Source organism: Pleurodeles waltl, chromosome 2_2 (genome assembly GCF_031143425.1).
Source record: "Pleurodeles waltl isolate 20211129_DDA chromosome 2_2, aPleWal1.hap1.20221129, whole genome shotgun sequence".
NCBI classification, from domain to species: domain Eukaryota; kingdom Metazoa; phylum Chordata; class Amphibia; order Caudata; family Salamandridae; genus Pleurodeles; species Pleurodeles waltl.
Window position 1 is genome coordinate 653302774 of NC_090439.1, and position 144179 is coordinate 653446952.

The window sequence follows — 144179 nt, forward strand, 5'->3', positions numbered from 1 at the left end:
TAAAGCACTAACACCACGTCAGATGCGCTGGTTATTTTTTTTTAGCACATTTGACTTTGTTATAACCTATAGACCAGGTGCACAACAAATTCAATCTGATGTGTTATCTAGATACGGACATACCTCAGACATGAAACAAGATAAAATAGGAGAACCCATTATTCCTCCCCAAAAGTTGTTGGCACCAGTACAACAGAAGGATTTCATCACAGATCTATATAATGCACACATGCAAATAGCACCTCAGGATTGGTTAAAGGATTCCCATAACACAATACAACGAGGTTTATTGTATCACGACAACATGCTGTTAGTGCCCACCTCTGAATTACAAACACAGGTGATAATTTGGCATCACGCCTCACCGTTGGCAGGTCATCCTGGTTGGGTAAAAACCCTGGAAAATGTGCAAAAACACTTTTGGTGGGACACTATAAGAAAGGACATTAAGCAATTTGTCACTACCTGTCCAATTTGTGCAAGACATAAATCTTCTCATAAGGCTCCTGACGGCTTGTTAATACCAATGCCAACACCCAAACAACCTTGGCACACTGTGATTGTAGACTTTATTGTAGGTTTACCACCTGTAAAATCCTTCACAACAGTGTTGGTTATAGTGGATTTTTTATCTAAAATGGCACATTTTGTACCATTATGGAAATTACCCACGGCGGCAGAATTGGCCGATATTTTTATAAGGGAAATTGTGCGTTTACATGGTTTGCCAAGCAAAGTGGTGTCAGACCGAGGGAGCCAGTTCAACTCCAGATTTTGGAAAAAATTAAGTGAAAAACTGAAAATAGATGTGGCCTTATCCACTGCTTTCCACCCAGAGACAGATGGAGAGACTGAACGACTGAACCAAACCTTACTTCAAACGCTACGTTGTTTATTGGCTGATTATTCTAGTGAATGGTTGGAAGCTCTTCCTGTAGCAGAGTTTGTTTATAATAATACTGAGCATTCAGCTCTACTTTGCTCACCATTCTATTTCTTGCAGGGGTATCATCCAAGAGCTATACCCATTTTGTTAGAAGATTCCCTGTTGCCTACAGTAACGGATAGACTAACGAGGTTAGGTGACATACAAGACAAAGCCAGGAAACATTTATTAAAGTACAAGGAAAGCATGAAAAGACAAGCAGACAAACACAGGTCTGAGGCCCCAATGTATAAAATTGGTGACAAGGTATGGCTCTCCACAAAAAACCTAAACATAGAGGGATCCCGAAAGCTGCAACCACGTTTCATTGGACCCTTTAGTATAACTGCCATAGTAAACCCGGTAACAGTAAAATTAGATTTACCAAAAGAATATCCAGTACATACTACATTCCATGTGTCCTTGCTTAAGCCGTACAACTCAAAAACCCGACCTGAACCACCACCTCCACCCATAACAATTAAAGGAAATCTGGAATATGAAGTGAAAAGCATAAAAGACTCAAAAAGAATTAGTGGAAGTCTGTTTTATTTAGTAGAATGGAAAGGATATGATGAATCTGAGAATTCATGGGAACCAGCATCATATGTACATGCCCCACAGCTGATTAGACGGTTTTATTTAAAAAATCCAGGAAAACCCCGTCCTGTAGGAGGGCCTTTGAGGGGGGCAACTGTTAGGGTTTGTACACAGCAAAGAGCATGTCCCCTCTCACTGCACTAGTGGGTTCTGTAATAGCTCCCTTTTAAACTTACTATTCAAAGCCTTTCTTGTTATCTCACCTTCCCCCCCCCCTAGGCTTCTGTGTATGTTGTTTAATGTGCTGTTTTGTTTACACATTGGGCCTTGCTTTTACCAAGGCTTCTTTAAAACACTCCTCCCTAGGCCATGTGTTAATCCAACTCATTTGCATAATAACTGAAACTCTGCACACCTTTCAAGAACATGTGCAGCATGTGAGGACCACACCCAGCTCTTCAAACCACACCCAGCTCTGCACACCTTCCAAGAACATGTGCAGCATGTGAGGACCACATCCAGCCCTTCAAACCACACCCAGCTCTTCGAACCACACCCAGCCCTGTCTATAAAAGGCATCCCCCGAGCCTCACCCAGTGCTTGTGCTCGTCTACCTCCCGCTTACCTGAGAACAGATCCTTCGGCGCTGGCACTCCTGCTCTTTACAGACTTTCTTTGACTTCAATTGGCGCAGCTGCTGGCTCTTCCTTCTTCCGGTTTCCGGTTCCTCCTTGCCTCAGCCTCTCTCCTACGAGTAACCTGCAAAAGAGAAAGAAGACAAGGTTAGACTGATCAGTATCTCTTGCCAGCAACAAGTAAGTGCAAAACTTTTTATTACCTGAGGGAGCTTTGACGGCAATTTCTGGATTCGTGTATAGACAGTTTGAGTCGAAGTGCCTTCCACGAGCATTGTGATTAAGGCTCTTTGTTGCAGGATTATTTTGCAGGACTTTGTGAAGCGGACATTGTTTTTTTTTCATGGAACTTTTGGGAATCGAACAGTGGAAACCATTGACAGCAAGGAAAACAGTAAATCAAGGACTTGCACAAATTACATGCTGTATTTTGATGTAAAAGTACAGTATTTGTTTTATAAAAGATTCTGGAAATATGCGAAAAGTGAGTCTGCTATTGGGAATTTAGGCTTTAGTTATATTATGCTGAATGTTTGATATTGGTAATTCTGATAACGGTATTTGTTTAATTTTTTAGAAGCTTAACAGTAATAGAAAACACATCCCAGAGCAGTAACACATTCCAAACCTGGAAACTAGAGACCAGGATCCAAGAGGTACTTTTAGAAGAGAATTTCCAATAAATAAAGGGATAGTCAGGAAACCATTTAGGAATAGGTTGCACTTATCTGTTCTTTGTTTATGTTTCATTAGGCACCAGTTTCTACAGAAGTCAGAAAGGGCCGCAGATTTGTGCAGCACTTCAACAGTGGAAACGCAAGAACTGTGTTGTCTCTCTTTTTTTTATTTTATCCACTTCCCCCCTTCCCTTGAGCTTCTGTTCTTAGTGCACTGTTTTAAAAACTAGTGTGCTGGAACAAGCAGTTTCAGGGTGGGGTCGGATTGTCTTCAACCTCCATCAGAACTGAACAAGAACTCAGGTGAGCTGGGCTTTGACACATAGTATAGGTGTTCCAAATATGTTTCAAACGTTAAGTAAGCTGATGCCACTTTTGCTATCAGTGACATGTTTCTCCATTTAAATAACAATGCTAGTGGTTTGGGGATCTGATTACAGTATTTAGACACGTATTGCCTAAGCATGTGCTGAGAACATTTTCACTGTTTCATGTGACAAAATGTAGCTTTATGTGTCACGCTGGTGTGATCAAACTTAAGAGGTATAGATTGAGTCATACACATACATTCTGGTGTTGTCCCACATAGTTACCTGGCAAGGGAAGAGCAAGACAACCTCCAGAGTACTGTTCACTAGCAGACCTCCACACGTCCAAATATAGCACCTGGATAGGCAGACAATCATGGATCTCTGTTGTCAGTTGGAGCCAGATCTAATGCCTGCCATTCTTAATCATAATTGCATACCTCCCCTATGCCAAGTCATGTCAGTGCTACACTCCCTGGCCTCTGGGTGCATTCAAAACACAGTGGCCCTAACTGCAGGGATGTCTCAGCCCATGTTCAGTCTGGTTTTGAAGGCTGTACTCTCTGCATTGCTGAAACACCTGGTCAGCTACATCAGATTTCCCCTATGTGAGGATTTTGCTGATGTCAAGGCTGATTTTTATGCTTTGGGACACATTCCACATGTGGCTGGAGCTATAGATAGCAGCCATGTAGCCTTGGTTCCCCCAAGTTCCAATGAACAAGTATATAGGAACAGGAAAATCTTCCACTCCATCAACGTCCAAGTGGTCTGTTTGGCTCACCACTACTTTTCACAGGTTTTTCGCAGAGTATCCTTCATCATGAGTAGCAGCAATATCCCATTGCTAAGGACATGACTATACATAGAGAGAGACTGGCTGGTTGGTAAGTCATAAATGTGATGTGTGTTTGTACCTTTTATCTGCTACTATATAAGTTGCTGTCCAAGATTAATGTTTGGATTGTTGTATATATACCTTACAGGGGACTCTGGGTACCCAAACCGTCCTTGGTTGTTGACATCAGTGAGGTACCCAGCCACGTCAGGTGAAGTCCGCTGCAATGAGGCCCACGGAAGGATAAGGTGAGTTGTGGATGGACTTTTGGGCAACTGAAGGCAAGCTTTTGCAGCATTGAAGAGTCTGGAGGACCCCTCCTCTATTCACCCAACAAGGTTTGTCAAATTATTGTTGACTGCTGCATGGTCCACAACCTCACTCTTAGACGCCAGCTACCATTCATACCAGATGAGGGGGAGCCAGCATGTCCTGTGGGTGGAAATTCAGATTTGCCAAGTCAGGATGAGCATGATGAGGATGAAGCTGGAGACATGAGGGCTGATCTCCTCAATCAGTACTTCAACTCGCTCAAGGTATGTGATGCGATATAAAAAAAGTGATTCACTGGGCTATTGGTGAGGTTAGGAATGCCAGATAAGGGTCTTAGTCTGACCCTCAGATAGGTCATAAGTGGCTCCAAAGCCCATGACTCAGATATGCATTCAGATTGTTACTTGGAGTTGTGTAAAGAACTGTTGAGGATGTAGTCCAATGTTTTCACAATGCACAATCAAAGTCACATTTGTACATATGATTTGGCAGTGTAATATACATGTATCAATGCATCCTATATCTTATGTTTGACAATTACAGATTGCAGATTGACTGTATGGCTCATTCTTATTTGGAAATATCAGACAGTGTCAGAGGCAGATTCGATTTGCAGACTGACATGTGAAGTGAACATGGATGAAACCAGATAATGTCTGGAATGAGATTTGTGGTCTCTGAGTGCTATGCCCAGACTGTCAGGACAGTGGGATGGTAGTGTCCTTTTCCACACCAAAGACCTGTTTGGTATTGGATGTGGGGCCAATTGTCACATGTGTGTGTTCATTTGTCTGTGACACATGTCATAATGTGGTATCCAGACCCTCTAATATCATAATGGTTTGTGTTGGGTATGAACTAACTTGTACATTGATGTTGGCACGTTTCCACTTTATAGACCAATGTGCATGTGTCTGAAGACCAAAATAGGTGAGTGGCAAGCCTACAGATACCTCACTATGGTAAGTGGAAGGTTCCACGTCTGTTTCATGGGGTATGGTCATTTGGGAGCTATGGTATGGGTATGTGATAAAGCTTTAGCTGATGATAAATTTAACCTATTGCTTTGCCTCCTGGGATATCAAAAGACTGACATGTCCCTAACTTCAGAAGTATGTGGGTTGATAGTGTATGACACCTATGCTGAAACACGGAAAGTCATCAGCAGTACGTCACTGTGTGGTAATTGGCATTCTCAAAATAAATATTTGGGAAATGTACAATACAAGTGATTTGTGTCATGTATATAATACATTGTCAATGCAATATGCATCCTGGTTATACAGTACATGTGTAATGACCATGACAAATGTTTTACATTAGAGAGGAACATTCTGATACAAGATTTTTCATACATGACAGTTGTATATGGTTAATAAATCACACTAACACATGATATGTGATTAAGTGATATTTATTGGGGAGTGCACAGCAAATTGAGTTATGAGAAACAAATATAGCACAAGCAAAACAATGAAAGGTTAGGTCATGGTGGATGCAATAATCAGGATAGCTGCTACACCATTTGGAAATATAAGTCCAGTGTCCTTGTACCATAGGAAAATGGAGATAGGTTTCAGAACAGTCAACAGGGTGTATCTTTGCCACACAAGAGGAACCAATCAGTAGAGGCTCACTTCCTGGCAGTGGGTTTGGTCGTGGCATCTGCTCTTCCTGAATGTCTGGGTAGACATCCACGTTTGCAGGGGGGGTCTTCTGTTACAGAGGGTGGGGTGTCTGAGGCAGTCACTTCCCCTGGCAGGGCATCCATTCCACTAGCAGCCACAGGTGTAGAAGGGCCTGATTTTTTATTGCTAGTAAAGAAGGCCTGATCTTGGGTATACAACCTACTCAGGGTGGTATTCATGTCCCTCAGCATCCCAGCAATGGAAGCCAGGATGTTATGTTGGGCCTGCCACTGCTGCATGGCTTCCTGGTGGTTGTCCCTCCGCAGCGGTTAGATCTCCCCCATCATGGTCACTACCTGGCCCATCATGCCTTGGTAATGTTGGTAGGCTCCCAAGACTTGGGATATAGGCGGTCATTCTGACCGCGGCGGACGGCGGTCGCCGCCCGCCATGCGGTTACCGCCGAATGGCTGCTCCGCTGTCAGGAGACCGCGGCGGCCATTCTGACTTTCCCGCTGGGCCGGTGGGCGACCGCCAAAAGGCCGCCCGCTGGCCCAGCGGGAAAGCCCCTGCAACGAGGAAGCCGGCTCCGAATGGAGCCGGCGGAGTTGCAGGGGTGCGACGGGTGCAGTGGCACCCGTCGCGATTTTCACTGTCTGCAAAGCAGACAGTGAAAATCTGTATGGGGCCCTGTTAGGGGGCCCATGCACTGCCCATGCCAGTGGCATGGGCAGTGCAGGGGCCCCCAGGGGCCCCACGACACCCATTCCCGCCATCTCCTTTTCTGACCGTGGCTTTACCACCGCGGTCAGAATAGCCCTGGAAGCACCGCCAGCCTGTTGGCGGTGCTTCCGCTGCCCTCCGCCCTGGCGGTCAGAGACCGCCAGGGTTGGAATGAGGGCCATAGTGTCCTGGTCAGTTGGGTCCCTTGGAGCCCCCATCCTCTGGCCCACACCATCCCTCCCCTGTACCCTACCCCCAAGTACCTATGCCCCTGGCACAGTGTGCCCACTCCCACTGATATCAGGACCATCATTGTCAGGGGTGACAGCAAGAGGCTAAGGTACTTGTACTGGGGAGCACACGATGAAAGGCACTGTCCTTGGGGCACAGGTTTGGGTGTGAATGACTGCTTGTGATGTGGATGCAACAGGGCTGGGAGGAGTATGTGTGTTGGGTGTGTGGATGTGTTTCAGGTGTGGGATATTCAAACTATCCAATGTGGTGTGGTGTTCTGACTGATGTGACTTCAGACTGCCGTGGTTCACACCGCCAATGGTTTTCCACCATGGAAGAAATGCTTTCATGATTTGTGGACCCTAATATGATTGGAGGCTTTTTGGTGGGCTGGCGGTGCTAGTGCTCGAACCGCCTCTTTTCCATCCTCCAGTGTTCTGGCAGTTTTGGAAAATTGGCTGTTTTTGGTGGACTGAGCTGTGTGACTCTTGAAACTGTGGTCAGATCACCGCCAACTTGCGGTCTTTTGGTGGCCTCCACAGCAGCGGTCTTGCCAAAGACCGCCAAACTCGTAATGAGGGCCTTTATGTCCATTTTCAGCCAAATGGATTCAACAAAGCAATGGTGTCTTGTTTGCAACCTTCTCTTGTGCTTCATGCCACAGGTAGGTCACCAATGTACTGCATGAGGACTGTTTTACATGGCATGATCAATGTCTCAAGATTCTTCTTCAGGATCTGTTTAACGATTGAAGGACTTTCAGTATACCCTTGTGGGACTCAACACCATGCTAAGACCTTCCCTTGAAACACAAATGAACAGGAATTGGCTATCCTCATGTAAAGGAATCAAGAAGAATGCTTGAGAAAGATCCACAACAGTGAACCATTCTGCTGTGCACATAATTTGATAAAGAATGGTGTCTGAATTTGGTACCACAGGACAACATGGGATTACAATATCATTCACTTTTTGTAAATCTTTGGTAATCCCAGATTTTTAACTTGGCCTTTGTAATTCCATAATCTGTAAATTGCAGGGGCTCCTGATTATCTCTCAGAATTCCTTTCAGCAACATATTTTCAATTATTAGTGTTATCCCTGCTAATATTTCTAGAGTAATGTGATATGGTGGTGTTCTCGGAAAAACTTAATTAGGCGTGACTGTGATTGGGACTGGTTCTACACCTTTAGTTAGCCTGATATCTTACAGTTCCACATTCACAGTATCTTTTAATTCAGGGGGCAGTTCCTCTGCTGTTCTCATTGGATAAAGCCATGCAGTGTCTTTCTGAATCAATTTAAACTCAACATCTTCATCATGGGACTGAAATTCGACCCCCTTTGGCGTATAATAGGTTGTACAATTCAACTTGCACAATATGTCACATCCTAACAGATTTACAGGACACGCATCACACGCAACAAGTTGATGATTCTCTTCAAACCCAGGTACTTCTTTTGAAACTGGATTTGTAATCTGTTTGTAACACCTACAACTTGGACCTTCTTTCCTGAGCAAGGTAGATCTGTGACTTTTGCTGTTTTAACAGTAGAATCGGTACCACCTGTGTCAATCAGGGATGACACTTGGTGCCCATTTATCTCACCTTTTACAAATAGTCCTTACTGCTCTACCTCTAAGACTGCTCCAAGTACTCAGTTTGCCTCCCCTTCCAGGCTCAGACATTGATATGTGCTGAATTGCACTCATTTTAGGATATCCCACATTCTGTTGAGCAATAGGAGCTTGTAGGACTGACATCATTTGACCCTGATCTTGTACAGGTAATTGTCAATTTTGGTTTCACACACTCTACATTCACGTTTCCTCCCTGCATTTGATTATTATTTGTTCTGTGTGGATTGAGCCTACACTTGCACTGCCTAATCTTGTTACAAAAATGACAAGGAGTCATTTACTTCAATGCTGCAACTAGTACACTTCTACTTGGATCAATTAGACCTCTGCCCTGTGAAACAACCATGATTTCCTGAACTCCCTGCAATCGATTCTGAAGACTGACACTTTGCGTTGTTCCACAATTTCCTGCAAAGAACTGATTCTGAAAATCTCTCTGAGCCATTTTCATCTGTGTCAGCATGAACATTGCCATAAGCTTTTTCTGCTTCATCTTTTGTTCATCACTATAATACATGGCATATTTCAGAATCTCATCCAATGATTTTGCCTGCCAACAAATCACATTCTGCTGTATGTGCTGACTAATATCAAGTTTTAAACCTAGAACAAATTGTGAAATGAAAAATATAATATAATTTGGATCAAGATGAGTTTGACAAGTGTTGCTGAAACCCTTTCAACAACTTCTCATAATACTCATGTACACATTCCGCTTCCGCTGAATTCTGTTCAATCTCATATAATCTGAATCCTTTGGAGGAACTCTGCCTTTCAGGATAAGCAATCACCTCATTATATTTCTCCATTACAGTTGGTGATTGTGCACCAGCGTATGCATCTCTGTGTGACTCTGTAAAAGGCCAATAAACAACACTTTTACATTTAGACCACAAATCATTCAGGACCACAATGTCAAATAATGTATTCAGACCAGTTCACAACCCCTTCGAAATATTAACAAACCTTTTGACTTGCATGTACAGCATAGGATTTACTCTCAATTTGGGAAAATTGATGCATATGCTGCAAGATCTCTTCTACTCCAAAGAGCATGAACATACCCTTCACCTTGTAATTTTCTCAATTGAAAAGCCAAAGCCTGTCCATCATCTAGGGCCTCTAAAGGTGGCTTTCTTTTTAATTCGGCGGCCTATTTTCATTTCTTTTTCTTTTCATATTTCTTTGCCTATTTGTTTTCAAATTTTTCAAAATGGCTCAATCTATGGACACATTTTATTAATTCTTATATATAAATACCTTATTTCAGCATCTAGTGCCCTCAACGTCTCGCAGCACATCTATAAATAATGAACTTCATAACAAATATTGCGGTAAAAGCACAAGTTCAACAATACAATTCATCATACAATTCATATATTCATATTTAAAACAAGAAAGACTAGAAAGAGCAATCACAGGAGGGAGTTGGGAGGCTAAAAGGCCTTAATCAACTTCCTTCTGATACGCCAAATACCTCAGAGAAACTTGGGAACTGCAATAGCAATAGGTAAGCTCGATTCTTATTTTAAAATGTAACATCCTTATGGCATGGTCACGGCTCCTCAAATGTTTTCAAGTTGGAACCAGCCACTTCATACGAGGGGGAGCATAAGATGGGCCAACAAAGAAAACATGAGCAGTAGAATCCAAACTTGATTTACAGCTAGGGCAGCATGAGTTGGAGAACATCTAGATGTGAATGTGTTAAGAGGAAGGCAGCCGAATTGAAATTGCATATAAAGCTTCCTATACTCAGATCAGTGATACCATCAAGGTTAGGCTCCAGCAACATAGTGCATTTAAAATCCAAGAACTTACTAGCGAGCTGTCCCACAGTGGAAGGGAATAACGCAGACTGTGATACCCATTCCCAGTAATAGGACTTCACCCTTTCCTTGGAAGGTAAAGGCCCAGAAGGGAGACAGTTCCATGCTTCTTCCAACCCAGTGGCAAACAAGGATGATTTTACTGAATTTATCCACATAATCTTTTTAGAGGTGTCTAGCAAACAGACTTCCCTGAAAGCATTGTTATAGGAGGACAATTCAGGTGTCGCAATGATTCTTCTCCAAAACAACAATGGTCTAAGGTTAGCTATGGCTGCTAATGGTTTTCGAGCCATAGGGAAAGTGCAGGGGAAGAAGGGGAGTACTTGGGGTCAGGGACACAAGTTTTCTTAAGAACATATGTTCAATGCGGGCGAGGTCCTTAAGGTTCTCAAATCCCCATGGTTCCACCCCGTAAAGCACTGCGCTAACTGACTTCACATCATAAAGCTGAAGGGCTGCAGCTCGAGGTCTGCTAGCAGATAAAGGATTCTAGTTTCAAACCACCCAGAGAGGGGCTCCCCCTATAAAATCTATGCGAGCTGATCGCCATAAACTTAGTTTTTGTTGGGTTTATTTCTAGCCCTCTTCAATAACAATTGTAGTACCGCTGGAATTTTGGACACTAGCATGTTATCATCAGCGAACAAAATTGTTGCAATTTTATCCTTGCCTAAGGCTGGGGCATCTGATGGCCTGGAGGTAAGCTGCTGGATGACCTGATTCAGGTATGGAGAAAAAAGGGTTGGGGGCAGTACACATCCCTGCAGTACACCCCTAGCAACCTTTATGGGATCGGTGAGCTGGCCTTGCCCCCCCCACAAGGTATTCTTACAAAATTGCTTCATGGAGATGAACAACTAAAGCCAAAATTGCTCAAGGCATTCCCATATTGCTGAGCACTTCCCAGAGTTTGCCTCTGGTGACCAGATCGAAAGCAGATTTCAGATCTATAATGGCTACATGAAGACACCCCTTCCCAATCACTACTACTTTCCAGTACAAAAGCAAAAAACTGAAAACCTGATCGATAGTGCTTATTTTGGACCTAAAGCTAGCCTGGAATTGTGATAAGATGTTATTATCAATGATCCAATCATTGATTTGTGATAGAAGAGCACAATAGAACACCTTCTGTACTGAGTCTATAAGGCTAATAGGCCTATAGTTTCCAGGTGAAGACCTTCACCTTTCTCATAAAAAGGTATCAACTCTGCACCCCACCATGACTCGAGTATCGGTGCTCCCTTGGCTGTTGCTTTGGACAACAGTAAAATATACTGCCACTTTTAGCTTTCTCATGCAGGAAAAGATCACCGGGGATACCATTAGGGCCAGTGGCTTCAGAGCGTACTATGGTGTCAATAGATTTACATATGTCACTCAGGTTGAACAGTCCATCACAGATGGTGTTGCCCAGCTGGACATATGTCACTCAGGCTGAACAGGCCATCACAGCTGGTGTTGTCCACCTGGACAGGAGGGAAGGGAACAGGACTAATCCTAGGTAGACTTTCCACGTTATAGAGTGAGTTAAAATGATGAAACCAATCCAATGACTGTATATTATTACCTGAAGGGGCAAACCCCCCATGGCTGCCGTTGCTTACCAGGGACCAAAAAGATTTGAAATCTTTGCGTTCGCAGGCTTCCCTAATAGACCACCATCTCTCTTCATCCCAATCCTGCCTGGCCTTGATCTGTGTTAGCTTATAATTTTCGGCAAGGTCCTGATGTGGGAAATATCTTTCCGCTTTATTTCCCTTACTAGATTTGCCTGGGACATCCTACATTCCCAATTAAACCACTGGGCTCCACCACTGTGTTTTGGTCTGGGGGAAAATTGAGGAGTTGGCATGATAATTGACAACTCTAATCTTTTAAGAACCCAGTAGGCATGTCTATTAACATTGAGAAGCACCCCACCTCCTCGTCCAGCTTGTCCATTAATGCCACACAAGAGGCCAAGTCTTGGCTAATGGTACAAAGAATATAATCTTGAAGGGCAACCTTACGCCATCTTAAGCGGCGTCTGTTGTTTGAAGAGTGGACCTCCCTGGTAAATTGACCGGGGAGGAGTGCAGTTTGCACCCTTTCCCATGGGGACACTAGACTAAGGCAAAGAGGATTATGGTCACTTTCAGTTAGTTTCCTGACTACCATGTCGTCCACCAAAAACCAATGTCTAAGATCAATCAAGGTATAGTCGATGTGATTCCTCCCCCAAGGACAAATAAATGTACAGGCAGCATGCCTGTCGGACTTTGTTCTTCCATTGACTGCCCTAAGGCCAAGGGACAAGGACTTCAGCTGCAAAGCATCCTGATTCCACGTCTTCACAGGTGATCTGGAGCCTGGGTATGTGCCTAGAGTCGTTTTCTTCCAAGCGATCACCCATGTGGCTCAAACTAAGAGGTTCGAACGTAACATTGAAATCCTCCCGCTACAATGAGGGTGTGATTGCTATAGGTCTCTCACTCAGCAGATTCTCAAGGGATTTCAGGGTAATAGAGTACTTAGCCACCTTTGTTCCCCTGGCATAGATATTATATATCAATGGTGTTTTTTCCAGGCCCCTCGAGGCTAATCTACATGATATCAAAGCTATCTGTAGGCAACCATTTCAATGAGCATTGTAGAGCAATCGTAACTCAGATTAATAGGCCTCCAGATGGATGGCGCACTTTACTAGGGATAGCAGGAAGATGGTAAGATGAGTAACCCAGTTTATAGACTGGTTCGAAAAGCCAGGTTTCCTGCAGAATGCAAATACCTTAGCCATCCATAATGATATTCCAGTAGGGCAACAGTGGTTTTGCCTTTAGCCCTGCCAAATTCTAATAAACAATGTTTACCTTTGCTCAAACACTTTTAGCCTTTGACAAAAGAGCAGAATTGACCACGGGGTCAGACCAGGCTGCCAATGGGCTGCGAGCATCATTAGAGGCAGATATAACTGCCTGGGGTAAAGTAGTAGAAACCTCCTTGTTACTGAGAGAACCCATGCTATCTAATTAGCACTTGTCACAGCAGCTACTGGCAGATCTCTCAGGACCACTAGAGCTACCTGAGAGGTGGCTTGTGCCTCCATCAACGTGGGCCAAACTAACTTGGTACAGGAAGAGCCATCATCTTGTGCATAAAGGGGGGGGGGAGAAACTAAGAAACAAGGGGCAAATTGAACTTAAAATAAATAGTGGACCCTTCCGAGAGGTTAATACTTTGGTCCAGGGCCACTAGGTCTTTGGCTAGCTGCCCATTGGCTAGGAGCAGTTCAATGCAGTTGAAAGGGGAAACCAAAGAGATGTGTCATCTGGCCCTCAGAATATCTTTTCTCATTTTATTGATTCACTAATATGCAATCACTTTCTTGAAGAAAGCATTGTCTCAAATGATTCATTATCCAAATATTTCCTAAAACTTTTCTGAAATTGGATGCTTTTTGAAACATCAACTTTATTATTATTTGCTAATTCTGTCACTTGGTCATGTACAGGGACAGCTCTTGTAATTTCTTTGTACAAATAAATCAACTCTTTTTCTTGGTATTGATTCACAAGTTCAAGATCCAAATATCCTACTATCATGTCCTCTGATTCTATTTTTAATCTCAGGACATTTAATGGTCTCTCAGTATTCTGGCTAGTGCTCGGGTTTTCTGCATCCCCTGTTTTTGCACTTTTCCTGGTAGCTTTCTCTAACCATGGGGGAAGAAATTCCATCTTCACACAAATTTGTTTCATCTTGTGTCGCCTCTGTCGTAAGGCAATTCTCCTTCATTCCTCTAATGATTGAATAGTCTGTGGTGGTGTCCACACACCAATTTTTGAATTCCGTGACATTGGGATAAACCCTGTCCCTGTTACTCTTTGAACAACTTCTTGAGCAATGTATTTGGGAGAATAGATGTTTACACTTCTACTGGTTGTGCAGTTAAAACCCTAGTTACAGGTGCTGGGGCAATCACATTAGAAGCTGTCACATTTATAGGTATCACCGCTTATACAGGTTCAACTTGTAAAGGCACATTGCTTGGTACAATAGGTTGAGCAGCAGGCTGTGCTATCACAGGTCGATCTATATCAAGCTGAGCTACAATTGGTTGTGCTACAATAGGCTGGGTAAAAGGCAATGGTCTTTCAATCTGATATGAGTTTAGATCAACAGGGGCTGTAGCCACTGTGACACATCAGCTGCTGTTAAACCAGCATTCGTTCCAGGACCCACAGAAGGTGGTGGACACGCAGACAATAACTCGTCCTAAATATCATCACCTGAATCTGTATCCATGTCTAATTTCATGTAAGCTTTTGTCTCCTTTTCCCCTGTAATCTTTTCCTTTTAGGTTTTTGTGTTTTTCTGGCTGTTCATTATTCTCATTTGTACTTGCATATTATACTCTTGCTCCGTCTACTACATTATTTTATCATCTTTGTTGCTGATCATCTCAAATGGCATCTGCATTGTTTCTTATTGCCCTTTTTGTTCAACTCAGGTACCTCACCCTATGTCTGTTATAAGTACAGATTTAAAAGAAAATGACAGAGCGCAACACTGTGTCACATTTGGCAGCGCCGTGCTCCATCATTTTCAAAATATAGGGATGCACCATATATGATAGAATACAGTGCATCCCTCTGTTGCCCCCTACGCCAGCGCTAAATTTGCTTCCTATACCTCACGCAGCCTCCCTTGCGCCATGGTGAAAGGATGGCTACACTGCAGGGGAGATTGTTTTTTGTGCAGTAGGGGACACTTTCCTACACAAAAGCAATCTTCAATGGTGATTTTCTCTTTCTATGTGCACTGCACAATGCAGTACATACAGAAAGAGTGAAAAGAAGAAGAATTGAAAGCATTTCTCCTCGTTGCATCATGCTAATGCCACCCCTGGGGATTTTGGTGCTGCCTCAGGTTTAAGAAAACATCAAAATGCAATGGGTGTTGCTGTGGCACGCCCAGAGCAACACATATTGCACTCCCATTCCACGCAAAGTGCTGCATGTCAAGGGACAGTATTTACAAGGTGGTGTTAAACCACAAAAAAGTGGCTTAATCCCACCTTGTAAATACAGCGCTGTGCACAGCGCCACCGAAGCGTCACTAAAAGTGGCGCTCCATTGGTGATAGAGCCTTTTAAAGTGCTTGAAAATTGTGTTGGTATAAGAGGAGATCAGAATTCATAAAGTGTTTCTCCTAATCTGTCGGCAATTCACAAATTGAATGGACCCTATCTAGGAAAGCCTAACGAGCCCTCTTTCTCAGTAAGAGCCTATTCCAATCTCTGTGAGGCTCTGTACAGCAAACAACCAATCACTACACATTTCTCCTCTGAGCTCAACCCATCTCAGTGCAATGTTTCAAACCAGCTGACTAATACAAGCACAGCACAATATGATGCAATAACCTACTCAGCGGCTCACCCTCCTTTATAATTTCTTTGCATTCACACAAAGCATTCATTCTTCTAAACTATAACAGTCTTTTTCTTCCTTCTAAATACAACAAAGGAACAATTCAACATATTTTGACCCACACCATTAAAATCTTGACCACATGGGAATCACCTAATTAATGCAGTGTCACCTTTGCGCACCAGGTTTCAGCAGCATTGACCAATATTAGAACCACAACAAATTGCTAGTGTCCCTGTCCCAAAAGTACAGTCGATGATGTTTCACAGCCTGCACCACACATCATTAGCAGAGAAGAAAACCAATAAATCATGTCTTTATTTGTCCATTTATTCCGGGATCTTGGACTACTTCTTAGTATGATAACCTCTTTATTTTTGTTGAGAAAAGCACGCAAGCATCAGCAATTCATAAGCTTCAATAATCCATTCAACACGCATACCCCTTTATCAATACTTAATCAAAGTCATAAAAATCAATAATCAGTTATAAATTTTGCCTCACATTCCTTTTGATACTCACACATCCAAATCTGCGGCTGCTTCAGAAAACTGCACTCTGTCAATCTTCAAGCTTAGGCTTTGGGTACAGGGATATAGGCATTTTTCTATATCGGGGTCATTTTTATTTTTGCAGCTTTTATTTTCGATCACATCAAACATCAATCTGCTACCAGCCTTGTAAGCACGTAGAACTATTGGGAACTGCGAACATTTATAATGCAATCTTGCCCAAAGACAATATAAAAAGCCTAGGTGTTTGGCTGGACTCCCGCCTTACAATGGAATGTCACTCAAAGAAATTGGCTGCCACATGCTTTCAGTTACTGAAGAATTGTAGGAATGTTTTACTTTTCTTCCCTTTGTAACTAAAAGGCTTATTGTTAAGGCTCTGATATTGTCTCGTCTTGACTATGGGAATATTGTATTTCTGAGTTCTCCATACTATCTCCGAAAGAGACTACAGGTGCCACAAAATGCAGCCACCTGCCTTTTGATGGGCACCCCAAGATGTCATTCTGCCAATGCTGCTCTGGTCTCCCTCCACTGGCTCCCAGTTGAACAGTGTATCAACTTTGAAGCTGCTTGTTCTGTTCATCGGGCACTTCATAACAGTGGGCCAGCCTTTCTCAGGCGAATCATAACCCCCTACATCCCCCAAAGATAACCTAGATCTTCATCTGCCTCCTTGATCAACATATATTGTGGCAAGAAATTAAGATGGGGAGGCAGGTCCTTTGCCTGCAAAGCAGGCATCCTTTGGAACTCTCTTCCCGTGGAACTTCAAACAGAGAACTCCGAACTTCAGTTTTGTAAAAAATTGAAGACCTTTCTTTTCTCAGCATAGTGTGTCAGATTTGCTCATTGATGGTCCTGCATTAGCGCTGGGAGGACTTCGGGTAGCCATGCGCTCTATAAATTTGTAATAATATTAATAATCATTCTATTTGGAAACATGAAGTTCCGCACCCATTCACTGGAACCAAGAGGAATGGACCTTTGAAGTGAGTGAGGAATTAATCAGAAGTTGCCAAAAAACAGTCTAACAATATAGATATCAATTTCATCATTCTTATAGGAGTCAATAATGAAATTTGTATGAGTCTTAGAGCTTTTTTGAATTCTTTTGTTTAATTCTTTATTGCAGATCATCAGTTAGTCAATCACAATATCAATCCAAACCAGAAGAAAGCATAAAGAGTGTTCCATATAAGTGAAATCATTATTCAAAGCCAAGGAGATTCTAAGTAAAGAAAATTGATTTAGAACTCATTAAGAGATCTTCATTTGATTGTGAAAGCACTAGCCTCTGTGCAAATCTCGATCAGACCCTCACATAGAGAGAGGTTCAAGAAACTCATATCTAGCATATATTTAAGGTGAAGGAAATAAAGGACCTCTCACTATACAACTAAGAAGGCTTAATAAAGCTTCTGCAGAGGATGCAGAAAAGTCTAAGCAGGATCATAGAGTCTGACCCTCTTCAAATCTCTTCTGAAGTATTTCTCATTTCGACAAGTGCAACAATTGTTGCAGTAGCTCATCCTCTTGTCCAATGAAGCAGTAGACTCTTCATGGGAACAGGACAGCATCCATTGATTTAGCAAACCAAACAAAGAAGATCCTAACAAAGATACAAATATACTACAAATAATAACATGACTATAAATTCAGCTCAGTCTCCCAATGCTTTGTTCTGTAAGACAAAACAGGTCAGTTGCAGTACAATACATTATTCAGTGATATCACTCGCTTTCCCATACACTTCTATTGGCAAACTTTATTCATAAAGAAACACTCTACAGACATCAAATTCAACATTTTAATAAATTGTTATATTTTATTAAACACATTTAAGTAGGAAAGGCGAAGTATACTACTTCTTCTATTCATTCTTTTGTCTCAAAATCACATTTGTATCATTGAAGGTTAACATTTCAAATTTCAGACTTCAGTCAAGTAAAAAGTGAGAGAAAAATGCATTAGTCAGTAACTATAGCTAAACACCTCTGACTAGAAAAGCCTTCTGTAAAATATGCATTTAAATGCTGGTTTTTATGCTAAAGCCTTCACGTTTACTCAATGTACTAATTACAACAATTGACGTGTCCCCAAACAGATTAGTATAGTTGTTAGTGATGGAGAGGTACTGAAGTTCTTTCTGATTGTATTCTGAACTGTCCATTATGATGATACCACCACCTTTGTTGGCTAGTGTGATAGTAAAGGTAGAGTTAGACTTCAGACTTAATAGGGCTTCCTTTTTCTGTCTTCCTGATATTGTATTGTATATAACTCCATGTCTCACTTGTTCTGTCAATGTCCTAATGGACAACCACCATACAATGCACAGATTTCTACAGGAGTACCCTGTCTTGGAGGTAAAAAGTAACTAGAGTACATTAAACTAAAAAACTACATTGACTACAAGATTCTTTGTTTTTAAAAATGAAATGTGGTTTATATTGTGAAAAAATATGTAATTTGAGTTTGATCTTGTTGGTAATCAGGGTTAGATCCTACTTAAAAGGGAAATGTGGGCTGCTGTGAGGATATATTTGGAGATGGTAAAAAGTGGGGACATTTTCCTCACCTCCGATGTTAAATTCTGCATAACTCAAAGCTCTTTTTTCTGTTTACCTACTATTTAGAAATTGGATTTCTGGTTGGCAAAATTATGCACCCTATCCAAACAGGAACCATAAGGGTAAGCCACAAACACACCCTAAATTAACCAGCACTGGACCCCTGGTAGTGAGGCACAGAACAGTCAGGCTTAACATAACAGACAATGTACAAAGTATTGTCCAACACTTCAAACAGTAAAACAGTGAAAGCACCACACAAAAAGATACCACAACTAGTTAGAAACATAGAGCTTAATTTAATGACCAAAACAAGACCAACATGACAAATATCCAATAAGTAGAACATTTGATATGAATTGTTGAAGACTAAACTGAATTGTTGTACTTAAAGGCATTAAGCACCAACCCATGCTGTACTAGCCTTGGTCTGCTAAAAAGTACTTTGTTTGCGTCAACATTGAGGGAGATTTGAGGAACATCATGGTCAATCATTAGGATGTAGGCCATGCATTGGTTCTGAGCTTTATAAAGTAGGAAATGCATCAGAAACGGTGATGATGCACCATGCTGTTGGCGATGCAATGTCCTCGATCCTCTCAGAAGCAGTGATGCATCGCCTTGATGTAGACGGACCAGATTAAGTGGGGCAGCAGCATTGATGCATTGGTTTTGTTGAAGCAGCACTTTATACCAACTTTTAAGGGCCCAGGGCAGGATTGGTACCACTTGGCAGGGCAAGAAACGCAAATGGCAGAGTCCAGGTGCTGTAGCAGGTGACATGGAAGTCTTCTGTGCCCTTGAGACTTCAGAAACTGGAGACAAGTCAGCTGGACCTTGGAGTCACTCCAGGTGTTGTGTTGAAGTTATGTGCGTCCAGCCCTTCTCACCCAGGCAAGGAGAGAAGCAGGCCGCAGGTCAGCACAGAGTGAAAGCAGTCCTTCCAGTGCAGCAGTTCAGCAGAGTGGCGGTCCCTGTAGCAGCACAGCAGTCCTTCTGCCTGGCAGATTATACACATGTCCAGAAGTGTACTGAATTGATAGAGTCAGAGGTGCATTTCTTATATCCAGTGGTGCCCCCGAAGTGGAGGAGATCTCAAGGAAAGGCTTTGAAGTGCACAGAGGTTTTTCCATCCTGCCCTGGCTCCAGACTCAATACAGAGGGTGGGGACAGAATACAATCTAATCAATTGTATGTGGGAGCCTATGGCCAGCTCCTCCCTCCATTCTCGCTCAGCATGGCCAATCAGGATGTAGATGTACGTCAGTCGTACCTAATTTCCCATTGTGTGTGGCTGTCTAGCATGAATGCCCAAAGTCCAGCTGTCACCCACTTCAGATATGTGTTAGAGACAAGCTAAGTGTGCGAAAATGACAAATTTATAAATGTGGCGTTTTTGAAACTTTAACACTAAATCTGACTTTACCATTAAAGAGGATTTATCACTACAATTCCATACGTACTAAACATGATAGATCTACCCCTCCCCAATCAGGAATTACATCTTATTAAATGTAATAAGTAATCTCCAACGCTCTCCCCTGAGAGGGGAATGCCTCACAATAGTGAAAAACAAATTTGAGAATTTTTCGCTACCAGGACATGTAAAACCGAAAGGTATATGCCCAGTCTTTTAATGACATAGCATCTTCCCCTATGGGCTTCCCATGGCCTACCTTAGGGGTGACATATTTGATAAAAGGGTAGTTTGAAGCTTGGGTAAATGATCTGACTTTCTAGTAACCTAGTATACCACAGTAAATTACCTTTACATGACTCTTATCAGAACAGACACGTTCACATTCAGAGACACAGTGGGTATACATTACAAGTTGTGAGAATGACAACACTTGCTTCATGAACAATGCTGTGCTGGCAGTGGCCATCTGGCAGCAGGAGGGCTTTTCTTTTACCTATGAGTGTGCTGAGTTTGAAAATAGAGCAGGTTGGTCTAGGTGGGGAAGAGTCAACCTAGTCATACATACACTACAAGGAGGCTCAGGGAGAACAGGGAAAATAAAAAAAATTCTCTACAGGGTAACCCATTCAAGGGATGGACAGCAAGGGTCAGCATGGGTAAATAGGTGGTTGCACCATTAGGAGGTCCACTTAGGGCATTGGCATGACTGTTACTCTGCTCTGCTGGTATCTTTGCATATTCAGCGATGGGAATAGCACTAGAATTATTTCTCCCACATGTGACTTACCCACACAAGAGATGGTCCTCAGGAAGGTTAAGAGCAAATTGAGGGCTACTTTTGTTCATAAATAATGGTGAGTTGTGCAAGGGAAAGACAATCCAACAAAAGCCAAACAGAGGTACTGGAGCCTTCATGAAGCTGTTCTGGAGAGGACGGTAAGACACCCTCTAGGCTGCAGGGAACTGTGCAGCAAGTTCTGAGCTACAAGGAACTGTAAGAACAGTGCTTGGCTGTGGGGGACTCTGGAAGCAGTTCCAGACTGCTATGTGCTTTGGAAACAGATTTGGGATTGGATCTATCGCTGAGGTCTGGGAATAATGTTCATAGAGCTGGCCACTTCGACTGTGCTAGGCACACAGGGCCGAACAGGCCTTTTATTCTAATTGCTATTTCCCCAGTGTGCTGGAACCCTTGGTTTTAAAAGCTCAGGGCAACTCCTGGTGTCTGAGTCACTTTCCCCAACTACTGGAGGTAAATTGCAGGAGGCTTGGGAACGATTCATGCGAGAGAGAGAGAGAGAGTGGGAAGGAAGGGGAAGGTATCAAAAAAGCGATAAGAGAGAAGAAGAAAGAGAATGGATTATGGAAAGAGAGAAATTGTGTGAGAAGATAAAGGGAGCAGGGCTGTTTTTAACCTTTTAAGCAGGGCTTCTTTCCCACACACACACACACACACACATTCCTTCTGTCTATTTCTCTCTCCAGAAAGCAAAATAGGATCAGCAGGATAGGAAAATGGTCTGTGGCTAAACTGCAGAAGTAGCATCACCAAAGATGTGTTTTAGTGTCTGCTTTTTGCTTGAGCAAATCTCTATGTCCTGTTTTGCCTCTGTCCCCTTATCTTATTAGTATTGCCAAGAGGTCCTTCAGCTTACCTTGCTTGCTGCTGACTTCTTCCATCAATGGTTTTGTATTGCTAGTTCTAGTGCAATTATTTGTTTGCGTTAGTCTCAGGTTATGTGTAAGTAGCAAGTAGACTGAGGAAATCAGGGTTTGCATATTTTTTACATTTATATATACTTTTAAAGGGCTACATATTTGGGCAGTAATCTGTATTTTTATATTTGCCTTACCGTTAAAGTTGAAATTGCTTGTTTAGTATAAGGAGGTCCTAATTTTAAAGTGTCTACAAACTGAGCTTGTTTATTTACTGTAGCCAGAAAGGATCCAAAACAGTTGTAAACATATGCCAGCTCTGAGATGGAGAGCATGCTGCACCACACATGGCAAACAACAGTACACCCATAGAAAACAATGGAGGCAGGGACTTAAAATCAAAACCGGCAGGAACTAACATTAACACAAATTAAATTCTTTAAACTATTTAAACATGTAAAATAATAATTTTAATGTTACACCTATTGTATATGAATAAAACATAATTATTTTTTTATTTTAAATTATGTAAGCAACCTTTTAAAGAAAAATTAATATAACATTAATATTTAATAAACAAAATACATTACTTCTAATTAATTGTATACAATACTTTTAATTTGTAATACATATTAAAGACTTTTTTTTTACTTCAGGTGAAATTGTTTTAAATTAAGCCAGAAATAATATTTTATTTTAATGTCAGATATTTAAAATAGTGATAGATTTAATTTAAAATTCAGCTAATAATTTTGTAACTTTTTACTTTTTTTCTATGTTTACAATAAATATAGAACATGAATTTACAAATTTTTTGAAAGGTTAATATAGCCTTATAGCCAGCCGTAGTGTGGTATTACGCCATTGAAGGTGTGCTAGAGTATTAAAGGCCTGAGCTGAAGGTGAGGGCCTTTAACAAGGGATCAGGGCTTTAATGGAATTATAGCCCAGCAACGGCAGGCTATGAAGCTATTAGAACATTCAGCCCATAGAGGGGAGAATGTTCTAAATAGTAAAACAAAGACCTCATGGAGACCTGGTGGGGAGGGGTTGAAATTTCCTCGGGCTCCATGAGGCCGTCACAGCAACAGCTGTGAAAGGCAAACATTGGAATGTTGATGCTCAGGATTTTTACCAACCATTAGAAACCTGGAGCACTCTATTGTCTTCAATGGAGCAATCAACATTCCAATGTTTGTAATACACTTTTATAACTTTCCCAATACTTTGCCGTAAGCTGATTTTCAAATTGAAGAGGTCTCCACATGTGTACGGATCTTCAAATGCATTGGTAAAATCACTAGTAGGACTAAACATATGGGGGGTCATTCTGACTGTCCCGCCGTCAGAATACCGCTGCGCGGTCAAAAGACTGCCGCGGTAATTCTGAGTTTCCCGCTGGGCTGGCGGGCGACCGCAGAAGGCCGCCCGCCAGCCCAGTGGGAAACCCCCTTCCATGAGGATGCCGGCTCCGAATGGAGCCGGCGGAGTGGAAGGGGTGCGACGGGTGCAGTTGCACCCGTCGCGATTTTCAGTGTCTGCTTGGCAGACACCGAAAATCGTGGTGGGTCCCTGTTAGGGGGCCCCTGCAGTGCCCATGCCATTGGCATGGGCACTGCAGGGGCCCCCAGGGGCCCCACGACACCCGTTACCGCCAGCCAGGTTCTGGCGGTCATGGAGGATTCCCTAGGGCGTCGGGAAACCGGCAGGACACCGCCGGTTTCCCGTTTCTGACCACGGCTGTACCGCCGCGGTCAGAATGCCCAAGGATGCACCGCCAGCCTGTTGGCGGTGCATCTGCGGTCCCCGGCCCTGGCGGTTTTTACCGCCAGGGTCGGAATGACCCCCATGGTCTTGTTTAACATTCTTAGTGACTCAATTCACTACTTCAGGTGGTAAAGACATGTAAGTCCTCACTTTTAGTAATTTTACACTCATAGATTGTGACTAGCTAAATGTAGTCAAGTTACACAAAAGTGTAAGTTAACTTACACGTGTAGATTTACTCATGTATAAGTTTACCTTTGTGAAAGGGTCCAATATCTCTATCAAATGATTAGTGATGAAATATCCAACAGAGTCAAGGCTGATGCAGAGATCCCCACAGTATGTTCAGCCTGGGAGCACTTCTCTTCTAGCAAACAATGAATACTGAAAAGATGTAGGGACTGTAATAAGGTGCTGTAAGAAGTTGCAGTTACTGTTCAAATCTGTAGCACAAAATAAATGTCTGGAGGTGATGTATTCTGCTCTATGCTGGCTAACCATCTAGTCACAGCTGCACTCTATATCATTTCCATGCAAACAAAAAGAGACACACATGCACACATATTCATGCATACATTAAATGTTCATTGTAAAAGGTAACATGCTATTCTTTGACTCTTTCTAGTCCAGTTCTTTTCCAAAATAAAATGCAGTCATCCTGTTGCCTAAAGTCCTCCATTATATTTTTTGTCAAGCGCTTCACAGGTTCAAAAGCAGGTTGCTCATTTTTTTTAAAAGATCAAGGATTCCCAGAAGCCAAACAGACTAAGGCCCAGAATTTGAGTTGGTTAGTGTTTTCTGACCCCTGTTTGAGAAGGGGTACGAATTCCAAGTTTTGCGGTATTTACTGTACTCAGTAATTACTAAATATATTAAATACCGTACCCTTCATTCAATTTTAACAAGCCAAACCTTCTGGAATGAGTGATTTTAACAGTATAATGCTGATTTTGGTGTTGTTGACACCGAAATATGCATGTTATTTCGGAGAAACTCAGAATAGGTGCTATTTATTGCACCCAAAAAATTCTATACCCGGGGGAGTTAGATTTTAGCAGGTACAATAAATCATACTAACATCTATGTTTGCATGTTCTGTACCCCAGACTCTCCATTTCTGGTTATTCTGTGTAACCATCCTAATGAACTAGGTCAACTTTCAAAAGAAAACTATGTATCATAGCAGGTAAATAGAACCCTTTATGTAATAACAATGCAAATGTATCCTCTAAATAAATATTTGATTGAGATTCCTAATGAATGGGTTACTCCTATGTTTGGGTTTGCTGCACCGGTGACTGTCCATTTCTGTTGATCCTGTGTTAAATTCCAAAAGAATCAGTGCAACTTTCAAAATTTCAATTGACTAAGACAGTGTGGGGAGGGTATGGTCTGGCCCATCCACCTAACTTTACTGTTACAGGTGCAGTATGTATTCAACATTTGAAACCACGTATGTTTGGGCATGATTTGTATATTAAATTAACAGACGTTCTTGCAAATTGGACAGTATTAAATTAAATTGATCTCACATAAATATCCCTTTCTCATTCAAACTTGAGTTTTAGGATGTAGCTTTCCACAACTCCTTCCCATCTCTTTCTCAGTGTTGTTATCATTGCTGCTCTGCACTCTGTTTGTTTTGTTTCAAGGTCTAGATCTTCCCAATATATGTTTTCACATTGTCACAATGAGACAAGATATAATTCTTCCTTCTCAGTCAATGCTTCGTTTTCACTAAACCATACTAATGCCTCAAAGTTTATCCAATATTGTGATGTAAACATTAGGTTCAATTTTCAATTAATTTACTAGTACTGAAACATGCATATATTCAATCAGTTCAATTTTAGCAAGATTAGAAGAGACAAAAAGACAAAAACAGATTAGCATAGAAAATCAAATGACTGCTAGTGATGCATATTTGGATACCACAGGAGGCCAAACTACAAAGAAAGTTGATAGAAGGGGTTAACCAATTCCAATGCTTGGAGGCTACTATAGAATATATAGGACATGAAATTAAACACGTGGTAGGTGAGGGGCAACTAACAAGACCTGGGAGGTGAATGTAAGATCATGTTTGGGGACATATATTACAAGGGATTACAGATGAGGAAATGAAATGCCATAGATTCATTTGAATACAATAGTAAGGAAGAAAAATAGATTAAAGTAATGAAAAAAGAGCCAGTGTGAAGCGGCAAAGAAGGCATAAATAAAAGCAGCAGGACAAACCTATTTAATTAGATTGAAGAGTACTGCGTGGGTGGGCCAGACCAGCAAGTAAGAGAGAGCAGAAGTAGTCTAGATGACAGAAGATAACAACAGAGGTAAAAAATTTTAGCCTAGAAAATAAGGAAAAGGCTGGATTTTTGGGAGAATGTAAATTTGTAAATGACAGGTGTACGTTGTTGTGGCAATGTGGGTAGAAAAAGAGAATGATGGGTTAATTGTGATGCCAAGTTTAGGGATTAAAGAGACAACATAAAAAGAGAGATTGAGCAAACAAGAAAAGAATCTCAGTTTTAGTAGAGATTGAATGTAGAGAAGGAAATGACATGCAGACCTAGACAAATTTGTGGTAAAGTCCATTTCAAGCTAGTCGTAAGAATTGAAGAAAATCGAAATGAGTCACCAGGGTAGCAATAACAAGATAGCCAAAGAGGAGACATACAAGAGAATAGTAAGTCATGTTAATGATGAAAAGAAGGGAGCTCTGATGGAAAGGGGAGGGATAACACTCAATGGTACCTCAGGAGAAGGAAATGTTAATGGGTGGAGAAAATAAAGTGAGGCATAATACTCTATTTCAAAAGCAGCAAAACAGTCCAGGAAAATCAGAAGGAAAAATGTTTGTCATGTCAGGCAAATGTTAGAGAGTCTACAACAGAAAAAAGAGCCATACCAGCAGACCGAGTAGACTGAGCCCAGATTTGAGGGGAAAAAACAATAGTGGTCAAGGAATAAGACAGTAAGTACAGACACTCATTTCAAAGAGTTGAGAGAGAAAGGCTAGGCAATAAAATGGGCTGGTGGCTAGGGGTTTGCCTGTCCTTACATGGGCTGCACCCCCACCCCAAGAGCATTGAAAGACTTTCTGCCCCCCTAACCCTAACTATATCAGATTGAGGGATTAAGGGATTTACTTGGAAACAGACCAGAACTGTCAAGCCAAACCATTTAATTCCTCAGGCAGGAACATATTTAAAATTGCTCCTCCAAATACCTGAGCAAAACTCATTTCAAATTAATGTGTCCCTCCACTACTTCATATCCCAGTTTAAGGAAAGTACATTGACCTGCTGTGAAAGACAACATTGTTCATATTTTCATGACCCACCATTCTCCACATGAACAAAATGTATTCCTTATTCAAACAATAATATTTACATTTTCTTCTTTTGACAGAAACATGGTGGATAGTACACACTAACTCATTTATTAATGAGCTTGTCCATAGTAGTGTTTAAATAATTCAAGCTGACTGACTCAAAATGGAAAAGTTAGGTAGTTATTTTCACAATAGTCTGCTGCTAATACAGGAACTCTCTCCTTTGACTTTCTTTGCCAATGGGATGTTGACATCATGTCAAATTAACAAGTTCTTAGTACATTTTTTCCTACTTTATCACCCTCCCATGTTTCTTCTACTATACTAGTGATGAAATTGGTAACCTGTAATGAAATAAACCAAATATCATATTTATAGGCGATCTAAATCTATGGTTAAACAATCCAAATGGCTCTATCTGGGATTTTAAGTAAAGCATGGAAGCCTTTAATTTAATTATTCAGTCTTCTGGTCCTAAAGATGAGGAAGGCTAACTTCTCAATCTTTTTTTTAATTTTAATGAAGTTACAGTGAAATTATGTATCCCTGTGATATGCATCAACCATCATGGTATTTGATTCTACATTATGCTTCCAGAACCTTAAACTTAAAGATCACTAATTAAATATGATAAAGATACCATAGACATTTTGCGTTATGAATAGACTGTCTGATAAAATATCATTGTAATCTCTCATTATTCTATAGCCTCCAATCATATATGAATTTCTTAATTCTTCTCTTGAAGCCTTAAATTGCACATTACCTTTTAAAACTAAAGTCTAGAATATTAAACCAAATGGCAATTCTTCGGTAAACCAGACTGGCAAGCAGTAAACTCAAAATGCATCAAGGAAATAACATAGATCACACTCTAAAGAAATTAAGAGCCTGATTACGACTTCGGCAGAGGGGATTACTCCATCCCAAATGTGACGGATATCCCGCCCGCCGAATTATGAGTCCATTATATCCTATGGAACTCATAAAACGGCGGGCGAGATATCCGTCACATTTGGGACAGAGTAATCCCCTCCACCGAAGTCATAATCAGGTCCTAAATTCCTTTATATTACAAAAGGTATATAATAAAAAAAGTTATGAATTAGCCACAAAATATCTTCTAAATATGTAGCCAGTGCATTCAACTTGTTCAAAGAGTTGTTTAAAATTATTGAAGAGTTAAAAAATTCAGTGGTTTATAAATGACCACAACAAATTCTGCCACCTTACATGAACATTTGACCTCCTAACTTCAAGATAAAATCACCACTACAAGAAGTACCATCTAAACTGGATTCATACCTGAAAACAGCTGTTTAGTTACCTGCCAAGTTGGCTTCTGCCCGGGCAGGAAAAATAAGCTAGATGTGGTCTCTTAACCAGAAGACAAGCTGATGCAAGAGGCTTCACCCTGATTTTATTAGAGCTTTTGGTGGTCTTTGATTCCATAGAACTGTTTATTTTTAACTCAAGGCTTGCAGAGATATGTATATAGGGCACTGTGGTTCACAGGATTAAGTGATTCCTATCAGCCCATCTGGTTGTTTATACCTTTATGATCTTTTACTTCTCAACCACATTCTCACAACTATGCAGTGTTTTACTTTCTTCATAATGACATAAATATACTGTTATGAAGTCAAGTACAGGCCCCTCGTAGTCCATGCAGACGATTGTGTGTTTAGGTCCTGCCATGGTCTGAAGAGAGCTGTAAGTTTGCAAACAAAATAAGTAACACAATATACATACTGGACTGACTTTATCATTAGAGATTACCATTCATTAATAACTGTCAAGAACTCTGTACAGTAGATTAGAACAACATTTATAACTGCATGATCTCATAAGGCTCCTGGAAGGAAAGGCCAAGGAGTGCCAGTGCCTCACATGGAGACAGATGCCCCACTCAGGAGACTGGAGAGGGATTTATGGAAAGTGAGGAATACCTGGCCCGTCACACAGTCCTGGACTATCACCCTCCAGCAGCCCCACCCAGGATACCACTGACAGCCCAGCCACCCAGCCACCAACATCAGCTCTGGCCAAACGACCCCACACCAGTGTCTCCCAGGCACAGACTGGTGGCCCACATGTACAGAGGCCAGAGTCTCCACCTACCAACAGGCTGGATGATGAAGCCCCCAGTGTAAGTGGGACTGCCAGACCTGTGCAGGGGACACAGGCACACGGGGCACGGCCCAGTGAGAGGGCATCAGTGGCCTAGGGGGGAAGCTAAAGGATGGATGCAGCACCCCAGGAGGTGATTTCTGAGGTCCTGTGAGCATACCACCTTACCCAGGACAGGATGGGCCAGATCCTGGCCACCTTGGAGCAGAATCAAAGACTGCAGATAGCACACCACCAAGAGGCCATGGAGCAATGGAAACAGCTCAATGCCACCATGGCCACCATTGAAGGGGTGCTGCAGCACCACTACCTTAGCCAGCCTGAGACCTCCACTCACCTGCAAGCCCCTACCACTAGCCAGGACACTGCCCTGCTATCCACACCTGCAGCAGCTACTGGACTGGTGGCACTGCCAGAGGACACACAGGAGACCAGCACCCCTAGCCCTGCAGCCCACCTCCAGTCACTCAAATGTGCCCTCAGACCCAGACATGCCACTAGAACACCAGTCAAGACCAAGGCCCCCACTAAGAAGTGACTCTGCCCTGAACTGTCTCCCTTGGGTGCCACTGTGCTACGTTGTTGACCTGCCACTAGCAACACACCATCTACCAATGGACACATGGACCAAAGCCCAGTGCCAACAGCTGAGCACATGCACCAGAGTATGGATATGCACCATGAGCCTACTCCCTATCACTGTACAATGATATACCAAATTTGTGTCACTTAAAAAAAACACAAATGCACTCAAATCGTATGTCCCTCGTCATTATGAGTTAACCATTGTGAGTGTGTATGCATTAGCCTGTCAATTTCATATTCATACCTTTATTGCAGGAGGGGATCCCACGCACTGCAGCGTCTGAAGTAAGTCACAATGTATACAATATTGTGTTCCCTGGCACATGCCACTTCAGTACTCAGTTAACAGTGTCAGTGACTAAAGACACCACATTACCAATTACATGAGTCAGACTGAAACTATGCAGTGAAGACAATAGCATAATTGAACAATACCTTAGGGTCACTGGAAGTATAGGCAGATCAGCTGGGTCCTGGAGTTAAGATCTTCCCCCTCTTCTTCCTCACAATCACTCTCATCCCCTCTCTGAGATTGCTGGGCTGGTTGGACAGCACCCTCCTCTTCTAGAAGGGGGATAGCTTTCCTCACAGCTAAGTTGTGCAGCATGCAGCAGGCAACCACTATCTTACACAAGTTGTCAGGGACATAGCACAAGGATCCCCCAGAGAGATGGAGGCAATGGAATCTAGCCTTCAGGAGACCTATAGTGCGCTCAATCACCCTCCTAGTACATCCATGGGCCTCATTGTAATTCCTCTCTGCTTCTATCCTGGGATTCCTCACTCGTGTCAGGAGCCAATGCAAGTTGGGGTACCAAGAATCACCTGCAAAAGTGGATGTTAACAGGACCATAATGAACTGACTGCACATACATATTGGCTGGCTGTCACCTATGTACAGAACCATTGTCATACACACTCACCTAGGGGCCATCCTCTGTACCCTTGTAGTTGTCCCATCAAGTGTGGTACACTGCTGTTTCTCAGGACAAAGGAATCATGGACTGAGCCTGGGAAGCTGGCATTTACACATGATATGTACTGGTCAGCACTACACACCAATTGTATATTCATGGAGCAGAAGTTCTTTTGATTCCTGTGCACCTGTTCATTCACCCTTGGGGGTATGAGAGCTATGTGAGTTCCATCAATGGCACCTATCACATGTGGGATGTTAGCAAAGGCATAAAATCCAGACTTGATGGCAGGAAGCTCAGCCCTTTGGGGGAACTGGACACATGTCTGCAGGTGTTAGACAAATGCATCCAGGAATTTTGACAGGATGAGGATAAACATTGGCTGTGAGACCCCTGCACACATGCCCACTGTCACCTGAAATTAACCCTTAGCCAAAAAATGGAGTACAGATACTACAGTAGGGATGGCATGCTGATTCTGATTAGCCAGTCTCAGTACAGGATCCAGTAAAGCACAGAGGTCATGGATTGTAGCACGATTGAGTCTGTAGGTGACAATGATGTGACGTTCATCCATGGTTTACAAATCAACCAGAGGTCTGTACACAGATGGGGCCCTCCCTCACCACATAGGTCTGTACCTATGGGGGAGGAAAGAACAGTCAGGCAAATGTGTGTAGAGTCAACTCTGTTGTAATGGCATACCAGTGTGAGCACATTTCCAAAGATGGGTGCATGTGAGGATCAGAAACTCATGTCAGCAAGCGACTAAGGTCAGAGACTAGGAGGCCCTGAATGGGGCCCCTGGCCAGGCTATGATAATGTTGTGGTAGCAAGATGGCAGCCTCCTGCTATCCAGGTCTGAGGGAGTGGAAGTGACATAATTCCTCTGGCGGTAGTTGTCATGGTGAAAGGCGTGTACCCAATCACTGGATTACATGGTTGTCTATGGGGAACCTGGGTCTATCATGATCGCCACCGGCGGTGATGGTGCACACCGCCGCTGAACTTACGCCATGTCGTCAGACCCTTGCCACTTGACTCCTAATTCCGGTACAGGGCAGTACTCTACTGCATGTGCTGCTGTGTCCTGACTCTGGTCCTTGAGATGGCGTGAGTCACAGGGGAACGGGTCCCGGCCTTCACCACGGAGGAACTGGAGAAGCTGGTGGACAGGGACAAACCCTTGTATGCCAAGTTATATGGGTGACCAGAGGAGCAGGTGAGTTGGCAGCCATCATCCTTGGATGTGTGTGATTGTGGCGGATGCTTGTATGCATGTGTGTTCAATTTGTGACTCGCCAGCCATAGACTGTCTGGCATGTACTGTATGTGTGTTGATAACATGGCTTTCTAAAATGTCCGTTCCATTGGGGACGAAATGTAATCTATATTAGGAGCACACATACTGACGTCTGTTTTCTGCTCTGTGTGTCCCATGCAGGTCAGCGCCCATCAGAAGAGGGGACTGTGGCAAGCCATCGCCAAGGAATTGTGGACCCTGGGGGTCTACAACCGGCAGAGCACCCACTGCAGGAAGTGGTGGAAGGACCTGAGGCACTGGGCCAGGAAGACTGGAGAGGCCCAGCTGGGGAAGGCTTCCCAATGAGAAGGGGGTGCCCCTCTGACCCTGACCCCGCTAATGGCCCACATTTTGGCGGTGGCCTATCCGGATTTGAATGGGAGCTTGAAGGAAGCACAGCAGCCACAAGGGGGTGAGTACCAATACTGCTGTAATACCTTTTTGATGGATGTGTTTGGGTGCTGTGGTATGTATGCTGTCTAGTGCCCGGCACTCGGACAGGTGTGTTCCTGCAGTCCTCCCCCCTTAAAGCCCCAAGAATGGTGTGAGGGCATGTTTGGGCGGTCCCAATAGGCCCATAGGGAACCCATGGGGGGCCCCCTTTCTGTAATCTTGGATGGTTTGTGGGCTCATTGACTGGTGAGTGCATTCGCTGGGCATGGTCTCCCATGTGTGTACTCCACACAGTTTATCAGGTCTGTGTTTCCTGTGGGTAATGTGATGTATTCTGGGGTGGTGGCAACTAGACAGGGGCACAGTCATGACTATTGTTGTAGCTGCTGCGTGTATGTGTGTGACCTGGATGGGAGTGTGTGTGAGCCAGGGATGTACATGAATTCAGGTATTTACAGAGTTCTCCCATGTTTTGTCTCTCCACCCCTGTGCTCTTGTGTCCTTTGTGTACATCAGCATCATCTGACGAGGCAGCAGTGGCACTGGCGAGTGGGGATGCAGTGGCCCACGGTTCCAAGGAAGCAGAGTCGGCGGACGCCAAGGGGACCAGCGGGTTGGAGGTCGAGGGGAGTACCACGGGGAGGCAACTTCCACATGCGGTAGTGACTCTAATACCTCCTCCGATGGCAGCTACCTGGTGGTGCCGGACCTTACTGGGCACACCCATTCTATGTCATCTTCCGCCACCCCCGTGCCATCTCCGCCCTCCCAGTTTCTCTCCACCCAGTTGCCCGTACCCGCTCACCCAGGAGGGTGGGCTTCTCCTTCTCCCCAGGCACCTCATCCCCTGCCCCAGTCAGCCCTGCTGCCCTCACAGAGGAGGCTATTGATCTCCTGAGGACCATCTCTGTAGGGCAGACAACCATTGTGAGTGCCATCCAGGGGCTAGCATCCCAGATGCAGCAGTGCAATGCATACCTGGAAGGCATTCACAGTGCCATGTCTGGCCTACAGAGATCTTTTCAGGCTCTGGCCACCTCTTTGATGGCAGCCAGTGTCCCTGGTATTTCTGTCCCCCCCTCCCACCACCGCTACCCCTTTCAGCACCCCACTCCCTTCACCCATCCCAAGCACACATGCAGACAGCCATGCACACAGATCAACACACAAGAAGCACACAGAGAAACACAAGCACAACACTTACCACCACAGGCATGCACACACCCAACATACCAAAGCAGACACAAAAACATTCACTTCCCCCAGTGTGTCAACCTCCGTGCCACCCTGTTTGTCACTTCACCATGCACACCCAAACGCATTGCACCCTCAGTCACTGCTGCTGGCCCCATTTTTGCAGTCACCACAACATCTGACATCCAGACATATACCTCAGACACCACACCTGCACTCAAAACATCTACATTGACAGACACTTGCAGCACACTCAACAGACCTGCAACCACCCAGACAACATCCATGTACACTGGCAGCCTGTTTTGTCCCACTGTGTCGTCCCAAAGCACTAAAAAATTCGCAGACACCCACACAACACACATCCACCACACATCAACATACATTACAGGCACCGGCATCCACGTCCGTTACACATACACCTGGTACTCCCTCAACCTCCACTCCCAGATGTGAGAAAGTAGCCTCTTTCTAGCCTTGTTACCCCCACTTTAGGCCTGTTTGTGAGTGTATGTCAGGGTGTTTTCACTGTCTCACTGGGATCCTGCTAGCCAGGGCCCAGTGCTCATAGTGAAAACCCTATGTTTTCAGTATGTTTGTTATGTGTCACTGGGACCCTGCTAGTCAGGACCCCAGTGCTCATAAGTTTGTGGCCTATATGTATGTTTTCCCTGTGTGGTGCCTAACTGTCTCACTGAGGCTCTGCTAACCAGAACCTCAGTGGTTATGCTCTCTCATTTCTTTCCAAATTGTCACTAACAGGCTAGTGACCATTTTTACCAATTTACATTGGCTTACTGGAACACCCTTATAATTCCCTAGTATATGGTACTGAGGTACCCAGGGTATTGGGGTTCCAGGAGATCCCTATGGGCTGCAGCATTTCTTTTGCCACCCATAGGGAGCTCTGACAATTCTTACACAGGCCTGCCACTGCAGCCTGAGTGAAATAACGTCCACGTTATTTCACAGCCATTTTACACTGCACTTAAGTAACTTATAAGTCACCTATATGTCTAACCTTTACCTGGTAAAGGTTAGGTGCAAAGTTACTTAGTGTGAGGGCACCCTGGCACTAGCCAAGGTGCCCCCACATTGTTCAGAGCCAATTCCCTGAACTTTGTGAGTGCGGGGACACCATTACACGCGTGCACTACATATAGGTCACTACCTATATGTAGCTTCACAATGGTAACTCCGAATATGGCCATGTAACATGTCTATGATCATGGAATTGCCCCCTCTATGCCATCCTGGCATTGTTGCTACAATTCCATGATCCCACTGGTCTGTAGCACAGACCCTGGTACTGCCAAACTGCCCTTCCTGGGGTTTCACTGCAGCTGCTGCTGCTGCCAACCCCTCAGACAGGCATCTGCCCTCCTGGGGTCCAGCCAGGCCTGGCCCAGGATGGCAGAACAAAGAACTTCCTCTCCCTTTGGAAAATGGTGTGAAGGCAGGGGAGGAGTAGCCTCCCCCAGCCTCTGGAAATGCTTTGTTGGGCACAGATGTGCCCAATTCTGCATAAGCCAGTCTACACCGGTTCAGGGACCCCTTAGCCCCTGCTCTGGCGCGAAACTGGACAAAGGAAAGGGGAGTGACCACTCCCCTGACCTGCACCTCCCCTGGGAGGTGTCCAGAGCTCCTCCAGTGTGCTCCAGACCTCTGCCATCTTGGAAACAGAGGTGCTGCTGGCACACTGGACTGCTCTGAGTGGCCAGTGCCACCAGGTGACGTCAGAGACTCCTTCTGATAGGCTCCTTCAGGTGTTAGTAGCCTATCCTCTCTCCTAGGTAGCCAAACCCTCTTTTCTGGCTATTTAGGGTCTCTGTCTCTGGGGAAACTTTAGATAACGAATGCAAGAGCTCATCCGAGTTCCTCTGCATCTCTCTCTTCACCTTCTGATAAGGAATCGACTGCTGACCGCGCTGGAAGCCTGCAAACCTGCAACATAGTAGCAAAGACGACTACTGCAACTCTGTAACGCTGATCCTGCCGCCTTCTCGACTGTTTTCCTGCTTGTGCATGCTGTGGGGGTAGTCTGCCTCCTCTCTGCACCAGAAGCTCCGAAGAAATCTCCCGTGGGTCGACGGAATCTTCCCCCTGCAACCACAGGCACCAAAAAGCTGCATTACCGGTCCCTTGGGTCTCCTCTCAGCACGACGAGCGAAGTCCCTCGAATCCAGCAACTCTGTCCAAGTGACCACCACAGTCCAGTGACTCTTCAGTCCAAGTTTGGTGGAGGTAAGTCCTTGCCTCACCTCGCTGGGCTGCATTGCTGGGAACCGTGACTTTGCAGCTACTCCGGCCCCTGTGCACTTCCGGCGGAAATCCTTTGTGCACAGCCAAGCCTGGGTCCACGGCACTCTAACCTGCATTGCACGACTTTCTAAGTTGGTCTCCGGCGACGTGGGACTCCTTTGTGCAACTTCGGCGAGTACCGTTTCATGCATCCTTGTAGTGCCTGTTTCTGGCACTTCTCCGGGTGCTACCTGCTTCAATGAGGGCTCTTTGTCTTGCTCGACGTCTCCTCTCTCTTTAGGTCCGATTTGCGACCTCCTGGTCCCTCCTGAGCCCCAGCAGCGTCCAAAAACGCCAAACGCATGATTTGCAACTAGCAAGGCTTGTTGGCGTCCTTTTGGCGGGAAAACACTTTTGCACGATTTTCCAAGGCAAGAGGGAGCTGTCCACCAAAGGGGAAGTCTCTAGCCCTTTTTGTTCCTGCAGAAACCTCAGCTTCTTCTGTCCAGTAGAAGCTTCTTTGCACCCGCAGCTGGCATTTCCTGGGCATCTGCCCATCTCCGACTTGCTTGTGACTTTTGGATTTGGTCCCCTTGTTCCACAGGTACCCTAGATTGGAAATCCACAGTTGTTGCATTGCTGGTTTGTGTCTTTCCTGCATTATTCCTCTAACACGACTTCTTTGTCCTTAGGGGAACTTTAGTGCACTTTGCACTCACTTTTCAGGGTCTTGGGGAGGGTTATTTTTCTAACTCTCACTATTTTCTAATAGTCCCAGCGACCCTCTACAAGGTCACATAGGTTTGGGGTCCATTCGTGGTTCACATTCCACTTTTGGAGTATATGGTTTGTGTTGCCCCTATCCCTATGTTTCCCCATTGCATCCTATTGTAACTATACATTGTTTGCACTGTTTTCTAAGACTATACTGCATATTTTTGCTATTGTGTATATATATCTTGTGTATATTTCCTATCCTCTCACTGAGGGTACACTCTAAGATACTTTGGCATATTGTCATAAAAATAAAGTACCTTTATTTTTAGTATAACTGTGTATTGTGTTTTCCTATGATATTGTGCATATGACACTAAGTGGTACTGTAGTAGCTTCACACGTCTCCTAGTTCAGCCTAAGCTGCTCTGCTAAGCTACCATTATCTATCAGCCTAAGCTGCTAGACACCCTATACACTAATAAGGGATAACTGGGCCTGGTGCAAGGTGCAAGTACCCCTTGGTACTCACTACAAGCCAGTCCAGCCTCCTACATTGGTTGTGCAGTGGTGGGATAAGTGCTTTGAGACTACTTACCACTCTTGTCATTGTACTTTTCATAAGAGAAAAATATACAAAACAAGGTCAGTGTATATACACATAGCCAAAAAGTTTTGCATTTCCTCTTTTCACTCTTTTCTAAGTGCTGAAAAGTACTTCTAACTTTCTAAAAAGTTCTAAAAAGTTTTAAAAGTTTTTTTCTCTGTCTTTCTAAAAGCTCTGACAAACTTTTTATCTTTTACTATCACTTTAACTCTCTCTAAAAATGTCTGGCACAGGCCAAAATGTTGATCTGTCCAAACTTGCATATGACAACCTTAGCTGGAAAAGAGCAAGGAGTCTCTGTATAGAGAGAGGTTTGAGTGTAGGGAAGAATCCTTCCTTGGAACTGTTACTTAACATGCTTAGAGAACAGGATAAGGCCATAGGTGCCTCATCTGTTGAAAAAGTACCTAATAGTTCCCAATCTGATCCAGGGACTCCCCCAGGAAAAGATTCAGGAAAGAAACTTCCTAGCCTGTCCATTACTAGACAGTCTAGCATAGTTGGTAATGATGATGAGCCACACCATACAAATAGTGTTGTCTCACATCATAACAAAAGCATTTATTCTCACCATACTGGTAGTAATGTCTCTGTTAGCCAAGCTGTTAGGGTGGCTTCTGTAAGGGACAGGTCTCCTTCTGTTCATTCCCATCATACCTCTGTATCTAGGAATGTCCCTCCCACCAACCCTGATGACAGAATGTTAGAGAGGGAACTCAATAAGTTGAGGGTGGAACAAACCAGACTGAAGCTTAAAAAGCAACAGCTGGATTTGGATAGACAGTCTTTTGAACTAGAGAAGGAAAGACAGAAGTTGGGTTTAGAAACCCATGGTGGCAGCAGCAGTATTCCTCATAGTCATCCTGTAAAAGAGCATGATTCCAGGAATCTGCACAAGATAGTTCCCCCTTACAAGGAGGGGGATGACATTAACAAGTGGTTTGCTGCACTTGAGAGGGCCTGTGTTGTACAGGATGTCCCTCAAAGGCAGTGGGCTGCTATCCTATGGCTATCATTTAGTGGAAAAGGTAGGGATAGGCTCCTTACTGTGAAAGAAAATGATGCTAATAATTTCCAAGTTCTTAAGAATGCACTCCTGGATGGTTATGGCTTAACCACTGAACAGTACAGGATAAAGTTCAGAGAGACCAAAAAGGAGTCTTCACAAGACTGGGTTGATTTCATTGACCATTCAGTGAAGGCCTTGGAGGGGTGGTTACATGGCAGTAAAGTTACTGATTATGAAAGCCAGTATAACACAATCCTGAGAGAGCATATACTTAATAATTGTGTGTCTGATTTGTTGCACCAGTACCTGGTAGACTCTGATCTGACCTCTCCCCAAGAATTGGGAAAGAAGGCAGACAAATGGGTCAGAACAAGGGTGAACAGAAAAGTTCATACAGGGGGTGACAAAGATGGCAATAAGAAGAAAGATGGTGAAAAATCTCAAGATAAGCATGGGGATAAGGGTAAAACCAAAGATCCCACTTCAAATCTTAAACACTCTTCAGAGGGTGGGGATAAAACAAATTCTTCCTCTTCTTCCCAACCTGCACACATTAAAAAGCCTTGGTGCTTTGTGTGTAAAAACAGAGGCCATAGGCCAGGGGATAAGTCCTGTCCAGGTAAACCCCCTGAGCCTACCACCACTAATACATCAAGCTCTAGTGTCCCTAGCAATAGTGGTACTAGTGGTGGGACTGCTGGCAACAGTCAAGTTAGGGGTGTAGTTGGGTTCACTTTTGGGTCCATAGTAGAAACTGGGGTAGTCACTCCCAAGACAGTTTCTGTCACACCTAGTGGCATTGGCCTTGCCACACTGGCTGCTTGTCCCCTTTCAATGGATAAGTACAGGCAGACAGTTTCAATAAATGGTGTTGAGGCCTTGGCCTACAGGGACACAGGTGCCAGTATCACTTTGGTGACTGAAAACCTAGTGCACCCTGATCAACACATCATTGGACAACAGTATAAGATTATTGATGTCCATAACTCCACTAAGTTTCTTCCCTTAGCTATAATTCAGTTTAGTTGGGGTGGAGTTACTGGCCCTAAGCAGGTGGTGGTATCACCTAGCTTACCTGTAGACTGTCTCTTAGGTAATGACCTAGAGGCCTCAGGTTGGGCTGATGTAGAGTTTTATGCCCATGCAGCCATGCTGGGCATCCCTGAGGAATTGTTCCCTCTCATTTCTACTGAAATGAAAAAGCAAAGGAGAGAAGGCCTGAATACTCAGGATCCCTCTCCATCAACAGGTAAAAAGGGTATCACAGTATCCCCTAACCACCCTACCATTCAGGATAGCATTCCTGTGGTGGGAGAAACCTCTCCTGGGGTGGCACCTGTTCCAAGGGAATCATCAGCTGGCAAAGCTGGACTCCCTGAGGTAGAAGTACCTCTCTGTGGGATAACTAACATTGGTGACAGAAAGAGCACCCTTTTAGTTAACATGGAGCATCCCTCCAACCCTCCCAGAGAAACTTTAGTGCAGAAACTCTGCACTGCCTCACAACACTTAGGACAGCATCCCTGCCCTAGTGTGGAGCTCATAGGACAGCTTCCCTGCCCTGCTCCAACTCAAGAGAAACAGCATCCCTGTTCTCTCTTCCAGCCATATGGACAAAGTTTTTGCCCAGCTATGGCTTTTCTGAGACAGCATCCCTGTCTGGCATTTCCATCACTACAAATAGGTTCAGTGGACAATTCCCACTGCTCTAAACTAAAACTTACTGATAGAAACTCTGAAAATACATCTTCACATTGTTGCTTAACTAAAAAACTTCAAACAGGGTGGTTTACATCCCCACAGGGAAGTAACCATATAGTGGATGATAAAGGGAGTAACCAGTCTTTTGCAGAGCTACTCTCTACTTATCACCACTTAGACAATAAAGTCTCAACTGGCCAAGGTTAGCCTTATTGGCCTTCGTTTGGGGGGGGGTTGTGTGAGAAAGTAGCCTCTTTCTAGCCTTGTTACCCCCACTTTAGGCCTGTTTGTGAGTGTATGTCAGGGTGTTTTCACTGTCTCACTGGGATCCTGCTAGCCAGGGCCCAGTGCTCATAGTGAAAACCCTATGTTTTCAGTATGTTTGTTATGTGTCACTGGGACCCTGCTAGTCAGGACCCCAGTGCTCATAAGTTTGTGGCCTATATGTATGTGTTCCTTGTGTGGTGCCTAACTGTCTCACTGAGGTTCTGCTAACCAGAACCTCAGTGGTTATGCTCTCTCATTTCTTTCCAAATTGTCACTAACAGGCTAGTGACCATTTTTACCAATTTACATTGGCTTACTGGAACACCCTTATAAGTCCCTAGTATATGGTACTGAGGTACCCAGGGTATTGGGGTTCCAGGAGATCCCTATGGGCTGCAGCATTTCTTTTGCCACCCATAGGGAGCTCTGACAATTCTTACACAGGCCTGCCACTGCAGCGTGAGTGAAATAACGTCCACGTTATTTCACAGCCATTTTACACTGCACTTAAGTAACTTATAAGTCACCTATATGTCTAACCTTTACCTGGTAAAGGTTAGGTGCAAAGTTACTTAGTGTGAGGGCACCCTGGCACTAGCCAAGGTGCCCCCACATTGTTCAGAGCCAATTCCCTGAACTTTGTGAGTGCGGGGACACCATTACACGCGTGCACTACATATAGGTCACTACCTATATGTAGCTTCACAATGGTAACTCCGAATATGGCCATGTAACATGTTTATGATCATGGAATTGCCCCCTCTATGCCATCCTGGCATTGTTGGTACAATTCCATGATCCCAGTGGTCTGTAGCACAGACCCTGGTACTGCCAAACTGCCCTTCCTGGGGTTTCACTGCAGCTGCTGCTGCTGCCAACCCCTCAGACAGGCATCTGCCCTCCTGGGGTCCAGCCAGGCCTGGCCCAGGATGGCAGAACAAAGAACTTCCTCTGAGAGAGGGTGTGACACCCTCTCCCTTTGGAAAATGGTGTGAAGGCAGGGGAGGAGTAGCCTCCCCCAGCCTCTGGAAATGCTTTGTTGGGCACAGATGTGCCCAATTCTGCATAAGCCAGTCTACACCGGTTCAGGGACCCCTTAGCCCCTGCTCTGGCGCGAAACTGGACAAAGGAAAGGGGAGTGACCACTCCCCTGACCTGCACCTCCCCTGGGAGGTGTCCAGAGCTCCTCCAGTGTGCTCCAGACCTCTGCCATCTTGGAAACAGAGGTGCTGCTGGCACACTGGACTGCTCTGAGTGGCCATTGCCACCAGGTGACGTCAGAGACTCCTTCTGATAGGCTCCTTCAGGTGTTAGTAGCCTATCCTCTCTCCTAGGTAGCCAAACCCTCTTTTCTGGCTATTTAGGGTCTCTGTCTCTGGGGAAACTTTAGATAACGAATGCAAGAGCTCATCGAGTTCCTCTGCATCTCTCTCTTCACCTTCTGATAAGGAATCGACTGCTGACCGCGCTGGAAGCCTGCAAACCTGCAACATAGTAGCAAAGACGACTACTGCAACTCTGTAACGCTGATCCTGCTGCCTTCTCGACTGTTTTCCTGCTTGTGCATGCTGTGGGGGTAGTCTGCCTCCTCTCTGCACCAGAAGCTCTGAAGAAATCTCCCGTGGGTCGACGGAATCTTCCCCCTGCAACCGCAGGCACCAAAAAGCTGCATTACCGGTCCCTTGGGTCTCCTCTCAGCATGACGAGCGAGGTCCCTCGAATCCAGCAACTCTGTCCAAGTGACCCCCACAGTCCAGTGACTCTTCAGTCCAAGTTTGGTGGAGGTAAGTCCTTGCCTCACCTCGCTGGGCTGCATTGCTGGGAACCGCGACTTTGCAGCTACTCCGGCCCCTGTGCACTTCCGGCGGAAATCCTTTGTGCACAGCCAAGCCTGGGTCCACGGCACTCTAACCTGCATTGCACGACTTTCTAAGTTGGTCTCCGGCGACGTGGGACTCCTTTGTGCAACTTCGGCGAGTACTGTTTCACGCATCCTTGTAGTGCCTGTTTCTGGCACTTCTCTGGGTGCTACCTGCTTCAGTGAGAGCTGTTTGTCTTGCTCGACCTCCCCTCTCTCTTCAGGTCCAATTTGCGACCTCCTGGTCCCTCCTGGGCCCCAGCAGCATCCAAAAACTCTAAACGCACAATTTACAACTAGCAAGGCTTGTTGGCGTTTTTTTGGCGGGAAAATACTTCTGCACGACTCTCCAAGGCAAGAGGGATCCGTCCACCAAAGGGGAAGTCTCTAGCCCTTTTCGTTCTTGCAGAAACCTCAGCTTCTTCTGTCCAGAAGAAGCTTCTTTGCACCCGCAGCTGGCATTTCCTGGGCATCTGCCCATCTCCGACTTGCTTGTGACTTTTGGACTTGGTCCCCTTGTTCCACAGGTACCCTAGATTGGAAATCCACAGTTGTTGCATTGCTGGTTTGTGTCTTTCCTGCATTATTCCTCTAACACAACTTCTTTGTCCTTAGGGGAACTTTAGTGCACTTTGCACTCACTTTTCAGGGTCTTGGGGAGGGTTATTTTTCTAACTCTCACTATTTTCTAATAGTCCCAGCGACCCTCTACAAGGTCACATAGGTTTGGGGTCCATTCGTGGTTCACATTCCACTTTTGTAGTATATGGTTTGTGTTGCCCCTATCCCTATGTTTCCCCATTGCATCCTATTGTAACTATACATTGTTTGCACTGTTTTCTAAGACTATACTGCATATTTTTGCTATTGTGTATATATATCTTGTGTATATTTCCTATCCTCTCACTGAGGGTACACTCTAAGATACTTTGGCATATTGTCATAAAAATAAAGTACCTTTATGTTTAGTATAACTGTGTATTGTGTTTTCTTATGATATTGTGCATATGACACTAAGTGGTACTGTAGTAGCTTCACACGTCTCCTAGTTCAGCCTAAGCTGCTCTGCTAAGCTACCATTATCTATCAGCCTAAGCTGCTAGACACCCTATACACTAATAAGGGATAACTGGGCCTGGTGCAAGGTGCAAGTACCCCTTGGTACTCACTACAAGCCAGTCCAGCCTCCTACACCAGACCTTCCTCCAAACCCCACCGACTGCCACTAAGAAGCTTTTCCTCTTCTGTATTTACCTGTTTGAACCCACTGGCCCACCCCGTCTCATCCCTAAACGTGCCCATCTCCTTGTCCAGTCCACCCCTTCCACATTCAAGTCCACCCCAGTCCGCCGTTCCCATTCCCTGTGCCCCTTCCCCAGGAAGAAAGAAGCTCCGTGTTGCCCCAGGTCGCTCTGCCACCCCCTGGTCCAAGCCCACTCCCCCACCTTCTAAGGGCAAGCCCAAACCCACTCCACCTCCCAAACCTAAGCTCAAGCCCAACCTCTTTCAGATGTAAGTCACCACCCCGCCACCCTCTGCCCCTGTACCCTGAGGTGCCTGGGTGCTCCACAGAAGCCCCTTCAAGTGGAGTACCCTGTGCACATGCAGGAGTCAAGACCGGCCTATTTTGGCCCTTCAGGATCTTTAACATGGACTGGCCAATGGCCTTATTTGGACAGTACGTTTTTTACAGTTAATAAATTGCAGTGCCCAGTAGTGCTGTTGGCACATTATGGTGATGTTATTTCAATATTTCACTGTGGGGGTGTGGTGTGCAAATGTGTGTATTTTGGTGCAGGTCTTTTTTGCCTTGTGTCGGGTAAGTACATCTTGTTATGTGTGTATGGTGTGGGATGGTGGGAGGGGTTGGGAATGCGTTGCAGGGTGGATGGGGTGGATGGGGTGGGTGTGTAACTGTGCCCTTTTTTCCCATGTGCACTAGGTACTTACCGCCGTCGTCGTCTTCGTCGGCGGTCACGGTCGTGCAGGTATATGGCAAGGAGCAGCACTGGCATTATTTCCAACTCTCTCTCCATGTGTGCATTGGCGTGCTGTGTGTACCTCTGGTGAGTGTTTCCTTTTATTTTGTTTGTTTCTGCCACGCTTTGTGTGGCGGTGGTTCCCGCCCCAGAACTAACGGCGGTCTTGTGCATCATTATTTGGTGGCCGGGTAGTTCCTTTCCACCAGCCTGTGGGCGGCCCCCTGCGTCCTTTTCGCACTACAATGATGGTGATGTGTGGATGGACCGCTACTTGTTTCTCATGTGCTTCATTATTTGGCGGCCCGGACCGCCAGCTTGTTGTCGGTTGTTACTGCCACCGCTGGCGGGGCGGCGTTCATAATGACCACCATAGTTTACAGTATAGCAAGAAATGATCAAAGACTTTTAAAAATATATATATGATATTTATGTAAAAATAGATACAAAGGCTATGGGAAGTATGCTGGGAATATCTCTGAATATGTTAGATACAACAACTAAGAAGCTGAATATTCTCAGTACAAACATTGATGTAGAAGTTAGTTTCTAAGTATTTATATATAGATCTCAAATGACATCACTGATGGCATCACCGATCACTGGTTGATTAAAAAGAAAAAAGACAGGCAGACCTAGGGGTGAACTTCAACTGCCAATGACAGGATAGGCATCATGTGAAGTTTAGGATGGGGCTGTGCACAGCCCCCCAGGCTATCCATTCAAGGAGTTCAACTCCCTCCCCACAGCCATGGCCCTTTATCCACTGTCTGGAAACAATAAACATCTCACCACAAGGGGCCATCAGTAGTCAGGTGGCAATGGGACACTGGCAGACAGGCCTTTTGGTTTTAGGGGGGAACAAGACACCTTTCTAAAAGAGTCTTTCCAAAATAGTTATGTAAAATCTGACCTGTCTATTAAATTGGAATTTCAAATACTATTAAAATGAGTTATTTTTTAATCGGTTCCCAAACTGAATTTAGCACGTATTAAGATTAATAATATTTGCCATTGATAGCCCATAACCACATTGAAAGCCTTACCACAATGAAATTTAGGGGGTTTACACTGCCAGGACAGATAAACCATTATGTTCAACATGTCCTATTTTTAAATACTATGCTGCACTATGCATTATCGGGTAATATGGCCTAACATAGAGATTATAGATATTAAAAAGGAAGGTTTAGGCCTAATAAAATTGTGATTTTGACAGGTTGAAATGGCAGTTTAAAACTGTACACCCAGGATGCAGTAGCCTGACTGTAAAGAGGATTTTACAGTGCTACTTTAGTGGAGTGGTCAATGAGTGTGTCAGCCCACTGGTAGCATTTGATTTACAGGCCCTGATACTATGGACATTTAAGTGAATTAAATGTGGCAAACTGGTGTATACCAATTTTAACATATCTGAAATTGAGAACATAAGTATTTTATCACTAGTTAGCAGGGGTAAATCAAGCAGAGTCCCCTGGCCAACAAAAATAACTTTCTCAAATAAAGGCAAAAATCTTGAGGACTACCACACAAAAGATAGTAATTTTCAATAGCAATAAATAATCACTCCAACACAACATCATTTATTTTATTTGGCTATATACTTACCTGTCTGCATTCCACCCACCCTTCAGAACAGAGGCAACCCATCTTCACACCAAAGACTATTGGGGGTCATTATGATGGGTCACGGTCGCGGTCCGACCGCAACATTATGACCGTAGTGGAGCTGCCACGGTCCAACCGCCGACTCCACCAGGCTGCTGCCAGCCTGCAGTCTGGCAATCCCGGCGGTTGTAATCCACCCGGGCAATGCATCAAGCAGGGCTGCCCTGGGAATTATGAGTCCCCATCAACCAGCCTGTCCGAAAGGCTGGCAGAATGGGTGACTTCCGGGACGCCTGGGGACCACCTGCACCCATTAGGAGCCAGCTGCAATATTAAGGACGTTACCCTCTGGGCCGGCGAGTGGAAACACTGTTTCTGCCTGCCGGCCCAGTGGAGAAATCATAATAGGGCCAGTGAGGTTCAGCCTGATGGGGGTATTGCATCGGTGGGTGGCCTCTGTCGCTGGCCACTGTCATAATGAGGGCCTATGTGTCTTTGGTGTTGAAATCATTGGTGCATGTCTTTGGCTCTTCTTGTATTTCTTGCAGCAGATCATCTTAGAAATCATGAGGCAGAGTTGCTCATCTGGTCAAAAGCATCTGATGGGTAAAATGGCAGTCAGATTTTTTCACAGATCCTTGTTTGTGCAGACAGGTCCCATCCCTAAAGCTTATGCCGTACTCCTGGGTATAACTAAGCACCTGTGCTTTCTCAGTCATCACATTGAACCATCAATCATCACTGGCAATCTGGTGGCCAGAAAAGGTATCTTTATTCATCATGTTATTTGCTTCCAGTTAGAGCTAAAAGATCTTTTCCGTTGCAAATAAACTGACTAAATGATGACCTGCGTTGCATTTAGGATTAGATATATTCTTTTTTATTTGACAGTTGTCCCAGAGGCATGTTTTGTGTAATATTTGCATCTTTAATATTAATATAGGAACAAACCCCTTGCTTGAGATGTTGTCATTTACACACATCAGATCTTAATGTTCATAACCCCCCCATTCTGCATTACATACACTGATGGTATTAAAAAGCAATCATATTTCTCTCTGATATTCATTTAAATCTATAATGCTAGACCTGGCACCCTTGGCGTGGTCTCCCCTTTCTTTTTGCCGCTCCTTCCCATGTTTAGAATGTGTACTGGACTCTGTTTTTGATGTTTTTGGTACTCTGCACACTTTGCCACTGCTGACCAGTGCTAAAGTGTTAATACTCATGTGTAAAATGTATGTGTAATTGGTTTTCCATGACTTTCCTCACACAATGCAGTTTTCAACCCCCTGGTGTGTGTCTGGGGACTGGCCTGGACAAGGCAGGATCTTGTGAACAACAGAGACTTTCCTTTGAAGTTTGCCTACTTCAAAGACAGAAAGGGGTATAAGTAGTGGACTCAAAACCCCAGACTTTAGATTTCTTCAAGATCACTTTTGGATTCAAGAGGATCCTCTGCCAAGGAGAAGAGCTGAAGAGCTGAGGAGAAGTGCTGCACCTGCTTGTGACTGTCCTTTGTTGGGCTATCTTGCGGTTGCTGCTTCTGTCTGTGAAAGGGGACAAAGACTGGCCTTTGTTGTGCATTCATGCGTGAGAAGAAACTCCAATGGCTTGAGCTGAGCTTGCCTACTGTTTTGAAGTCTCAAGGCCATCAAAGACTCTGCCAGCACCTGGACTCTCTGCAGAGACTCCTTGCCTGCCAAGTGGTGTGCTGTCCAGTACCTGGGCCCTTGAAAGGTAAAGTTGGCAGAACAAGAGCTGAAATCCATCCACTGAACGCTGTGCGGGGAAATTTTTGAAGCACCATCTGCAAACCAGCTGATGAATGTCTCGTCGTCAGCTTTGTGGCTGAAATTGATGATCCACCTGCATTGCAGCTGGGAGAGCGACGCATTGCTGTTGGAGAAATGATGCTGAACACCTGCTTGTGGATGCTGATAACGACGCAAACCCTATGTAGCACGGTTTTCTAACACCATGTGACCGGATTTCTCACGCATCCTCCCTAGAGGTCAAAGTCATCACAACCCTGCGCAGATCCGAGGTGCCCCGTCTGGAAATCGAAGCATCACTCTCTTTCGAAGGAAAAAATGACACATAGCCAACCCGACCGGAGAAGAAATGACGCACGGCCTCACTTGCGAGTAAGTAATTGACGCATCGCTGACTTTTGTGACATACGCTCAACTGTACAGCTTTATTTTTTACGCAAAGCAGGTATCAATGTTTACATTGTTTTCTATGGACTAAGGGGGTCATTCCGACCCCGGCGGGCGGCGGGCGCCGCCCGCCAGGCGGAAACCGCACAAAGACCGCACCGCGGTCAAATGACCGCAGGGGTCATTTCAACTTTCCCGCTGGGCCGGCGGGCGATCTCCAAAAGATCGCCCGCTGGCCCATCGGGAAAGCCCCTGCAAAGAGGAAGCCGGCTCCGAATGGACCCGGCGGATTTGCAGGGGTGCGACGGGTGCAGTGGCACCCGTCGCGATTTTCACTGTCTGCTAAGCAGACAGTGAAAACCTTTGTGGGGCCCTGTTAGGGTGCCCCTGCACTGCCCATGCCAGTGGCATGGGCAGTGCAGGGGCCCCCAGGGGCCCCACTACACCCGTTCCCGCCAGCCTCTTCCTGGCGGTGTAAACAGCCAGGAACAGGCTGGCGGGAAGGGGGTCGGAATCCCCATGGAGGATTCCCTGGGCCAGGGGAAAACCGGCGGGAAACCGCCGGTTCCCCTTTTCTGACCGCGGCTTTATTGCCGCGGTCAGAATGGCCCGGGAAGCACCGCCAGCCTGTTGGTGGTGCTTCCTCTGCCCTCCACCCTGGCGGTTTAAACCGCCAGGGTCGGAATGAGGGCCTAAGACTCTTAGGGGGTCATTACAACATTGGCGGTAAAAGCCGCTTACCGCCGTGCAGAAGACCGCCAACACACCGCCGTGGCGGCGGATATCCGCCACAGCTATTATGACCCACATCCCGAAATCCGACAAAATTCAGACACCCACACAAGTCCACCACACCAAAGGTCAGTGATAAACTGGCGAAAACAAAACTGACACCATCACGCCAACAGAAATACGCCCATGCTATCATGACCCACGAATCCACGCGGCGGTCTTTCAACCGCGGTATTCCATTGGCGGTACACACCGCCGCGCTCAAAATACACACACTCCTACAAAACACCACCACATTGGAGAATTCGAAAGACACACACCTGAGACACATACACACCCCACTCCCACACACTCAATACAATATAAAACACACACCCACATCACCCACAAACCCCTACTACCAAAAATTCTGAAATAAGGCCAGAGAGAGACAACACCATCCACAAACTAGCAGCCACAGACACTCAACACCATCACCCACACTACTTCCACGCACAAAACACCACACACCACTACATATCAACACACTTATCACCACATACACCACCCCACACATCACCTACACCACCCCATGGCACGGCAAAGACACCCCCGGTTCTCTGAGGAGGAGCTCAGGGTCATGGTGGAGGAAATCGTACGGGTAGAGCCACAGCTATTTGGCTCACAGGTGCAGCACACCTCCATTGCTAGGAAGATGGAGCTATGGAGAAGAATAGTCGACAGGGTCAACGCAGTGGGACAGCACCCAAGAAATCGGGACGACATCAGGAAGAGGTGGAACGACCTACGGGGGAAGGTGCGTTCCATGGTCTCCAGACACAACATTGCGGTACAGTGGACTGGTGGCGGACCCCCACCTCCTCCCCCACAACTAACAACATGGGAGGAGCAGGTCTTGACTGTTCTGCATCCTGAAGGCCTCGCAGGAGTTGGTGGAGGAATGGACTCTGGTAAGTCAAATCTTAACTATCACATCCCCCACCCTACCTGCATCCTATCACATACCCCCACCCTCGCCCCCACCCCATCACTCCAACTCCTCACAAATGTACCAATATCACAAACCACCCATCCCAACAGCAAGCCCTGCATGCAAAAACAAAGCATGGACACCCATCACTAAAGCATGCCCACTGCACATACCCATAACACCCCCCTCAACCATCATCACACAAGCCCACACACAGGAATGCTAGCACTGGGGTACACGGTCACCCACCCAATGCACACCATGAAACACACAGATGCAATAACCACGCCTTTACACCCCTGCAGGACCACTACCCAACGTCACCAGACAGGTGGGTCCAGACATCTCCACCCACCCACAGAAGAGGCCCACAGTGATGACAGCAGCTCTGTCCACCTGGATCTAGATGACCATCCCGGACCATCGTGGGCCTTGGGACAGTCGGTTCCCCTCACACAGGCACAGCCCACCACAGACCTTCCACCCTCTGGTAACACCAGCACAGCACCCACCCAGCGGGCCCATACCTCCGTCCCCAGGACACGTCAATCAGCTGTGTGTCCACCACTACAGGGAACCCAGGATAACCCACCACCCCAACAACAACAGGGACCTGGGGGCAGTGGTAGTGGGCACACGGTCCAGGGGACGGAGGCACAGGAACACAGGGGAACTGGGAGGGCTGCCGTGCGACAGAGGGCGGACAGGCCAAGGGAACCCACTCTCCACAAGGCCCTCTCCTCCATCATGGGAGCATACCACCACTCCCAGGAGACGATGGCAACGGTACTGGCCAAGTTTCAGGAGACCTAGCGCCTGAAGGAGGAACAGTATTTGGGCTTCAGGGAGGAACTCAGAACCATCAGCACCGCCCTGGGCACCATCGTAGGGGTTCTGAAGGAGATACTGAACACCAGGAGGGACACTGTGGCACTCCAAGGGGCCCCTGACACTAGCCTGGACGATGAACTGCCCACCACCTCTGCTGGCGCTAGTGGTCAGGAGGCACCGCCACAGGACCACCACACCAGCACCCCACCCCCTGCAGACGGAGAACCACCCCGCAAGCGGTCCCTGAGAACCAGGAACAAGACAGAGCACGATGCCAAGACCCCCGCCAAGAAATAAGATCACCCTGATTGTCATCCTACTGTCCCACTTTGTAACTCTGTCCATATTGGAACTGCCCCAGCTCCACTTCCTATGCCCATATGGGCAATGCACCTGTGAGACTAATAGACTGGACTCTGCCATGGACATTCCTCCACCATCACTCCTCACCATTTTACAACCCCCCTCCAATATCTAGCACTGCAATAAACACCCTTGAAGCACAAAACAACCTGGAGTCAGTCTGTGATTTAGAAAATGTATATTAGCAATGACAGTGACAAAATGCGTTCTCAAATGTAATGTCAACATACCTATGTCACACATCTCAAGTCCATGAGGAATCTAAGCAGATGACAAACATTGGAAACCACACCTGTGAAACCGTAATGGAAATGTACAACTCAGTTACCATATACTGGTTGAAATCGACAGACAGGATATAGGTAGAAGTGTGAAAGTACTTGTAGTAGGCAGGAATGTATTCTCACCTGTGTGTCACTGGAAATATTGCTGGATAACTGAGTCCCTGTTGTCAATGTCTTCTTCCTCTGCTTCCTCCTCATCACTGTCCACAGGCTCCACAGCTGCCACAACACTGTCATCTGGACCATCCTCCTGCAGAAAAGGCACCTGTCGTCGCAAAGCCAAATTGTGAAGCATACAGCAGGCCACGATGATCTGGCACACCTTTCTTGGTGAGTAGAATAGGGAACCACCTGTCATATGGAGGCACCTGAACCTGGCCTTCAGGAGGCCGAAGGTGCGTTCGATCACCCTCCTAGTCCGCCCATGGGCCTCATTGTAGCGTTCCTCTGCCCTGGTCCTGGGATTCCTCACTGGGGTCAGTAGCCATGACAGGTTGGGGTAACCAGAGTCCTCTAATAGCCACACCCAGTGCCTATGGAGTTGACCCATCACATAAGGGATGCTGCTATTCCGCAGGATGTAGGCGTTATGCACTGAGCCAGGGAACATAGCATTTACCTGGGAGATGTACTGGTCTGCCAAACATACCATCTGTACATTCATCGAATGATAACTCTTCCGGTTCCTGTACACCTGTTCACTCCTGTGAGGGGGGACCAGAGCTACATGGGTCCCATCAATGGCACCTATGATGTTAGGGATATGTCCAAGGGCATAGAAGTCACCTTTCACTGTAGGCAAATCCTCCACCTGAGGGAAAACAATGTAGCTCCGCATGTGTTTCAGCAGGGCAGACAACACTCTGGACAACACGTTTGAAAACATAGGTTGGGACATCCCTGATGCCATGGCCACTGTTGTTTGAAATGACCCACTTGCAAGGAAATGGAGCACTGATAGCACCTGCACTTGAGGGGGGATTCCCGTGGGATGGCGGATTGCTGACATCAGGTCAGGCTCCAACTGGGTACACAGTTCCTGGATTGTGGCACGGTCAAACCTGTAGGTGATGATTAAATGTCGCTCCTCCATTGTCAACAGGTCCACCAGCGGTCGGTACACCGGAGGATTCCGCCATCTCCTCACATGTCCCAGCTGACGGTGCCTAGGAAGGACAACAGCGAGCACAAAGTCAAACAACTCAGAGGTATGTACCCACAGTCTACACAGAACACAAAACATAATCCAAAAAGTTGCCTGTATGTGTGTTGAGTCTAGGCATAGGTATGTGTGACGCACGTAAAAATGAACCCATGTGGGCCCCTGAAATGGCGGCTGTCTGGCCTCTAAACTGGGACAATGGGATGTGAGGTAAATGCGCTGGCGTTGTACACCGTCGCGGTAGGCGGTCGAAGACCGCGGCGCAATGCTGCATTGGTTAACATTGGACCCTATGGATCCCAGGAGCCAATGACGAAGTGCGCCGGTGGTGATGGTACCCACCACCACGGACGTCACCGCCGCAGACGTGACCGCCATTTTCTATCTGTTCAATCACTCGATACCTGATCTTCGACAGGAGAGGACCTACACTGCAAGTGCTGCTGTGACCTCGGTCTGGAAGAGACAATGGCTCGTGCGTCTGGAGAAAGGGCCCCTGCCTTCACTGCACAGGAGTTGGAGAAGCTCGTGGACGTGGTCCTCCCCCAGTACACGCTACTCTACGGTCCTCCAGACCAACAGGTAAGTACACAGGGAGCACGTTGTATGGGCTATGCCTGAGTGGAGAGGGCTGGTTGTAAGAAGGAAGGGGCCACAGTTCTGCGTGCATGAAGGACTGTGAATGCATGTGCCACGTGGCAAGGGTAGGGATGTGGGCCACTCACTTCGACGGTGCAGTTGCTAATGACTTCTCTTCTTCCCCTGTACATTTCATTTAGGTCAGCGCCCACCAGAAGAAGGATATTTGGAGTGCCATCGCCAAGGACGTCCGGACCCTGGGGGTCCACCACAGACGGAGCACCCACTGCCGTAAAAGATGGGAGGACAGTCGCCGCTGGAGCAAGAAGACAGCGGAGGCTCAGCTGGGGATGGCCTCCCAACGTGGGAGGGGTGCCCGTCGCACCATGACCCCCCTGATGTTCCGGATCCTGGCGGTCGCCTACCCTGAGTTGGATGGGCGCTTGAGGTGCCTGTTGTATTTGTATCTGATGCCCCAGCAGTGTTCTCTCCGTTTTGATCAGGTATCTTGTGTGGGCCTCGCCCATGCATTTTGGGCCCAGTGGTCCACGGACAATGACTTGTGCATTACCTGCACTACTAATCGTGGTGTATATTTTGTTGAATGTGTATATATATATATATATATATGTATATATCTGCTTACTGTATTTTGATATATTACAATGGTTCCACTCATTTCCTTTGGTCTTTGCATTCTTCCGGGGGGGTTGGGGGTTGTTACTGTAATGTTTGGATATGCATTGGTGTGTGTGTTGTAGTGGGTGAGGGTCGGGGTGGTGGTGGGGGTGTTGCGTGTGTGTGTCCCTGTCTTTTGCCTCCCCCCTCCCCTATGTCGTAGGTGCAGTACTCACCGTTGTCTTCGCCACCGGCGTTGATGAACGTCATTTAGGAGCAGGAAGACTAGTGCAGGAAGAACATGGAGTTCCGGCTCCATGGTGCCCTCCTTCCTCGTGGAGTGTGTAGAGGTGAGCGTTTTCCCTTTGAAATGGCTGTTTCCGCTGTGTTTTTATCCGTGGTGAATCCGCCCCGGAAAAGGTGACGGATTGGTAGGTTGTGATACTGTGGGCGGTACTTTGTCTTCCGCCTGTCTGTTGGCGGTGACCGCCGCGCTGTTTGTTTGTACCACCGTGGCGGTCGGACTGTTAAAGTGGCTGTCTTTGTTGGCAGTTTCCGCCACGGTCATAATTCCAATTTTTTTACCGCCGGCCTGTTGGCAGTCTACCGCCGCTTTAACACCGTCTGCCAGGGTTGTAATGACCCCCTTAATCTTTTGAAAATGTATATCTGAACTTGTGTATTTTGCATTTTTGTTGTTTTGGTCTTCTTTGATTTAGATAAATATTGCCTATTTTTCTAAACTGGTGTTGTATCCATGCCGTAGTGTTTTTTTAATTGTATTATTGTGTGTGTTGCAACAAATACTTTACACATTGCTTCTGAGTTAAGCCTGCCTGCTCGTGCCAAGCTACCAAGGGGGTGAGTTGGGGTTATCCAGATGTGCTTCTCCTTTGCCCTGACTAGAGTGAGGGTCCTTGCTTGGACAGGGCGTAAACTGACTGCCAACCAAAGACTCAATTTGTAACATATAACAAGAACACAAGTCATACATCCAAATACATAAATATAACAGTGCAGAATTTATCATCAGCATTATTCTGTCAGAGAGCATCAATACAGTAGTAAGCCAAATAAATCATTCAGTTTTAGGTCTGGCATTTATTTGACAACCTGCTGAGATAATAATTATTTCCATCTTTAGATCCAGTGTTTGATACATTAGGTAACACAATTAAAACCATACAATTAAATTGTAGTCTTGTTTTAGCTATTTTGTGCTAGTAGCGCCTTTCGCTATGAGCATTGACAATAACTTGGGAGTAGAAAATGAAGTTTAGAAGCTGGTGCTCATTGACTGTGTCCTATAGAAGACAGAAAAATATAGCAGGTTTTGCTAAAACTATAGCTGCTGCATGTGTAGCAATCATCTTGATGGGAAAAGATAAGCTAGTACCTGTCACTATGTTAAGCAATACATTGGCCTTGAGCGCAGGGGTCGCGGGGGCTCCAGATGCCATAGGTAATGAGCTTATGGTAAGGTCCTAGAGCAATGGAGCCTCAGATGCTGTGGACAATGAGCTGAGGGGAAGGTCCTAGAGAAATGGAGGCATCACAGCTATATCTAATGGTTCAGTGGAAGGAATACAGATGTCACACGCCCTGGCAAAGCAGGAGGAGCAACAAGGGTGGAGAGGCAGCTCAAGGTATCTTGTGGAAGATTCCCCAGACAAAATAGGCAAGGGGGTTTTAACTACTGGCAGCATTGAAGGAGGAAGTGATTGGACCTCAGCATATCCCTTGTTTCAGGGCAGCAGGAATAGCACCAAGACCGGTGCTAATATTATGTGGAGAAGCTGGGAAGAAGCTCCTGGAGGCTTATAGTAGGACGTGGAACTCCCACATAGAAGAAATGTTAGATAGGATGATGCTCCAGAAGTTCAGGACTCAGCAATCTCAGCACACAAAGGACCGCTGGGGCCCATACAATGTGGGGGTGCTCTGGCTGGATTAGCGGGGGCAGAAGAGGATTTCTCAGTTCTATTTAGCTTGCTAAATGAGGTATTAAAATTAAAAGAGGTTAAATCAATTTAGACCACACAAGCACACAAGCAAAGATGGTGGATGAATTAAAAGAGCAGTTAGACTCGGAGTGTAGCCACTGAGTAATCTATCTAGCAGGCTAAACGAGATGGAACAGAGAGTGTGGAAGTGTGAAGATAAGGTCCATTTCCTTGAAGAAACTAATGAAAATCTGGAAAAGGAGGGATCATGACTCAAGGGGAAATCGGTGCTAATGCAGAAACATGTCAGGATAGCATATTTATAAATATCGGGAATCCCAGAACATAAAGAGTATGCTGCTGGATGTATAGTGATGGTTGAAAATCTGATTAAGACTTTCAAAATTTCAGATTATAATGAAGACTTGACAATCACAAGGGCTCATGGAGTCCCAGCTCAGGCTGTTAGCCAAGCCAAGCATCCCAGAACTATGTTGGTAAACTTTGTGGACTACAGAATCAAGAAGAGGGTACTGGTTAGAGCAATTAAGAGGAAACGTTTTGAGACAGCAGATAATTTTACGTTTTATATTTTCCCGAATATGACAGCAGAATCTACACAGGGGTGAAAGGAATTTAAGAGAATGGGGCCAGATGTATGCCAATTTCCTTTTGCGACTCATAAATTGTGAATTTTTGTGACCCACAACTTGTGAGTCGCAAAAGGAAATGTACTAATGTGTCACAGACAAATTTAGTGATTCCCAATGGTGTTGCAATTGACCTGCCTCATCAGTATTCATGACGCAGGTCACAATTTGCGACCCTTTGGGAATGGGCAATAACATTGGGATGGTGGCCTGCTGGGGACAGCAGACCACCATGTCTGTGTTTGTTTTTAATAAAACAACTTTAAAAAAATTAATAAATGCAGCCCGTTTTCCTTCAAAGGAAAATGGGATGCATTAAAAAAAAAAAAGAAAAGTTTCTGTTTCATTTTTTTATGGTGTGCAGTGGTCCGCAGGACCACTGCCTACTCTTTAAAAAACATTTTCACTGCCATTTACAAAGGGGAAGGGACTCCTTCTTGTTTGCGACTGGCTTACCACCTACTTGAAGTAGGCGGTAAACTCCAAAACAATTGGACATCCCCCTGCTTCTCACTATAAGGAAGGGATGCCCTTGGTACACTCCTTCCTAATAGCGACTCTCAAACCATATTTTGCGAGTCTGTAATAGGTTACCAACTTGCAAAATAGGGTTTGTAGATGCCTGAGGCTGTTTTAGCTGTCCAAATGGCCGAACCTCCATTTGGGACTGCTAAAAACAGTTGTACATCTGACCATTGGTACCTAGGTTTCAAGCAGAGGAGGAGAAGGCCTCAATAATAAAACTCTCTAAACTTAAAGTATGGTTTCAAGGCTCAGTTCAAATATTTGGTACTGTTAAAGAAGCTGCTATGTTTTTGAAAGCAGTGAATTAGTGGGAGGAACGTAGGCTGTGGTTTCATGGTTGAATGTCAGGGTGAGGCCAGAGGGAAAGAAGAGGGGAACTCAGTAGAGAAAGAGGGGTTAGTGGCGAGGGAGGGGGTGTTGGGGGCTGTTAGGGAGGGGAGAAGTGGTGGGGGAAAGGTGTTGAGGGAGGTTAAGGAGTACATTATAAAATGAGATCCAGAAATGAACATAGGGAAAAACACCATTGTGGTGGAAAAAGGCAGAGTCATCCCTTTAAGGGGGTGGCCACCTAGGACAGTGTGGTATGGCTGTTGTTAATGAGCTTGAATGGTTCTAAGTCATCTGAGTGCTAGGGCTTTCCCTTCAAAGGGTTTAGGTTTGAACTCTGAAGGAAAGGAGTCTTTGTTGCACTTTTCTGATATGCATATTTGCACTTTAGCACAGGCTCTAAAGAACTTTCAGGGGAGGAGGGTAAGAGATGTGTCATCAGGGGGTGGAGATGTGGGCTGCTGGCTGTTAGTAATCACGGGAAGCATTTTGTGGGCTTCTGGCTGTTAGTAGGCATGGGAAGTGCTTTGGTGATTTCAAGCACTTTATGGAACATGTTGGCACAACAGCACCTTGGCACTTCAAGCATGTTATGCACTGTGATTGACTATGTTGAGCGCCAGAAAGTGTAAGGATGGTGAGGTCCCTAGGAAGATTTTGAAGCTAACTTTGTTCAATGTTAATGGGCTAAACAAATAAAAAATGTTAAAAAAAGCTATAGAAATTTGGGTAGAGGTCTGTAATGCTTCTGCTGTGTTGCTACAGGAGACTCATATATCATTGGGAAACTTTCTAAGTTCTCCATTTTTAAAGTGGGCCGGATATAGAGACTTCTTGTCCACTCGAGTGGCTGAATGTGTTGTGGCTGTCTTTCTTGCCCATAGATTAAATGTAGAAGTTTTGGATTAGGCCAATCTTTTAAACGTATTTCTTCCAATGCACAATTTCCTTTCTCCTTTGCCTCATGTAAGGAATCCCATTCTTTGGTGTTGAATCCTCTGTATTTTGCTTTGCAGGTAGTGCTGTCCCGGGGATTAGGATCCCCTTCTCTGCCAGCAGTTTCATGGCCATGTAATTGCTGGCAGAGAACGGGCTTTGGCAGTGCAGACAGTGAACATTGCGAGGGTGCTGGTGCACCCTAAGGCTACACCTTTGCCGCCGGATCGATTATGAGCCAGAGACAATGCTATAGTCTGTTTCCCGCTAAGCCAGAGGGCTGAAACCCAGGTTTCCACCCACTGACGTAGCGGGAAACTTTTAATGGGGCCGGCAAAAAGGGAGCCTGTGTAACGGAAGTTCGACAGACGGGAAAAACCTCATAATGACCCCCTATGTGATTAAAAACGGATTCATAAAAATGGAGGCACGTGATACTGAATTAAGAAATACTAGGGAGCTCCTGTGGGAATCATTTGTGCTCTTCACTTGTACAAAATTTCAACTATGGGAGGGTGGTTCAGTGGAGAAATGCTAGGCATCTGCAATGACATAACAATGGGAGTAAAGATGTGCATGTTCTTTCTTCACTAGCTACTGGAGCTTTACTGTCTATTGTTTGGAATGTATGGTGGTAAAGAATATAGGGGCCTCTTTTCGTGACTGGCGGTCTAAGGAATGCCAGCTTCAGGATGACGGTCGGACCACCACTACTGTGACGGTATGACCGTCACATTACGACCCAGGCATTCGGACTGCTGCCCTCACCGGGAACATGGTTCCTGACATTCCAACGGCAGTCTGAGTTGTACTCCGCCAGGGTGGTGCTGAGTTCAGCACCCCCTGGCTGATAAAAACTCTACTTACTGCCTGCCTTTCCATGGTGGTTTGACTTCTATTGAAAGGCTGACAGTAAGCCAGTGCCATGACATGGGCACTGCACGGGCCACCCTGCCCCGCACCCTCGGAATGCGCATTGTCTGCTTTACAGACAGTGCACATTCTGAGGGTGCTGGACCCCCCACCCATGTGACAGCATTGGCCTCGGCTCCATGTGAAGCCTAGACCAATGCTACCACACAGTTTTCACTGGGCTGACCAGCGAAAACCTTGGTTTCCACCAGTCAGCCCAGTGGAATCCTTGTAATGGGCCTGGTGGGGACACTGTCAGCTCTGCGGTGGTGCACTCACAGCGAGTCTGGCAATCAGCTTCTCTGACCATCAGACTCCTACTGAGGTCCATAGTGTCTTGGATATTGTTCTCCAAGAGACAAGCCAGTGATCTGAAGTGGAAGCGAATGAGACCTGTGAAATTTCTGTCAATAGAAGTCATGTCTCATAGTCTTTTTACTACATCACTCTATAGTAAGAGGAGGTGTGACACACATTAGAGACAGATTTTCATTGGCCCAGAAGTAACCTCCAATGACTTCTGACCCTGATGTCTTTATAACACGAGGCAGAACACAGCACCCCACTACCACCAAGCCTTGAGAGAAGAAAAAGTACAACGTACATCTGCCAGAGAAGATTCCGAAGATTTTTACTGACTTTTGCAAGGTCCCTTCTAAAATAAGGACTAATTATCAGGGCTGGATCATCAAGTGCCCCCTGTAGCTCCCTGACCCAATTGTAGTGCTTTAAACATGCTGTTAGAATGTGCTTTTCTAGCTGGAGGTTTGGGAGCAGAAATGTAATTTAAAGGAGGGGACCTGAAGTCTGTGGGAAACAATTTATGTTGCCTGCCCCATTTGACAACTAAACAAGCTTGTAATTCGTTTTTCAGAGTGTGGCTCATCCACAGCCAGTCCTTTGGAGCCGAGGGGCCATGCCCCCCCACCTTGTGCCCACTCAAGAAGAGTGCCTGTCAGATTGAGCAAAGGTCACTGACCCCATCCCACTCTGTGATGAGTTGGGACTGTTGCCTTCCCTCACTGGCTGACCTTAGGTTATCCAGTGAGGGAAGGAAGCAGTCTCAACCATCGTGGGACCTCTGAGGCAGAGCTGAAGGTAAGTGTGTATTTCTTTTTTAAATGAATATTTGGTGCGTGCATGCATGTGTCTTTGAATATTTGATAATGATTGTTGCGAATGAATGTGTGTGTATGCATTTATGCCTGTGTGTCCCGCCTGCCCCCCTCCCTTCTACATTTACGGGCCACTACTGCCATGGCTATCCCACAGCAGCTGTGCCAATGTGGGCGAAGTTTTTTAAGCTCATTCATAAAGCATACCTAATCTGCTATGATTCCAGCTTACCCGCTAGAAAGCCCATAAAATCACTACGGGCAAAAGGTGTGCATCTGGCAATAAAACTGACCTTAACCAGTCTAAAGCATTTATGAAGTGTTGTGGAGTGGTGTGGCCCTCTAGGCCCTCCATCTGAGTATGTTGACACCCTATTTAGGTACTTACCTTTTCTATTCTTTCCATTCAATTATTTCTGCAATGGTTAAGGATTTATTACATATATACTTTCTATTGCTATTAATGGTTCTTTGATTTAGATATAATTCAATTGAAAACAAACAATTATGGGGCCATTAGCCTTTCAGAAACCATGTTTAAACAGAATATTGGAACCAAAAATATTGTGAGACAAAACACTGTGTATAGAATATCGAGGACAAATATATCCTGAAGGTAAGCTTCTCTAGGTAAATAAAGTTTTACTATATATAACTACATTGACCTTGATGATATATGTATCTTCAAGGTACATTGAAATCGAGTTAAAAATAGTAAATCCATATTTACCTATTCGTTCTTACCTTCTTGATATTTTGGTCCTCAACATTTTGACACAATGGGCCTGATTCTAACTTTGGAGGACGGTGTTAAACCGTCCCAAAAGTGGCGGATATACCACCTACCGTATTACGAGTCCATTATATCCTATGGAACTCGTAATACGGTAGGTGGTATATCCGCCACTTTTGGGACGGTTTAACACCGTCCTCCAAAGTTAGAATCAGGCCCAATATTTTGTCCACCTATTGTTTTCGGTTCAGATATTCTATCAGTGATCCTATACTATTTTCTGAATGTCTGATTGTTCTACCATTTGTGAGACCTAGCAAATACATTATACTCTTTCTTACCACAAGTTTGTTTAAAGCTTGAACTTCTTGTCTCTTCACTATATTGTTTATCAAACTGTCATTACCTCACAAATAATTTCCATATGTTAGCCTTTTTGCTTACTCTGGCTATCTAAATGTGTCTGGAAATAATCTTTGGAAAAAAGAGTGACTTGAACATGCTTCGGACAAGTCCACAAATCTCCTGTCAAGTAGTCAAGGAGTTCCTTCTTTTCATCTGGTCAAAGGAAGTGGGATCTTGTCTCAAACACATTTAAGATGTGTGTTATCTAGGTTTTAACCTGACTCCTACAGCTTCCCTATCACTCAAATTTCAGGTCTCTCCTCCTCTTTTTTCTATAACAGCAGGGGATGCTAATATAGATCTTACTTAGCTTTATGGAGGAAGATTATAACACTATTACAGTTCTGGTAACTCTCAGATGGATTATTAAAACACACATTTTCTATCCCTACCAAAATATTCTCAGTCAAGCATTCAGATGATTCAGAATGTATAAGCAAAGGTATTTCTAGGGTCTTCCAAATGTCCTTCTGTCTCACTCTCCCAACTGAAGTGAAGCGCACCATGAAAATGTTCAATGTATCATTTAGCTCTCCATTTATGAATCAGGTCTTCTCTTCCATACATGCAAATTGAGTGTTTCCCTTCACTTTCTTCTATAAGTCAACCATTTTCTATTTTAGGTATCTAATTGTCATAGAATTAGGGGAGAGAGTTAGAAATACTAGATCCTGACACTGAAACAATAGAATACTTTTCCCATCACCAATTAATAAAATTCTACTTTGATTGCACCTTTGCTGTAGTTCCAGTCAGCATTTTTTGTTATAATGGAGCTCAAACAGTCCCTTGAGACTTGAAATGTAAAATGCTATTTTCAATTCACTCCAAATAACCACAAACCTATTTGACAAATTAGGATACTAATCTGGAAGTATTACACGATTGCTAAATTTCGTTCTAATTTGTGAAATTGTTTCAAAATTGTACACAACTAACTATTATACAGAGCTAATCAATGACCTCTTTTTGACGTTGAGTCTAAAGTCAACTAAGATACTTCCTTGAGGATTTTCTGATCATACTCAAATTACAAGTACATGTTGTGCCGATTTAAGTGGTCATAGGGTAATGTAATGTAATTCGAGATTTATAAAGCGCGTTCCTACTCAAAGAGCATCGAAGAGCTGGGAAGAAAGCACGTAGTAAAAAATAGACAGAGGATAAGAAAAATAACAGAAATAATGAAGATAGAAAGACATCCAATAGAAGAAACTGAAACAAACAGAATCAAAGACCCTGATCTTGATGTACCAAGAAATTAACGAGGAAAGAGACAAGTTTTCACCATTTTCCTAAATTTCATATAACCTGATTCTTGCCTAATATTCTGTGGGAGAGAGTTCAATCCTCTGGCTGCAGCTACTGTAAAAGCTTTGTCTCCCCATTTGGCTTTATGTGTGCGAGGGACCTGAATCAAGTGAGCTTGGGAAGACCTCAAGCTTCTTTTAGGTACATGAAGGAGGAGTCTGGAAATCAGGTACTGTGGTCCTATTCCATGAACTGCCTTAAAAGTAAGACAGCGACTTAAACTGGATACGCTGCGCCACTGGTAACCAATGTAATTTCCTGAGACTCTCTCTAACTGATATACATCGTGGGAGATTAAGAACCGCTCTGACAGCGGAATTCTGAACTAATTGGAGTCTTTTTATCAGCCCCTTATCCAGATTAAGGAACAGTGCATTACAGTAGTCTATCTTGGACATTACCAAGGCCAGGATAGCAGATACTCTCCATTCATGGAACAGATAGGGGAAGATTTTTCTGAGCCTTTTAATTGGCCATAAACTAATGTTTACCACATGATTAATCTGTTTTTTAAAAGACAGATGTTCGTCGAACAAGATGCCTAGGTTTCTAGTAACAGTAGTGGGCACAGGGCAGCTACCACATTCAGAGGGCCACCACCGTGAGTTCCATAAATTCTTTCCAGGTCCAAAACATAAAACTTCAGTTTTGGTGGCATTCATTTTTAGCCAATTGGTCTTCATCCATTTACTCACTTCCACCATACAATTACTAAACCGATCTGCAACCTCCTCCCACGGCTGATTAATAGGAATAATAAGCTGGGAGTCATCAGCATAGGAAGATGGAATGAAACCAAAAGTACGAATTAGACTAGCCAAAGGCGCTACATACACATTAAACAATGTGGGGCTGAGGGAAGATCCCTGCGGAATCCCACATGGCAGAAGATAAGGTCTAGATTTGAAATCACCACAGCTAACTGTGGTCCATCTATTTGTAAGAAAAGACTTCAAAAGTTTAAGCGCTTTGTCCCTCAAACCCACATGATGCAAACAGGACATTAATAGTGTGGGAGAGATAGTGTTAAAGGCAGCGGATAAATCTAAAAGAACCAAAACGGCCCCCTTGCCTTCATCAACCATCCTTCGAATAGTATCAGAGGATGAGATTAGGGCAGTTTCAGTACTATGCCCTTTTTTAAACCTGTATTGGGAGATATCAAAAGCATCCGCTTTTGTTAAAAACTCGATCAATTCAGAGTTCAAATTTTTTTCTAGAATCTTTGCCAAAAACGGGAGACGTGCTAATGGCTGCAAATTACTCATGTCCTGATTATCCCCCTCTGGTTTTTTCTTGAGGGGTACTACTATCGTTTCTTTCCAGATAGATGGGTACTCCCCAGACATAGCTACCTCTTGGTAAATGGGGACCAACATCCGTGCCATTAAATCCGGAACCAAGTGAAAAATGGAAGGAGGACACGGATCCAGAGCGGAGCCCGATTTAATTTCAAGAATCTTCTTTTTAATAGTATCCATGGAAGGGGGTTGGAAATATGACATTAGTGACTGGCCATCTGCTGTAGCACTCTCTGTTATTGTGGGGGGTAATACTTCGGGAATGATCTGGGTATCAAAGTTGCTATGTATTTGCAATATCTTATTTTCAAAATGAAAAGCAACTTTGTCACAGAAACCCTGAGAGTTTTCTAGACCAGCCGGCTTCATGGGCACAGTTAGGGCCTTAATAGTCTTAAAAAGTTCCCTGGGGGCATTAATAGCCTCCTTTACTTTGGTAGTATAAAATCTAGATTTGGACATAAATTGTGCTGCTTTATAAGCCTTTAGAGTGGACTTAAGGGCCACCCTTTCCTCAGGTACTGGATTAAGTTTCCACCGTCTTTCCTGCTGTCGATACTTTCTTTGAAGGAGTTTGAGGTCTTTTGTAAACCAAGGGTGACCTGGTTTCTTCTGACTATTGGGCCTGCTAATTACAGGGGGTACCATTTCTTCCATGGTCATTTCCACTCCTTTCAGAAAGCTGTCAATCAGGGGCACGGCCATAGCTTTAGCCTTATCCCAACCAGCTTCTAAAGCTGGGCCTAATTCCTCTACTTTAACCTGTTTCCATAACCTGGCTACCTCGTTCGTTTCCACGTTAGCAGCCCCAACATTCTTTGAGGCGAGTTTAAATTTCAACAGATGATGATCCATCCAACTCAACTGTATCATGGTTACCTCCACCTGTTGAGTAGCTCGTGTAAACACCCCATCCAGAATATGCCCTGCAATATGGGTGGCCGACGAGACTCTGGAGGTCCAATCCAGGGCCTCCATAAAGTCAATGAATTCACGGATCTTAGGAGTTGACGTCTCATCAAAGTGCATGTTAAAATCGCCCAATATCACAGCTTTTGCAGACAGAACCATAGGTTCTATCAACTTAGGCCAAGACTGTAAAAAATGTTTAGGTGGTCCCGGTGGACGATATATCAACAGCCCCTCTAGTAGTACCCCACTGTTTTGAGAAATTGTAAATGTCATTGCCTCACATGAATCTGTCGAAGAACTAACGCATGTGCATACCAACGTAGACCTATAGATAATGCCCAGACCCCCCCCTGTTCTGAGGTCTGTCAAGTCTGTGGAAGGTAAAACCTGGTGGAGAGGCGACAATAAAGTCTGGGTCCGATTCTACTTTACCCCAGGTTTCAGTAATAAATAGACAATCAATCTGCCAATTATCAATCATTTAGCAGATTTCCAGTTTATGTTTGGGAAGGGACCTAGAATTTATTAAGCCATACTGAAAGCTGTAATTATGAAATGCCTTCTGTTGAATTTTTTTCTCTCCCAACCCTGCCGGCCTAATGTCTCGGTTTCTTACCTTTGTTGCCTCTATAGGGACTGGAATAGCCCAATTACAGGTTTCACAGGTCCAAATAGCTCCACCCTTCCTTAAAGGCTTAGATACTACATTATTAGTGGGATTAGGCGATAGTTTACTATAATCTTCCTCTCCCCCAGATACTGCACAGCTATGAAAAAGGGCAGCATTTCTGGCCCTGGGGCCCAGTCGGGCGCGGACGGGCGCAGACGGGCTTGCCTTTAGCGGCGCGCCCGCTGCGCGGTCGCTCGTTCCGGCACATTTATGCCTGCAGGAACGAGGCCCAGCCCAAAATCGGCTCCCTAACACTAGACCGCTAACTTGAGGTCCCAACAGGAAGGAGGGCTCTCACTGACCCTCACTTCCTGTTTAATACAAGTAAAAACGATTTCCACTCCCTCCACAGGCTATTTTAAACTAAACTCCTCTTCCCCAAACCCCCAGGACATTAAAAATACTCAGAAATGACTTTTGCACAATTTAAAAATGCTAATTTTAAAAAACACACATTAATAAAAAAAACGATTTTCATTATTTTTCCTTATTTTTCTATTCTATTTTCCTCTTTCTATTAAAATACTAAAATTTAATACATCAAAGCCACAGTAATTATAAAAAGCAAATGTCACCACACAAACCTTAAAACAGCAAAAGCTAAAAAAAGTGCTTTCTTCTCAAGCGCGGACGCTCGTTCCGGCACATTTATGCCTGCAGGAACGAGGCCCAGCCCAGAATCGGCTCCCTAACACTATGACCGCTAACTTGAGGTCCCAACAGGAAGGAGGGCTCTTACTGACCCTCACTTCCTGTTTAATACAAGTAAAAACGATTTCCACTCCCTCCACAGGCTAGTTTAAACTAAACTCCTCTTCCCCAAACCCCAGAACATTAAAAATACTCAGAAATTACTTTTGCACAATTTAAAAATGATAATTTTAAAAAACACACACATTAATTAAAAAAACGATTTTCCTTATTTTTCCTTATTTTTCTATTCTTTTTTCCTCTTTCTATTAAAATACTAAAATGTAATACATCAAAGCCACAGTCATTATAAAAAGCAAATGTCACCACACAAACCTTAAAACAGCAAAAGCTAAAAAAAAGTGCTTTCTTCTCAAGCGCGGTCGCTCGTTCCGGCACATTTATGCCTGCAGGAACGAGGCCCAGCCCAGAATCGGCTCCCTAACACTAGACCGCTAACTTGCGGTCCCAACAGGAAGGAGGGCTCTTACTGACCCTCACTTCCTGTTTAAGACAAGTAAAAACGATTTCCACTCCTTTTCACAGGCTATTTTAGACTAAACTCCTCTTCCCCAAACCCCCAGAACATTAAAAATACTCAGAAATGACTTTTGCACAATTTAAAAATGGTAATTTTAAAAAAACACACACATTAATTAAAAAAACGATTTTCCTTATTTTTCCTTATTTTTCTATTCTATTTTCCTCTTTCTATTAAAACACTAAAATTTAATACATCAAAGCCACAGTAATTATAAAAAGCAAATGTCACCACACAATGTAAGAATTGTAAATCATAACTTCAGTATGATTCCAAGATATTCATTCCATTTTATTCCAAAATTGCAAAATCCAATGCGATTTATAAGATAATATGCAAAAATATATCTAAATACACCTAGAAAGAAATAATAATACAAACATCTTTAAAATGGTACATTGGTAGTAATATTATTGTTGTTTTATTTGATTATCTAATTATCCGTTTGTTATTAACTGTCCTTGTTTCTTTGTTAATTACGCAAATTGGAGAAAACAACTGTTTTTAAATTTGTTGTTTCAGTCTCCTGTGTACATTTGTAGGAGACCTTCATCAAGGACAGATGTGCAGAATACATGTCCAGACCCCTCTGAATAAAAAAAGACATTATGACAATTAATTTATCAGCTCACACTGCAACATATTCCTCTAAAGCATTTGAATACGTTATATAATTTGGATTAAATAAATACACAAAATTAGTTCCTACACCCACAAATAATATGCATTTTACTTCTATTCCTCACTTGAATAAGTCAAATTAGTTTTTTATATGGCCATTACAAGTGGTAATTGTTTAACATAATATAGTACCCAATTATGTTATTGTATAGCTTTAAACCTTCCAATTGTTCCATACAGGCAAGAAAAATTACACAACTTTTTGCCCAAATTGGCAACATTGTATAGATGTAATAAGTGTATTGTTTATACAACCATTACTGATCTTCGAGCCAGATGCACAAATTTAATGGCATTACTTCAGTTTCAGCTGCAGATAGCAAAGTGAAGGTCAATGCTATTATAGGAGGAATTCTAGTCACTACATCTAGACAGAAGTCACTAGAGGAAGCTAGGAGGAAAAGTAAATTCAAATGTAGCAATCAATAACTGGAAATTCTTCTGGAAGAGGGTGTGTGTCAGAGCATGACAAGCTGTTTGGCAAATCTTCCACAAATTTGTTGAGGTTAACAAAAACTAATTTAGAGCAGCCTATAGCAAACATTAATGTTATGAGTATCACAAAAAGATATGTGGAAGACATATCAAGTTGTAGTATTACTTGCTCCAAAGAAAATCTGTTGAGAAAAATGTACTAAATATGGTCTGTATAATTTGTGTGCATGCTTCCTTAATACTGTTATGAATGCATAGAAATAGGTTGGAAAGCCCAAACATGCCACGCAGGGAATTGAAATAAATGTACAAACTTGGTCCTGAGGAAAGTTAATTGACCCTCTGGGATAGTTATACGGCTGAAACATGTTGACGTTTTTGATGTCAAGGATCATTACATTTTTTTTAGATAATGTAACCCATATGTCTCATATCCAGGTTTTTTGTGAAACATTATGGTGGTCATTATGACCCTGGTGGCCGGCGTAAGTATGGAGGAAAGTACTGCCAACAGGCTGGCTGTACTTTTCTCCATATTATGACATTGGGGATTTGGATTTTGTACCACACTGACCACCATGGCGGTAATGATCACCGGGCTGGAGACTTCACTCTCCAGCCCGGCGGCCGTCACTTGCCTACCTGCGGGATTATGACCCCGCCTACCGCCATGGTTTTCATGGCATCCTTACCGCCACAAAAACCATGGTGGTAGGTACTATCAGTGACAGGGAATCCCTTCCCTGTCACTGATAGGGGTCTTCCTCCTCCATCCCCCTCTTCTGTTTTCCCCCCAAACCCCGTTTCCTTTCCAGACTCCCCCACCCCCTACAAGTCCCTCCCTTTACACACGCACACATGCATACACAAACCCATACCAACCTACACCCACGCATGCATACATCCATTCACACACACACCCGCACACACTTTCATACATACACGCACACATGCAATCACACAAATCAACATACACACACACATCCATACATGCACACACACTCACAAAACACACACATACACGCACACACAGACATACACACACACCCCCACACACACACAACACCCCCGACCCTCCTCCCCTGTCGGAGCACCCGACTTACCTGTCGTCAGGGGGTCCTCCGGTAGGAAACGGGACGGGGCGCTGCTGCCAGCACCAGCGACCTCCAGCAGAACACCGCCAGGTCGTATTAATGTCATAGTACGTCCGGCGGCGGTCTACTTGTGTGGCGTTGCTGCTGCCAGCAGTGCCACCTTCCTGCCATCCGCTGCCATCGCCACAGCCAGATTTTCGCTACTCCTCTGGCAGAAATCCGGCTGTGGTCATATTACGGTGGATGGCTGGTAGCCGCATCAACGGTCTGTTGGCATCCGCCGCCGCGGCTGTAGGTGATTTTTATAGCCAATGTTATAATGAGGGCCTATATTTTTCTTAAGGACCTTCATTGTCTACCTATAACATATTTGTAATAAATTAAATATGAGTATTACATGTCTACATGTAACACATACTTTAAGTGACACCCTAGTAAAAAGGGTTTATTTACTGCATACAGACTTACACAAAATAAAGAGTAACATATTTTTACCTTTGACAGTCAAACCTACTGAGACAACTCAAACAGAATAAGAGGATGTTGCTGAATCATCCTGTCATACAGAAGCAGCAACAACAGAGACTGCAACACCAATGATTACATGGGCAGCTATTCCACCCTGCAGCCTGATCACCACCCCTGGAGTGACAGAACTACCAGCAACTATATCTCAGGCTACAGTTTCCACAAACACTAATAAAACCTCCTTTTAAATATTTAAAAGAGCAAGAAGGCTGGTTAGCACAAAAGTAAAGTCTAGATTTATTGAAGCCGAGGAAGGTATACCAGCTCAGTTTCCATGAATTCGAACCATCAAAGATTAAATTAAAAAGTAGCATGGGGCTACCTCACAATTAAGTAGAAGGGTGACAAAGCTATATAAAACAATCTCAGAAGTTAATGCAGCCATTGAAATTTGCCTTTCACAAATAGACAATTGCTTTAAAAGATATGTACACACAAATGTTTCATGATCCTTCAGCACACAGTCATCTAAACAGACAAATGAACAATCATTGTCAAATATTTAGACATCTTGTTGACAGATTGGCTACAGCTACTGCATCCATGTGTGTAAGAACTGCAAACATGCAGGTAGAGATAGTACCCCCACAGTAGTGATGTAGCAAGGAGTCTAGGTCAAATTACAAGCACTTTATAAGGACGCATGAATTAGGGTTGCAAATGCATTAAGTGTGAGCAGGTATTCCTGTGAGAGAGCCAGCAACTTCAAACCACACAAGAAATCTGAGTGGAGACAAGGATGTATCACTCTGCATTCTACCTAAAGACAACAACTGGAAGTCAAAGGCACAAATTGAATTAGACTTATTTTGGGATATTTATTGATAATCAACAAATTTGAAATATGGATAAATGTTTTTCCAATCCGGAATAATATGTTCTGACTTAACAATGTTTATTGTCTTCAATAAAATTTGTGAATAAACAGATTACTTTAGATTTCCTAATCGCTATGTTTTCTTTGTGAATTATGAAATATTAAGAGGTATGTATTTCAAAAGGAGTAGTTTGTCACTTCTCCCTCTGTGAGTGCCTGTGTGCAGTTGTACATCTTGACCTGGGAGTGGTAGTCAAGGAGGCTTTTCAATGTCATCATCATCAGCTTTGTAGCTTTCAGTCTTCACTGGAAGTCTCTTCTAAAGGCTAGATCCTGCTATAAGCCACATGTTGCTTTGATCTTAAAGCACATTCCTGATCATATTGCAGGACACCCCACTTTTGTCTAGACAGTGAAACCTGCTTTTCAATAATCCAAACGTTCATTCTATAATTCCTCTTGTTTGTTTTTGAGCAGTAGTGAATCTCCTGTGTCTAGGTGTCCATGGGTTAAAATGTGGCTTCAATATCCTTTACTGTAAGGCATATGGATTGTCACCTGAAATTTTAGAGAAATGTTTTAGCTATGATACTGAAACACATACTTTAACACAAAGATTCATTAAATGTATAAAATAGTCACCTAACAACCATCCACTTCCAGGCCCTCCTCATAGTTGTTTTTATAGTGCAAGGTGTCGAAATATATATGAGTGATATGTGCTCCCTGGGTAGTGAGCAACGAGGTCTGTGAAAAGACATGGGGTGTTACACAATAATTATACATTTAAAAGGTGCTGGCTCCTATGGATGTAATCCAGCTAAGAAAAAAATTAAACCCCTATTTTTTAATACGTATTAAAAATTCATTTAGATTGCAAAGTCTATTTTTGATAAATATTAACAAAAAGTAACTTTTAAAAAGTTACGTTTGCCCTGCCTGAAATTCTTGGAGACTAGTTTGCATTAGCCTTCCAGGTTCTCTCTGCATGTATCTGGACTGAATAAGACATAGATAAGACTGGAATTCCTCCCACAAGCTACACAAACTTCACTGTGATTGACACGTCGACCTGATTGGACAATGATGACTCCTTTGAGCTTAGCACAAGGGTTGGAATGTGCCCCTCATATTGACACCACAGTGTTAAATCATTCATGACATGTCTGTTTGAGGCATATGTAAAGGTTTTGTGCACTTCATAGAGAGGGAACAGGATAATGGGACAATTCTTGTGTATTAGCTGTCTGATGGTGAAGGACTCTGCTTCACCTCTGTCTCCCGGTTGTTGTGGGCATGCGACTCACTTCACACTGGATTTAAAGATTAGTTCTAGGTAGACACCAGCGATTTCCATACTCCAATTCCCTACACACTCACAGCTGACACGTTGTTTGATGGGCCTGTTTACAGTAAAGTAAACAAGAACTACTGAAAATGTAGGCTGGCCAGGGCCTGGGAACATTTACTCACTTGCTCAGAAAAGGAATAGGAGTGTCTTGTGAGGTATACAATCCACAGGCTGGTTCACCTTAAAAGATGGGCCCTCACCAAGCCATCCTCAGAATACTTTCTAGACCTGCAGAAGAACAGAAGATGACTGGCCCTGCTGTCTGTGACCTGACAGTAGGCCTGAGGGCTGGAACCTGCCTCCTTGTACCACTACATATCACCCGAAGAGACTCTAAGTGCCCCACCCCTGAAGTTGTGGAGGGCTTAGATTTGTACTCTAAAAGTAGTCTGGGCCCAAAAAAGAAATGTGAAAACTTTTGAAAAACATTTGCTTTTCAGCTTCAGGGAGACCTATCAAGAAAAGTATCCGGCCAGAAGTACCACTGCATTGTATTAAATTTCAGGCTTGTCAAGGACAGAGATCTATGCAGCTCCAAAATAATGAAAAAAGTCCCTTTCTGTACTGAGATTCAGAAACTTTTCAACAAAAACCTCAAAAGGTCCACGGCTCCAGGGGGAACAAATGTGTTTGTTTATCTGACGTTCAGTTCTATGGCAGAGGCTACAACTTCAGCTTTGTACCACAGTGAGAAGAGTTTTTCTTCAGAAAAACAACAGGGTCCCTTTTTAGATTGGGACTTACAAATATTTTTGAACTTGTCTTTTCCAGACTTCAAAGAGACCAATGGTCAGATATACCAACCAGGTTTAGCCTGGTTTGAGGTTTTACCTTTGAGCTTAGTTTTTTTGTGGAAGTCAAAATCCGTCAATAGGCAAGGCTGCAGATGGCATCTAAGGACGTTTACATTAAGTCAGATAGACATTGGGTGAGGTACAGCTTAAGTAATTGGTTTTAGTGGGTAAATCTCAGGGTTGGAGAAATTCAAATTTTATTCCCAGGGAAGCCCTTTGTTGCCTTTATCTGATCAAGATTTTTACCTTTGAACTCAGTTAATATTTTTGAGCTCAGAATCTTTCAGCAAGTTAAGGCTGCAGCTGTATCCTATGTTGGGTTCCACAAGGCCAAATACCTTCTTGCAGAAAGTCCGCTGAAATATAGTTGTTGCTCTTGAGAAGGTCTGAGTAGGAGAAACCTGATTTCTTAGATGTAAGAAATTGGGTTGTTGGTTGGCTGGGGTGTGAGCCCTGGTCAAGCAACAACCACAATGCATTGCAGGGTGAACTACAAAAAGTCACTAAATTAACCTTTCCTTAACACTAAGTCGATTGGCACACAATTCAGTCAGGCTTCACTTGAGGACAATGTTTAAAGTATTTATGCAGCACACAAAATTCCAATCAGTAGAACCAGAGTAATTTAAAAAAATATATATTTGTGAAAATAGCACCAAAAAGCACAAAGCACCAATTATGGACATCTGGTCATTCTGTACTGGGCCACGTCACAAGTTCAGGCTGACCACAGTGGATAACAGGTTTGCTACTGTCACCAGATTAGTCTCGCTGACAGATTACCTTCTCAGTCAGTGTCAAAAATCCCTTTTATGGAGGAGGAGGCCAAAAGGAGCAGGGAAAGTGTCATGCGAGGCTACCAAGGTAGCATGAACAGCAAGCCAGGTATCATGGATGAGCACTGCTGATGCAGCCCCTATGAACGGTCAGTACTTTAGCATGAAGAGGTGGCTGCTAGAGCTTCACATTGAATGACAGTGCGAGAAACAAGATCTTGCAATAAACAGTGGTTGTGGTTGTGGTTGTGATGAGCCCTAAAACTTCAATACAGCCCATAGAGGTCACACCAACTGTCTAGAACCAGAGGGGCACCACTTAGGGTTCAGGAACTCAATGCAGCTCAGTCCAGATGCTGGCGCAGAATGTTGGGGAGCCTTTCATGTCCCTGAGGTTCAGATCAGAGAGCCAGCAGACTGATTCTTGGAGTCACTCTGGTAGCCCTGGGTTCAAGATGAAGTTGCAGGTCAACTTCTACTTTCCTAGGCAAGAGGGCAGCAGGACAAAAAGGCAGCAATTTAGCAAGGCAGCAGCATATCAGAAGGCCAGTAGAGTGGTTGTCCTTTCAGCAACACAGCAGTCCTTGTTCCTGGCAGAGTATCCACAGGTCCAGGTACCGAAGAGTTGGAGTCTGAGGTCATAGGTCATTTGTCATAGGTCCTTTGTATGAAGGCAGAGCACTCCTTTTTCAGTTGCAAGTGGGGTTGTGCTCAGCTCCAGCTCTTCACCCTGCCAGCAGATGGCCCATTAGGTCACACCTAATCCCTCGAGTGTGTGACTGTCTGGGAGGAATATATGAAGTCTGTCAGTTACACCTAGTCCTGTGACTCAAGACATACTACAAGTACAAAAGTAGAGGAAAGTGCTATGTTTTTTAAAAGTGGCATTGTAAAAATTAAATAGGCTTTCTTATAATAATTGAAAAACACTAAACATGACATGTCTACCTGCTCCCAATTGGAAATTACAGCTTAGCGAATGTTATAAGCAGTCTCCAATGTTATCCCAAGGGAGGGGTAGACCTCACAGTAGTGAAAAACAAATGTAGGAGTTTTTCACTAACAAGACATGTAACATTTAAATGTACATATCCAGCCTGTTAATTACACAGCACCCTGCCCTCTGGGCTTCTAGAGCCTACCTTAGGGGTGACTTAAATGTAATAAAAGGAGGTTTTATAGTTTGGTAAGAGAGTTTTACTGCCAAGTAGACATGGTGGTTTTAAACTCCATTTAGGATACAGTGACAGGCCAGTGTCATGCTTGAAAGTATTGCTTGAGTGGTTGGCACAATAGGTGCTGCAGGGTCACTGGTAGCATTTAGTTTACAGGTCTCTGGGTATACAGTATGCCCTCTACAAGGGACTGATGAGAAAATTAAACATGCCAATCAGGTATAAGCCAAATTAACTGTGTTTTAAGGGAGTGAGCACAAGTACTTTAGCACTGGTTAGCAGTGGTAAAGTGAACAGAGTAAGTGAACAGAATCCTAAGCCCAGCAAAGATGAATTCAGCAAAAAGTGGAGAGAAAAAGGCAGAAGGTTTGGGGATGATCCTGCAGAAAGAGCCAAGTCTAACATTAGCCCTGCACAGTTGCACACGGGTCAGATATACTAGAAGCTTTTTCCAGGTCCTCTGAAATTTGGATGTCACAATATTTTATAAATACCAGGTTCCCAGGAGTGGTAAAAAAAAGTCCAGTTAGACAAAGCCAAGGTTCCCAGTACCTCAGCAACAGCACTTGGGGATGAAGAGTCACTCCAGAAGAGACCATCAGCAAGGCCCAGGCTGGGGTCAGTTGGCACTGGTCACCTTGAAACTTCAGGAAAAGTCCTCTCGTAGATTTCAGGAGCCATGCAGAGGTATGCCAACTAATATGAGTCCACTTCTTTGTCCTGGGTAGAGGAGGGAGCAGGTCCAGTCCTTCAGGGCTTCTAATAGGTCAAACACAGCAGGTCTAGTCCTCTTCAGTTCATCCACATATACAGAAAGTGCACTAAGGAGGGTGCCTGGAGATCCCATGTTTATGCCTGGATCTATCTAGTGGGTAGGGTTGACTCGTGGCCCCTCCCTAAGCAATGAGGTATATGTTCCCAGGGGATAGCCTGTCAGCTTTTGCAGCAATTCATTTTTTTCCCTACTGCAAACAATCCCACAGTGCCCCTCATTCCCAGAATCTTAGATGGGGAAACCCTTCTCTCCTTGTGCAGAGCTTGTATGCCCACCCAGAGGTGTACCTAGATTAATGAGCAGTACTCCCTTCTGTCGTAACTTCAGACCAATTCTGGGGGCAACTTTCTTGCTAACCAGGTTTTTTGCCTGTCTGACTGGGGGGGGACAAAAGCTGTGGCCTTTCCAGGTGTCGCCTAACATTTGCTTGTGACTGAAGAGGGCCCATTCAAGTAAATTAGGTTCCTGGGTATAACCCCAACTGGTCTTTCTGGCAGGGGGATCAAAAACACCTTCCCACACCCAATCTATTGTCTCTGCTCTGGAAGCAGTTTTCACACCTCGTCAAGGCTAGTAACCCACTGGGTTATTCTTGAGCTGGAGGGCTAATGCAGATTAGCTTCCAGAGGATTCAGGCAGGCAGGTAATTTTTTTTAAAGATATTTTTCCTTTAAAATTCTTAAAACCCCAACTTCACCCTAAAGTTGGGATTTTAATAAATCTTTAACTCAATGTATTTATTGTTTCAGCTTACAAGTGTAAGTCATAGAATATTAGGTACAAGCATGGAAACAATGCAAATAGAAAGTGCTAAATATACATTCAAATACATAGCATGTATGCATGAGTTGTACTGCAACGTGCCTAATTTGTTCATGGAAGTACATGATACCAAGAAACTTGAGGCATGAACTGGGTATGATGCCGGGATGCTAGATCAAATTACTTTAATTATTGTGGGCTACAAATACATCACTTGTGAGCCCTTCCTAGAGCTTAGCCATGCTAATCTTAGAATATGTTTTATAAAAACATCCATCACTATTACAAAGCCATTTCCTCAATTTATATCAGGACATCTTCCCTCAAGTAAAGAGATTTCATAACATACATAATGAGCCCCCAGTATTACGTAAAAACAGGTACATTTCATAAAGTGTAAGTGCAGTGTCTACATGCCACTCCCCTTAAACAGGAAGTTTACTTTGGATGCACTTTAGTGATACTCGAGCTAGGAAACATATCTTCCAAATACAAAGGACTTTTTAGTTCAAAACAGTTTGCAAGATAAAAGCTGTAGTATCCTTCCAGGCCATATAGATATAACAGGTCCCTGGGTTAAAAATAGATTCATCACCGGATTGAAGGCAAACGTTCATGGCGGTATTGCAGTGCTTTAGTTTATGTTTCACGAAGAGAGGACGGAGATAGCACCTTCTGGCTGGCAATGAGGTGCTAGAAAAACAAGGTAAAATGCTTGGCAGTTTTGTTGCCTCCTAACTTGCAATCGCAAGTGGCCGTGTGTTGGCTTTTGTGTAACCAGTTGTTAGTGTAGGCCATACATGCCAATGTTCCTAGTCTCAACCTTACGATAAGCTCTTCATTTTCAGGAAACGGAGGTCTGAGTATTTCCTTCAGTTAAAACAATGATTTACCCCTCTGTTGTTCGGGCAGGACCAATGATTTCCGTTAATTACTTGCAAACTCGACAGAATCATCAACTCTGGGTTACTCCAGAATTTAGGACAGCCTATGTCAGTTAGGGTGCTGCCCATATGATCAAACAATGGCAATTTGTGCGAGTTTGGGGGGAGCTCATTGGAACAGTATGAATAATCAAAATAATAAATTTCCAGAGTGGTAGCACAAATCATCTTTTCCGAGGATTAAAGCATTAGCTCTCTCTACCAAGAGGACTTTTAAGTTAGATATCTTTGGAGTGGGCCAATGTGTTCACCCTGACTTCTTTTTAAACTGTGGCTTGGATCCATCAATTCTCCATGATCCAGCTAATGACACGTTGCAATTAATGGAGAAAAACTGCATTCTATGATTGCTCAGTGGGGTATTCATGACTTTCAAATCTGATACAAGTTTGGTTGCAGAATATGAAGCAATGAGAGAGGGCCAGTGGGGTTTCATGTGTATATTAGGCAGGAGAATTGGGATCAAAATAACCATTTAGGATAGCACAATCATTCGTCCTTAGAATATTGAGCAGCAAATGGCCTCTTGTATCTGTTTTTATTCTTGAGGAAAAGAGAATCAGAGGAATATGTAATGCTTCTTTATCGTTGTCAGAGAACAGATTGATAGAGTGGTTCAAGAACTTACAGTTTAAATCTCCTGCTAAGACAATCTGGGAATCCTCCTGCTGAAACACAAGCTTGCTTATAAATGAGAAAAGGGTCATTAAACAGTGTATTAAGGTGAGGGTCAGGAGAAATATCTGTATTTACTACTAAGACTGAATTCCTCAAATTCACACCCTGGGCAGTCAAACTTGCCTTAAGATTAGATGGATCCATAAAGCTTTTCTACTCTCCTTTAAACTTATTAATTAGAAACCTGGCTATCCCTCATTTAGCATGACCACTCCTAAATGGAACATCATTACCACTCAAAACATAATTCCAGGATTCCGGGATGCATATTATGTCAGCCTTTAAACTATTTATAAAATCTAGCTTCTTTACTATATTCGTCAGGCTAGCTGCATTCCAGGACGCAAATGTTAACATTAACTACAGTATGCTATTTATACAAAGGAGCTGCTGTATAGACAAAGTTTAATGAACCAGCAAGTCAGCACCATTTGGAGTGCTCATCCTCCATTAAAGAAGAAGCTGCTTCACGTCCCAGACTGCCGCAATTGACTACTTGTCTCCTCCCATCTAATACTGACACATGTAAAGACTTTAGTTTTTCACCAGTGACTTGCTTGTAGCAAAATGGCAAGCTAAGAATGATTCGAATTAATTGGAGGTTTATTCTAATTTTTACTCTCCCACAGTACAGGAATTACGTACATCCTTCTAGATACATCCTTCTACATGGGAGCAAATCACTGTTTTTCAGGATGAGATTTCCAACTAAGACTGAAATAGAATCCTTGTTTCACTCGCTAATGAGAGGCGCAAAATCGACACAAGGGAGATGTCACTACTTTGGAGCATCTTTCAGTTTCTATAAAGCAAGATAATAAATGTGAACAATTCCAAACCAAATCATGATCAAATAGGGCAACAAAGTCCGATGTAGATGTAACAATTGACAGAGGGTGAAGAGAGACATTGTGATTCAGAGACAGAGAAGTGTGCAATAACTCAGCATTGTATCGCTCTGCAGCCATATTGATCTTAACTGACTGGGGGATCACAGACGGAGGGGAGGATGGAACACCAGTCAAAGCAATAAGTGCACCTTCTGCAATAGGGCAACGGAGGATACATCTCATATTGTGGAAGGGGCATTGCTGTCCAAAAGAGCTGGGCTGGTTTAAAAAACAACATTATTCACTGCTGCCTCTTCTGGATAATCCTGCTGATTTTTGCTAGTTTTTGGATCCTTTTTTTACAATGCTTTGCTTATTTTTTTTCTTTTTTGCAGATGTTGCACAGTCCCATTGAAATTCCTCATAGGTTGAAAGGGATCTGAAGATTCAATGGCAGATGGATTAGCCAGTTCTTTAAACATGAAAATTTGGAAGCATCGGACTTCATACATGAAGCTTTGTCCATTGGTGAATAGTTCCAAGTTTCGGGGAGTCTGGGTTAAAAAAGGGATTTTACAAAATAAATTGGACTTTCCACCTCCTGCTGTACCCTGGCGCGCTCTAGGGTGCACACGGTTTGGTGTTTACATACTTGGGAACCACAGCTTTTGAATTTATCTTTTACTTCCAATAGCTGTAAAGGACACTTCTCACCTGCAAAAGTCAAAACATCTTCTTGTACTTCACAGCCTGTAATTCTGGGATTTTTCTGTACTGTATGATCAAATGTCCGGAGGTTTCTCTTCTCTACAGTATATTCATCTATTCCGGCACCGACAGTTGGAGACCACCTCACCTTTATAGCCCAACGAAGCTTTCATAATCATCACCAAGATATCCTGAATGTCAAGTAGAAATAAGCCAAGTTAACAATATTTTGAGAGGGGCGTAGGCTTTTTACTTCTGAATAATGGTAGTAAGGTGCTCAGAGTTCTCAGTCAATCAAGGCAGGGCACAAAATCTGGAGGGGCATCATGTAAAAGTTAACCATTTCCTACGCTACCCTATTTTTTAATACATTGTATTTTATGTCATACTCCGCCTGATACAGGAGACCTCCAGTGTTCAGACATGAGTGAATCATTTGGAAAGCGTGCTATGGAAAGACATCTGTGGTGCCTGTAATTAGTGTTTGCATTCATTAGTGTTGTAGAGAGATTCTGCATAAGAAAAACACCACAATGGAAACGAAAAGAACCTACAAACTGGTTGGTGAGTATATTTTTTGCGGATGGATAAGGAACTGTATTTTTGAAATGGCAAATGTGAGATAATATCCGTAAACAATGTGCCTCAAAATTAGATTCAATCTTTGTGGTGATGCCTCGTGGGCAATGAGTTAGTCTTTGTTGAAGTTCTTAAATAATTGAAGGGAAAGTCTAGTGGTTGACTTATGAAGAGCATGTTCCAGTAGGAGGGGTCAAGGATGACTATGACTCAAAAACAGACCGATTGACACAAGACTCAGGGGATAATGGGGTGTTATTTGGATTATGTGTATTGTATGGGTAGGATAAGAGCATAGACATTTATTGGTGAGCTAAAGGTGTCCCAAGTTGTGTAATGCCCAAGTTGCTACTTTTCTTCAAAATATCATGGGAAGTTGTGAGCAGATAGCAGCTAGTCTGTCTTGTGGGGGTAAGAAGAGATGACGAACCCTGAGGCAGATGTGTGTGCATGTGTGTGTGTGTGTGTGAGTGTGTGTGTGTGTGTGTGTGTGTTGTGTATGTGATGAGAGAGAAAAGGAGAGAGAGAGACAGAGACAAAATTATTTACTAAATTGCACTCCTTGTTTTTCAGCTGAGAGAGAGTGAATCAGTATACTGGGTCAGAAACAAAATAGCAAGAAGCAGTGTTGTGAGTGCTGTGAATGAAAGGAAGTAGATGATTTGAGTTTTAACTCAATAAACAGAGATTGTGTGCCCAGTGAAAGAAAGCTGTGAGAAAGTGATAACCTGGGGGTGGGTGTGGGGAAGGCGGAAGGAAGGGCAAATGAAGGGAAATGAACATGTGAACGTCCTCAGCAAAGAGGAACTATAAGAACTTAAAAACACAGCACTAATCTTATAAAATAAATCCGATTACCGCAGAAAAGAAAAGCAAGCCCAAACCATTTGGAACTCACACTGACATCAGAGGGAGATTTTTAAGAAAGCTGAGTTACAGGAAAATATTGATTGCCAGAAGTGTGAGTGAAGGAGGTTAGAGCACTTCTGATGTTACAAGGAGAGAAGAACGTGATTAGTAAGCTGGCGTGGTCGGCTGTGTAACCAGTGCGATTGAGAGATCTAGTAGAATCAGGAAGGAGGAAATATGATGAAATATGGATGTGTTGTGGTGAAGTGGTGATGACTGTGCATAGGATGATTGTGGTATTGATTGATTGCAGTTTTCAAAAAAAAGAGTGGAGGTTGCTGTTTAGGTGTGAGTGGAGAGATAGAATATTGGGTATTTGTTTCAAGACTTTTAGAGAACAGTGGTAGTAGGAAAACTGGGACACAACTGGATTGCCTGGGTCCTCTGTGTGACGTTTGCGAAAGGAGATTACAACTGACTACCAGAAGCACAGTGACTCACTGAAGAGCTCACTTTGCTGAATTATTGCGTTACAGCAGAGGAAACGTTATTTAATGATTTGTGAGACGAACATAACTTAAGGAAGTCAGGGGTGTTGACCGTTTAAAGGTTGGGGAACCATATGGTTAGCGAGTAAGTGGAAAGGGTTACTGACTTATGTGTGGTTGACAGAGGTGAAAGGAGGTGTAAGCAATTTTAAATCGTCTTTAAAACGAAAACTGCAGATTATTGCTCTCATCCACTGACAGCAACAGTACATCAAAAGAAGATTGCAATAAATGTTTACTTTGTTGCTGATGCCTGTGAAATACAAACAAGGAAATTTCATATAAAAGAAACCTGAATAAGAGTCTTCTGTTCAGTTGCTTGACTTGCAGACACTTTTCCACAAGGGACCCCTTGTGCAGGTTCAGTCAACCTACATTGTTGTGTTATTGTAATAGTTAATGGTAGAGTGATGACAATTTCCTATTTCAGCTGAATGAGCACACTTGCGAGGGGAAAAACCGTGCAGTTTCTGAAACAATAGGCACAAACAGGAGCACACCTGCCTAACATCCCAGCAAATAATCTGCCCCATTGCATCATGATAAATGCAGTTTCCTCAAAAAACGAACTCAGTTACTTTTAAATATTTCACCTCTAAATAGGTGCAGCCTTTGCTGTGCATCTCTGGACACATGTGTTTCTGGGTTAATTCCTTCTTCAGCAGAGAACAAGTTTGCGGGGTGCTGGAAATGCTGCCATTAATCATCCGGTTTCAATACCTCTTCACTGGCATGCTCCAGAGCTCGTCAGCCCAGTGGCTCAAGGGAGCCTTTTTAAAGTCACAAACAGTTTGGAGCACACCTGCCTAACATCCCAGCAAATAATCTGCCCCATTGCATCATGATAAATGTAGTTTCCTCAAAAAACGAACTCAGTTACTTTTAAATATTTCACCTCTAAATAGGTGCAGCCTTTGCTGTGCATCTCTGGACACATGTGTTTCTGGGTTAATCCCTTCTACAGCAGAGAACAAGTTTGCGGGGTGCTGGAAATGCTGCCATTAATCATCCGGTTTCAATACCTCTTCACTGGCATCCTCCAGAGCTCGTCAGCCCAGTGGCTCAAGGGAGCCTTTTTAAAGTCACAAACAGTTAGGAGCACACCTGCCTAACATCCCAGCAAATAATCTGCCCCATTGCATCATGATAAATGTAGTTTCCTCAAAAAACGAACTCAGTTACTTTTAAATATTTCACCTCTAAATAGGTGCAGCCTTTGCTGTGCATCTCTGGACACATGTGTTTCTGGGTTAATCCCTTCTTCAGCAGAGAACAAGTTTGCGGGGTGCTGGAAATGCTGCCATTAATCATCCGGTTTCAATACCTCTTCACTGGCATGCTCCAGAGCTCGTCAGCCCAGTGGCTCAAGGGAGCCTTTTTAAAGTCACAAACAGGAGCACACCTGCCTAACACCCCAGCAAATAATCTGCCCCATTGCATCATGATAAATGTAGTTTCCTGTAGAGCTCTGGAGCAGGCACCGGCCTGCCAGTGAAGAGGTATTAAAACCGGATGATTAATGGCAGCATTTCCAGCACCCCGCAAATTTGTTCTCTGTTCTCAAAGTTTTTGAGGAAACTACATTTATCATGATGCAATGGGGCAGATTATTTGCTGGGATGTTAGGCAGGTGTGCTCCTAACTGTTTGTGACATTAAAAAGGCTCCCTTGAGCCACTGGGCTGACGAGCTCTGGAGCATGCCAGTGAAGAGGTATTGAAACCGGATGATTAATGGCAGCATTTCCAGCACCCCGCAAACTTGTTCTCTGCTGAAGAAGGGATTAACCCAGAAACACATGTGTCCAGAGATGCACAGCAAAGGCTGCACCTATTTACAGGTGAAATATTTAAAAGTAACTGAGTTCGTTTTTTGAGGAAACTACATTTATCATGATGCAATGGGGAAGATTATTTGCTGGGATGTTAGGCAGGTGTGCTCCTACCTGTTTGTGACTTTAAAAAGGCTCCCTTGAGCCACTGGGCTGACGAGCTCTGGAGCATGCCAGTGAAGAGGTATTGAAACCGGATGATTAATGGCAGCCTTTCCAGCACCCGCAAATTTGTTCTCTGCTGAAGAAGGGATTAACCCAGAAACACATGTGTCCAGAGATGCACAGCAAAGGCTGCACCTATTTAGAGGTGAAATATTTAAAAGTAACTGAGTTCGTTTTTTGAGGAAACTACATTTATCATGATGCAATGGGGCAGATTATTTGCTGGGATGTTAGGCAGGTGTGCTCCTAACTGTTTGTGACTTTAAAAAGGCTCCCTTGAGCCACTGGGCTGACGAGCTCTAGAGCAGGCACCGGCATGCCAGTGAAGAGGTATTGAAACCGGATGATTAATGGCAGCATTTCCAGCACTCCGCAAATTTGTTCTCTGCTGAAGAAGGGATTAACCCAGAAACACATGTGTCCAGAGATGCACAGCAAAGGCTGCACCTATTTAGAGGTGAAATATTTAAAAGTAACTGAGTTCGTTTTTTGAGGAAACTACATTTATCATGATGCAATGGGGCAGATTATTTGCTGGGATTTTAGGCAGGTGTGCTCCTAACTGTTTGTGTCTGAAACTATAGGCAATGACTTACACCTACTATCTCCTAAGCTTCCACGTGGCCCGCCATGCTTTAGAGAGTGGTGGGCTAAGGCCAGCTCCTCTGTTATGCTTTGGCTCCATGAGCCACCTGGGCACTTTGGCAGAGGCCTAATTATGTTGGACAACTCCAGTTAAGCATTCAAACCAATAATAAGAGTATCAATATTGTCTATCGGCTTAAAACCCCCACCCATGTCTAAGATGAGAGAACCACGGCACATCACAGGATCATAGTGTGAAACATTTAATATTTAGTAGTATTTCAGGAAAAAACAGGTATCCCGATTCAATAGAATACACTCATAATTTTGCTTGTAGATTAGTTCCATAGTAGTAAGAAAACAGCCGACACGTGTTTCGTCATCCTTGACTTTTTCAAGGCTCGTTCAAAAAATGAAAAGTTGAATGAGTGGTGGAAGTCCCATGTTCCGACAAGTATGTAAGTTCAATCAGTTGTGGCAGAGTAATAGAAGAAGTCACATGACCATGATAAGTCTGCAGCCGAACTGTGAGTCGTTTCGACCGGGTGCCGCGTAGTAACCCATGTCTATCCTTATATGTACATTTCTATCACTTATATAGGGTTGAGAATGCAAGTGTTTACTTATTTCTGCATACATTGTCTGGGTGAAGACGTATAGGATATGCAATGAAGCCAAGAGGAGTACGTCACCTGTCTTCTTGGAACCCACCCACCTTCCATGCCTGCGTTAGGTCTGCAGTTTCGCAGATGAACATAAATTATGGTAGAGGCAGAATTCAGCCTCTCCCTCACTGGCTGAGCAGGGCGCTTATAGCTCCCATTCACAATTGTATGCCTGCTCTCATCCTGAAACTTGCTCGAGCATTATCCTGTTCACTAGAAAGTCTGTGTACGTAAGTCACGTTTTACTCATAAGAACATTCGCCTCAATACCTCAGTGTGTGTAAACGTTCACAAGTCAGGTATGTTAGGTGCATACCTCAAAACCTTCTAAGGAGTTAACAGCTGTTTGACGACTAAAGAGAATAAAGACTGGTTCATAGTGTTTGTATACTACTCTGTGACGGGGTGACAAGTATGCATCCATTATACATGTTAAGCAATAGAAAACAGGCGTAATGACGCTCACTCATAAAAAGGCTTCCTCCGGGAACTAACTTGAGGGAGAAGATGCAATGCAAACCCAACAAATGTATTTGTGTGGGTTTCGTTAACGGGTGTCATTTGATGCTTGGGCAATGAGTTGGGTTGATGACCAGTACATTTCCAAGTGAAATCTGAGACTTCATAGATTTTCCAGTTAAAATTTATTTTTCTCGCGCGCGAAGAATCTTCTTAATCCAAGTACTTTTATGTCAAATAAGGTGTAGTAAAACCACACTTTTAAATTAACACTGCTGTAACACTGCTAGCCATGCTTGGAATCAAATGTGAAATCATTTTTCAGTGTGCTATTACCCATTGTAATTAGCACTGTGAGTGCAATTTATTTTGGTATATTGAAGTACATTTTAGGACCATTTGTGGCATTAGCTTGCAAACGCTTATGTATGCGCTGAATGCCGGAAGTGCTCCATTCATTGGCTAGTGCCTGCCCACACAATGTCCAAAGCCCCAAAACCAGCAGGGAACATTTTCATGCATTTACGCTCTATGGATTGCCCCATCACATGAAATATGGCGCAATTTTCATCAATCTTCGCCCGGGCTCTTTCATCTGAACACAAAGGTGGTATATCAATAGATCCCAAAGACACAAAAACCCGAGAGGGAGCTGAAAAGGCTGTTATGTCAAAATTACTGCATTACAGGAATTACACATTGATGCAGCGTTTTCTTCAAAGAAATTAATGTCTTCGTGTGATACAGTAAGTTTGGAATTTGGGCACAAAGGAAAGAAATGCCTAAAATCGATAATCATACCTAATGCGCAGCAACAGAAAGGAAAGCAGCGAGTAACTAATATAAATTGAGACATTTCAGAATCTTTTCCATCTTTATGATATGAAATTAGTAGCTGCCAAATACGAGCATGCCTTAGAACAGGTAATTACTTATAATGACTGCCTTGAAGTTTGGCATTTCTCCGAACACAATTGCATGACGAGTCTGGCAGTGACACATATACAGCTATAGGTGCATGATAAAGAGCGACGGCCTGCTCAGCTGGGGGCGTTTTGCAATGTATTATGACAACGCTATTTTCTTTGTTTCATGCATTATACATTGACCACACAGAAGCCCAAGTTATAGCAGCTGAATATTTCATAGGTTACGCAGTTTGTTCCTCGCAGTGCACCTGAAAAACATTTCTAATTTGCGGATGTTTCCAAACACATTATTTAAATATGAGGCTGAAAGCCAGCAGCAGTGGCATTCTCTGGTTGTGCACGTGCTAACAGCCAGTCCCATGCGCGAATATGAGGTGACTGAAAGTGGCTACCCTGTGTTGCTGCGGTGGTATGTATGGTGCTCAGTGTCTTTTTCTCTGACGAATGTGATGCTTTCAATATCGCCTTTCATCGAAGCATCGATCTCACGGACGGTTTCAGCATGTTTATGAGTCTAACAATTGTCGCACATGCATGTGGCAGTGAGCCAAAGTAACGGAGGCCAGTTACGGTTTTGATACCCACGGCCTGGCCAAGAACAAAATAAGGGTGAGGACTGTGCTCCTAGTTAATGGTCGTGCAATGAGTGCATTCCTGTAGCTGGGAGGAAGGGACCTAGACACTGAAGTGAGGAATGGAGACATGGCTGTCTTCAGAGATTCAATGAACATTTTGGTTAGTAAGGAGATGCTGATGAGTTATTCTGAGCACTGTGTTTGGTGGATGGATGGGAGGCATAAAAGATGTATCCGCACACTCTGCTGTGAAGGGTGAGGATGTTTCTATGTAAAGCCTGCCCTTTTGTCTTTCTCTGATTGCTTCTTCAGTTGAGCTGATGACAGCCACATGCAGAAACCATAGATCTCTTCGACGCCCCAGCTAGGGGTGTGGGGTGCTCTAGAGGTTGATTCTAGTTCCATGTCCTTTACGACCATGGAAGTGAGCACTCCTCAAAGTACTGAAATAACTGCTGTGCAAGCAGGACCATTGTCTATTTGATAGCCAGTCTTGCAGAAGTGATGGAACATCACCTGAAGTCTGGCTCTTCTGATGAAGGAGCTGCTTACCTGTCTTAAAGCACCTAGAAATCTACTTGCATGGCTGAGAGAGTGCAGAGTCCTACTTGGCCCTACAGAAGGAGAGGCTGTTCAGGAAAGAAAAGGGCCAGCCTGTCACTGGTTACTATGAGAGACCCAGGAATAAACAGATTGCATAAGAGAAATTTGGAAGCATCCTGGCGAGCAGGAACCAAGACACTGTAATTGCTTGGCGGCTGAAGCCCTAGTCAGACTGCAATTGCATGACTGCAGTAGGTCCAGTCGAAGCTACATGTGTGGACTACAGTAGGTATAGGCAAGTGTTAGAAATGGGGTCTTTGGTTGGCAGTCAGGTTACCCACTGTCCAAGCAAGGACCCTCACTCTAGCCAGGGTAAAGGAGAATCACCCCAAGTTAACCTCCGCTCATCCCCTTGGTAGCTTGGCACGAGCAGCCAAGCTACCAGTTAATTGCTTCATTAACTTCAGAAGCAATATTTAAAGTATTTGTACCAACACACAGACAGTAATTCTATGAAAACACTACAAAATGACACAACATAGGTTTAGAAAAACAGATAATATTTATCTAAACAAAACAAGACCAAAACAACAAAAATCCAACAAACACAAGTCAAGACATGAACTTTTAAAAGAAAAAGAGTCTTAAATCCTTAGAAAACTGTGAGAATGCTGTTAGCGCACAGAAGTACCTGGGTAGCATCAAAATAAAGTCACATGGGCAAGCTTGCATCAGAAAAGGTCAGCAATGTATCGATTTCTCACCTGCAAATGAGAACGTGTGTCGTTCCTCCTCCAGTTGGGTCGGCGTGCGTTGTTTCCTCTCTCCCGCAAGACAGCGATGCATCAATCTGGATTGGGCCCTCAGATTTGGGCAGGCTTTGCATTGATATTCCAAGCCCAGCGATGTTGCGTTCAAATCTGGTCAACTGTGTTGGAAAACCACGCTGTGAGTGCTTGCATCGTTAACCACAGGCGCTGTGGGTGTTGCGCATCGTTTTTCCTGCTGCGTTGCATCGATCCTCCAGCCACGATGCAGGTGGAGGATCAATTTTAGCTGAGATGCCGGCAGCACATCATTTATCAGGCCCAAGGTGGGTGGTGCATCAAAAGTTTCTCCGCACAGCGGTCTTTTTCTGTCCTTTTCCACCAGCTGCACCTCTCAATGGCCCAGACACAGGTTAGGGCACCGCTTGACAGGCAGGAATCTCAACAGAAAGCCTAGGTGCTAGCAGAGAGAAGTCTGTGATGTCCCTGAGACTTCAACAACAGAAGGCAAGCTCAGTTCAAGCCCTTGGAGATTCTTCACCAGTGGGAAGTCACCCAAAAGTCCGTCTTTGTCCTTTCTCAGGCAGAAGCAGCTACTGCAGGCCAACCCAGCAAAGCACAGTCACAGACAAAGGGGAAGTACTCCTCCTCCAGCTCTCCAGCTCTTCCCCTTGGCAGAGGTTCCTCTTAGTTCCAGAAGTAATCTAATTTTCAGGGGTTTTGGGTGCTCTTCTTATATCCCTTTCTGCCTTTGAAGTAGACCTACTTCAAAGAGAAGTCTCTGTTGTTTTCAAGATCCTGCTTTGCTTAGGCCAGGCCCCAGACACACACCAGGGTTTTGGAGACTGCATTATGTGACGGTAGGCACAGCCCTTTCAGGTGTAAGTGACCACTCCTCCCCTCAGCCCAGATGGCCCATTGGGATATGCAGGCTACACCCAAGCTCCCTTTGTGTCACTGTCTAGAGGAGAGGTGCAAACAGCCCAACTGTCAAACTGACCCAAACAGGGAATCCACAAACAGACAGAGTCACAAATGGTTTAAGCAAGAAAATGCATACTTTCTAAAAGTGAAGAAATACAAATGATGGACGGAATGCGGAACCAATCAAACATTCACCCCAGTCACAGATCTGGGTTTAATCCATCAATTCTTTGCTCACCATGCCATCCCAGTTTGCCATGGGTCCCAGAATCGAGAATCCACTGGGAGCGCCACACCAATTGGTTCTTGGTATCGTTGGCTGGTATCACATCCAGCTAGCAGGTGTATGCGTGGTGACTTGGCAAGGATTTCAGTCAAATCGTAAAAAGACTGCGCCCGTGCACAATGAATCCTGTGTAACGGAGCGGCCGCACGTCGTATGTGCGATGTGATTTGGAAATGCTACACCTCCATGGAGGCACGGGCGCGATGGATGTGATACCAGCCAACGATACCCAGAGCCCCGGATTGGTACGGCGGTCCCGGTGGATTCTCGATTCTGGGACCCATACAAACCCCCATTTGGGGCCCTCTTCTCCTACAAGATAAATCTAGACTCACATACCCTGGAACATTTTCTGTAATAGTTACCACCAGATGGTTTCATACACACCGGTATTTAGGTGCTACCGGTTGGAATCACGTTGTCCTGATTATGACCCCTCTTTGACTCACCTCAATACGGGGTCGAAACGTCAACAAAATTCAAAAAGTGGATTATATGAATATCAATTCTTTGTGAAACTTCAGGGCTTCCTGGACTCAAAGGAGCTCCTGGAATTCCATACATTTCTTTTTTGCCACTTTCTCACACACTGTATATATCACCTTCATGCACTTGCACCTCAGCACTTTCACTGTCCATATTAGGAGCACCTAACTAGACAACTGCAATTTTGATATACAGAATGACGTACAAAATAAATTTATATGCAAATGTCTAGAATAACATGTTCAAAGAATGATATGATGTAATAAAATTTCCTTGATGTTACACTATTTCTACACAGAGATTTCTTAAATTATCTATTTGCCGTGGAAGTCTAGATTACTTCCCCCTTGCATTGACCATTCATTCAAAACGCGAGGGTCCAAGCAGGGCTGCAATTGTTGGATGCATTAGGCTAAGACGAGAGCTGCATTTGTCAATTACTCAGGACCACCTTGGATGAAATCTTCATTTCGTCAGTCAGGGCTGTAATTCCTCAGGACTGCAAATAGCCTTACCCACAGGCAGTACCTGTAGATCCTTGACTTCATCCCTGCAGCACCCGACCGACAGCCTTTTAAGGATAGCTGGTAGAATGTGCTGCTTAATGCAGCCTGTGCCTTGCTTCTATAAGTTCAGATGAGGACTTGCCAGTTCCCTACGGGTCTTTCATGTTTGTTGGAGAGCTGCCTGGAGTGGATATTAGCAACAGAAAGGACCCATGGGAACTCACCTCTACCAGGATAAGGTAAAATAAAGACTGGGTGCATTTGCGAACTGTGGGCAACCAAAACTGTACCTGAGTCTGACTCAGACTATTCCTGATTACCCACAGAAATGGAACCCAAAACCCAGGGAGATTATCTAGTAGGGAACAGTGACTAAGTGGAGCCCACATGAGATACTGTCCCCCATGTGCTCACATATTTGAAATCTGGCAGTACTGCACTATGTCACTTCAGAAACCCAGGGATGTGTCATATTAAAGAAAATATGGCACGCACCTGTGTTTTCCCTAGCATTGGCACTAAAATTAGCTGCCTAGCACCAACGCAAGCACACATGCAGCATAGTGCAAAGGTGCCTGAGTTGCAGGGAACGATTGTTTACGTGCAGGAAGGTGTCCATTCCCCGCACATAAACAATCAATAATGACAACATGCTAGTCCTATGTCTGTTACACAATGCATCACACACAGGAGTAGCAAATAGTAATTATTTAATGATTTTTTTTCTGTTCAGGAATGGACACGTTCCTGCATACAAACAATCATTAATGGTGTTTTGCTCTTCATATGAGTGCTGCATAGTGCAGCACACATAGGAAAAGCAAAAATGAGGAGAAATAAAAGTATTTCTCCTTGTTGCACCATGCTAACTCCACCCCTGGGGTGGCGTTAGTTTTTGGTGCTGCCTCAGTTTACAAATCCTTGTAAATCAGGGGGAAGGTCAAAATGTAATAGCTGTTACAGTGGAACACCCACAGCAAAAGCTATTGCACGGCCCTCTGTCACAGAAAACTGTGTTAGAGGGCCCATATTTACAAGGTGGCGTTAACAGCGCCTTGTAAATATGGAAAGGGGAACAGCGCCACTGGAGCGTGGCATAAAGTGACGCTACAGTAACGCTAGGGGCTTGTAAATAAGCTCCTTAGTTTCCCATTCCCAGTGGAAACACAAGGAAGGTTGTCTGTTGTTCCTTCCAGGCCACGACCCCATCCCATTTATATCCAATCCAGGGGGCTTCAAACAGTGACCTGCAGAATTAATATTCATTATACAGGTTGTTTTGCGACCATTTATGACTGGAGATTTTGCGATATGAACTATCAATACATAGTTTGCATTGCAAAATTACAAGCTGGTCACAGAAAGTCATTTTACATTTGCAAAAACTTACTGCAACCAGTATTTTTGTACTTCAAGGCCCAGGTCCGAAAACTGCCTCCATAATTTCAAAGATGTCCTTTTTGATGTGTGTATTGTTTCCTAATAATCATTGATGTTGCCAGCAAGGTCGTACCCAACCATGGTGCCAGAAACACTACAAGGCATGTCTCAAATAGTGGTTGCAAATTTTAAATAAACTTTTTGCAACCTGTTTCGGATTTTGCAATACACCTAATAGATCATATTACAAAGTCTCCAGTCATAAAGGGGTTTCAGAGCAACATGCCTGGTTAGGCAGGTCACTATTTGTGCCACCCTGTGATTACCTACAATTACATATTAATGGTGCACTGTAAGGAACAGCAGACCATCATCTCTGCATCTGTATGCCAAAACAGAAAACAGTTTTTGTAAAGTAGCCATACTCACTAAAGCAACGGGCACTGCTTTAAAAAATAAAGTTTCACATTTGAGAAAACACTGGGGGTTTCAGCCAATGGTCCCCTGGACGGCCACCTACTCCCACTAAGAAGCTTTTGGCACACCTCACTGAGGGGAAGGTGTTCCAGGGGGTCACCTTCCAATTGCAATCACTTACCACCACCTTTGAGTGTCAGCAACTAATTTGTGGTTGCAAACCATTGATTCACACCATTGTGACTCACAATTTGGAGGGAATTTCTCTTTCACACACCACAACGAATTGCAACTCGGAATGTAATTCAAAGCCCTTTTTGTAAATAGGAACGAGTTTTTGGATTCACAAAACGTGAATGAAGAAAAGCTTGCTGCAGCAGGTTTTTGCAATTTTGCCTGCGATTTTGTGAATCACAGGGATTGCACCCCCCAAAAGAAATTAGTACATTTGGCCCCTTATGCCATTTGTGTGTTGTGTTGGTTGCACTGTATGTACAGAGTACTGTCTCATGTGTTGTGTTATAGTTGGTGTGTTGTTTCTGAGTAGTTAGTGCTATTTTTAGCATTGCATTGTTATGTTAATGTTATGTTAATAGACATTTATAAAACACTAGGGTATCATGGTTCTATCAAACCGTGAGAGGTAACAAACATTTTAGTTAGAGAGCCAGGCTTAGTGGTGCGACTCACACATTCCTAAAGAGCTAAGACTTGCCTTAAAGTTTTCAGTTCAGTGTGAGAAGGGATATGTAAAGGGAGAGAATTCAAGATAGATGGTGTGCGAACTGAGGGCCGTATTTATACTCTGGTTGCGCCGAATTTGCGTCGTTTTTTTTGACGCAAATTCGACGCTAAACTAACGCCAACTAACGCCATATTTATACTATGGCGTTAGACGCTTCGGGCGCCAAAGTGCCCGGAGTGTGCGTCATTTTTTAGCGTGAACCCCTTCCTTGCGTTAATGATATGCAAGGGAGGCGTTCCCGTCTTAAAAAATGACTCCCAGGCCTTTACGTGGTATTTATACTCCCGGGCAAAAATGACACCCGGGAGTGGGCGTGGCCAAAAACGGCGCATTTGCGCCGCTTTTTAACGCCTGGGTCAGGCATGGCGTTAAGGGACAAGTGGGCTCAAAATGAGCCCAGAGTGCCCTCCCCTGCCCCCAGGGACCCCCCCTGCCACCCTTGGCCACCCCAGGAGGACACCCAAGGACGGAGGGACCCATCCCATGGACATTAAGATAAGTTCAGGTAAGTATTTTTTTATTTTTTTTTGTGGCATAGGGGGGCCTGATTTGTGCCCCCCTACATGCCACTATGCCCAATGACCATGCCCAGGGGACAGAAGTCCCCTGGGCATGGCCATTGGGCAAGGGGGCATGACTCCTATCTGTACAATGATAGGAGTCATGTTGATGGGGGATGGGCGTCGAAAAAAAATGGCGCAAGTCGGGTTACGACGATTTTTTCGACGTAACCTGACTTGCCCCATTTTAAGACGCCCATACGCCATTTTCCCCCTACGCCGGCGCTGTCTGGTGTACGTGGCTTTTTTCCACGCACACCAGGCAGCGCCGGTCTGATTGCGCCGTCTAACGCCATTCCATAAATACGGCGCCCGCATGGCGCTTCAGAATGGCGTTAGACGGCGCAAAAATTTTTGACGCTAAACTGCGTTAGCGCAGTTTAGCGTCAAAAAGTATAAATATGGGCCTGAGAACCTATGTCCTCTGACCCTTGCTACAAGAAATCTCGTTACCACCAAAAGATTACCTGCAGAGGAGCGTAGTTCCCTTATCGGAGCATATCTTGTTACTTGCCTAGTCAAAAAGTCTGGGGTTCTACCGTGCAGGTCCATTAACACCAGAGAGCAAATTTTAAACTGAATTCTCTGCATCACTGGTAACCAGTAAAGTTGTTACAAAAGGGCTAGAGTATGCAAATTAGTTGCAATCTGGCTATATTGCAATGTGGAAGGCCAAGATAAATACTATTTGCAAAGCCTGATCAACTGCCAATGATAGCTGCCGTAATGGTCTTCATAACTTCAGCCGAAAAAAACTTTCTTGATAATCCATTGAGTAAAAACACATTTTGAGACCACATTGTTGATTTGCAGCCTTACTTCTTAATGAGAGCTGCTGGTCAACTACTATTCTGAGGCATTCTGCTGATGACGTAGGTGTTTACCGCAGTCCCATAGCTCGTCCAAGACTCTGAGCTACCATTGAAAACCACCTTTCCGATTTTCTCTGCATTCAGATTTAGAAAATTTCTCTTCACCCAACCACAAATAAAATGCATCATGTCTTAAAATAAAGACTGAGAAGTAGCATGATCCTCAAGCAAAGCAAGATCTGTGAGTCCTCAGCATAGTTAAAAAATCGTCAGTCTCTGTAGGTCAGTTGCTTTATCAATGGTTTGATGTAGATGTTAAAGAGCCGATCCTTAAGGAACTTCTCAGTCAATATTAACCTCCACTGCTCTAAATGAGTATAATTTTACTGTCTGAGTTCCAATCTCCAGGAATGAACCCAACCATTTATGTACCAGCTCAGAAATGCCCACAGCCGCTGCCCTATGGAGCAAACTATTGTGATCTGCAGTGTTGAAGGCTGTAGACAAATCAAGCAGTACCTGTGCCATTGTTTGGTCCTGACAGCCTTAGGGTGGTCTTTCCCAAAACGGTTGCCTGCTGTGTCTTACTTTTGCTGATCTGTTTTTGTTGGCTTTAGGGCTCTAGGCACTTTACCACTGCTAACCATTGCTATGTTGCATATGCCCACTCCCCTAAAACATGGTAACATTGGTGCATCCAAAATTGGCATATTTAATGTACTTATAAGTCCCTCGTAAGGAGCAATATATGTGCACAGGGCATGTAAACTAAATGCTACTAGTGGGCCTGCAGCACTGATTGTGTCACCTACTGCAGTAGCCCTTTAAACATATCCCGGGCCTGCCACTGCAGAGCCTGTATGTGCAGTTCCACTGCCATGTTAACTTGGCATTTAAAACCCCTTTCCAAGCCTTAAACTCTATCAGCTTCTTCTTATTTATTTTGCCTCACGTCCTGCAAACTGTAAATTCTGATGTCTGACTACCATTTCTTTGTGTGATTAGTACATTCATCTGAATGAAGGAATGGTCAGACCAGGCCCATGTATCTGTATTGCAATTCTTCAATAAGCAGCCAAAAGACCAGAGAAAGTTTTATATATAGTGTAAAACTGAGAGCGGTCATAAGCTTCATAACTTTTTGGCATTTAGAGGATATCAAAAAATATGACATATCTAGGCTATGTATTTGTGGTGCACTGTTTAAAATGTTATATTGGACATCTCAGGTGTGTTGTTGCTTATTGATTACCTATGTTGAAGGCATGATGATACTGAGGTACATGGAATATCTATGCTCTATTAGATACCTGTGAGTGTGTATGTCCTTTGTTGTTCTGTTGGATGCTAGCTAAACTATATTGTGTTTTTTTTATCTTAGGGAAGATCTAATTTTATTTCAACTACACATCTCACTTAGAAGAGCACAGTGCTGCCAAGTGTTTGTTGCACATGTGTAATACCTCAACCTTAAACGATCTACTAGAATGTTCTCTGTGTATTTTTTGCACCCTTCTCAATGAAGCAGTGAGAGTATGACCCAAGGGTCCCTGGGAGAGCAGGTGTGGAAGCCGATAGAAATATAGTTGATTGATTGAGAACACAGGGTCAAAGCATTGTGTTTAGCCACACCAGCAATTGTAAGGATTGTCACCATTTGGTTTCACAAGCTTACCTGTGTCATCAGATGCTGCTGTGACCTAAAGACCTGAAAACTTGTGGCTGGGCCTCTTTTGTCCTGCTGAGAGAGATTTGAACAATTGAATATGTTTTACAATGAACCCCAGGGGCATACATCAGATCTCTAATAACACTCATAATTCTGGTAGTAATTTTACCTCACGGATTGTAATTGAAGGTATACATATTGGGAGCTCATGAAAGAGCCAAATAACCCCACGTTCGGAAACAGTTTTACCCTGATTATGTTTCTATGGTTCTGAGCTTTCAGAAGCAGACCGCTACATCTTTCACTTACTGGTGACCTTCAATGGCATGGATGCACTTTCCATCATCTGCAGTAGAGCGTTATTACTCTGAGGCCCAGATTTATGTTTTTTGCGCTATCACACGTTTGCAGCAAAAAGTTTAGCGCCGGCTTGCCTCATTTTACAATGTCAGCCGGGTGTCATATTTATAGAATGGTGCAAGCCGGCACTAAGCTTGGGCTAGCATCTAAAAAAAAAAGATGCTAGCCAGATGCACAACCATCCAAAAACATGACTCCTGTCTTAGCAAAGATAGGAGTCATGCCCACCACCCCAATGGCCAGCACAGATGACTAGTGTCCCCTGGGCATGTCCACTGCACCCAGTGCCATGCAGGGGGCCCCATGTCAGAGCTCCCAAGAGCACTTAGAACATTTTGAAAGAAAAACCTACCTATCTTTACTCTTCTTACCTGGGATGGGGTCTCCCATCCTGTTGTGTCCCTCTGGTGTGGGTGTTCCTGGGGCTTGGGGTGGGCACCTGTGGACCCATTCCATGCTGTTTGACCATGGAAATGGGTCCACAGGTCCCCTAATGCCTGGTATGACCCAGGCATTAAATAATGGCGCTAAGCCATTATTTGAGTCCACCACCCACCCGTGCATCCTTTTAGCACGGGGGATAGATATGGCACTATGGGGATAGCATACTTTTTTGGATGGGAATGCCTACCGTGCATTTCGTTGACACGAGGTGGGTTCACGCATCCAAAAAATGGTGGAAACTCCAATATTTTGACGCTAGACAGGTTTAGCATCAACATATAAATATGTAGTTGTGCTGCATTTGCGTAAAAAAAGTAACATAAATGCGACAAAAAGTATAAATATGCCCCTTAGTCTCTTACGAAGTATTGAAGTACTGCCAGCTGGTGACAGAGCTCCTTTAAGGTTTGCACTTGTACCCAAATAGACAGAAAGCAGAATGGTGTCCTAGGCTTGTCAAGCAATGTCTTCCACACTCCTTTGCCCTATCAAAAATGTGGCTTGTCAACTAACCCATTTTGAGAGTAGAGAACAGTGGGGATTAGCATGAGCTAGCTATGTTGTGGATTCAAAAAGCTATGTAGCATAAAACTGCCTACTTTAGCAGAAATATAGTTTTATAGTTTCGTGTGAAGATGTTTATTGAGTCAGATAAGCATTGAACTGTCAGTAGAAACAGCAGTCTGGGTGTCCTTGGTGCAGCCTGTTGTACAGTGATCTCAATCCACAGACTCACATGCTGAATGATTAAAGGAATTTTGGTGATTTAGAGACGTGATCCCAACTTGCCTGTTCCCTCAATAAATGTATTACATCATGAATAAGAGTAGTGTTGTTTTGTGATTGAGTGGGGATTGTGGCTTGACTGAAAGCATAATGGTGTGTTCTCAGGGTAAGATAATTTGAGCTACTAGGGAGCTGGGAGTTATTGACCTGAAGTCAGTTTACACTTAGGAGATTGTATTTGTAAAAAAACATAGAGGCATGATACATTTATTCTGCTGATTCTTGCCTCCTGGTGATACTAGAAGCATGTGAGAGGCCATGTGCTATTTATACCAGGAAAATATTATTGATGACCATTTCAAAGGTATTCCTTACCCTGCTTCTCCCCAAAGATGAACAACTAGATAAGAGTAAATATGTGTCCAATAATTCTCAGAATATAGATGATGCAGCTTTAAAATTTAGGGATACATTCACTAATCATAAACTTAAGTCCTGCTGTCTACCTTTGAATTAATTAATTCTCATCACTTTTTCTTTAATTTCCACAGTTAAGGGTTTTAAGTCTCAGTGAAATTAAGACAGTTAAACTGTAATAGGCATACGTCAGGATGGCATAGCAATCATCTAAGCAATATTGGAGTGGCTCTTTTTGCCTGAACTAACAGATAATAGCTTCTCATTGGAGAAAACCTGACGTTGCCATGCACAGTTTTCTCATCAATAATTTTATTGCAATTGTTTCAGTAATAATGTTAATGATGCCAGAGAAGGTGTAATCAACGGTGGAATATGCGGAGTAATTAGCTATGCATGGTGAAGTTATGAGTTACAGTTACCCTATGGCACGAGTTATAGTAACTTGAGCTAACCATAACTTTACCTACTGAATTTCTATGGTTTTGTGAGAGTAAATTCAGAATCTAACAGTAACGTCCCAGTAACCTTTGTTTTTTCAGTGAATTTCGATATTTTGTTTTTAACACACGCACACATAAAGAAAAACTGTTTATCTAGCAAAGTTGCTGTACAAATGGCAAAAGATTTTGGGCCAGATTTAAGAAAAGTGGCACTGCACCAAGTACTGCACCACTTTTCTTGCACCCCTTACCACCCCCCTAATGCCAGCATGTGTGCACCATATCTACAACACTGCACACCATGGCAGTAGTTAGGGAACTAGCATCAGAAGTTTTGATGGTAGTTCGGAGCTTTGCAGGACTAGCGTCAAACATTTTGACACTAACCCTGCAAAGCCCGTTGAGGCCCATTGTAAACAATGGTGTGCCTCCTTTTAATGCCTGCTCTGAGCAGGCATTAAAAGTGCAGAAAAAAATGACACAAATATATATGAACCATTTTTTCGGCCCTCGCAACAGGGTAAGGACCTCTTTGCATTAAGCCTGGAGCAGGCATAATGTAGCACAAAGCGTTACAAAGTGGCGAAACACAGGCATTCCTCCACTTTGTAAATATGGTACAGCGATTTTGGCCTTCTTGGGCCACATTAGCAGAAATAAAATTGACGCTAATGTGGCACAAGGAGGCACTGGGGGCTCTTAAATCTGCCCCTTTGTACATACGTGTAAGGATTTGTGAATGGTGAAATTTGCTCAAGTTCCCCCCATCCATGGGCCTTCCATCAGGGGACACACTGACAGTTTGCCACAGGATATTGTATCTGCACCTGGTGCCACATTTGACATACATCCGACAGTCAAAACTTCCCTACCCTATTATCTACTAGTAACTTATAGGTAGTAGGATTCAACCTTGACCTATTATCTACTAGGGACTTATAGATTGTTGGATTCACCCTTGCCCTATTATCTTCTAGGGACTCATAGGCAGTTGGATTCAACCTTGCCCTATTATCTACTAGGGACTTATAGGTGGCTGGATTCAACCTTGCCCTATAATCTACTATGGACTTGTGGGTGGTTGGTTTCAACATTGCCCCATTATCTACTGTGGACATACAGGAGTCTGTCTTTGGCAATTGTGCTTGTGCCAATATAACATATGATATTTATCCAGAGTTGTGGATCTAGGCCTGGTTAGCAATGACGCTAATGTGGCACATGTAGGCGCTAGGGGCTTCTAAATCTGCCCCTTTGTCCCTATCTAGCTCTGCGTGGATAGCACTGTGCTGCTGCAATGCTTAACAAATGCTCGATAAACAGGCATTTGAGGTGACCAACTCTAGAGTGTCGCTTGTGTTGCAAGAAGCTCCTCACTGGAGCTGCTCTCCACCTAAACTTAGAAACTGCCCAGAGTTTTCTCTTCTTTTTCGCATAATTTTTGCATCACTCTAACCCTGAAAGATTTTTGCTTTGACTTAGACTGGGTGCTCCCTTGTGTCTGGAGACTGCTAAGCTCCTCTGAAGAGCTATGATGATAGTGAAGCATTTCAGGGTTGCTTTTATTTATTCCATTTGGCTTGGGTGGTATTTTACCAGTCCTAATCTGTAATACTGTGCCTGGAGTGGTGAATGGCTTTTGTCATTTTACAGCTCAGTGAGGATGGCACTATGTCAATCCTATGCTTAAAGGTTTTGCTGTACAAATGGCAAAATACGTTGTCCCTATATAGCTCGACATGGATAGCACTGTGCTGATCCAGTGCTTAAAGATGCTAAATAAACAAACATTTGAAGTGAGCAACTCTAGATTGTGACTGTTGTTTCAGGGTGCTCCTTACTGGGGCTGTTCTTCACCTAAACTTGGAAACTACTCAGAGTTCTCTCTTGTTTTTCGCACACGTATATATGTATATCTATACAAACATATGTGTATTATAGTTAGGCTCTCATTTTAAGCATAGAGAATCATATAAATTCACCTATTATAGTTAGAGTTATCTGAAGTATCCATAGCTTGTGCTCGAAGTAAGCCACAACTTGCGCCTCTGCCATGCACAGTTTTTTCGCCAAAAGGTTTACTGCAAATATTAAATTGACATTATCGGTGATGTTATAAAAAATGACATGAGTGCTGTAATCTGTGCAGTAGTTAGCAATGTGTGGTGAGGTACAATTTATAATGACTTTAGTGCACGAGCTGCAGTTACTTGAGATAACTATAACAGGTGAATTTCAATGGTTTTGTACGTTTAAAATGTGAGCCTAACTATATCATTTCTGTAACCTTTGTTTTTTTAAGTGATTTTCTATGTTTTTTTAAATCTATTTCCTAACTATAACTTTCCTTCCAAACTTTGTTTTTTTTCAGTGAATTTCTGTGTTTTTTTAAACATAAAGTAATTTTGATTACTTTACAGTAATCCAACCACCGCCAAACACAGCCTTTGGCTGTACGGGGTAGCAGTTAGCACAGGGCCTAGCCTGTGGCCCGCCCTAGGGTTAACCCACTATATGAGTGTCTGTCTGGATGTGAGAGTGGGTGAATCAGTGTCTTAGTTGATGTGCCAGTGTCTGTGTGTGTCTGTGAGTAGATGCACAAGGGTCTGGGGGGGGGTCAGTGAGTGGGTGCTGGGGTGTCTGAGTGGTCTCATGAGTGGGTGCATAAGGGTCTGGGTGGATGTGTGAGTGAGAGGAAGAGATTGAAAAAGAGAAATTGAGAATGAGAGAAAGAGAGAGAGAAAAAGAAAGAGAGGGAGAGGGAGGAATACAGAGTTTTATAGGCTTTGATGAATGATATACTTAAAATGACATATGTTTGGACAAATTGAAAGAACATGTATATGTAATTAAAAAGAGTGAGATTACCTTTCAGTGTTAACCTTAAACTTTTGAAGTTTAAAGAAATTAAAGAAGAAAAATGACCACAGACACACCTGGAGTAGAATCCTCAACGTTCAGTGCGAGGGTCTCTTTAGGCCATTTCCAACTCCTTACTGTGATGCTTCCAGACATATCTATGACAGTCAACCTATGCATGTGATTGGAAAGAAACATGAATGTTCCATCACTAAGAAGGTTGAACAGTTGAAACACTAGTAAATAAACAAACACACTGTGAAACAATACTAGGATTAGAACCTGCAGCCTACTGAGTGACAGCACAAGACCTTAACAATTAGCCCAGAAGTGACTCTGTTCTGCTCCTTATCCCAGTGTAAGTATAACATTGGTACCAAACATCTTGCTAATCTTACTATTTTAAGTCATTGCATGGAGAGATCATTGCAAAGGCAATCTCTCTGTCTCTCTCTGTCTCTCTTCCTCTCTATCTCTCTCTCTCTCTATATATATATATATATATATATATATATATATATATATATATATTATGCACTAGTGGTCGCTGGTATGAAGTTATAGTTAGGGACCTAGTTTCCATCGAGAATATACATTTGAATTGCCTATATCTTTGCCACCATTAGATGAATCTTCAAGAAATTTCCCCCCAAAATTACACATATATATAAATAAATATATACCTATTGGCACTCGCTAGAAGGTAGTTATAATTAGGACCAAGTTTCCACAGAAAAATTATTTTTGACTCACCTATATCTTTGGCACTGTTTGACAAATCTTCATGACATATTAAAAAAAAAAAACTCTAGGGTCTTGTTGTGCATGGAAAGTTTCAGGATGATCCACCAAACAGGGACTGAGAAAAAGAGGGGGTCAAAAACTGTTTCCCATGTTAATTCCCATAGACTTTTTAGGCACACCTCTAGTCCGAACCTCTGTACATAATTACATAAAATTGGCAAAAATGGCAAAATGGTAACTTTTGGTCTGCAGATTATGGCCCTCATAATAAACACGGCGATTGAAACCGCAGTGTTCATGCTGGCGGTCAAAACACTGACCGCCAGCGTCCCCGGATCCCAGCCGGCCGTATTAGGAACATTCCTCTGGGCTGGTGGGCGGAAACGTTGTTTCCACCCGCCGCCCCAAAGAAATGCCTGGCCGGGACATTGACAGGAAACCCGCCAGTGAAAGGCTGGCAGAGGGGGCCCCTGCACGGCCAATGCCTCTGTGCGGCGGGTGCAGCTGCAGTGACCTGCGCGATGGGGCACTGCATAGGGGCCCCTGCACTGCCCATGCCAAGTGCCCTACTTTGCACTTGGAAGGTATTCCATGGTCATTGCATGGGTGTGCCCATGCAACTCCCATGGTTTTTAATGCATTCACAGATTCACCAGAAGTGGTAGACCTGGCAAATGCGCTAAAAAGATGCTCCCTCTCAGGTGAGACATAACAAGGAGAACTATCCTTCTTTCTCCTCGTTACTTCTTCTTTTTATGTGCGCTGCATTCTGTAGCACACACAGGCACCATGGTGCAATGGTGCCTGTGTTGGCATTGCCAAAAGTGTGCCAGTACAGGGGAAACATAGGAATGTGCCATATTGCCTTAAATGGATTGCATTCCGGCTCTTTCCCTGTCATGCAGTGCAGTGCAGCATGATGACTTGCTGCAAGGTGCTGCATGACATTCTCTAAAATAGGCCCCCCAAGTGTGTTATCCATTTATAATGTATATTTGTCAGTTAATAAAATAATTGAGAACACTCCTTCAGCCCCAGAGTCACAAGTTATCTAACCCAGGTTTGAAAAATTAAAAATTAGGGAGGACCAACAGTTCTAAAAACTTTGATTGTTAAGAAAAAAATTATACCTTATATAAATGCCAAAATGGACAGTGGATGTGCATTCTTCTTCTCTGAATGTCCATCTTGAGTGCAGGGCTGAACTGGCCAGGTAAATAAGCAGGAGTGTTAGGATGCTTTCGTGCAGAAAAAGATAAGGCCTGTAGGTTGCAAAAGAGTAAATATTGTTTATATTGGATAGTCAAGGAAAAGCTAAGCTTCATGGTAGATGAGGTATAAGAGGGCAGTTTGAGAGCATAGGCTGGTGCAGTCATTTGCAATTAAGTGAGAAGTAAGGACAATTTTACAACCAATTCCGGGCAAGTAGCTCATGTATCTGGCTGATCCGTCTTACAACTGTCAACTGTCATAATAGCCCAGAATGAGACCCAATGACGAAGCTTGATAAATATAGGGTGTGTGATCTACATAAAAAAGACAATCAGGATTGTGGATTTGTGAATGGTTCAACCAAAAATGCTATAAAATAGAACACTGTTAGGTATTGATATATTCATATTGGGAAGAAATATCCTATGATTTTTTCCTCTCTTCCCCTAGATAGTATTTGATTGCCCATCTGGTCCCTCTTGACCTTTGTATGTGATGAACTATAGTGAATGGCACAATGGGTGCTACAGTTCACTAGTGACAATTAATTCACAGGCCCTGGGTACATTTTGTGCCATATACTAGGGACTTTTATGTAAATTAAGTATGTCATTTAGCAGTTTCCAGATCTTACCATGTTGAAAAGAGGAACACAAACACTTTACCTCTGGTTGGCAGGGGTACAGTGCACAGAGTTCTATAGCCAGGAAATCCAGGCAAGCAAACATCTGGGAGTACACCGCTCAAAAGATGTTCATTTCCAACAGTATGTAATCTATTGTTTAGTGAAGTACTCATGGCCTAACTTTTCACATTATGGCTTGCTTCCTGGTCCTGTGGCTCACTTTTTTGCTTCGAATATGGTTGCAGAGCAAAGGCAACCTTTTCGGTATTTGCAGGCTCATAAGAACTGCTTAATTATCTGACTTTCTCGCTTCTGGTATATCACACTGTGGTGAACTTATGCATTCAGAAGATAAATCTCATTCTTCTATGTTGTTGCAATGACTGATCCATGCCTATATTTCCATGCCACATGATACTAGACAAGTACTTCCTATTAATATGAATTACGTAGGGTTTTCTGCCTCCAAGAAGTAAATGATTGTTTGTGGTCCAAATTTGAAGTAAAAAATAAAATAACAAATACAAAATCTAATGGGGAACAGAAAATAATTGGTCATACTAGAGAATAACTGTAAAGGTACTAAAAGCCTCAAATATAAGTGTGAGGTATCAAGGAGGGTGAAGAAAGCAGGTGTATCAGCCCAAAAAAATCACAAAATGTTCCATGCATTGTGATTTCAGTCACTTTTGTATTTGTGTCATACATTAGTTGCAATGCTATATTCAAAATTATTCTTCTAAAAGGTTACTTTTTCATGGGCATTTTTACACACAAAGGCCCTCATTACAACCCTGGTGGTTGGTGATGAAGTGGCAGTAATACTGCCAACAGGCTGGCGGTAACTACTGCCAAATTTTGACCATGGAGGTGCGAACTCAGATAGAAAGCCACTTTACCATACCGACCACCAGGGTGGAAATAACAGCCACCACTGCAGTAGCCGCCTACAGCCAAGTGGAAGTCAATGTTCCGCCCACCATATTATGAGGTACGAATCTGCCACCTTTTCCGGTGCATTACCAATGACAGCAAAAGCCTGGCGGAAACAGACCTCAGAAGGGAAAGGACTAACCTTTGGAGACACAGGGAACAACCACGACGCCATGGAGCCTGAGCTGCATATCTTCATTATGATATTTTACGTCCTACTCCACCATGAACACCAACAATGGCGAAGACGAACACGGTGAGTACAGCCGCCTAGCACACAGGGGAGTGGGGGAGGAAAAAGAGAGTGACACACACACACACAACACCCCCCCCCCCACTCCCAACACATACACACAATGAGGTGCAGGAAGAAAATAGATTTACCCCGTACCCCTCAGGAATAATATAAGGACAACACGAATAGATGATAGTGAGTGTAATAATATAAATACAGTAAAAAATACGAACATTCAATCTAAAAGTATATACATATGTAAAGTTCAAGGGACACTGCCCAGTCCTCTATCTGCGTGGGCCACAGGACTACATGACAAATTCTAAGGCCCCACTTATCTCCTGAAACAACAACACGGAGAGAACCCTGTAGGAGCATCCTTTGGAAAATAGGCAAGCACCTCAGGGGGATGGGGGAGCACCTCAGTCGGCAGATGGAACGACACCACTGGTTCTGGAGGGGGCTTTATGCCCTGTGATTGGTCCTGGGGTGTGCAAGGCCACAGTCTTTCTAGTGGGTGACTTGCCCACTGGCTCGGAGGGGGCAACATGCCCTGTGCTTGGTCCTGGAGAGTACAAGGCCACAGTCTCTCAAGTGGGTGCTCTACCCACTGTTTCTGGAGGGGGCATTGTGCCCTGTGCTTCTGATCCTGGGGAGTGCAAGGTCACATTCTCTCAGGTGGGTGTCATAACCACAGGATTTGCAAGATGCAGGTCGCACAACAGCCCATGGAGGCAGGTCTGCTGACCGCCCACCGGCGGTGACAGCTGCTCAGTGGTGGCAGTGGTGCTGCTGCTGATGGTGGTTGTGGGGGGCAGCTCCTGCCCATCCCCTGCAGCCTCGGACGGCTGCCAACTGCTGGTGGTGGTGCTGCTGCTGCTGGTGGTTGTGGGGGGAATCTTCTACCTATCCCCTGCAGCCTTGGATGACTGCCCACTGCTGCTGGTGGTGGTGGTGGGGGGAAGCTCCTGCCCATCGACTGAAGCCTCGAACGGCTGCCCACTGTTGGTGGTGGTGCTGGTGGTGGAGGGAAGCTCCTGCCCATCCCCTGCAGCCTCGGACGTGTGCACAACCATGGTTGATGTTGGGGGCTCCAACTGAGTCCCAACACGAGGCCCCTTGTCCTTCCTGCCTGCTGGTGCAGGCCCCTTGCCCTTCCTGGCAGCAGCTAGGGATGGCACCTTGCCCTTCAGGGCAGCGGCTGGGGAGGGCTCCTTGTCCTTTCGGGCAGCACTTGGAGCAGGCACCCTTTCCATGAGGCTGCCTGGTGCCCTGGATCCTTTACCACCACGAGTGGTTGTGGACACTACTGGGCCCGTGGAATGGGTGGCTGAGGTGCTTGCCCATGTTTTAGCCACCCTGGCCAGACGTGAAGGATAGAGGGAGAAGGGTAGTGAAGAGATCAATGGTGGAGAGGAAAAGCTGCTTAGGGACATTGGGGTGGGAAGAGGGAGAAGTTTTGGGAGTGGAGGAAGAGGTAGTGGTTGTGGGAGGTGTCTGTCTGCTGTGTTTGGATGCAGGTGCATGGGCAGGATGGTGTTGTAAGGTGGATGGCTGTTGGGTGTCTGAGTGCTTGCGTTTGTGTACCTTGGGGGGGGGGACACAGTGGGAGAGGACACAGGGGACATGTGCATGGCTGTTGTGGTGGTGTCTGCCAGTGAGGTGTGTGTTCTGATAGGTGTGCTGGTGATGCTGGTAGTGGATGAGGATGTAGTCCATGCAGGTGTGAGTATAAACGCAACTGGGAAAGAGGTGGAAGAGGAGGAGGAGGGGGACACAGTGGAGGCAGTGGAAGTTGGTATGTCTGCATCTGGATAGTGTTTGTGTGAGTGCCTGTGGGATGATGTGTGGTGCTTGTGTTTACCTGTGCCACTCTTGTGTGTTGTCCTGTGGGCATGCTCGTCTGCCTGTGCGCTTGGGATAGGTTGGGGTTGAGGGGAATGGGATTGTGAAGAGGAAGTTGGAGGGGGAGGGTGGAAACAGGGACAATGGCTGCCATCAGAGAGGAGGCCAGAGCCTGGATTGATCTTTGTTGGGCTGCAGTGTGAATGCCCTCCAGAAATGCATTGGTCTGTTGCATTTGGGCTGTCAGCCCCTATCTTGGCATCCACAATGGTTAGCTTCCCAGCAGAGATTATTCACAGGAGGTCAATAGCCTCCTCACTCAGGGCAGCAGGGCTCACTGGGGCAGGGTCTGAGGTGCCTGGGACGAAGGAGATGCTCATCCTCCTGGGTGAGCGGGCATGGGCAACTTGCTGAGGGGTTGCTGGGAGGGTGGTGCTGGTACGAGGGTGGCAGCTGTACCTGTAGCCGGGGTGGTCACAGAAGTGTACTCCACCACCAGGGAGCTTCCATCAGAAGAGGTATCTGTGTCCAAACTGTCCCCTCCAGTCTCCGCCATGGTGCTCCCGTCGCACTCCGTCCCACTGGTGCCCTCACCGTCGTTGGACTCTGCCTCCAGGGTCCTGTGGGATGCAGCTCCCACCATCGCCAGTGCCTCTGCTTCTCCGCTAGATGATGCTAATGCACATAAGGACAGGATGACAAAACAAAAAGGGGGGAGAGACAAAGGATACACGGGGTCAATGGCTGCACCAACACTACCATTGGTGTACATACCACCCTCATACACAGGGAACAGGCCTATGCACTGTGCAATTCACTACCAGTAACAATGCTGGCCACCAGGGCATGGGGAGGGACACATAGCACCAACTGCAGCATACCTGGGACCCACGCAGCCCTGCCCAGTAGTGGATGCCTACAAGCTAGGAAGGTGGATTATCACATCAGAACCCTGCCCAATATGGGACCTACCCTGCAATGTCAGGCCTGGCCTAGGGGCATCCACTGACACAAATCTCCCATTCGGATACTATCCTACCATATGTAAGTTGTGATGATGGGAACTGTACTCACCCCCTTGTGGCTGCTATGATGCCCTCAAGCACCCATCCAGCTCCGGATAGGCCACCGCCAGAATGCAGGCCATCAGGGGGGTCAGGGTTCAACGGGCACCCCTTCCCCGGTGGGAGGCCATCCCCAGCTGTGCCTCCCCCATCTTCCGTGCCCAGCGGCTCAGGTCCTCCCACCGTTTCTGACAGTGGGTGCTCCACCTGCCATAGACCCCCATGGTCCGCACGTCCTTGGTGATGGCACGCAATATACCCTTCTTTTGATGGGTGCTGACCTGCAGAGAAATACACACAGGGAAAGGTATTAGTCGGACCGTCCTGCCTGTTACACTCATTGCCCACCATGCCCCTTCCCATCGCCATTTGTACACACATGGCCCAGCACACAACCTATACGCTGCCCTGAGGACATCCACCAACCCCTCATACATGAGGCCTTCACACACACCACTCCATGCATTCATGTCACATGCATCATGCCCACAGTGTACCCACCTGTTGGTCTGGAGGTCCATACAGCAGTCCATACTGGGGTAGGACCCCATCCACCAGTCTCTCCAACTCCGCCAAAGTGAAGGCAGGGGCCCTTTCCCCAGTCACACGTGCCATTGTAGGTTCCAGACACAGGTCACAGCAGCACATGCACAGTCCACTCCTGTTGAAGGTCAGGTAGCAAGTGAGAGGACAGATAGAAAATGGCAGTGACATCCGCGGCGGTGCATACCGTCACCACCGATGTACATCACCACTGGCCACTGTACCCCATAGGGGCCAATATTATTCCCGACTGCCTCCCGCAATGGCCCACAACGTCAGCGGAATTACCTCACTTCCACCTGTCCCTCCACAAAGGATAGGAGGATGCCATTTCAGGAGTGCAGGGGCAGGCCCTGGATTATAACTGCGTCACAGTTCAAAATTGACAATACAGGACAATACCACTTGTACATTTCAAATTAACATCATGCATTGTACTGTTGAGGCTACAATGTTCAGTTTGTGACCGGCTCCTCACTCTTTTGCCTCCTATATTCCTACCACTGCAGATGAATAGGAGATGGAGATATACCCCCGTGTACAGACCCCTGGTGGACTTGGCAACGATGGAGGACAGGCACATCATCCTCACCTACAGACACCACAGGGCCACAGTCACTGAGCTGTGTGCCCAACTGGAGCCTGAACTGATATCGGCTAACTGTAACCCCACTGGGATCCTCCCTCTTGTGCATGTGCCATCATTGATCCATTTCTTGGCAACTGGTTCTTTCCAAGTGAAAGTAGGCTTGGCAGCAGGAATGCCACAGCCAATGTTCTCAATAGTGCTGACCAGTGTTGTCTGCCCTGAATAAACACATGTTCAGCTACATTGTTTTTCCACAGATGGAGGATTTGGCCACAGTGAAAGCTGACTTCTATGCAATGGGACATATCCCCAACATAACTGGGGCAATTGATGGGACTCATATTGCATTTGTCCCCCCCGGCAAAATGAACAGGTATTCAGAAATCGAAAGAGTTATCATTCCATGAATGTGCAGATGGTGTTCCTGGTGGACCAGTAAATCTCCCATGTCAATGCTAAGTATCCTGGGTCTGTGTATGATGCCTTTATCCTGAGGAATAGCAGCCTCCCAAATGTGATGGCCCAACTACAGAGGCACAGTGTGTGGCTAATAGGTGAGACCTGGTTCCCACACAGTGGATGTTGGTGTATGGGTATGGTGTAGGCCATATGGGATAGTGTGTGGCTAAATGTTGTCTCTCGATATTTGCAGGTGACTCTGGTTACCCCAACCTATTATGGCTTCTGACGCCTGTAAGGAATCCCATGACAAGGATAGAATAACGTTACAATGAGGCACATGGGTGTACAAGAAGGATAATAGAACATACCTTTGGCCTCCTGATGGCTACGTTTCGGTACCTCCATCTAACAGGTGGATCCCTGTGCTACTCACCCAAGAAGGTCTGTCAGATAATCGTGGCATTCTGTATGGTGCACAACCTTGCCTTGAGACGGCATGTGCCTTTTCTGCAGGAGGAGGAGGTTGGAGATGGCCGTGTGGCAGCAGTGGACCCTCTGGACAGTGAGGATCAGGAGGCAGATGATGAAGATAAGGACAACAGAACTGCAGTGATCAGAAAATACTTCCAATAACACACAGGTAGGACAGTGTTAATTCATCTTTCATTGACAGTTTCTTGTTCACCTTTGTCACTGGCATGCAGTTATTTCCCACTTCTATGCCCACTCACTGTACCCTTTGGTAACTCATTTTACAGATGTTGGTGCCCCACTATCGCTCCTGGTGTGATCACTGCAGCCAACTACAGGGCTTTCCAATGTGAACATTAATGTACATTTGAAATGCAATGTTTGAACCTGGTTAAACAAAAAGGTACTTAAATCATTTGACATACTCCATACTTGTATTTTTTCAAAGGGTGTTTATTTAAGAACTAAGAAGTAGGGGGCAAGTGCATTGGGCTGCGGTGTTGATGGAAGAAAGTCCAGGGTATAATTCCAGTCTATTGGTAGCACAGGTGCATTGTCCAAGGGGCCATAGGAAGGGAAGCAATGGCAGTTTAAGGTGGAAAGGGTAACAGAGTGGGACACAAGGGTGACAATCATGATAGTCTCATTTCCTGGCGGGGGTCTTTGGCAAGTGTCTCTGGCTTCTGCCTGGATCGCAGGGAACGTTTGAGGGTGGTTCTCCTTCTGCAGGGGGAGGGGTGCTGGTGGCCTGTGAGTCCTGTGGCAGGCCTCCTGTCCAGTAGCGACAGCGGAAGGCAGTTCAGGTGTCTAGCTAGTGGCAGGGGTATGCTGGTGTGAGACTGCCTCCCTCATAATGATGGCCATGTCTGCCAGCACCCCTGCTATGGAGACCAGGGTGGTGTTAATGGCCTGTAAGTCCTCCCTGATCCCCTGGTACTGTCCCACATGCAGCCGCCTGTTCTCTTGCACGTTAGCCAGGATCTGGCCCAACGTATCCTGGGAATGTTGGTATGCTCCCAGGATCTCAGTGAGTGCCTCCTGGAGAGTCGGTTCCCTGGGCCTGTCCTCCCCCTGGCACACAGCAGTCCTCCCAGTTTCCCTGTTGTCCTGTGCCCTGAACAGTGTGCCCACTGCCACTGACCCCAAGTCCCTTAATGTCTTGGGGGCGAGGTGTGCCCTTGGGTCCCTATAGTGGTGGACACACTGCTGATTGATGTGTCCTAGGGACAGAGGAATGGGTACGCTGGGTGGGTGCTGTGGTGGTGCTTCCTGAGGGGGGAGGCTCTGTGATGGTGTGTGACTGGCCTTGGGTAACCAACTGTCCAGAAGTCCATGACGGGCCAGGTTGGTCATCCAGATCCAGGCGACCAGAGTTGCTGTCATCACTGTGGGTCTCTTCTCTGGGGGGGCTGGATATTGCTGGCACCTCTTCTCCACTGACATTAGCTGTGGTTCCTGTGGGGATATGAATGCAGTGTTATTGTTTCTGTGTGTGTCATATTATACATCAGTGAGTTGCCCTCTTTGGCTGTCTTCGCTCTGTCAGCTTTCACTTGTGTGGGTTGGTATATGGTGGGCTAGCTGATTCTCTCTAGTGTGCACGCTTTAGTGATTGGTGACCATGCAGGGCTGTGAGTGGTGTCCATGCATTGGTGGTGCATGCAGAGATTGGCATTGGGATGGCTCATATGTGATTGTGGGGTGTGTGGGAGATGGTGGAGTGATTTGAGTGAGGGTAGGGGTATGTGATAGCATGCAGGTAGGGGCGTGTTAGTAATAGAGAGTTGACTTCCTCCTGCTACTCCTGCCAGGCCCTCAGGATGCATGATTGCCAAGACTTGCTCCTTCCATAATGTTAGTTGTGGAGGAGGAGATGGGGGTCCACCGCCAGTCCTCTGTACAACGAGTTGGTGCCTTGCTGCAATGGAACGTACCTTCCCCTGTAGGTCGTTCCACCTCTTCCTGATGTCATCCCTGGTTCTTGGGTGCTGTCCCACTGCGTCGGCCCTGTGCACAATCCTCCGCCATAGCTCTATCTTCCTAGCAATAGATATCTGCTGCACCTGTGTTCCAAATAGCTGTGGCTCTACTGTGACAATTTCCCCCACCGTGACCCTTAGCTCCTACTCTGAGAATCTGGGGTGTCTTTGTGGTGCCATAGGTGTTGTGTTATTAGTGTGGGTGAGGGTGTGTAGGGTGATGTGTTGGGGTGTGTGATGTAAGGTGCGTGGGTGGTGTATAGGTAATGGTGGTGTGTGGCTCTGGTCTTGTCTGTGGTCGTGGTGTTTGTCTCATGCCAATGGTTTGTAATGGTAAAGGGTTGTGGGTAGTGTTGGTGTGGGCTTTATAGTGGTGTGGGTGTGTGTGTGTGTGGTGGGTGTATGGGTGTCAGGTGTGTGTAGTTTGAATTGTCGAATGTGGTGTTGTTTTGTTTGAGTGTGTGTATTTTGAGTGCAGCGGTATGTACCCCTAATGGTTTACCACCATTGAATGTCCACCGTGGTGATTTGTGGGTCATAATGTGATGGTTGTTGTTCTGTTGGTGTAATGGTTTGGATACCCCCAGTTTATCACTGACCTTTGCTGTGGCGGAATTGTGTCTGTGGCTGAAAAGTGACGGATTGGTGTGTGTGTGTCATAATATAGTGAGAGGATATCAGCGGCGGCGGCAATATGTTGACGGCAGTCAGTGTGGCAGTAAGTGGGATTTAACGCCAATGTCATAATGAGGGCCAAAGTGCTTAGCTCAGTCTTTGGACTGGGACTGGGGGATGACACACTGATCTTTGCATTTTCCCCTAATCTGAGATGTGTAACTAAAAATGTGCCTACGCATTTTACAGCAGAATATACCTTACCAAGTGGTAAGAGAAAATGGTCTTGACTATGCAATTTGTAAGTGAGTTGTAAATTCCGATTCAGGGATCAACAAGTGTTTGCCTTCAAATTTGGAATTGTGTCAGAGTTGGTATGAGTCCCTCACTAAGTCAATGAAATGTATCTTCCACTGAACTATATTTTAGCAGTAAATGAATGATATACACAGAATAGTTTGCATCAAAAGGTCTGACTTTAACTCCCAAGGTTGAAAATCATCACAACTTGTGTGAGGTTTGCAAACATTTGCATATAGCTGTGCAGTTCTGCACATGTCTCTAAGAGTAGGCAACTAGGTTTGCCTGTCCCAAAGCCACTGAGAAAGACTTATTAGGCAGCTTAGAACATCTTGAGGCATATTCACAAAAGCTTTTTAGGAATATATAAAAGTGCTAATAAACATACTATGAAACACAATTCACACATTTCCAGCTGGTGAGTTCTACCTCTCCTGTCTTTTTCTGTACTGCGATTTTCTACCCTACTGCTGGGGATCTCTGCACACATAGCCAGGACAATGACAGGACATAGTCAAGACAAGGAGCTGTGGTTGGAAAATGGGGAATAATCACTTTAAATTGCGTGAGGTTTAAGCAAATTTAAGAAAAGACTGATGGACAGACATGCTAACACTAAAATACAACCACCAAAATGTAAAATAATTGCAGGTTCACAAACTAAGGGGTCATTAGGAGTTTGGCAAACAGAAATATCCGTCTGCTAAACTCCCATGAGCAGACAGTCAAGGTGCTGGTGATCTCCCCACCGGCCCCATTACAAATTTGCCACTAGGCTGACTGGCAGAAATCAAGGTCTTCACCAGTCAGTCCAGTGGGAAAGGTGCAGCAGCATTGTTCCCAGCTCACAATTAGGACAGCGGCAATACTGCTGCACGCAGAGAGCACAGCACAATTGAAATGCCCACTGTCTGCACAGCAGACAGTGTGCATTTTAAGGGTGCTGGGCAAGGGGACCCTTGGCATGGGCAGTGCAGGGCTCCACTGTGGCCCCCTGCACTTGTTCTCTGCCAGCCTTTACATGGCGGTCAGACCACCATGAATAGGCTAGTGGAGAACAAGTTTGTAGTCAGCACGGCACCGCTATGGCTGATTACAACCACGACCATGGTCATCCCATCGGAATCACTGATCCTGGCGGGGATGGCAGTCTTTTGGTGGTCCAATCGTCAAACTCTTAAATTGGACGGTTGGACCGTCAAAGCTGCAGCATTACGGAGCGACATTGTTAGTCTGGTGTCTGGTGACCCCCAGACTCGTAATCAGGCCCTAGATTTCTAATTCAAATGCAGTTCTACTACTTATGAAAACAGGCTCAAATATACTCCAGCCAAGCCTTGGAGTAAGCCAAGCACCACACATGGCCAATTATTGATACTGCATCACACTCTCTTAGAAGTGTGAGGAGCCATGGAATAACACTAACATCACACTTAAAAAAAAAATAGGGTGAATATTTCAAACTGCTATTCATCAATAAAAATCTTTAAAATACTAGAGCAGCTTAAAGATTTTTATTTGAATTAAATTCGAATAAGGTTGCCATTGTAGAAGTTTTATTGTTTAAAATTGTAAGAAAGGTGTGGTGTGACTACATGTCCTTAATAATTAGTTTGCTGTGCCTGTTTTAGGAATGTAGTGCTTATTGATTCAAATTTAATGTTATTGTGATTCGATTGTTTTATTTGACTGTTTATTTTATGATAATAGATTGTATTGTTTTTATGGAAAAATATGTCTATACAAGTTCCTTGTCTCGTAGGAAATTAATAACATACAGGGGAAATAGAAAAAATAAGGAACATATTTTTAAATGGTCTTAACAAGTTTTCATTATTTAATATCTAACATTTAATTCTAATTATTTAGGAATTTTTCATTTAGCAAAAAAACTTTTAAAATAATTATTGCAACAAGGCTGACTTAGCATGTAAAATGCTTGCTAATTCAATGGGGGAAGCAGTGAACAGGCACGCCTCTATCAACCTACTGATGAAATTCATCACAATATACCATCACATTCAGGATAATCACATAAGAAATAAACTCACACTAGTAAAAACAACTATTTTAGCAGGAAAGAGAGTATTTAGAGGCAAAGGATCAACATCTTTAGCATGATTAGAGAACTAGTCATTGTCCGATGCATCTTCTTACCTCACGTGATCCTTGACATGGTTGCTGACTGGGAGCAGGAGCTTGATTCACCTACAGCCTGATCCCCGGCTATTCCTGCCCTTGTTAAAAAAACTGTCTGCACTTCATTTCAAGGCTACTGAATCATTGAAGATAGTCACTGTAAATACTGTTGGGATCTCACAGGTAACCCAATTGGGTAATGAGATGCACCACCAGCTGTGTGCAACAGTTTATAACAATGTAAAAATCAATGCCAGAAAGGGAACCGGTTGAAGGGGAATACTATATTATTGCACCCTTCCCTAAGGTATTGGGTGCTTGTGACTGCACACATGTGACACTTGAACAACGATTGCACATCCATGATACTCGGGTGGGACACAAAACATAGGTCAGGGTGTGCACATGCATGATTGACTAGTTGTTATTTTTTACCTGAGCTACTAATTTTGTTGTTTTATTGTTGTGATTGGACAGTGTCCTGTTGATGATGAATGGTAAACTGTTACACCATCAGTATATGCCATTCTGAGAAAATTCTGTTACACTATCTTAATGTCATACATACATTCCAGTTAAGCTTATTAATACACACACACACTTGGGGGGGTGGACCTAAGACAGTAAGATGGTGGACCTATAGTTTGAGCGCTCCCAGGCTGCCACTATCATCCTACACCATCTACTCCCCTTGGGTCCTGAATCTGCCTGTCAGCCTGGCAGTGATCCTGATCATGTTCTTGGTGATCAAGTGGCATTGAGCACTGGTGATCAGGTACACTCCCTGTGTGTCTCCTTGGGTGGCAGCCTGGATAGGGCAATGTGAGACTGCAGCTGCCATAAGGGTTCCCTCTCTATTATTTTCGGGTAGAGTGCTGGATCAAGGCCTGATCAGTGACTGATTGAAGCTCTCTGCTGCCTTGGAGGAGGTTGCTTCTAGGTCATACATAGAAAGATGCCATCACGGACCCTTGAGTCAGAAGAGGAAGAGCTTGGTGCTGTGTCCTGGCTGCCAGTGAGGCTGAGAAGGGGAAAGTGAGGAGGTCCATGTGGGTCTGACCAGCAGCGCCTGTGGAATAATGCTGGTGGTTTCAGCGACTGGTGGGGCAGGTCTTGCAGGGGCTTGGAGAAAACCCAGGCGTGGTGCTGTGATAATTGTGGCAGTGGGGCCTGGCAGCAAGAGAGGAGAGGACTGTGGCTGAGACCCGACTGAGGAGGAGGACCTGATGCCTCTAACTTCTGCTCACTACCATTCTTGTGCCTAGTGTTGGTTGGATGATGCCCAAGGGGTGGGTGTTGCCACCCCTGGTGAGGAGACTAGGACGAAGTACTGTTGTGCACCACCAGGAAGCCCAGTGGCAGAAGGTGATGTGAGGCCTGAGGGAGTAGCTGGAATGGGGCCGTTAGGCCAGCTTGCTGTGGTTGCCCTGCTTTTGCATCAGACAAGAGAGCCCCTGCAACACTGGAGCTACAAGGATGCATTGCCTGTGAGGGATTTATCTGGTCTTCCCTGGAAGATGGCATTTGTACTAGTGACCCTTACTGAATGTCTTGAAGTTGTGTTATCCTGGCAGTGAGATCGGTGCAGGCCACCCAATGGGACAGAATGACCTGGTGTTCCTGCTGTCTAACCTACTTGCATATAAGCACACTTGGTGCTGAGGACTGGTGTGGACAACCTCACAACAAACAGCACCTGTGGTGGAGGACAGGGGGGTGCCAACAGGTGGGATGGCCAGCAGGTAGGTGGGACGGCCAGCAGGCCTGGCCATGGATGTGCTGGCATACGGTAGCTTGGAGGCCGTACTTCAGCTAAAACGAGAATCCTACACAGCATTAGAGCAGAAGATTGAAGCCATAGCAATCAATGTGTGCCTCCTCAGGGTGGATCACAGAAAACTGGCAGACAGAATGGGAGAAACAGGGTCCATTAGAGCTTTCATGAGGCTAATAGTCACCACCCTACAACAGTACACTGAGAATATGTACCATGTCCTACGGTTGCTGAAAGATCAAGCAGAGGATTTGGAGGATCGGTCCCACCGTAATAATATAAGTAAAGTGGCACTGCCCCACCACATCCATTATCAATCAGCAGAGCTGCTTTTGGCTGACTGGCAGTTGAAAAAAAGTGTTCACAGCATCTATATCAGATTCTTCATGATGGAAAGGGCCCACAGGGTCCAGTGATGCCTACTGCCCCTGGGCACCCCTCTGGGGCTAATAGAAGTCAGACTGTTGAAATATCTGGACTGTGATGATATCCTGCAGCAGGCATGCCATCAGAGCCCTGGGATCTCTGTGGACACAAGATACATCTTTCTCTGGATTTTATGTGTCAAGTACTGAAAAAACGCCTCAGCTTCTCTGGGCGTAAACAAATGTTAAGAACCCTAGACATCACCTAGGGACTGATGTATCCACTAACAGCAAAAAATACAACTTTCTTCCTTACCAGCCCAGAGGAGGTTTGGACTTAGTTGAACGATTAGGGCCAGGATGTCTCTCAGGCTCGGAGGCCTAAGCTGGACATCGTCCACACCAGGAAACATCCGAAAAGGGGCACACTGCCACCTCCCAGAGTGCCCTCAAAGAAACACCCCGTGGTGGAGAGGGAGGTTCTTGTGTCTGACATCAGGGCTCAGGCTGACCATCAAACGCTTGTTGGGTCCAGCAACGTGGACACATCTGACAGAGACTCAAATATACTACCTGATGAGGAGGAGATGACTCCCCACTGAAAGTCTATAAAGTTACCATCAGATCCCAGATGACCTGATCTAATGAACTGGTGACCACATGGACTTCTATGCATACTGCTTCAGAGGTATGGAACTATGCGACCCAGGGACATACTCCTCTTAAGAGTACAGTCGCAAGAACTACAATACAGTAATTTTTTCTGAAATCTATTCCCCCTTAGCAAAGCACCTGCACAAATTTTACGGAATGTTGTAAGTAATGTTGATGTTTTTGGTTCAAATCGTTAAGATGGATGAGGTACATTACGCCTGGGGGTGGTAGAGACAAGTGCACACTACACAATGGTTTGCACATATAACACTCCTCGCTGCTATATAAGACAGGGAAAGGGGATCTTCTGCTCCCATTCCCCCTAACCTATCGTTCACTGCCCCACCTCCATCATGAACATAACTTTGTGCCATGAACAAGTACATTTTTTTGTCCTGGAATGTAATTGGGCTAGACTCCCTGGCGAAGAGACACAAAGTTTACTCCTTTGTGCGCAGAAAAAAAGTAGATGTTGGCTGTTTCCAAGAAACACACATAACAGATTCCAAGCTGTGCACTTTATCACAGGGATGGTACATCCAGGTTTATGAAACTAGCTAATCTGCATATGCTAGGGGAGTTCTGGTGTGGATTGTCCCGAGGGTAGTAATCACAGTGTTGTGGACACATACTGACCTGGAGGGCAGATTTACAGTGCTAGATGTCACAATAGATAAGAGGTCATTCTCCCTTGCAAGTATATATGTCCTCAACACCAAACAGCACCCCTTTGTTGATGCACTTTTCCTCTTCCTGCATGAATCTATTGATATGGATCAGCTGTGGATGGGGATTTTAACCTAGGCCTGGACTGATACCTGGATCGGTCGATCCCACCCTTGCTGCTGGTACTCTATGGCTCACTGACAAGGGACTCTGGCAATAGGCTGCACACTGGGCAATTGAGGTAGAAATTGCACCCAGGGATTTCCAAAGACTCTTTTTACTTGAGGGTACATAGGATTCATACTAGACTGGATAGGTTTAAAGGCTCCTCTGGCTTCGTAATTGCTATTGATAATGCAGAATATCTTCCTGTACAGCTTCAGACCTCAACCACATTTTGTTAATGCTGACACTGGGCAGGCTGCTGACAGCGGTGCCGACTTAGCACCTCACCCTGCACTTTACTAGACCTGCCCTTTAAAGCTGCCATTGAGGACTCAATAGATGAATTTTTCAGAGACAGCGAAGGTACAGCCACTCACACAAATGTGCTGTTGGATGCCTTTGAGGCTATCATAAAGGGTGTTAATATTAAGACCTCCTATGGCATCAAACAGATACTGCTGGAGGAGGTGCAGTGGCTGTAGGAGTGCCTCTGTGGCCTCAGGCTGGTTATGTAGCGAAATCCAGCAGATGTGACAAGATTGTTGGACTTGACTTGCACCCCTATCTGCATTACAAAGATTAACTCACTCGCTAACACAGAGAAGGGGCAAGGCAGGCCATCTCTTGATATTGCTGGTCCGATCAGACAACCACCAGAGACATATAGGTGCTAAAGGAACAAATGATGGATGACACTTAATAGAAGGCCCTGATTTAAAGGACTTGGCAGGCAGACTGTTGACCGCAACAATGGCAGGGTGCCTACTGGGCAGATTTACAAGACCCAAAAAATCCAAACACATATCTTGACCTTGCTTCACTCTTAGGCAAGCGTAATATACTAATGAACAGAAAGGCTGCTACGGCCCTGATGATTGTAAAGTAACATGAAGCTGGGTATTTTCTGAATCATGCTGTCCCTTCCTCTTGCCACAACCACATCATTCTCCATCATGCTGCTTCTATCAACATCTAAACCCCCAACAAAACTGAGGTTAGGAGACAGGGCCCTAAGCTTCACAGATTAAGCACTACAATAATTTGTGAGGGGGTTTTCTAGCAGAACCCTCAGTTGTTTGGGGGTCAAGAGTCCCAAATAAGCAATGTAGCCAGTGCATTGGATGACAAACACCCACAGGGGAAGGAGTGCTACAGGCACTTGAAGGACCTGTGGCGGTGGCACTATTCAAGTCACAAGATGTGCTTGGGGTATACTATCAGCCACAATCATAGCACCCTCAAATGTCACCATTGCAAAAGACGATCTTTAGAATAGTCAGACTGGTACACCATGCTCAACTGAAAGCATTTGAGCCACAGAATTCCCATAACTTTAATATGTATTTAATAATACACACGTTTGTTTTTAAGGTGTTGCCCAGTAATGTTGCAAGGTCAAAGCATTCATGTTGCTCTATCGAACAAATGGACTGAATTTTTGTTTCATTGGCCTTTGTCATGTTATAATTAATGCAAATGATGTGAAACCGATTTTAGATTGGCGGAGTGGACATGTATATCAACATAATACAAGATTATAAAACAGTTTTGCATAAACACAGGTTTTGTTTGCTTAACTTATATTATTATTGTTGGACCTGGCCCTTGTGGCAGGTTCATCCCCTGACTTTTTGCCTAATTCCTCCTACTTTTTCTGACCTGTGGTAAAGTGCAGGTGCTCTCCCATCTAAAGTTGGTATGATTGGCTTATACCTAATTGGCATATTTCATTTACCTGTAAGTCCCTTGCACAGTGGTCTTGGACTGCTGCTGCTGTGCTGACCTGTGACCTGCTTGGTCACTTTGAGGAACTGCCAACTGCCTGTATTCACCTTGTGCTGGCCTGCTGCTGGGCCCTGCCGCCTTGTGCTCCTTTTTGTACTGTTGTCCACCAGGGGCTGGGTGCTGTGGCCCCTGACCCCTGCAATCAACAGGTGAAGCACCTACAAAGTGCTTCTGCTTATGATCCAGCGCTGAGAGCGCTCTGTTGAATTATATTCTAGCGATTTGGAAGGCGCTTTTCTGCTGCAAAAATCACCACCATGACCCGGGCTCATGGGAGGGCCCTAGCGCTTTGAAAAACGCGTTGCTGTGTCCTTTTTCACCACTGAGATTGGGCTCTTTACAAGAAATCCGAGCGCCTCAGAGATGCGCTTCTGCTGGTGCCCCCAGGGCACGAAGGAGCGACAACGGGAGCTGCTGTGCTCCTTTAAGTGCCCTGGGGTGAAGGAGCTGAGGGAGGCGCCCCCAGGGCACAAGCAGGCACCTACGTTGGTGCCTGCCCACCACCACGGCCTGGGCGGGCCTGTCTGGAAACCGGGCGGGGAAAAGAAACCTCGTCGGAGGTTCCTCGCCCCTCCAGGCCCCCGAGCTGTGCTGGTGAACAGGCCGGGGGGATCGGAAGCATTATGAAAGGCTTCCCCTGCCCTTAGGACCCCTTCCTTTCGGTCCCTGTGTGATCGCGGGTCCCAGGAGTGGCCAGATACCAATATCTCAAAGGGTAGGTGGGATGGAAGCCTCCCTGTGCCACCGGGCCCCATTTTGTTTCTTGGGCATTGTGGTAGGCCCCCCCTTGGTGGAAGGGCCATTGGAGGCCTGGGGGGCCCCCAGGAATCGCAGGCCCTCAGGAGGGGCCCGTTCTAAAGTCGGAGTGGGTGTGTGTCACCTCCTTATTCCCACAAATCATCAAAGTGGCCCCTGAGGGAGCGCACAGAATGCCGGGGCCCCATTTGGATCTTCCTGGCACCAGGTACTTTTGAAGGACATATGATTTATAATGTTCCTAATATGGACTTTTTGAGTTGTTCATGCTAACCTGTTTGGTTTATGATGTTTTATATACATGCTGATGTTCCTTTTATGATCATGACATGCTAATATGTTTTCTTGACTTGCCATGTGTTTTATAGTGCTCTTGGTACAGGCATTTATGATACTTTAATGACAAGTGCTTTTGTGTAGTAATATGATTCCTGACTACGGTTTATTTTGCAGAATACTAAGTAACCTGTGTGTTATATATGACAACTGCTAGTTCTGCAGAGTAACTAATGTGTAACATTCTGACAACTGCTAAAGTAGCAGGATATTACTGATATTTTGTGTTTGGTCTAATAATTGCGTTGTGTTCAATACAATACATTTTCATATAATTTGGTGTTGTGTTTCCTTTGTGGTGGGGATAGTGCGTCACGTGTGTTGTGTGTTGTGAAAACGCTTTACACATTGCCTCTGGGATAGGCCTGACTGCTTGTGCCAAGCTACCAAGGGTGTGAGCAAGGGTTATCGTGGACGTGTAAGTGTCTTGCCCTGACTAGAGTGGGTGGGTTCTGACTGGCTTAGGTGCATACCCTAGCCAACCAGAAACCCCATTTCTAACAATTATTTACTGTTGTTTGCAATTCATCCTATACTTTAAGCGATGACCTAGGCAGTTTTTACATGATGTCGTACACATTTCTCAATCCTATTGACAAAGTGAGATATTCCAGTTAGTTTTAATAATTTAGAATACTTTAAATGACCACATATGTTTATAAAACTGTTACATGTTTAAATAATCTAAGCATATTAACATTACATGTCTGAATTCTAAGTATGTTTTCTCCTTGAATACTGAGCATTATTTTTAAACACAATCGCAGAGAATTTTTTAAAATTTGTGGACAACACCAAAACAATGATTTAAGGTTATGCATTTATAAAGTAAAAACCTAGACAAATGATAGTTGAATTTTCAACAATATCAAACTTAGGCGGTCATTATGAACATGGCGGTAAACACTGCCGACCGCCGTGGCGGCAGTGAACAGAAGACCGCCTTTGGCGGTGAATAGAAACACGCCATATAATGAACCAAAATCCTGACCCAGCCAAAATTCACCAGTCCACCAGTCACCGCCAGGACCCTGTTGGCAGAAATGCTGGACCTTCCACCCTGCCACCACCGAGCACACCCACATCCCACCCTCCAAATAGTGATGCACAAATCATCATCGATCAGTGGAAGTAGAACAACCATTGGCAGTGCCAACCGCCACGAGCGGCAAGTGGACCCAACAGCAAGAAGTGCACACATTGGATAAGCTAGAAACCCACACACCTGACACACACATCCACAACACTCACAGACACACCCCACAATCCTTTGCAACAAAACTAGGCCAACGAAGACCGAGAGCACCAGAAGCAGACACCGAACGCCACTATACACAAGACTCACACTGACCCACAGAAGAGCACCCACACCGCGATTCCAGCCCCGACACCATTCACCACACCCGCCATGTCACCCCCCAAACATCCACACTTCACAGAAAGGGAGCTAAGGACCATGGTGGACGAGATCCTGAAGGTGGAGCCACAAATAGTGGGGGCTCAGGGGCAGCACACACCCATCACCAGGAAGATGGAGCTATGGCAGACCATTGTCAACAGGGTCAATGCACCATCCACGCACCAGGGATGACATCCGCAAGAGATGGAACAACCTGAGGGGGAAGGTCAGGGCCGTGGCATCCAGGCACCACATTGCAGTCCAGAAGTCTGGGGGAGGACCTCCACCAACACCACCTGACTATACAGACTGGGAGGAAAAGGTACTGGCCATCCTGCACCCTGAGGGACTCACTGGACTCACTGGAGGAATGACTTGGGTAAGTCGTCTACATTTACCACATACACATCACACCTGGAATGCATGCACCACCCACCCCACCAACACCTTCCAGGACCACTATCCCACCCAGCCCACAGCCACTAAATCCACCCACCCGCATGACCACAAACCCACTAACAGGCCCACATCCCTCCACCTTGTGCAAAGCCACCTACCCCTGCAAGGATTCACAATGGTACTACACCACCCACAATGCAACTCCACATCCGAAGAAAAATGCAGTGCAAACCTCACAAAGGCACCCTGCATGGCCCCAAAACGTTACACCTGCACAAAACAGCCCAGCCCTGTGCACCCCATCCGATCATGCATTTGTAACAGACATGTCCATTTCCCCCAACAGGCACCACCACCCATGCCACCCTGACGGACAGGACAAGGAGTGCCAGTGCCCCCCAGGGAGACAGAGGCACCTCACAGGACACTGGGGAAGGATCCCTGGTCACTGATGAGCAGGCTGGCCCCTCACACAGTCCTGGACTGTCACCATGCAGCAGCCCCACCCAGGATACCACTGACACCCCTACCACCCAGGCAAGAACATCAGCCCAGGGCAAGCGTCCCCACACCAGTGTATCCAGGCCACAGAGTGGTGGAACACAGGTACAGAGGCCACAGTCAACCCCCTACCAACATGCAGGAAGACGATGGCCCCAGTACAAGTGGCACCACCAGACCTGTGCAGGGGACACAGGCACTGGGGGCTAGGCCCAGTGGGACGGCCTCAGTGGCCCAGGGTGGCGGCCACAGGATAGATGCTGCAGCCCAGGACATGATCTTTGAGGTCCTGGGGGCCTTCCAGCATACCCATGACAGGTTGGCACAGATAGTATCCATCCTGGAGCACAGTCAGAGGATGCAGCAGGATCACCACCAAGAGGCCATGGAGCAGTGGAAACATCACAATGTCCACCTTAGTAGGAACACTGCTGCAGCTGGTAGAAACCCAGTCTGAGACCCAGACAGGACAGGAGGCTCCCACTACAGCACAGGAGACAGACCGGACAATGACACCATCAGCAGCAACATCCTAGGAACTACCCTCAGAGGAAACACCAGGGTCAACCATGTCATCCCATCTAGGTCAACAGCAGGCGCACAAACTGACCCTCAGGAAAAGATGTTGGACTGGAACCCCTGCCAAAAACAAGGCCCCCTTCAAGAAGTAACTCTGCAACAATCTGCACACCAACCATCCCACACAATCAACCACCAAACAGTGCTAACAATCAATAAGAACTCATGTAAGCATTGATGGACCCATCAATACTACCAACAAGGCTGCCACCATGTTGGCATTGAGGACAACCACCCATGACCAACTGCCATCACTGTAAATTGCACTGTTCTATCCCTGCCACCAATAAAACACATATCACACCTGTAACACTATCCCCTGTCATAATGTGTGAACAAAGTGAAGCATGGATGCAACTGGTTGATAACTACTTTATTGGTAATGAGTTGCATGAAAATACACCTGTACGCCTAAATGTTGTCCCAAAAAAAATGCACTAAATTGTATTTGGTACCATGCAGACCAGGACCCAGTTGCAAATAGTAGAATCAAACTCCCCCTAGATAACAAAGCACACTGACAGTATGTGTCACAAACACCAATGTCAGCCCTTAGTCCCACATAGTTACTGGAAGTAGAGTTTTATCAGTTGGGTCCTGGAATTGACATCTTCTCCTTCCTCATCATCATCATCACTCTCCTCTCCTCTCTGAGGAAGCTGGTCAGGGCATAAAGCACCAGCCGCCTCCAAAAGGGGGATAGAATTTCTCACTGCCACATTGTGCAGCATGCAGCAGACCACCACTATTCTACACACCTTTTCAGGCCCATAGGCCAGGGAACCCTCAGAGATATGTAGACAACAAAATCTTGTCTTCAGGAGACCTATTGTGTGCTCTATCACCCTCCTAGTACAACCATGGGCCTCATTGTAATTCCTCTCTGCATCTGTTCTGTTATTCCTCACTGGTGTCAGGAGCCAACCCAAGTTGGGATAGCCAGAATCGCCTAGAAAAAGGTGCAAAACAGAGTAGTCATTGTCAAGCCTCTGATTCAGATAGCCTGGCTGTCTGCTAGGTGGCAGTTAGTGACAGAAACACCAACCTATGATCCACCCTTTGTCCTCTTGTAGTTGTTCCATCTTCTGTGGCACACTACTGTTCCTCAGCACAAAGGAATCATGGACTAAACCGGGGAACATGGCATTCACATGTGAGATGTATTGGTCTGCAGTACATGCCAATTGGATGTTGATTGAGTGTAAGTTTTTTTTGTTTCTGTACACCTGTTCACTGACTCTTGGTGGTATCATAGGTATGTGGGTGCCATCAATATTTGTGCACCTCTGAGCCTGCATGGGTCATGGTTCATACCATGCTGCATACGTATTTCCTGTAAGTTTGTCAGTACTGTCCATCCCATAGTGGACGTATAGCCAGCTGTACATAATTTCCAAGTGCCTGACCTCTGTGTTACATTTCTGTGTCGCCCTTTTAGGTCAGCACCCACCAGAAGAGGGCACTTTGGCATGCCATCGCCAAGGAGGTGCGGACCCTGGGGGTCTACAACCGGCGGAGCACCCACTGCAGGAAGAGGTAGGAGCACCTGCAGCGCTGAGCGTGAAAAATCTGTGAGTCCCAGCTGGGGAAGTCCTCCCAACGTGGAAGGGGTGCCCGTCGGGCACTGACCCCCCTCATGCTACGCATCCTGGCGGTGGCGTACCCAGACCTGGATGGGCGCTTGAAGGCTGCACAACAGTCACAAGGGGGTGAGTACTCATGTCATAATCTTAACCCGTGATAGATGTCTGTGTGTGCATAAGGGTTTATGCTACTTAGTTGCAGGGACTCTCACTGAAGTCCATCTACATGATGGCCCCTGTAGGGTGTAGGGGTGTTTTGGTCAGGTCTCCTACACGTCGGGTCTTTAGGTAATTCAGGGGATGGGTGTAGAGCAGGGTTCTGGTCACTACTCAGGGGCATGGCCATGGGCATAGTGGAAGGGGCGGGTGTATGTCTGGCCACTATGTTCACTCCTTTCAGCTATTTACAAGTGTCTCTCCTGTTTTGTCTCCCCATCGCTGTTCTCTTGTGTTGTTTGCGTACATCAGCATCATCTGGTGAGGGAGTTGAGGCACCTGCAAGTGGGCATGCAGCAGCCCACGGATCCTCGGAGGCAGAGTCATCTGATGCCAAGGGGACCAGTGGGTTGGAGGGCGAGGGGAGTACCATGGGGGAGGCAACTACCATAGGAGGTAGTGACTCCGATACCTCCTCTGATGGGGGCTCCCTGGCAGTGGGGGACCCTAGTGGGCACATCCCTACGGTATCATCTTCTGCCGCCCCATGCCATCACTGCCCTCCCTTTTGCTCACCACTGAGTTGCCTGTGCCCGCTCACCCAGAAGGGTGGGCCTCTCCTTCACACCAGGCACCTTTTCCCCTGCCCCAGTTAGCCCTGCTGTCCTCACAGAGGAGGCTATTGACCTCCTGAGAACCATCTCTGTAGGGCAGAGAACTATCGTCAATGCCATCCAGGGGCTAGCATCAGAGATGTAGCCGACCAATGCCTATCTGGATTGCATTCACGGTGCCCTGTCTGGCCTACAGAGATCTTTTCAGGCTCTGGCCTCCTCTTGGACAGCAGCCAGTTTCCCTGGTCATTCCGTCCCCCCTCCAACCTCCTCTACCCCTTCCAGCACCCCACTCCCTTCACCCGTCCAAAGCACACAATCTGACCTGCAGTCAAGCACCTCAACACACAAAATGTACACTTCTAAACACAAGCACCACACCTCCCACCACAAGCATTCACACAGCCAACATACACATGCACACACAGCAACATCCACTTTCCCTAGTGTGCCCACCTCTTCCGCCTCCCTGTCTGTCCCCTCTACATGCACACCCCAAGCACTGCACCTTCAGTCACTGTTGCTGAGCCTCTTCTTGCACTCATCACAATAGCAGACATCCATACATGCACCCCAGACACCACACCTGCACTCACCACAGCTACTGTAGTTGACACATGCAGCACACTCACCAGACTTGCAGACTCCCACACAACATACATCCACACTGGCAGCCTGCCTTCTCCCACTGTGTCTAACCCCACCCCTCCAAAAACACACAAACGCACCAAGACACCCACCCTTCACACATCCACCACACTCAGCATACTGTCCAGTCACCTGCACCCACAACATGCACCCCTACACCACTCACATCCACACCCTCTGCCTCCACTCCCACGCCCTCCTCCAGGCCCAACTCAATTGCTCCCCAAAAATGTTTCCTCTCCCGTGCTGACCTCTTCCAACCCACTGGCCCACCCCGCCTTGTCCCTAAGCATGCGCACCTCCTTGCCCTTTCCACTCCTTCCACTTCACAGCCCGCCCCTGTCCACCCTTCACATTCCCATGCCCCTTCCCCAGAGAGGAAGAAGCCCCATGCAGAGCCAATTCCATCTGGCTCCACCCGCTCTAAGCACACCCCCCCTTCCAAAGCCAAACCCAAACCCCTCCACCTTCTGAGCGCAAGTCCAAGCCCTACCCTCGTTGCAAATCCCCACCCCACCACCCTCTGCCCCTGTTCCCTGAGGTGCCTGGATGCCCCATTGTTGCCCCATTAGGTGGAGTACTGTGCATGTTTGGGAGTCAGGTTGGGGCCATAGTAGCCCACAGACGTCTGGCACTATGGACTGGCCATTGGTCTTGTTGTGAATAGTTAGCTCTGTGAGCTCAAAAAATATTTATGTGTGGCCTGTGTTTTGGCGACACACTCTTGAACCCTGGTCTTTTGTTTCATTGTTTGTGGGTGTGGGGCATTTGTATGTACTATGGTCAGGTTGTATTTGCCTTGTGTCAGGTAAGTACCTCTTGCTGTGGGGTGTATGGCTTGTGCTGCTGGGAAGGGTTGTGGGAGTGTTGCAGGGTGGGTGGAGTGGGTGGGTATGTAACTGTGCCCTTTCTTCCCTTGTTTCATAGGTTTCGGTACTTACCGCCGATGGCTTCAACGGCGGTCTTGGTCGTGGAGGTATATGGCAAGGAGCAGGGCTAACATGATCTGCAGCTCTCTATCCATGTCTTCTTCAGCGCGTTGTGTTGGCCTCCAGTGAGTGTTTCCTTATATTCGGTTAATTTCTGCCTGGCTTTGCGTGACGGTGGTTGCCGCTACGGAACTGACAGCAGACTAGTGGTTCATTATTTATGGGCGGGTTGGGCCTTTCTGTCGGCCTGTGGGCGGACTCTGCCGTCTTCATCGGCACTCTACTGGCAGTGGGTGGTTTTCAGGATGCCTGTGTTTCAGTTGGTTCATTAGTTGGTGGTCCGGACCACTCCTCGGCAAGCACCAAATATTTTGATTATCAGTGAGTAGGAGGAATATCCACCAGCAGGGAGAGTAACACACTCTTCAAGTAAAAGAGTCAGAGCCAAAGCTTTAAAGACCTGTGCGGGGGCTGATGAACTGGACATCACATGCCGGTAGGAGGTGAACAATGGAGCTCCTTAATAGCCAAAAGGAAGAACTAACATTTGTGTCCCAGTAGCAGGCCCCATCGCCATCTGGGCCTATTGCCATCACTCCTTTATTCCAGTAGCCCTGTAAGCCCTCATTTCTTCAACCCACCTAACTCTTTCAATAGTTATCAATGCCTGATCTCAAGGAGGCCAGCTGATGCTAAGCTACCGCTGTCACAGGATTTACAGGAAATAACTAAGGGGACATTATTTGTGAAAATGAAAGATTTATGGATATTTTAAAATAGCTTCATGCATAAAACAAATACAAGCATTTTATATAAAAACACAAACATTAATGCACACACAAGTGGCAGATAGGTGCTGTGAAGTTTTATTTGCAATGATGCTCAGAGATAATGGTATTTACATTTTAAAAAACTTTGTGTATGAGGCTTAAAATGCCAATAAAACAAGCTTTAATGAGTGAGGTGTAGTGGGAAAAGGGATGCAATTTGAGTAATGGTATTAATGTATTACGGTATGATATTCATGTATATGGGGGGTGGTTATCCCCACCTCCAGCTATGCCAAACTGGTTGGACTGGATCATGTGGTTGTGGTGGTGCAGGTGTTTGTGTCAGGCATCTGTCGAAGTTCAGGATAGAGCAATGTACAAAGGGTGTTTGCTGACTGAGGGACAAGAAATCTCAAAAGAAGGGACAAAACATATAAATGAGAGTGTCAAAAGGCTGGGAGGAAGGCAGGACATAGGATGAGGAATCAAGCAGGTTGGAACAGGTATTGAATAGGGAATTGGGAAGACTGCAGGGGAAACTATGAAGATAACACAAATACAAACTACAGGAAGGGTAACCAGGGACACAATAGACAAATTATCATAAACAATAGTTTGTCTGATGCTCAGAAGTGATCCCTCTGTGAAGTGAAATTGTTTTTATAAGAAGGTAAGAAGTAGATTAGAAGAAGAAGAAGAGATTTTATTGTTTAGTTACTTAAAACCATAACACCAAAAATAAAAATAGATGCGCACTATATAAAAAGGTAAAAAAAGAAAAATCATTGTTCAGTCATTTCAGTTCGGCTTCATAGGAGCTCACTTTAAATGATGGTTAAGTGTTGCTATTTAAAATTTTTGCTTTGCTCCAGTGTGAGTAGAGCAGCGCTTAATGCCATTGTACTCCATTGTCAGGCATTAAGCCTGTCCTCCTCCTTTAGATCGACAGGGGGGCAATGTTGCTCGTTTAACTCCTGCTTTTGTGACACCTGCAGTAAAAACTTTACCAATGCACAATTCAACTGTAGATCACCAGGTGCAAAGCACGCCATTACTGCTTGTCTCCGTGTCCGTATGCCTTTTTCATTAAATTTGAACCTCAGTAGGGCTTTTCGTTCTAGTGCGAGATGATTGCAAGAACAAAGGACATAGAGGAGATTTTCTGTGTCCTCACCGCAAAGGCGGCACATAGAGTTGGTTACGTCCCTCAACCAGGGGGCCACATATGAGGCAAGTGGCAGGAGACCAAGTCAGTACTTTAAGAAGTCATCCTTTGTTCGTTTCGAGAAGCCCTGGCCTAGGTATGGCTGTGGTGTCGAAGACGTGTAGGTGTGCAGGGTCATCCAGGCGTGAGACCTCCGGGAGAAGGCTGCTTTGTCCTCCAGTAGTGACTGGAGCCTAAGTGATTTCCTAGCTGCTTTCTTAAAGGCATTGTGTGGGATTGAGGTCCTCCACAAGTCCGTTAGTCCGGTCTTCTTAAAAAAGTCAGCTAAGTGAATTCTGAATGGGGAGGTGTTCTTACGTTCAAGCTTTTGGCACAAATGATAGTTGAGAGTGCCCAGGGAGGCGCCAAGGGCTTTGCTCCAAAAGTTTATGTAGGCAACAGGTCGAGCCAGGGATTGGTTCAGCAGACGAAACTCTAATCTCAGTTGGGCAGGGGAGGTGAATCTGGGGATGATAAAGATTGTCCGGTAAGCTTTGCTCACTGCACGATTTAAGATATCAGAGTCCCTGCCTCTTTGAGCTTCACTCCTGTATGTTATAGTGCGGAGGAGCTTGGCCTTTAGCACTTTTAAGAGGGGGGTGTATGAGAGCCCATTCAGAAGGGTTTTTAGTCTTTTTTAGTGAGAGTGCTATGGCTAGACTTTTTTCCCATTAGTCTTTTCCTTTGATGCTCGAAGTTCCCCGATTTGTCAACAGTGACTCCAAGATATTTGTACTTATCTGTGTGGACCAGTTGTGTCTCACCCCAAAACCAGGCTCTTGCGGATGGCTTTGACCTAATTGACAGTGTGCATGTTTTGCCAAAGTTTGCTGTCAAGGAATTTTTAGCTGTGTAGAGCTGAGTGGCGTTGAGTAGTACGATATCGTCGGCGTACATGAGGCATGGTAGCTCGAGGTTCCCAATTTTTGGAGGGTGCGAGTTTATAAGGGTGAGTGCATCCGTTGAGTCTGCTAGATTTAGATTGAATAGTGTGGGTGCCAGAACGCAGCCCTGTTTTAGGCCTTTGGTTGTAGGGATCCGCCTTGAGAGATAAGTGCCTGTGCCTAGTTTTATCTGGACCCATGTGTCTGTGTGGAGAGCTAGTATTAAGCGTAGAAGTGGATGGGGAAGCCCCCAGGTTGCAAGCTTCTTCCACAACCGGTTTCTGTCCACATGGTCGAATGCCGCCTTAAAGTCAACAAAGCATAGGTGGAGCTGACGTTTCAGTGTTTTTGCTTTGTCACTTAAGAGGGCAATGGCCGTGATATTCGTGATGGTGCCGGTATGTTTGGAGATTCCTGTTTGAATCGTAGGGATTATTTCCTTTTCGGTAGCCCATGCCAGCAGATGATCCAGTAACAGGCCTGCAAAGTACTTTGTGTCGTTGTCAATTTAGGCTATCAGACAATAGTTATTGGGAAGCAACCTGTCCCCTGTTTTATAAATGGGGGAGATTATGGACCCCTTCCAGGACTGCGGGATCGTTCCTGTCAGACCTATTTCCAGGTAGAGGGGTTCAAGAATCTTTTCCCAGAAGGGGCTTTTGTGCTTGAAGACTGCTGGCGGGAGGCCATTTGGGCCCGGGGCACCATCTCTCCAGCCCTTGGCTAGCTGGTTATGTATAGTGACAGTATCGGTGAGTAATAAATGGTTAGTCTTTGGTGCAGGCCTGTGTAAAGGAAGACATCCTGGTGTGATCATGCTTTGTGTGTCCATGCTAACTGATATTGGTCCGTTGAAATGCAGTCTGAGATATTTGGCCCAGACAGCTTCTGGTATATGCGTTGTAATGGCACCATGGCAATGGCGTGTGAGGTTGCATATTGTGCACCAGAAGCGTGCGCTGTTGTTACTCCTTGCATCCGAATGTAGCCTGGCCCACATGTCATCATTGCGGCTCCTATTGATTGCCCATTTTAGTTTTTTCAGTTCCTGTTTGTGGCGCCTTAGGTTTGTCAGAAGTTCTGGATTACCAGGGCTGCCACGGAGTCGCCTTATGCTGGAATTGATTTTTCTCTTTGCGTCTCGCAGTGCTGACCTGTGGGCTTGCGCCAGGTGAGTTACTGCTGCAGGAGGTGGTGGTCGCCTGTTGGTAATTGGTACCGCAAACATTCCGCTAAGCCTGGTTGTGAGTTGTTCCCATTTCTGCACTTCGCTATCGTTAGTTGTTTCAAGTTCGAGTGTGAGATCCGTTGCCGTTTTGATGATGTCTTGGTCAATGTTTGATTGCCCAAATTTGACACGCTTGCAATTTGTGGTAAAAGTGGTAACTTGTGCAATGTTCGTTGTCTCCATTTTGGTTATCCCCAGTTTGATGGATACTTCCTGTGGGCAGTGATCACTCTTGCACCTGTTGCCTAGCTGAAAAGAGGCTACTTGCTTGAATAGTGTAAGAGAAACAAATGTGTAGTCAATTGTGGTGGATGCAATTGTTGAAAAATATGATGCTGCAGGAGGCAAGTCTATAGTAAATCTGCCATTCAGGGCTCTTAGCTGTAACAGTTCCAAACCACTGAGCAGCATCCTGCTGATCTTTGTTGGGTGGCCATGTATGTTAGCCCCTTGGCCGGGGAGGTCCTAGGCGCTTCGAAGAGCAGTTGTATCTTCATATGTTGAGGATCCTAGCAGGTGCAGATTGAAGTCCCCTGAGACGATGATGTCGGCCGTGTCGGCTATGACGCCGCTGCTTATGAAGTTCTCGAGGAGAGCCACTAAATTATTGGCTTCACTGAGTTTAATTTTAGGGTGAAGGTAGGTCTTTACAATAAATATCTCTACTGCAGATGCGCTTGTTGTAGCGGCAATTGACACCGTATTGATGGAGTAGCAAAGGGGTGACTCTAGCCGATAGTGCTAAGATGACATAATTGGCAAGGCCACCTTGAAGATACCCATACTTCCCTATCCTGATTGCTGGGTTAACGGAACACATATAGGCCTGCAAGTAAAATGGTTCCTCCAGCCAGGTTTCCTGCATTAATATGATGTCAAAGGTGCTGATGTATTGGATAAAATCAGAGTCCTGTACTTTGGAGAGGAGGCCATTGACGTTCCATGAGCACATATGGAGGGTCTCCTTTATAGATGTAAAGCCCATCTTTTTATCTCAGGTTTGTCACCCTTGCCTGTTGCAGTTGTTGATTGTTTTTGAAAACCACCTTAAGTCTTCACTGTTTGTAAGAAGTAGATTATTCTCACAGAGTTCAAGTAGACCCCAGGAGCTCGTATGGTGAAGAGCTCTGGGTGGTTCTCTGTACCTGAGGCACAAGCTCAGAATCTACCTGGTACCCTTTGAAGCAATGACGATCAAAATAAAAGTATAGCACTAAGTAGAGAATGGGGAACAGTGGAAGGTACACCGAAACAGGGATTGAACTCTGGAAAAGCTGGGCTGGAGTAAGAACCACGGACAGGACCGGAATACAGAAACTTTTGAATACTGGAAATCTGCACACTAATTAGCACATAAGAAAATATGCAGTCAGACAGGAATACAGAATACAAGGCAAGAAATCTGCATATGCAAGACAGGCTAAGATGTGTGAAGTCAGAACTAGGAGCAAGAAAAATATAGGAATAAAGAGGCAAGAAGAACAAATAAATAGACAGCAGACACAAATAACTAATCAGAGCAGAAACATGAAATCAAATAACAATGAAAATATAAATCAAATGGCAAGCCTAGAATACAGCAGCAGGAGCAAACAGAGAGCATAGAGACTCTGCAGCAAGGTCATTTGTGAGCCTCTGCACCCTGGGCTATGATGGCAGAAACAGTCAAAGGCTCAGAGGAGGAGTGCAAGTACAGGGAGAAGACAGGTGCAAGGAATCAGGCAACCAATAATGAAGGGGAGACATCTGGTATTAGGAAAGGGAAAGACCTGCAAAATCAGGAGTCACAAGAAAGGACACAGGAAAGCTGGGAAGAGAGTATGGGTCAGAGCCCAAAGACTGAACAGTCCAGGAAGCCGGTATTAAAGGGTCAGAAAAGCTAGGAGGCCCAGAAATCAAGTGAGAGAATAAAACACCACCACCAGAGAGTAATTGGGGAAGGTTTGGCGACTGAACTATTAAAATTGCCAATGGCACTGAATCCTGGATTGGAATATGAAGTGGATCTGGGAATGCAAGGTGCAGAAGGCAGAGGCCCAGAGGGCCTTCATTACTGCCACCTAGGTGCTGTAAGATAAAATATGTAAAGGGCCATACCCATGTGAAAAACAGAAACTAAACAAGAAATCAAGTTCATAGTCTCTCATATGACAGAGGGACTGAGTTAAATTTTGTAAAGATATTTTGAAGTGCCAACAAGATTAAGAGTGCTGGATGACCAGAATACTTTTCTTTTCATAAAAATAGACATTTAATGTGTTCATAAAGTCTCGAGTAGCCTTGGCCTAGAGGCTTTATTTTCTTTGGAGCCATAGACTGATGTCTGAGCGACACACAGAGTGGCACACAGGCAGTTTCCTCAAACAGTTTCAGTCACTGGTGTCTATATTCTTGGTTCCCAGGCTGGCCCTGGAAAACTCACAGGAGTCAGACAGCAATTTCTCTTGGTGTTCTGGTTGTGTGTCATGAAAGTCACAAGAGTTGGGGTAATATTCTTTCTTAGTCTCCAGATAATGTTTAAGAATGGCTTCAGACATTGAACCAATAACCTTCTTGATACTGAGCTTCCTATTAGATGATTTCCCCTTAGAACTCGGAAGAGGGGTCTCCTGAGCGGAGGGATTGACAAAAAAGAGGATGCAGGATTTTTTTCAGTGATGGGGGCAACACTCTCTTCGAGAATAGAAGGCAAAGGTATTTCAGAAACATGAATAGTTATACCTTTATGGTTCAATGTTGTTTGTATATATTCCACAGAGGTGCAAGGGTTACTCATGGGTATAAAGTCTATATGAACAACATGTGACTTTATGATACAAGCTGTACTTGCATGGCAGAAAAAAATAATTGGTACAACATGCCACTGGTGTCGTACTTGTAGCATACAGAAAATTGTGGATAAATGGTCTTTAAAACTGCGGGTAAAAATCGCTAGCATATCTTAAGCGATTTGTTCCCAATGATCATTTGATAGATTCACGGTTTCCAACAACGTGACACTCAACACAGCACTATTAAATAAGTCGTGAAGTAAACCATTAGCAATGGAGGGGCCCGCGGGAAGCAAGAGCAACGCTCTAGTCTTCCCGTGGGTCAATTCGGGAAAGGAAGTGACGGCGAGGGACAGGGATTGGGAAAGGTAAGTGGGGGCGGGTCTAGGGGGAGGAAATAAAAGGGGTTGGGGGTGGAGGGACCGGCCTCTTTTCCGCGCTTACATCGCGCGTTTTAATTTGGAGTGGCCGGTCCCTGGGGGTCCTTCGTGGTAGGGGTTTTGTGGTGCAGGTGGGCTGGGGTTTGGGGCAGGGGGGCGGTGTGTGGGAGTTTTGGTGTCCTTTGGTTTTGGTGCTGGGGGGCCGGGGCGCGCTTGCGGCCCGCGCGGCCCCCTTTCGCGGTTGCTGGGGGTGGCCGTGCGCTCCTTTCGGGCGCCGCCCCCCCCCCCATTTCGGGGGCGGGACGCGCGTTTGCTGGCCGGCAGGCCTGCGTTCGCGGCTCCGCCGCCGCGGTGGCGGGTGGCTGTTTTGGGCCGCTGCGGCCCCCTGGGGGCCCCGGCGGCGGGCCCCCTCCCCCTTTTTTTCCGGGGGGCCCAGCATTTTCGGTTCGTTTGGCGGCGGTCCGGATTGCCTGGCCCCGGCCGCGTGGGGGCTCTCAGGGAAGGGAAAGAGGAATTGTCAGTGGGTGGACAGGGGTGGGTTTGGATTGGGGCGTTGTGTTTTCAGGCACAGGCTGGTTGGCTGTAGTTGATGGGTGGGGGGAGATCGCACATTGAGGCGTGGGGCCCTCGCCGCAGGCTTTCGGGGCCCGGTTGGGCGGGTTGGGGCCGGTGCGGGCGCCCCCCCCCAGGGGAAAATTTATAAAAAAATAAAATAAAATAAAAAAGGAATGTGTATATATTGTGAAAAGTGGTGGATACGGTTTTGTACGGGGAGGCTGTTGCGCAGGGGGGGATTGGCGCGCTCGCGGCCCCCCCCCCCCCTTTGTCCGGGCCCCGCGTCGGGGCCCTGGGGGGCGGCGGGTTGCGCGGGGGCCACGTGCCCCTTGTCGGCGCTCCCTCTGTGGGCCGCGGCGGGTGGGCGCGGGTGGGCGGGTGTGGGGAGGCCCCCGCCCCGGACGTGTCCGTGCCGTGCGGCCGGCGCCCGGAGAGGCCAGCAGACAGTACAGGCAACGTAGGAACCATGCCCCAAGACAGAGGAAGGGGCAGATGGGTACGGGTCCCGAGCGGAAGGGGACAGGAAGTCGGGGAGGATAGTGTTTTAGGTAGCAAGATGGGAGCCAGTGGCGCATACGGCCATGTGGCGCGCGGAAGGTCAATGCCAACGCAAGAGGTTGGTAGAAAGAAGGCGATACCAACGGGGCGCAATACGGCCCCGGCACGTTGGTCAGAAGCGCTAGAGGGGTCTTCGGCGGCCTTCTCTACTTCGCAGGATCGGGGACAACACAGAATGGCGGACGCCATGTGGGGCAAGATGACATGTCTAACAAATGCATGAGGATGAGTGGGAGTGTTTGACAAACGGATGTGTGCGAATAGGAAGTGCTAGAACTGGACTATGAATAGGTTTCTGGAAGAATGGGAAAAGGGGGAGATCTGGGAAACAGAGGTACACAGCATAAGGGGGAGGGGAAGAGGACGCAGGAGCGGCGCAACCCCTCTCTCTGTTTCTATTTTTAGGAGCGGGACAACAGCATGGGTCCACAGGAAGGAAGGCAGGACCAAGCACGGGGCCGAGGGGCCCGGAAAGTTTTCGCGGCTTTCGACCACACGTGGAAGAGGTAAAGGGCAATGGTGGTAGGTTTGGGGGACGGCGAAAAGGGGATGTCATTTCAACTTACAAGTCCGTTGGGGTGGGGGAAGTTTCGACAGTTGACACACTGCTGCGAGCCAGAGCTACAACTGAGGGCGAGGGCGGGGACAAGATAGCAGGAGAGAAGTCAGGCACAGGAGAGTAGGAAGGGGGAGGACACAAGAAGAAGCTACCCTATATGGGTCTGGCTATGCCATTGTGCTCACACGTAGCGGAAAAAGCGAAGGCAAGAATATGGAGACCTGATTATGTAGACGTTTTTAAACTCTTTCATAAGGACATACAAGCCAAAGGAGGGTCTAAGGAAGAAGAGTAGGAGTTGGCCCGTAGGCCGAGGGTGCCAATTAATATGGACGTCAGCGTTTTTAATTTTGCAAGCATTTATTGTGAGAAATACCCTGACATAGGCTATAACGCTATTTAAATACATGGACATCATTAAGCCATGGGGGGGATGTAGACCCAGAATTATGGATGCAGGGGATGACATCATCACAATCCGCAGTAGCAACACATACGGCCAGTGGGTTACCGGTGGTATATAAGCCTTTTCAGGCACGTCCAGCCCCGGGGGGGGGGGGGGGAGACAAAGAACAACATTTAACACGACAGGAGTATACACGGATAGGGCAGCTGCTTTGAGTTAGCAGAAGGGATTCAAGAAAGGTTTGAGGGTCAGTGACCACGGCTCACGGGTGAGACACTGGGCAGACAAAGTGCGGTCTGCAAGGGAATTACCACAGGTGGGTAAGGAAAAGCTGGACAAGGAACGGGCATTGGGCAGAATTGCGGGCCCATTTTTTATGGGCGGCCAAGTCAGATTTTGATGATATCCCCGCTGGGAGTCGTGCCGAAGAAGGCCCCGGGTGAAATCAGGTTGATACATCACCTCTCATGGCCGGAGGGCACATCTGTTCAACGATTTCATGGCAGCAGAAGACACCAGACTGGTGTATGCATATGTGGATGATGCCGTAAAAATTGGTCAGGGCGTGCGGCCATGGGGCAGAACTGGAAAAATGCAATATACAATCAGCTTTCAGGTTATTGCCGATACACACAAGGGATTTTTGAATTGCTGGGGATGCAGCTTGAAGGGGCAATCTATGTGGACAGGGTCCTGCCCAGGGGTCGCGCGATTTCATGCGCGTTGTTCGAAGCTTTTAGCACCTTCATGCAGTGGGTCTTTGTCAAGAGTAGTGGGCATTATGCGGTGACCCATTATTTGGATGACTTCTTTTGTAGGAAGGAAGGGTTCGCGGGGAGTGCCGGACGGCTCTGGAAGGTTTTCAGGATATGGCACAGCAGATGGGAGTGCCGTTGGCACCCAGAAAGACCAAAGGCCCCTCATAGTTTCTTACCTTTCTGGGTAGGGATTTAAGACTCCAGTATAATGACGGACAGATTACCGGCACAGACAGTAACGGAGATGCTGTTTTTCTTGGACACGGTGATAGGAAGCACGGAAAATCGATTCGAGACAGCCCAGAAGCGGTTGGGGTACCTTAACCTTGCTTGTAGGACAGTTAAAGGGGGGAGGATGTTTTTGCAGGTGATTAGGGTCGTGCATGTCAGGCGCATTTTTGCCACACCAAAGAATAAGAGGGTCAAGGGGACTCGGAAGATGTTAAGGTGGGAAATATTTCTGAAACAATTAATTGGGGTACCGAGGTGGTTCTGGGAAGAAGAGACAGCATGGCAGGTGCAGATATTTTCAGATGCGGCAGGAGCGCATGGTTTTTGAGATTTTCGGGGATGGCAGATGGTGCTCGGAGGCGAGGCCAGCATTTTGGTGACAACTTAGGAGGAGCATTGCTTTTCTGGAAATTATTTTCCTTGCTGGTGGCCATGGCAGTATGGGGGCGCGAGTTAGCATATAGGGCAGTTTTCTTCAGAACCAACAACATGGCTGTCGTGGTTTGAGGAACAGACAGGAAGCGAGGGATGTGAAGGTTTTTTGCGCTGGTTGCGCCGATTCATGTTGCAGGGCTTATCTCGGAATTGTGATCTTTAAAGCTGTCCATATACCAGGAGTTGTCAACGAGATTGCGGTTTCCCTGTCCCTTTCACAGGGGCAGAGTTTCAGCAACCTGGGGTCAGGAACGGAGCGGACCAAGACAGCGGTCCCGGCAGACAATTGGGAATGGGGGGTATGATGATCACGGGTGGGTGGTGATGTTTTTAGCGGACTCCAATCGGCGAAGTTACCGGCTGGCCTGGTTGGGGTTTTTTCAGTTTTTGAGCAGTTACAGGAAAGTTTGGGGGCAGAGTGACAAACAGTTAGAGCATCAGGAGTTTTGAGTTCTTGTACGGTGCATGTTTCAGAGAGGGTATCAGCGGCCACTATTTGGGGGTAAACTGGCAGGTGGACCTTTTTTATGGCAATTGTTTTTTGATCACGACCCTGCAAGAAAGGATCTGTGGGAAGAATGTTAAAAGGTTGGGGCAGAATTAGAGCGGTGGGGGGTAGAACGGCCAGGGAACCCAATTTTTGAGTCGTTACTAGATTTGTTACACGAATTGCCGGTATGTTGCGCAGATGAATACGAGCTAGCAATTTTTCCGCTTAGGCAGGGTGGATGTTTTTTGGAGCTTTCAGTCAATCCTCACGGTTGTCAAACAAGGAAGCCGGGGTTTTTTGTGCACAGATCAAGGTCCAAGCTCACTAGTTTTCAGCTCTTACGAGTGTTGAGGATGGCGTTGGGTCGTGTGGGCCGCCGGGCCATGGTTTTTTCGGTACACCTTAGTTTAGGTTTGGGGCAGCTACGGCCGCAGCGCATTTGGGTTGGGACTGGGCAAAAGGTCAAGGCGAGAGTCCGCTAGCGATCAAGGTGTTGTGAACTTTAAGTTAAGACCCTGAAAGGTGGGGCGGTACAGTTGGAGGGGGTCTTAGAAGGGGGGGGGGGGGGGTTTGTTCTGTTAAAAAAAAAAAAAAAAAACAACACAGGTTACAGTTATTTTTCCATTGCAGGAGATGCGTTTGGTCCATCACAGAGCAAGATGGTTACATGGCTGGTCGGCCATTCATTTGTCCACTGGGCAGCGAAGTTCGTGGAGAAAACAGATATATGGTCGGGGCCAGGGACTATCCAGCAGGCGGCACGAGGTGCTATGGTGGGGAAAGAGCAGAAGGCGGTGGGGTAACCTGCTTCCTTTCATCATTGCTAATTTATGGAATTGGGGATGTGGCGGAATTGTTAATCATACATTTGGGAGAGGATGGCCTTGTGAAATTGTCAGAACTCACGTTACTGCAACACGTGCAGAGGGATTTGGAGATTCTCAAGCAAAAAATGGCATGGTACATACTTGGGTGGACAGAATTTGTTCCGCGTAGAGGGTGGAGAGGGGCAGTTAAGTATGGAGCCATGGAGCGGGCTCGAAGGAGTAAAGGTTTTGCTGGGCACAAGGGCAAAAAATTAATGAAACACGAGAACATTACAGAGCAGGAGGTGGCACTGTTCAGAAACGATGGTGTTCACCTGTACACAATGGGAAACGCATAATATCTGACAAATCTGAGACTGCTGGTGGAAGATTTGTGGGGAGAAAATTGGTGGATTACAAACAAGAAATGAGAAGTACTGGGTCGCAGTAGCGTGGCCTTTGGGGGGGTGGGGCAGCAAAACGCCAAATGGGTTTGTGCTAGTTGGCAGTAGATGGGGGAGGGTGGTGAGTCAGATGCGGGCTTGGCCACCCTTCTAGGGAATAAACAAGCAGGTGAAGGCTCTGAGTGGGGGTACGCACGAACCAAATGGGGCATGAAAGGAAAAGGGGAGTGCGTAGGGGAATGGAAACGAGATAAGGGTTTGAAGAAGAAGGATGAGCGAGGAGATGTTAATAGGAGGGCGTTATTAAAGTTACGGTTACCTTTGAAAGTTAATGGTTATGTTATTTATGCAATCCTGTCCTAATAAATGACCTTTTACACTAAAACAGCTGTCACTGAATTATTTCCCGATGGAGGGGCCCGCGGGAAGCAAGAGCAACGCTCTAGTCTTCCCGCGGGTCAATTCGGGAAAGGAAGTGACGGCGAGGGACAGGGATTGGGAAAGGTAAGTGGGGGCGGGTCTAGGGGGAGGAAATAAAAGGGGTTGGGGGTGGAGGGACCGGCCTCTTTTCCGCGCTTACATCGCGCGTTTTAATTTGGCCTCCCACCCACCTGGCAATTGGAGGAGCGATTGGAGGGACGGAAGTTAGAGTCGAATAGCAAGGAGGGGAGGGAAATTGTCAGTTAGGGCAGGTTGCAGGGGTGAGCGAGCAGTAGATGGGGGAGGGTGGTGAGTCAGATGCGGGCTTGGCCACCCTTCTAGGGAATAAACAAGCAGGTGAAGGCTCTGAGTGGGGGTACGCACGAACCAAATGGGGCATGAAAGGAAAAGGGGAGTGCGTAGGGGAATGGAAACGAGATAAGGGTTTGAAGAAGAAGGATGAGCGAGGAGATGTTAATAGGAGGGCGTTATTAAAGTTACGGTTACCTTTGAAAGTTAATGGTTATGTTATTTATGCAATCCTGTCCTAATAAATGACCTTTTACACTAAAACAGCTGTCACTGAATTATTTCCCGAATAAATCTTGCTTTAAGAAAGTCATGTTACTGTATTAAGACGCTGAGTTATTGATTTCAGGCAATGTTAACGTAACTTCTTTCTGGGAAAGACTTTCTACTGTGAGTAAGGTTGTTCCTGGGTAAAATCTGGATGTGTTTTCAGGCTCATCAGTAGATTGAAGCTTTCTCTTGGTGTGAGAGTCAGAGAGAAGCCCAAGAATAGAAACAGCATATTATGGGACTGTGGCTTCTTCACCCTCGAATAACGTAGAGAAATCATTTTGCTCACATACTGAACTATCAAAAAGCATATACTATTGTTATGGGAATGCTCGGCTGGCACAGAAGTTCAATATGAACAGCAGGGAGAGGTTCAGAAAAGGGTTTAGTCACAGTCCTTTCATGCAAATCTGCTTCTGGCACTACATCTAAGAAAAGAGGGATCTATAATGTTGTAATCTTTAAGTTCAGGAGCCTTCATGGCACTGGAACAGGATTCCACCTTGATAGATGGAACATGGCTCACAAAAAGCCCTCTTAAACTCCCGAGCAGGGAAGGAAGAGTGTTTCAATAGAATCTTGAGCTTGTTGACACATTCTTCCTCAAGCTCTGCCTCCTGTTTTAAATATGCATTCCTCCAATTAGGCAGTTAAGTTGAACCTTTACCTTTTTACATGTTCAGAGACAGAGGCCCGTATTTATACTCCGTTTGCGCCGAATTTGCGTCGTTTTTTTCGACGCAAATTCGGCGCAAAACTAACGCCATATTTATACTTTGGCGTTAGACGCGTCTAGCGCCAAAGTATGAAGAAAGAGCGTCATTGTTTTGCGTGAACGCCTTCCTTGCGTTAATGAGATGCAAGGAAGGCGTTCCCGTCTAAAAAAATGACGGCGACGCAAATGCGTCGTATTTATACTCCCGGGCAAAAATCACGCCCGGGAGTTGGCGGGTCAAAAAAACCCGCATTTGCGCCTGAATTTAACACCTGGGTCAGGGTAGGCGTTAAGGGACCTGTGGTCTCAGAATGAGCCCACTGGTGCCCTCCCCTGCCCCCAGGGACCCCCCCTGCCACCCCTGCCCACCCCAGGAGGACACCCAAGGATGGAGGGACCCATCCCAGTGAAGTACAGGTAAGTTCAGGTAAGTATAATTTTTTTTATTTTTTTATTTTTTTTGTGGCATAGGGGGGCCTTATTTGTGCCCCCCTACATGCCACTATGCCCAATGACCATGCCCAGGGGACACAAGTCCCCTGGGCATGGCCATTGGGCAAGGGGGCATGACTCCTGTCTTTACTAAGACAGGAGTCATGAAATAGCATCTGGGCGTCGAAAAAATGGCGCAAATCGGGTTAAGACGATTTTTTAGCGTCAACCTGACTTGCGCCATTTTAAGACGCCCTAACGTCATTTTTTCCCAACGCCGGCGCTGCCTGATCTACGTGGTTTTTTTCCACGCACACCAGGCAGCGCCGGTCTGATTGCGCCGTCTAACGCCATTCCATAAATACGGCGCCCGCATGGCGCTTCAGAATGGCGTTAGACGGCGCAAAATTTTTTGACGCTAAACTGCGTTAGCGCAGTTTAGCGTCAAAAAGTATAAATATGGGCCAGAATGTCTGGTTCAATGAAACACGGTCAAGTCTTAGAGGACACATAAACTTTAGAAACATTTTGACATTGCACACAGACATAATCATCAAATAAATACATGATCTTGCTCTTTAAGCAATTAAAATCTTCTAGTTATTGGATTTCTGTGACACTCTCTGTGGATTGTAAGACTGGATTATCTTTGGTCTGTACATCCGATGTGACTTGACTAGCATTAGGTTGTACTGAAATCTCCTCTTTAGTATCGCAGGGTTTGGCTAGAAATCTCAGACGTTCTGAGATTCATTAAGCTCGTTATTAACAACCGAGCTCTTTCAAATGTACTGTCAGGAAACTTTCTGTCAGGAAACTAATTATGGGTGTGATTCACAGTTTCATCAGCACTGACTGTTGGCATTGAATTACCATCTTGATAAGATGCTCAAACATACTGTACTTTGGGATTGTCTTGCCATTGGTTATTTGAGTTACTAACTTGAGTACTGTTTCCCTTAAAGGTACCATACTTAGCATGACTATTCTGACTTTCTGCAGCTAGTAGGCTTTTAAAAAATAAAATCATCCTGTAGTTCAGTTGCTGACAACAGGTGAGGTTCAAGATTAGATATGGAATGGAATTCTAACATGGAAGAGTCAGCCAACCACAGAAAAATAATATTCAGTGCGTGAATATCTGTTTTCTTTCTTAAACTGCTCTTTTAAGTCAAATACTATTCTAGCAAGCTGTATAGAACTGTGCTGCTTTGACAATGGGCATCTAGCTACATACATATACTTTGTGACTCTGTTGCTAAACATACTGAGAAGAATTAAATAAATTGGGCTCCCAATCTATCAAGGATCTAGCAAAGTGCCAGAGAGGCCAAGATAACAGGAGGGTGCTTGCTGACATCAGGGAAAAGGAATTTCCACAGAAAGGGTAACATATGCAAAGTGTGTAGTGTATATAATACTATTCAGAGATAAAGGTAGAAATTCACATGGCCTTCATAAATGCCAATTAGTGATTGGATGGTAAAATCATAACAACTTATGGTGGTAGTTGTTGAAGTTACGTTTTGGGTGGAGGTGGTGGATTAACATAAGGGTTTGTGGTTAGTATGGACCTGACAGGTTGTTGTAGTGCCTCAGTTTACATGGCTTGGCTGGGCAGATTGCCATTGCCACTCGTTTGTTATTGTATTTGACATGTGCATGGCCATGGCATTGCATTCTTGCACCTTGTTCATTCAAAAAATATTGATATTTATTGTGCATCTTTATCTTGTCCTGGTACTATTTCTCAATGTTCCTATAAGGCACAAGTATAGATGTCAGATATCAGAGGGATTTCTTTAACATTCTCCACTGTCTGATACAGGGTCTCACTCACGTCACAAATATCATCCTTAGCACTGATGACTGTTGTCTTCAACACTGATCCACCCAAAGAACAGGATTTGGCATTCGTAGAGAAGGTTGCCCTCTGGGAGGCTGTGGGGAGACAAGATGTATATATTTAGGGAGATGCTCCTCACAAGGGTTATCCTCTCTCTCAGATGATTGAGGGAAGACTAGAGTATTACTTGCATGGAAGGAGTGTGTAGGTGAATCAAGTAAGATACTTTTAATTTGAGAGCTATGAGAAAATGGGTGCTGTGTAGCCAGGCCACGCATTCAAGACTGCTTAGCTAGTTGTCTGTGTCTAGAAATCCTTAGGAGTAACTTTGAAGGAAGACTGCCTGCCGGCCGTGAGGTGAGCTTTGATGATGGTTGATGGATGGAGCCAACAATGCATTTCTCCTCCATCTCCTCATTCTTCTTCTTCTTCTTCTGCATTGGTGGCTACCACGATAGCTGCTTGGAGGATTAAGGGATTCTCTCAAATAATTGCTGACTATATTTCGCTTGTGGATGGTGCAGCATCTTTCTTTGGCATAGTGTTATCAGGATGTACAAGGGGAATTTAAAAAATGATAAAATTCAAACTATCACATGTTGCCATAAAATTTTACCAGGCTAGTTAAACAATAGATTTCTATAGGAAGTCACAACTTTACTTAGTAATCTGATAGCTGTTAGACTTGGCATTCTCTGTGTGGTCTCCCCTAACATTATGTCTCTGTTTCCCAGGTTGTTGATGTATGCTGGACTCTGTTG